Source organism: Mytilus trossulus, chromosome 7 (assembly GCF_036588685.1).
Source record: "Mytilus trossulus isolate FHL-02 chromosome 7, PNRI_Mtr1.1.1.hap1, whole genome shotgun sequence".
In the NCBI taxonomy this organism is placed as follows: domain Eukaryota; kingdom Metazoa; phylum Mollusca; class Bivalvia; order Mytilida; family Mytilidae; genus Mytilus; species Mytilus trossulus.
The window spans coordinates 20,406,725-20,525,472 of record NC_086379.1 but is presented as its reverse complement, the minus strand read 5'-3'; the positions used below and the strand labels follow the sequence as shown (position 1 = coordinate 20,525,472).

Here is a 118,748-nt window from a genome sequence, read left to right as displayed (position 1 = left end):
ATTGGAGAGGTATCATTGTCGTTAAGCAGTTCATACTTAGATCGGAAATTGATTTTACAATGCAAAAATGTGACAATACATGAACGCTTTAATTTTAATCTATTTATTTAGTGTGAAAATCCATTCATGATTAGCTTCTGCAATACCTTTGCTTAACAAGTTTTCCGCTACGAACATATCAACGAAGGAAACTTCGAATCATGGGTAGACGTTTTTCAATGTTTTATATAAGATTAATGTAAGTTTATGATATTTTCGTCAAAACATACCATCTTTTATTAACATTACATATGATCCTTCTTCAAAGGGGGTTTGTCTGTTACACACATCACCGTGTGTCACTATGTTTACATCTTTATCAATGTAAATTCTGTCATTGATCGTTGATTGTATATCTAAAAATACAAAAAAGAGATATTTTTTAATAAATAAAACACAAATGTAATAATTTTCTGACTAGTGTTCTGCCCTATTCACAATTGACGAAAAAAGAACAGAAGTTTGGTTCTCAGTCAAAAAGAGACCACAACGACACAGCTAATAGTGTCGAACACAAAATGTCTAGTTGATGTATTACGCCTTTCTTTTAGCAGTGTATGTAATTTTTAATCACAGGTTCGCATAAAATTGAGAATGGAAATTGGGAATGTGTCAAAGAGACAACCACCCGACCAAATAAAAAAACAACAGCAGAAGGTAACCAACAGGCCTTCAATGTAGCGATAAATTCCCGTACCCAGAGGCGTCCTTCAGCTGGCCCCTAAACAAATATATACTAGTTCAGTGATAATGAACGCCATACTAATTTCCAAATTGTACACAAGAAACTAAAATTAAAATAATGTACGTGTTATTCGTTCCGTTATGTGGTGGTACATAGAAATGCATGAATAAATCTAAGTAAGTTTAAATCAGTTATGCGACAAAATTTACATGTGAACCTGAAGTATATAACTAAAACATGCAGTGACTACAAGGACTGGGTATTTGTTTTATCATGCACCGATTTCTTAAAAGAAGATGCTTGTTCGTACACACAGTCTGACGAAAATTCAGGTTCGCTTAACCCCATCATTCTCACATACACATAACAATACACGCACTGACCTGTTGCTACATGATAGTAATATTTATCAGCGGTCAAGTTGTAAATCTCCAGACATAAGTGCGGTCTATAACTAATACCAAAAATGTTAAACGTAGAAGTGCCTCTGAAAGAAATCAGTAACATTGAGCATTACATTGAATTTTACCTTCACGGTTTTTTTTCTCATAATAATGATATCCCTGATTTATGATTTTTTCAAACAGGTCAAAAAATTTATAAATAACATGTACATGTATAATAAATCATTCGCTATGAGTGTACATTTTTATAGTTGATGCATATGTATTTCATGTGATTGATAAACTTTTTTGTCAACGTAATATTTTACCCGTTTTCATATTTGGACTCAATTTAACAATTGTAAATAAAATATAGATTCCGATTTATCAAAATTAGAATGCAGTTTGTCTATACATGCTATATATATATAATCTCGACCCTTCACCACCTGTCTTCACATTTCTTCTCCTGAAGACTGATATATGTTGTTGTATGCCTTTCTTTGTCATGTAGTTATAAAACAAATTTCACAGATTAAACATTGTTTTTGGTAGAAGACCCAATGTCTTCCTATACTGAATTTATATCGTTTAAAAGTATCGCGTCAAATTGTACAAATGTTTAGATGCTGCTTTCGTTATTACAGAAAACGGTGCCCTATTGCACTGCTTTTGATTTATCATTGCATACGATTTGTCATTTCTTAGTTAACATAAAAATGACATGAACAAATTCGTTACCATTCAGAAGTCACCCAGGGTCTTTGAAGTGTGTTGGCCCTTTTTGTATTTATTTCTTATTATGTGAAATGATTATTGTGTGTAGGGATTTTTAACTTTTTTAGTTTTGGTCATGCTGATGGCTATAATCTTGCTGTCCAGTTATCATTTAAATTGCTCCTTAGGTTTTGCTTGTTCTTTACAACTTTTGTCGTTTCGATGCACTAAACCTTTTTTTGGCTCGTGGTAAGTAATTAACATACCTTAGATAATACTGATTATTGGATAGAGTTTTACATTCAAAATCTGACGAACTAAATGTTATAGTCAGCTGCATGATATAACCAGACAGTGTATTATCTGTAAATGTTAGTACTCCTTTGTCTGCGCTTATCCAAGAACCACGCAAGTCTGCTGGAAACGTACACTGCGCATCTGGAAAATTTGTTCAGATTTGTAGACTGTTATAATGATTTCCTAGATAACTGAGTCATTCTATATCTTTAGTTTGAATAGCAAAATAGATATATGATTGACAAAACAAAATTAGATACGCTGTTTTTTGGCATATATATAAATATATCCGTAGATCACCATTTGACTTAATGTAATATTCATATGAAAGTCAAAGAACATGAAAGCTCCAGAAAATTGTCTGAAATGAAATGTATATTTCTTCTATGTGCAGTTAAATATAAGGAAAAATGTCGACGTCGTACAGATATATTTTCATTCGATGTTGTTTGTCGATGTCTTAATACAAGTCGATTTATGACACATTGTATCTTTTTATCTTGAATTTCAAATGTGATGGGGAAGACATGGTAGATGCCTTCAACATTAATGTCATTCAATAAATTGTTTAGTAAAAAGTAAAGTCACAAAAATACTGAACGTAGAGGAAAATCTATTCGGAAAGTTCATAATCACATGACAAAATCAAATAACAAAACGCATAAAAAATGAATGGACAAGAACTGTCATATTCCTGACTTGGTACAGGCATTTTCAAATGTAGAAAATGGCGGATTAAACCTGGTTCTATAGCGATAACCCTTTCACTTAAATGGCAGTCTCCTCAAATTCCGTTATATTTACATTGATGCGTTAAATAAACAGACACAATAAATAAAATCCAAATATGGGTACATAAGTCATCATCGTATAACAATTATAAAGGAACAATTTAACAGAACACAAACACATCTACAAACACATTCATTGATTTGAGTGTCTGACGTCAGAATTTTTTTTATACGTCACATTAATTTGTCGTTCAATGTGCATACAAACACCTTACATACAGGGTTAAAAATCAAAAGTGTGTAAGAATAAATTTCAGAAATAGACAGAGATTTAAACCAGTCCAAAAGTTAGATATATAATTTATAAGAATCCAAAAATAGTTAATTCCACTACGCGGTTGAATGATTTTGACGTGTGTAGTTCAACGTATATAGTAATTCATAATAGAAATATATCACAATGATATATAATAGAACAATATCATACTGACGGGATCTTTTAAAGTACAGAGTCACGTTATAATAACAAAAGAAATACAAAAAGTCGCATATACATTACAAATCACCAAAAAATGAAAGCCCATACAAACACATTGACGAGATGTATAAGTACCGATGTATCAACTTTATACTTTACGAAAAGCTGAACGAGGAGCGATATCGCTGGAAATTTTGGATTCCATCGAAGATTCTCCAGGTACCGTAGTATATTTTCAAATATACTTAAAGAAACATTTTGTTATTTTAAAAATTATTGGGTTAAAAATAAGCCCTTTCGACACATGAAAGATGTAACACATGTGTTGTCAACCAAAAAAATCAGCTTTCAGATATTATACGGCAAACATTTTTATTTGAGGTATCCAGTTTCAAAAATGTGTCCGACGACCCCTCCTACCAACCAACAAAGCTGCCCTGGATGATTTTAGAACATAGGAGGTAAATACAGTTTTTGCTTTTTATCTCTGAAACAAAATCACACGTAGTGACGGGGTGAAATTGTTCATTAGGGTCAAATCTATCTACCCTGAAATTTCAGACGATTCGGACAAACCGTAGTTGGGTTGCTGCCCTGAAATAGTAATTTTAAGAAAAAATTTAAGTTTATTGTAATAATCTTAAATATTATTATAGATAAAGAGATACACTGTAAGCAATAATAATGTTAAGCAATGTATGATCTACAAATAAGTCGACATGACCAAAATTGTCAATTAAACTCTTATAAAGTAATTGCCCTTAATACTAAATGTTTTACATATTTTTCGTACTTTTTTTTATCCTTTACAAAATCTTCGAAACTAAATGTACTGGGTCAAAAATAATTAAACTATGCCACAACTTTCAGTAGGGTATCTCGTTTGAAAAATGTATCCGATGACCACGTCATCCAACCGATATTGCCACTATGACTAAACATAGAATGTAGGTGTTTGCAATATAGAAGTCTGATCTTTTAAAATTGGAAAAAATCAATTTCAAATGGTCAAAGCTTGAATAATGATAAGGGGTGTCCATTCACTATTATAAGATACAGGCTCTTGAGAGCCTCCAAGTTCTTCTTTTTTATCTGTGAGTATTTTATTAGGCACTTATTATAGATTGGTGTTTGGTGTGTTGATGACCGTACCTTGACCTTTAATTCTGTTTTTTTTTTATAAATTGTGACTCGAATGAAGATTAGTCTAATGGATTTATGTAAAGGTTAAATTGACAAATAATCAGATAACGTGTTTGTTGGAACACAAATACAAACTGCAATAAATGGTTAAACAAATATAAATAGTTTCGTCGGATCTTAAGATATGCAATGTATGCACTCGATATCGAAAAAAAATAAAAGACACTTAGCAGGGCGCTTTAAATAAGGAAAAGTACGCTATGATGAAACATTATTGTTGGACTTTTGTCTTTGATTTTTATACGTTTTTTTAATATGCTTAACGAGAATTTGAAGAATTAAAAAAAACTAAGTCGTGTAGTACATTTATACTTCATGTACGTGTACGTAAAACATACATGTTATGTGGGAGAATATGTTCGACTTACCTAGGCCTGCTTTTATATTCATTTTAAAAAAATACATTATTCCTAAGTAAAAATTGAAAGTCCTGCACATTTCGTAGCTGGGTGTATTTAATGTTAATGAACTAAATTACCAGGAAGACAAATGACCCGAATAACCATTTTCCAAAGGAAGTGATTTACTGCAAACTAACAGCTATTTTCATCTATCAACAATAGACAGGAAGACATGTCAACCGATTTTTCTTTCATAAAAAGAGAAAACAAAAGACATTTTATTTTTAAAGAAAGAATGAAAATTACCAATAGCTATCGAAGTAGTTTTAGTTCCTTTAAAATATGACATATATACGTACTCCACTGTGTAATGAAATATCTGTTCTGAAATAAAAAATAAACGAAATCTATAGGAATCAAACACGTGAATGAGTGTCATGATAAAGTTCTTAATTGCACTCTTATAACTTTAAATGTATTGACTAGAAATGTATACAAAAATGAAATATATCTTCCATTTTATCACAATACATGTGCAGCTAAATGTACAAAACAATGTAGACATCTTTACGTTGCGCTTTGTAAATACAGCTGTTCCACATGCCACGCCTGTTATGGTGACTGTGTCTGTTGTGTCGTTTATTTTTCATTATTGATGATATAATAATAGAACTCAATCAGAATGTTTGGATTGTTATGAAAAATACATCATCAATTTATATGAACGTGAAGTGAAATGACCTGACTTATTCAGTCTTCTTGATTTTGACAAGTGTTTAAGGGAACTCCAGCTGACTGACCACTCGTTTCTCTATGTAGCATAATTAACTGTGATTTCAATATCAATAAGATATGCCATATCGAATCACAAGGTAATGAGTTTATACTATTACTTCTTTTGTTCTCATTGTCGTCCAGTCTCCAACCGTGTTGGGTCAGAGTGAATTTTATTTCTTTGTAAGTTAGGAAATCTAAAGATTATATATTTTTTTTTAATTTCAACATACACAATTTTGATCGAAAGCCCCAAAACCATATGTTATTGTACGTTGCTATTATTTCTATGTTACGAAAGTGTTTTCTTTTTAATCTTTTTAATAGCTGTTTGCGCGTAACGTAATAAGTGGTTGCACATAATGTAATATGTGTTTACACATAACGTAATAGTTACTTAATTACTTTACATGTATATATCATCATAATGCGTTATTGAGATTGGCGAAAAGGAATCTCTAGTCATTCTGAAATCAATCTACATTTCAAAATAAAATTTAACATACACAATGCTATGAGCTTCAAAACTCAATAACACAGGTAAATAAAAGAAAAAAACTTAAAAGTAATCTTGTTTTTATGATACTTGCCAATTTGTTTTTTTAAATATTGAATGCTTCTTTCAATAAGTTTATAGGATTTTAACAACAATAACCGTGAGTATACTATTAGAATAAACGCGGATTATGTACTTCAATCAACGCTTTTCACCCTAACACATTTGCAAAAAGAAAAACTCAATTCTAATTTGAAAGTTCTTGCATAGGTGGAAGCGACATAGTGTTATAGGTATCTACATATAAAGTTGTAGGAGTCTACTTATTATGTAAAACGTTTTTGGACTGAACGTACCAAAAGATTCACATGTGATCTTGAATTTTAACGGAAAGTGCAACTATTTGGCAAAAATAGTGGAAGCTTAACCATGATATATTATCTTTTATCCTTCAATACTAATAGTTACATAGTGCGCTAGTGACCTAATACGACAAGAGAAGCTCGAATCCCCATATGGAATTTAGTATATTCTGGTTATGAAAGGACTCTAAAGTGTACATGTCCAACTAGCAGATGTCATCTGACCATGCCCTCATTGTCATGGTTCAAAGGTTGTAGTAAAGTTTTTGAGCTTTTGGTCTTTTTTTCTAATACTATATGCAATACATCAACTCTATTTGGTGTATACAATTATTTTATGATATACATATCAGTCTTCATGTTTTATTTGACCATGTTGACCTTGTCCTCTTTTTCACATTTCATTGCTCAGAGTTTAGTTTTATGTTTTGTTCTGTTTTTCTTAAGCTATAAGCAATAGGTCCAATATATTTGTTAAAGGGAATAATTGTTAGCTGTATATGTCTGCTTGGTATGGTTCATCTGACCTTGACATCAGTTTCATGGTTCATTGGTCAATGTTAATTTTTCTTGGTTAAGTGTGTTTCTTAGAAACTAAGCTCAAAGTCAACTATATTTGATGTATTGAATATTTTTAAAAGAAGAGGGACGAAAGATACCAAAGGGACAGTCAAACTAATAAATCTAAAACAAACTGACAACGCCATGACACAACATAGAAAACTAAAGAATAAACAACACGAACCCCACCAAAAACAAGGAGTGATCTCAGGTGCTCCGGAAGGGTAAGCAGATCCTGCTCCATATGTGGCACCCGTCGTGTTGCTTATGTGATTACAAATCAGGTAAACAGTCTAATTCGGTAGGTCACATTCATGAAAGGGAAGGGGATTGTAGTTTCTTCATTTCTTATTTGATTTATATGACCTTGATTTCTATTTCTTGGATCATTTTAGAGCTTATGCGATAGTTGTAGTAAATCTAGACCATGGTTGTATAATTTCAGATAGTTTCATCATGAACATATTGATATTCATGTTTTATTTTATATATATCATGTTTATTGAATATATATAATCCTCACACAATCATTTATTTCAAGTACATGAATGTAAATAGTATGACTTTCAGCAGGATATAACCTTAAATTAAGCACAACATTAAAAATAAACGAATACCTTTAATACATGTACAGCAGATTAATATTCTGTAACAGACTTTGTATAAATGGATTGTAGACAAAAACACCACAGCAATCTTATTTGTTGACATCACAACAATACATGTAGCTTACACAATATGTAAAATTTCGAATAAAATACGCCTTCCATAAAATGAAATAGAAAATGAAAAGTTCTTTAAAGAGGGACGAAATATACAAGAGGGACAGTCAAACTCATAAATCGAACATAAAGTTGAAGGAATGGCGGAAGTAAAAGTTCATACACATCGAAGGAATAGAAAAGATATTTCTGTCTCGGAACACACTTTTTCTTATGTAGAATATGGTGGATAACCGACATGGATTTTTTTTTAACGTAGGTTAATTACTGCTTCTAAATTGGAAAAAAAGCAGCAAACATTCCGAACTTAAAAGATTGTTTTAGTCGGACAATCATCTATTATCGAAAGGCAAAATCAATAACCGAAACATATCAAAATTAAGGAAAATGTCTGTCACATTCCTGAATTTCCTCAGGTATAATAGCAAGCTAAATATCTTACTTGTATGACAGTTTCATACATTCCATTATACAGACAACACTATATGTGCAAAAAAAACATACATATGAAGTAAAATTGTTAAAAGTTCTACTACATAATTATGTAAACCTTGTGTTGTAATCTTAATCAATATGCATTAAAATATATATTTAACAACATCATGGCATATGGACATTATTTATTAAAGATCATATTAAGCAAACATAAAAGACAATAACAAAAAAATGACAATTATACAATCACACCATTGCGGGATGTAAAAATACCAAACCACTTATACATATTTTCATATATCACTGTACTGAAGGTAAAGGTAAAAATAAAGGACATATAAAAACACCATAAAACGTAATAGCTATAAATGTTATATACATGTACGCTCATAGAACAAACAAAAAACATCGACAGGCTATTCTAATTCAAATAGCAGAATGAGTGTAAAAAAAAATATCCATACTATTTGGAAGAACTTCGAGCAATGTTAAAGCATTTCATATTTATTTGGTATAATTTATCACACAATACTGTTAGCTAAGAGATTCGTGCAGTTTTACAAATCCTGGTGTTAAGTTCGTTTACTTTTGTCGTAATAATCTTCAGTTTTCTGTCCAAAAACATTATCATAAGTTTCCTCTTTGCTATCTAGTCTTGTATTTTGTTCTGCAGAATCATACAAGGTATCAATTGCACGGCTGTATGCGTCGGTGTCGTTAACTACATGTCTCCGTTCATTTGTTTGATCATATACCCCCTCCTCAAATAGCGCATACGGTGATTGTGAGTCTGTAGATGGATAACTATAAGCTTGGTCGTCTTCGGTCGGTGCCGTGTTTGTGCTGTTCTTTGTTAATTGGCTATTCGGTACCTTTTTCGTTGGTAGATATTGAGGGAGTGCTATGTTCTGTAGGCCTACATAGTCATCATTAGTGTTGTTACTTTCAATGCATTTTTGAATCGAATCTTCACTAACATATCTGTAAAAAGAGCATTTGTTCTGTAAAAAAATGTAAATTTGTACATTGTATTACCTCTTCGGTCTCATATATGAAATAACAATCAACTACAACTACGAGTGTCTAAGAGAAGGTCTAATAAATGATGAGTGATGAAATCTTTCAAAAAATGTCCTATACATAATGTACTAATTGGCGTCAAGATAACAAATATTAATAAGACAATAATCTAAGGCAAACCTGTAAATTAAAAAGTAAAATCACAGAAAAACTGGACTCTGAGGAAAATAAAAAATAAAGTTCCTAATGAAATGGCAAAATGAAATGATGAAACTCATCACACGAATGGAATTCAACTGTCATATTACTGAATAGATGCAGACATTTTCAAATGTAGAAAATTGTGGAATAAACCTGGTTTCAAAGCGTTAAACCTCTCACTTGTATGGCAGTCCAATAAAATTCCATTATATTTACAACGATGCGTGTACAAAACAGACATGATAGGTATTTTTTTTTAAATATGGATACAGAATTGTCATGTACTTAATCAATCATATTCATCGTTCTGGTTGGTTTTTGTAAATAGTAAGAAGACGTTAATTATATTCTATGTATGACATGATTCAACAAACTGACAGACCATCCACACCAAACGAGTACCGAAAAAACAGTGATTTGGGATTATGCAAAATTAAACCTAACAAATTAGTTTCCAACAATTAATAAAAATAAATCTTATTCGAAAATCGATATTTTAATTCGTCCATTCACTGATTATCATTGCAAGTAACTACAATAACTGTAACTGTTTTTCCTTTGCACTTTTAATATTCCAATAATATTTTCGAACTCACGAAAACAAATTATGTTGGTATTGATACACTGTGCAGATAACATGACAGTGAGATGAGATACAGTAAAACAACCGTTTTTCGGTTTACAAGATAATCTAAAATGGTGTTAATCAAGACTTTATCAGGAAATGTGTATTTAACAGGTATGCTTTTTGGTGTTTTTGTATTCTGTATGTCAACTGTGCATTTGATATTAAAACATAAATGTATTCACTGTAAGTCGTACAATGTACGTATTTATCAATTACCAACAATATGATATGGAGTATGATAAAGTACATGTACTTGAACTGATATGTTCAAACTGTTAATTCTTATTACCCAGATTTTGGGGTGGGGGGTATATAACTAAACAAATCTAACTTCTACTCATGAAATTGCCTAGAATCAAATTGTATTCCCTTCTAATATACTGATATATGGTCGTAACTATTTAGAAAAGATATATGCTTGAATGAAAACAAATTTATATCATGGTGAAAATAATTTGCGTTTACCAACACATTCAAGATCGTCAAACATTCAACCTACACACTGTGTTTCTTTTACACATTGCGTGATCTCCTGTGACGCTTTTATCATTATATGATGCATTGTAGCCTACATTATAATATGATTGACATAAAACAAGTCATTGCAAGAAAATTAAAACAAAAATCTCAAATTATGACATGTTTTTACATACCTTCGGCGGATGAACGCAATAACTACGATAACGCAAACCACAACAATAATAGCCACTGGTATACCAACAGCAATTCCTAGTAAAAAAGATAGAAATTTTTATTCGTTATTTACTCAAAGGAGTAGGTCCGGTAAGAGCACTTTTTGGCTCAAAAATAACAGTTTTGCAAAATTGTTTAAATGTAAACTTTTAGTTATTTATTGGATAGTAGAATGGTTCTTCTACATGAATATTGGCTGTTTTTGACAATACACTGCACATATGTTGAGTACTAGCACCATTAAGTCATGCTAAATTAATGAAATCTTCACACAATTCCAGCATTTTAGTTAAATTTTAGACGGTTTCCGTGTAAAACGAAAGTGGCCGCATTCGTGTTCATCCAAAATATTGGAATAGAATGTGTATTTGATGATAATACATTACATATATAAAGATTGAGGATGAACACGGATGCGACCACTTTCATTTTTGACAAAAACCATCTGAAAAGTGACATTTTTTCGCATTTTGGTAAATTTTTCATATTTAAGCTTGAGTTTTTAATGACTAAATGAGATAAAATCTTTCACAAAAAAAATTCGAATCAAATGAAATAGACACTTAAGTGTTTCAGAAATGGTCAAAATCTTTCGTCAGATGAAACTGAAATTTGAGGCCAAAATCGGTCCTTAACGGACCTACTCCTTTGAATCTCAGAAACTTTGTTTTCGGTGTGGCATTTGATTTCAGATAGGGACGAGACCATTATTTATAAGCGCATTGGTTGTGTACTCCTAAAGCGAAAGAAAGCAACTGATGATCAACTTTGACGATTCAGATTAACGAATTGAAATAAATTATTCCGAGCTTCAATGTGATATTAACGAATCTGCATGTCCTATAAATATTGCCTTGATAGATGGCCATGTTTCTGCTCAAACAGACGTTATTGTAACAAGCTATGCAAGTGGTGAGATTGTATTTATCACAAAAAATTTACAGACGCAACCTCGAGTTGGTTTACCATTATAGAATATTTGTTTCACAGATGATGACAAAAATGTTCCAACTGTTGTATCCACAATCGCGTCCTGTTTTCCAAAAATGTGATCTTTCGAATAAGATTTATAACCGTGTTTGTACTAACACGAGCAACACGAACGGTGCTAAAAGTTGAGCTTACACATGCTGTACCTACGGAGTACATACTATCATACCATGTGTTTGTACTGCTCTTTATAGTTTTTAATGTTGTGTTTTCTGAACTATTAATTGTATTCCGTTGTTTCTGTTTTGTTATTGGATTGTCTGTTGATTTTGGACTTGGTGAATATGCAAATCCCGTTGATACATTTCGCCCTGTTTTTGATTCTTGCTTGTTAATATAAGTCTCACAATTACATATTCCAAGACTTTGTTAACTATATTGAATAAACAATGTCATTTTCATTGATTTTTCAAAATTATTTAACTACCTGCAATTTGAATTATACCTTTAATGTAGACCTTACTTTGTACCAATAATACACAACTTGTGTTTCAAATACCAAATCCAGAAGTTAATTGGCAGTTTTTAATATGATATAATCGTCATGAATATTTTGACGACTGCAATGGTTGAGCGTGAACTATAAACCGGACTCGACAAATTGAAAATTTCAACTAAACATTATTAATTTTTAAAGTAAACATTGTAAGACGTAATTAAAATGGTGACTCGATCACAAACTCAGCTACTGAGGTGTATTGAATTAAGATATTATTTTTTGTATAAGCAACACTAGTAATGCTATATATATCATACCTAAGGTTATGGATCCTGGTTTTTCTGAGGTCTTTTGGGAAACGGAATTTCTGACACATTGCCCTCGTCTGTTTACATCTAAGAAAAAAGAAAACACATATTCTATAAATTGTGCATCAAATGATTATATGACCACTGTACAAAGATGTCATGGATGTAGTTAAAAATGTATTTTTATATCAATGATAGCATGATTGATGATTTATAGATGCCTGCTGAACAAGATTATTTGGTTGACCGTTATTATTTTAATTTATCTGTGTAACACATGGTTGATGATATGGTCAATGTGTCGTAGTAAGTTGTGATTCTCGATTGCGATATCGCGAAAGACTTTACATCGTATACTGATCTGCTCTTTGTGTACAATATCCCCTTCTATTTAAGAAATATTTGAATTTTTGGCTTGTACATGTTGTAAGAGAGCTTTACAGTTTTTTGCTTGTGAGATAGCTTTACAATATGGATATTTTTTCTCATTGTTGAAGGTCTCACAATGACTCATTATAACTACTGTACTTCATTTGAACTCTGGTACATTCGCCATGAAACAACAGGAGCCTTATGTTCATGTTACATTGAGAAAAATGATTGATGAAACATGTGTAGCTGATATGACTTTCCTTCCGATACATATAATATTATTCATGGTGTATGGTAGTATAATGTTGTTTAGTCCTGGGTTGAGAATTCTATATTTGAAGGATATTGATTGAACTGTTAGTTATTCCTTTTTCCCATGACTTTTGAGTTGTATTTCTCAAGTTAGTAACGCCAGACTCTCTAAAACATTTGTTAATCAGATTTATATGGTATGTTAATTGTAAAAAAAACCGCATGCAGTTTGTTGATTAACCCTGATTCACCTTGACAACAAACAGCACCTGCAACTTTGGATATATTACAGCTCGTTGGATTTTCTGTTAAATTACACTTAAACAAACTGGTTTCAAGTCCATTACAATGTACCAAATAAGGAGCAATTGTTATATCCAATAGTTTGTCAACAACTATGGAATGTCCGATCCAGGTTTGGTTAAAATATCTACAGAGTACTACAGCATCCTCATCATCCCATCCTTTACTACAAAGGTATTTCGTTGCATTTTGCGAAGTTTGATAGGATACTACTCGATGGTCCTTATCGAGACTTAGTTTCGGCATTTCGGGATCTGCGACAAAATAAACATTTTCTAAAACTTATGTTTTAGACTATTTCTAGTTTTCTAAATACATATAAAAACCACATCTTATCAAATAATTTGACACAGACCAAATCAGGCCATTAATCAATGTAAATTGATGTATTTCAACATTCTATGTCATCTTGTTATAAATAAAACACGGACAAGATTGATTTGTATTCGTTGTGAACTAATAATTCAGTGGATTTTGGCAGTTAAAACTATTACTTGGTTTAAATGTTTGCATTAGTTTACCTGTTTTATTTATGGTTTGAATACCCTCATCAAAAACATTCAGGTTTGTACTTTCGGTTCGTACGTGGACATTTTGTGTTTATACAATAATTATTACATTTTTTTCGGTTTTCCTTTCTCATTTTTGGGGTCATATTGTTATTGTGTATTTCGATTGTGTATGAGTTAGTAGGACTTTAATTACGGAAGTGCAAAGTGGCACACAAGTTAAAGAAAACTAACTAGTTACTTACATTCAAAAGTATCATTTGAATTTGAGGTAGTAACCGTGTCACGTCTATGATCTGATGAAAAAAATACCAGATTATCAATGTATAGTTAAAACTTTCAATCATAAAGTTTGTATGATAGGACGAGAGACTAAGAATATGCTGGCCATATCGAATACGTGCGTGGGATGTACTGATATGCTATCAAGAGATAGATAATGACGACCAATTGATTATATCAAACTTTTTTTGAAACTTTGAATGGCAAAGCACACAGTTATAGTTATCAATGTCAAACCACAGGCATACATTTAGAATACTGTAGTATACGGATCGTGTGATTTATATCATTGTGATAATTCAGTGTCTTTTTTAAATGTCTGCTGGTGTTGTACCGTTAGTTCACTGTCCCATGTTTATGGAGTGCTGGACGCTATTACAAATTTTTTACTCTGAAAATATCTGTATATGTCTGTGCAAAGTCAGCTTTTCTAAAATTAAAACATTTTTGTCTGCATTATCTTAGATGTTACTATAAACCTGATGATGTGCTTGGTATGGTTGATGTGACTGAATGATCAATTGTTCCTTAAAGAAGAAAAAATATCAATTATAATATTGTAGTTATTCAAGAAGAGAACAATATAAAAAATGACACGGATGAATTTAACGCTGCGATAAAAACAAACAACCAGTTATATATTGTACTACATGGTAAAAAAACTCATCAAAGCTAGCAGGACTAAATTTTGTATTTACGCCAGACGCGCGTGTCGTCTACAACAGACTGATCAGTGCCGCTCGAATAAAAAAAAGTCAAAAAGGCCAAATAAAGTACAAAGTTAAACATTTCTAAAAGTTTTGCCAAATACAGCTTAGGTTATATATGCATGAGGTAGAAAAGCCTTAGTATTTCGATAATTCAAAATTTTGTGAACAGTAAATTTATAAATATAACCATACAAGTCATTTCATTTGATTTGTGTCAATTTAAGAAATAAATCTTTCTTTTAATTGAACTGCTCACTTAGTGCTTACGTCGTACGTATACACCACTGATGTGTTGAACGATTTATATGTTTAGTCTGTAATAAAAGTCACACGTATAATCCACGTATTATATCATCAATTTGAATTCTGGTAGCAAACAACTTATTTATAAGATGCTTGTATTACCAGACGTGCGATTGCTTACATCAATCCTGATGTATGTACAATACGTATGCGTGAATTGATGTTAACAATTGTAAGACTAGTAATACTAACAAAAAAACGACCATCATTTGTAAAATAACTAAAATGCTATACTAATAGCATGTATACGGATTCTTCTGAAAAGGATGTTTTTGTTGACGGAATTTGGATTGATTTTGAAATGCATGAATGCGTGGATGTGATATGCCACTTTTATTTAGAGCTTAGCTGGATGTTAGCAATTACAAGTCTGGTTATACTAGCATCATTAGATCACTTTATCGTCATATAATATCAACAAATATCTTATAGTATTTATACGGAGTCTCTCGAATAAGATATTTAGCTATCGGAATTCGGATTGATTTTCGAATGCGTGTTCATATATGTAAGGTGTCACTTTTATACAAAGTCTTTAGTTTCCTTTGTTGTGGTTTGTGTATTATTTTGTGTCTGTTTCTCTTTTTTTCGCCATGGTGTGTTCAGTTAATTGCTACTTTTGAATTTTAATGTCCCTTTGGTATCATTCGTCTCTTTTTTTATCAATACAAAATGTTATAATGCTTACCTTTGCAAGTATACTGAATAGTGGCGAATCGTTTATGAAAAAGACATGATGTTTTACTTATATCTGTTGAGCACCTCTTCTTCTCGTTGCATAATCTTTTGAGTGCATTTATCGCACAAGTATTGTCCATACCATCACAAATACTTGTCGTACCATATGATCCGCAATTTTTTATATGAATGTGGTATTTAGAAGGACATTTCACATCTGTTAATGAATTTGGACAAGTATCTACAGGATCAGGATGTTTATTACGCCACCAAAATCCCCCTAAATACGAAAAGAAAAACTGATAAGACAATGTCTGATTAATTGTTTGTTTGAATAATGTATTGATACTCCATTGCCTAGCGTTCAGTGGCAAATATCTTTTGCTCAGGACTATAAAACCATGACGTATGATATACTAAAATACGCAAACTCGTTAAGGCTTAAATGGTTGCTTTTATATTTTTTTATGGAAGTGTAGGAGAAACCAAAGTTACAAAAAAAAAGGAATCCGTATTCACCAATGATAAACCTCGTTTCTAACCATTTCGATAACAAAGTGTATACTTAATACCAATTTACAGATTTTAACTTTAAAGATTTTGTATGATGACAAAACAAGTACATGTTGTAATTGTAGTTGACATAGTTTTGTTGTGAATTTAGTAAAACTTTAAAATTGATAGTGGTGAGACGTGTTTAGTTATGATCACTAGAATACCTTTAACAATTTTCAATCGACACAAAAAGGCTCTTGGAATATAAAATCTTTATTTCAAATGAAATTAATTAGTATCTTATTAAAGTAAACGACATTGGATTGTAATTCAAACACAAGCCTCATGGTTATTTCGATTAACAGAAATCATAACGGTCAACACATCGTAAACTTTTAAGATTTTTAAGTTTAAAAGTTACAAGAGAAAAGCTTGGTTCTTCTTTTTATGTCTATTTTAGTTATAAAGCATTTAATGTTTCTTCCTTTTTATACCACCATTGTTTGAAAATTGTATGCGTGTTTTTCCTAAAGGTAAATCCAGAATAGTACTTTGGACGCATGCAATTTTTGAAGTTTAATTTTAGTTATAAAAATCGGATTATCTATGAGAAAGCATCTCGTTTTCTTTTACACCTGGGTATGTATACTGGTGATTTCTGTTTTAATTATTGAATTTACATATCACATTAAGTAATGGGTACCGAAGCTGTGCTTTATGAACACCTGGGTTGTCAAAATAACATAAATAGTTATCCGGTAATGTAAATTATGAATGTGAAATGCATTCTGTACACATGATGTTATGTTTACGTACACTTGTTTTTACGAGAACTGCATTGTGTGTGCATACATTATTTCTGATAAAGTATCTGTGCAATCATCTTTTTGTTTTGTAGTTTTATTGACAAAATATGTTTCGTTTTTCAACAAAAAGCCGGCATTTCTAACGGAAACATGCTTGTTCTTTTTGCTCAATTGAACCTCTGTTGATATGATGCAAACTTCATACATGATCTTTCTAGCTCTTTTGCTATAAATATGTTTAATTTTCATAGTTTCGTGAATAATTGTTATAGCATAATATGTTGATCTTTAAATACAAATACATGTACCACATATTTTCAAAGCCATGGTCCACGGATTACAATTCCAATGACCCAACATGTACGTGAAAGTTTCTAAAGGTTTTAGACTAACACTAGGATTCTGTTTGGTGTAATATTAAAAGAGGAGACAACACGGTTGCTTAGATTCATTTCTTAGAAATTAAAGGGATCATTCGTGGAATAATATACCGTAATTCATTATATATTCAGAGAAGAAACAAAAACGAGAACAAATATGAGTAAATGGAAATAATTCAAGTAGCTAAACCAAGTTTGATAATTATAAGGATGAGTTTTTAATGATCAATAAGTGTGTATTATTAATTCCTAAATAACATATTGACATGTTGAGACAAAAGAAATATAAAACACATATATTACCATTATATTTATAAATTGACAGGTTTAAGTCAAAACTTTGTAAAATACTCACTTGAACACTCGAAATAAACTTTTAAACGCCTTGGTGGTCTTTGACAAGTATTATTGAACGACAATTCAATTGGGAGGGTACACTTATTTTGACCAATACAATTGGCATCGAAGTAATTATCTATATTTGAGTGACAAGTATGACTGTTGCTGAAATCCTGACACGGAAATTCACCATATGTTATCTTTTTCGAACTAATTATTCCATCATCTGGGCATGTAACCAATTCTGTTGTGGAATATTCACAAAAAGTTAGTGTATAACTTTCTACAAATACAGAAAATGAAATAAAATTAGTAAATATGCAAAATACAGTTTAAGGTTGCCAATGAAAAAAATCTGCACAGCAGACCAATTAACACATGAATCAACAACTGAAGATCACCGATCGACAATGAACAAAACCCATACCGCATAGTCAGCTTATATAAAGTATAGCAATTGTGTTAATAAGATGTTTTTCTTGCACACGTCAGCATGTTCGGTTGTTTTCTTTAACGTCCTATCTCACTTCAGGTAAAAAGAAATACAGTTACGTAGTATTGGGATGTTGTCTCCGCGTACTCGTATACGCCGTCATTTGTGTTCGTATACAGGATACTATATAAATGTGCCCACCGTCTTGTGCAAGTGCAAGAGGATAACTAGACGAAAAGAATGCACATGCCTGTACCTGAAGTTTGATAATAATAAATGATGCTAAAGAAAATAATGAAAACAATAAATTATTTAATAAGTATTAAGAAAAAGTAAAATCAACAGAAACGGATTAAAAATACAGACAACTTCACTTTATCTGTTTATTTATGTCAGAGATATTCACTGGCAACACATTCACAATCTAGTACTACATGGTTTGCAAAGAAGAATCACTAAATGAAATATTTTGTTCCGATCAAACAATTTAAACTCGTAGTACATGTGGAAATGTGTATAGACGACTTTATTAGCATAACGGAATACATCGGTTCAATGAGATACTCAACAATTAAAAAAAAAAGAAAGTCATTTCATATAACATAACATTTGCAATGATGCAGTGACATCATCGTAGAACGTTAGTCTTCGTTTGATATGGTTAGGACATAACGACATTATAACTATTTTATCTTATAAAACTATATAATTGTAATTGAAACGTATATCGCGAAGTTGATTCTTTCTAAATAATATCTTCCCTTTGTTTGTGCACACTTATACGTATTAAGGTTGTTCAATTGTCATGTATTGGAATTTTTGTAAGATTTTCGGAATTCTCTGGGTTTATCATTTTGCATGCCTTAACATTGTTTGCCCATTGACACCCATTTTTCTTTTATATAAATCTTTAACATTTATAATTATAAGACATTTGTAAAAGTCTTATAAAATCTTATTTATTTTTTAATAGTGTTTGAGAACTTTAACCTGTCAATGACAAATTAAAGCTATGAAAAATAAAGAGAGAAAATGTTTCCGCCAAAATGTCAATGACGTATATCTCAAGCACATTGACCTCTGTATATTTTTTGCTTTGTTGCTTCCTTAATTAAAACCCTATCAATAATTATATCATAGTTTCATGAAAAGTTATTTATTTTGAAACTGAGTATCGAACTTCCTTAACCTAAACTTCTGCTATAATGATGATCGATAATGAAGTAGTGTCATTCTGCTGTAATGATTGAGATGCAAATACTAGATATAATTGATTCGCTTAAGTCTTTTCAATACTTTGCATCTTCTAGCTTGTTAGTATAAGATGTAATAATTCTTCGGTTTCATAGTTTGATATGTCTATTAATTTGTTTATACGAATGTGTATTATATCTATAATATGTACTTGATCTATCATTATTCCTGTTTTATTCACTTGTATCCGTCAAGATCAACAGTTGCAAAGAAAAAAATGTATAGAGCAATGCATTCTACGAAACATGTTTTCACCACAGAAAACAAAACCAAATCAAAATCGTATGAAGGTTTTTTTCAAAGAACAAAAAAAGGACAATTTAAAAACCGATTAAGTTAAACATGATACAAGAAATCTATTTGACAATTTAACAAACCGTCAACACATTTAGATGCAAACACTTAGCTAAATTCACGGATGTCATACTTTGTCTGAAAACCTAAACCAATTTCAACACAATATTTTCTGAAACCTTTGTAATCAAAAGACTTTTTTAAAATTTATTGTCATCTACTAGTGGGAGTTTTGTACCAACAGATCTCGACCATTGATATATATTATGGAACAATGAGTTTTAATGACCGATTTATATATCTCCATTCAGACAAGGAAAGCTTTATTTTTGTCACGTTAGGTTCTTTTGTTACCTACAACTTTTGCTTTGGCTCATTACTGTTTATGGTGAAGGCCATGCACACGGTAATCTGTAATTTCTCAAATTATCCTAATTTGGATTTCTTTGGATCGAAGATATCCCAATGCACTTCAAACAAAAGGGTACACGTACGGTAAACTTTGCTTAATGATTGAATGTAAACGTAAAAATTGCCAAAGAAAGACTTTTAAATCTAAACTTCATAACACACAGATGATTGTAATTGACCATTATTAACATGAGGTTTTTTTAACCAAATACCATCAACACCTTCACATGAAAAACATATAAACAGATTTAAGTATTTATGATATAGAGGGCTTTCTTTTCCTATAATGATTTCTTTAATAGAGGTTGCTGGTATAAAATGTGTACAACACTATCATGTTCACCAGTAGTCTCAACTTTTCACAACGTAAATCAACATGGTGCGCTTAGAGTGTCTAAGTTTGTTTAAAAGAAAAAGAAAACCATCGATTTCGAATCAATATATTTATTTCAGTTGAATTGATAAAATCCATTTGTATTTAAAAAACAGTACATGAAACTAAACTAATCGTAAAAATACCGAACTCCAGCGTAAATTCTGAAAGAGAGGAAGTCCATTTAACACTCTTCTCTATAAACAAATAGAACAAATAGAACACAAATGTCATCTCCTGCAATGAATACATACCTTGTCCGACGACAATGATTGATGAAAACAGTTAAATAGCTACATTATGTAAGTAATGACATTTGTTTACATTTTAAACAACAATTGGTATATTTTACATTAAAGTGTTTTAATGTGGTTATGATCTAGCCCTTACCTGTTTTTCCAGGACAAAACAAAACTGAATATTCTAAAAAGAACCAAAGTACATGATAAATTTGTATTTTCTCCATTTTTTAATTAACGTAATCAATGTCCGTAAATTAACTTGATGAGAGACACAAGGAAGTAAAACACTTATACACACAAGGATTAAATTATCACATGTTCACAGTACTTATATCCGCTTTCCGGTCACATAGGTCAAGGAAAACTTAAATTTTAGGAAATACTTAATTAAGTAAAAAGACATACCAAGGCTACAAAAAATGATGTACGTTTTTTTTTTCTTTGCAATTATCAGTTCAAAAGTGAGTCTTAAAATAGATAAGTAATACTTTTTAAGCACTTAGCAATGAACAATGAATAATGAAATCATTTACATTTCAGTATCATAGCCTGGTGTTGAATAAAGACACTGCTCCTTTTTTCAAATATCAGTACTATAAAATGCTAAATTCCATTGATTTAACTGTTAATTTATTGTGCTTTCCGTTAGGCGCAGTCCAAGTATGGATAATGAATTAGGTACCAACTAACTATACATATAACACATACAGTATTTGAAAATAGGGCATTTTTATAAAATTGAATAAGTATGCATTTTTTTAATATATTTTCCAGAAAGTAGAAAATAGTTATCAAAAGTACCAGGATTATAATTTTATACGCCAGACGCGCGTTTCGCCTACATAAGACTCATCAGTGACGCTCCGATCAAAAAAGTTAAAAAGCCAAACAAACACAAAGTTGAAGAGCATTGAGGACCCAAAATTCCAAAAAGTTGTGCCAACAAAGTATATATCAAATACATAATAAATATTGACTAAATAATATATTCCTTGAACAATTTGATATATACACTTTCTTATTATTTACCACAGGAGGGAGATGATTTATCAGATATAACAGTGCAGCAGATTACATATTTTTAGATCAGTAATGCATTTTTGATTACTTTCTTGAGGAAGAAAAAAAACCTCTAAATTAAATGATATATGCACTCTCTTCTGATTGATTGTGTATTCATATGATCCTTAAATTATGTAATATCTAAAGGGTGACAATTGAGAATGTTTTTATTTAAAGGCAAAAATCACCAGGGGTTACATACTGTGAACGTATTGCGGGGTAAGAATTGGGTATTAATAGGTGGGAGACCAAACGTACATATACATAATAGTCATCAAAAGTACCAGGATTATAATTTTATACGCCAGACGCGCGTTTCGTCTACATAAGACTCACCAGTGACGCTCAGATCGAAATAGTTAAAAAGCCAAATAAATACAAAGTTGAAGAGCATTGAGGATCCAAAATTCCCAAAAGTTGTGCCAAAAACGGCGAAGGTAATCTACTCCTGGGGTAAGAAAATCCTTAGTTTTTCGAAAAATTCAAAGTTTTGTAAACAGAAAATTTATAAAAATGACCATATAATTGATATTCATGTCAACACCATAAACAAGTTTTAAAGATTTTCTTAATATGTTGAATCATTTCAGGTTCGAATGTTACTTGTTAACATTTTCATGAACGGTTGATGCAACCTTCTCGTGCTTCACACTGTTCTATAAAATGTTTACTTGATGTTCAAATATATAACAGAATCTGCCTTGGTAGTTTTAAAAATGTATTCTTAGCTGTCAGACAATTGAGAATACACAGACCTGACTAGACAATTTTGCTGGTATACAAATAATAAATTTTGCAGTCACCGCCTGCTTTTAAATTTGAATAACATAAAGTGGCGTACTTTTACGCTTTCTTTTTTCTAATACTACCAAACTCAATCTTGTTGTCCGTACATCCCTGCAGGACATACATCTCTTTAATAAATGAAAAAAACCAAATCTGATTGGTTCAATCGAAGAGAAAGTCGATGACAAACAATGAGCGTATAAAAAAACAAATGAATATGCTTCGGGCAAAGCATTTACACTCTGAACAAAATCACAAGACGTAACATTTTAATTTATTCTTATAAATAGTGTATGTGTTGTCGTCAATGTGATGTGGTTCTATTAAAAATTAAAATGAACAAAGAAAAGTATCAATTCGTAACTATATTAGTACTGTGATAATGTCGTATGTACATGTTTATCCGGAATTATTCTTTATTGGCGACAATAACAAAACGTTTTCTTATTGTTTATGTAATTTGTAAGAGAAATTATTCAGGAATTTCCAATATTCGACTTTTTTTCAATTAAAAAACAGATTTAAGCGGGTCGTAGGTGTGGTAAGATATTTTTAACCAACATTTGTATTTTCATAGACACCAGTTTCTTGAATTTTATTCTTTTTAGTATTTTCTGTTAGATATTCATAATTTTCATTCTGGGAATTAATGTCCATTGACCTGTCATTCAATTGAACAACTCCAAGCAAGTTGTAAGTGTGGTCAGATAATCTCCTAGCAACATTTGTACATTCATAGGATTCAATCGCTTGATTTCTATTTTCTTCTACGTTAGTTGTGAAAGATTCTTTATTGTCCTTGTCAGCGTTAATCCATGTATACCTACAATTGGATAACTGTATTTATATGTTGTATGATTGCATATGGACATCTTTTAACAAAAAGATCAAATGACACAGAAATTAACAACTATAAGTCACTGCACGTCCGCCAACACCGAATAAAGTCCATTCTCCTCAGTCAGCTGTAACAGGTTATGAAATGACAAATGCAAAACAATTCAAACGAGAAACCTAACGGCATACATTTGATGTATGTGAAGTTAGCAGCCAGTTCGTAATTCGTTATTCGATATTCAACATCAAACCGGATGCTTAAAATCGGTTTGATGTTCAAATTTTCTAATTTGATTATAATCAAAACTTTAGTATTCGATTACGTCCATAGCATGCTACATGTAGTTCTTAAAACTAAGAGATATATGTACATGTAATCTTGTTTGTTATCAAATAATTAAGTTATCACAAATTCGCGTTCTCCCCTTATGCAAATCGAATATTTCTCTCCATGTCATATTTATTAGTATCAATAGAATATAATTAATAAAGAAAACTTTAAAGATGATACTTCCAGAATCAAATGAAATGATCCCTCTATTGAGATTTCAAAATAAAAACAGAAATAATTACGGAAAGGAAAAAAGTATATTTTCAAATGACTAAATATTCAGATTCATATAGTAACGAGTGCCTTAGAACTTGCAAAGTATTCTTGATATCTACATCTCAATAATAGTATGCATATAGTTTTTTTATAGAGATATACATGACCTCAACAGAAATTTGTATCGTACCTTCGTCGTAAGATCCAAATGACAACGATGATGCAAATCACTACCAAAATCGCCACTGGTATACCTACAGCAACTCCTTGAAATGTAAAAAATATATGTGTTATTTGAAATTGGTTTTAAAATTTTTAAGGATAACAACATCTTTATCGTATTCAATAAAAAATACATTTTGAGAATATCCTGTATGCCTAAAACAAACATGTTTGGCTTTTAAATATTGAAGTAAAAATGAACTCGACAATAACCAATCACGAGACCTGAATGTTGTACATGTGTTGCTTGCTATCACTTATTGACTTAAATTTCTGAGCCAGGAGTAGTATTAGTGATTAATTATTTATGCTTAGCATTAAAAGATCATTATGTGCAAACAGCGTCTTTTTAGTAATTACAAGTTCATTGTTTAAGACGTTGATATTCGATCGTGATCACAATGTTTCGGAGTACAAATTTGCCAATATCAAAAGCATCTAGGTTAACATACTATAAAAGAAATTCGAACTTGAACTCGAAACACAAATTTGAACATTATCTCTTTCAAGTTATACACCCAGTAAGGTAATGTTTACCTAAGATTAAGGATCCTGATCCAACAGACGACGAAAAATTAACTAAAGTCAGATTTGCTACACATTTCCTTGATCTTTCTGTGCCTAAAACATGTAAAACAAATTAAGATTTTTTTTGCTTTAAAAGTTTATCACTAAAATACAATAAAAAGTAACCATTACAATAGTATTTGATGGCTGCTATAAATGAATATTATAAAATAAATACATCATACTTTGTGCAAGACCGATATGTTGAATCGGATATGTATGTGTTAGCTCACAATGAACAAAGACAATCAATTTATGAAGAAAATCATGATATTTAAAAAGTACATTGTAAGTTTTCATTTTTTTTCTTCTTATACTTCCAAAAAAAAAAGCGCTTTCTTTCTGATTAACTTTTTAAAGAATACTTTGTTATTTGTTAACCAAGAGAACTGTTAATGTGTGCACTTCCGATAAATCGCACAAACTTATCAACCAATAGTCATTATAGTTGACTTGCATTCATCATGTTCATCAATCAACCATGTTGATTTGCACTTTCCGTTCATGAAGTTGTGGTTATTTTCGTCATATGCGTACGAGTAGTTCTGTTGTAATCTGCTTTATTGAGGACATAATTACATGAAGACATTCAGTAAATCATAGTTTTATCAATAAGATGAGAATTGTTTGCAACTTACATTTTTCAGTAGCATATTCAGCAGAGATGGTTGTCATGTCTTTTTCCTTATCTAAGAACAAAATGTCACAATAGATTATTTCATGATAATAATAGGTATATTGATGAAAAACATAAATAAAATGTAATAAACTTGATGATTGGCATAACGTAATCTTTCCCTCTCATATCGATTGTTGTAATTGGAGTAGAATTAAAATTTCAACTGCATATATGTATATACGAAAGCAAGACGGTAGGCCTTATTAATTTAGTACAAGAAATATTTGTTCAAGAAAAACAACTAAATAAAGCCAACTCAAACAATAAATTGACCAATAGCAAACACCACTTTTGCAGATCCAAATCAACCTCGTCCTCCTCTGCCTCATTCTTTTGCTCCTCCTCCTTCTTATCATCATCATCATCATCATCATCATTATCATCATCATCAACACTTTCACCATATTAAAATATATTGTACATATCACATTGATCATGAAGTGCTTTATGCGAAAAGATTTTGTTGAACAATAAAACCCATGCTTTTGCCATCCATTATAAGACTTGAATTAATATAGAATCAAGTTCTGTGATATGGAGACATATCGGTATTTTATATCGAAAAAGAAATCAGACTGTATTAACTCTCGTAAATACTTGAAACAACTCTGTCGCGTGAAATGTTGTAAAACAAATTTGAATGCCAGCTCAAATTTTATTCTTTTACACGTTTGTTTCATTTAAAAGTAAACATCGACTCATACAAACATCTTCCGTTTTATTGATTTAGTAGGATATCTTACAATATGTACATGATATTTGTCACATATTTACATGTTTACGATAGGTCTAACTAACATGCAAACATATAAGCACCATGTTACAATACACGGTTGATATTGACATCTTATAACATTTGCTAACATGAAGAAAAACTAACCATAAGCATATTGAAAAAAAAACTTATAGATAACTTGATTAAAAAGATGTACACCTTACGCGCAACCCGCACATACGGGACATATTATTGATACTCGAAGCAAATATGTGAAAGACCAGATAAGCTACAAAGTTATTAAACATTGTCGTACAACAAATCCGAAAATAACAGTACAAAAAGTTATAATTTCACAAACGTAAATGTATTATTTAGGAACACTTGGAAAGCAAACGCCGTTTATGAAAACAATAACTTATGATTTTAGCTGTTTGATTGAAAAAACCAAGTTTACATTTTTGTCCTTGTTTTTGTTAATTTAGAAAAGAGTTTAGTATATCCCAAGTTAAAACAGGTTTAAATACAAATAATAAAAAAAATGCATAATACAAGATTTCTTACCGGAATCAGATGCTATGGGGTGTATTCTCTCTGTTGTCTGAGGAGCTGTTGGCTCTGAAAGGAAATTGTTGCAGATTATCAATGCTTATTCGAAAAAAATATCATATGAATTACATCATAGCATATAACTCACTTGAAATTATCTTGACGAAATACACTTATAGATGCTCCTAATAACGTTGAATCAAATGAATTGGTGAACGCACAAGTAATTGTTAGGCCAAATAATATGAGCAAACACAAATCGTATTGTAAGCTATATTCCATTCCAGTATAATAAAATGTTAACAATAAAATGAAAAAATAGAAGAGCGTAAAACGTAAGCATTGTTTAAGACAATTTGGAAAGATAAAACTACTGTGCCAAACTAATGAAGTTTAAGTTCTCGCTCAACAACAAATCCTCGATATCGCATGCTCTAATTAAAAGTTTAGCCACAATGTCTTCAACAATTTTTAGAGACCTAGTTAAGAGAGTTGATTTCAGAAAAAAAGTCGTTTCGTAAACAGATTTTTTTTGTAACAAGACAAATATGCGTTAAATTGTTTATAAAATTTACTTAAATGTATATTGTAATAATTTTTCTGAAATCTTTAATATGCAGAGCGGGTCATTTAAACATGAAATTGAGAATGGAAATAGGTAATGTGTCAAAGAGACAACAACCAAACCAAAGAACAATCAACAGTTGAAGACCATCAATGGTTCTCCAATACAGCGAGAAACTTCAGCTGGCGTGTTAACAAAAATGTAAACTAGTTCAATGATGATGAACCTCATACTTAATTTGAAGGCAATAATAACCAAAACCAAGGGGTAAACAAAACACCAAACGACATTTACTTCAACAATTATAAGTACTAATTAAGAAAAAACACTAAAAACCGTGAGTGAAATCAGGAGACCCGGAAGACGTAGCATTTCCTGAATCGTATACGGCACCAGTCGTGTTATTTCTTTGTTCAGTTCGGTAATAATTGAAAGTTATTATGACTGAGGAAGAATATCAGATATGATTCCTGACACACTTTTGTCATAATGGCCAATCAGCTCATAATGGCGACCGTAAAATTTGTTGAGTGATGACATTAATTTAATTGATTCATAGCTCTGTCAAAATATACACAAAAAAACTAAAATCTAAAATCAGACAAGACTAACAAAGGCCAGAAGCTTCTGAACTGGGACAGTGGCAACTAGGAGGCGGGGTTAAACAAGTTTATTTTGTTAGATCTCAACCCACCCATACCTCTAACCAATGTAGAAAAACCAACACACAACACTGCTTATTCAATACAAATACCTAGTAATTTTTCTTACCTTTACACAAATAGGAAAAAATGGCATATCTTTCATGAAAAAGACTCGACTGCCTGGTTGTATCTGGTACACACCTAGCTTTTTCATTACATAATGATATAAGACGTCTTTTGGCAGAAAAAGTGTCGATATTAGCACATTCACTGTTATCACTGTATGATTTGACATTTTCAATTTTAATTCGGAAGGAAGAATGACATTTCACTTTTGCTAACCTATTTGCACATGTATCGACAGTAGCATGTGTGCCAAGCCACCAAGATGCTAAAGGAACAAAAAGAATACACAAATGTTATCAATTTTGAAAATTATTTGATTGATGTTATTTTCAATAGGAATACAACACCCATTTGGTGGAAATTTATCGAGTACCCATTGACACGTTACCCTTAAAACTATTATAGCTGTGCAATTGTGAGTTTTAAATAAAAACCCATATTCAATATTAATCAACTTGTATCCCGCATTTCCATTTATTAATATATTACAGACCAAAGCAAAACTTCCAAAAAATGTTTTTTACGTCATTTATATTTAAAGATATCTTGTCTCCCTAGAATTCCATAGGGATTCTGATTATAATTTTTTTACAAACAAAACTGTATAAAACAGCATCAGTTTATACTTAAATGTATCATAGGTTATACCTTACAATGATCTTTATGCTTACGATTTGGCCCTAATCGGTGCTGATAGGTTTGTTTTAATCGCATCGGAAACGACAATTTTACATTTATGGTTTGCACTTTCGTTGATCATTGCATAATGTATATAAAAATGTGTACGACGTTTTTTATGAGAAATATTGTCTATTAATAAACATATTTATTTCATTTGTTTTACCTTTCATTTGTAAAACCAATATTGTACTATGGAGGACAACTTGCTTCCCTTTTGAAATAACACAGACTTTTACGTTCAAGATTTATATATATCCTATATATGGAACCACAGGAGTAAGGAAGGAGACACAAACACACGGAAAAGCAATTGAAATAATGACATAACCATGCCATTGATCTATACTCTAATTTATATACCAATAAAGTATTCACCAAAAATGGTTGGTTGGTCGGGAAATGATCGTATATTAGGCGAGAAAAGATCGAAATGGTCGAGTTCTGATCGGCAAACTATTTGTATTCCGACCACACTCGATCTCTACACGATCCTTTCCCGATCAATTCGACCGGTTCTCGAATAATTTTCGATATTCACTTGAATGTCAAAAAACTCTCGGGTAGAATGTCAGATCGATGACGACCAATGTAAACCACCCTGGACATTTTTGTCTAGATCAGTCTCCCGATCGCTTCGTTTGTCTTGATCGAGATTAATCGAGTTGGTCTGCTTGGTAGTGTGAAACTAGCTTAACATCAAACAAAGCAAAAGCAAGTTTTATAATAGAGGGTCGAAAGATACCAAAGGGTCGGCCAAACTCATAAATCTAAAACAAACTGACGACGCCATGGCTAAATATGAAAAAGACAATCAGAAAAAAACAAAAGTACACATGACACAACATAGAAAACTAAAGAATGAACAACATGAACCCCACCAAAAACTGGAGGTGATCTCAGGTGCTGCGGAAGGGTAAGCAGATTCTGCTCCACATGTGGCACCCGTCGTGTTGCTTATGTGATTACAAATCCGGTATAAAGTCTAATTCGGTAGGTCACATTCATCAAAGGGAAGGGGATTGTAGTTACGACGTAAGGAACATATCCGATATTATTTGTGAAACGGTTATTTCATAACGGTCAACCATTTTGTGATGACGTCCGTAAAATTTACGGAGGGATGATTTCAACTTCACCATTTGGAACGCTTGGTTTAATAGCTTCCTTGTGAGCAGCTACCCTCTATCAAGAAAATCGTGATAGGAAATGCAAGCACGGGAATATCGTATCAATTGGGAGATATATACCCCGTAAGCAGGTGCTGCTGGAATGTTGCTACTTAGAAATGGAAAGTTCACAATTGGAAAGCTGAAATCATCTCTTTTGTCGTAAAGTTTTATAAGAGTCGTTTAATTAAACGTAGTCGACAGTTTTCCCACTAATTCCATGTGTTTTCAAGCTGTAGTAAACTAGTCGTAGCCCAGAATGCAATGTAGTTTTTTTATTCGTTTGGTCAGTTTGTCAAGGCCCTATTGGCCTTGTGTTCGGGAAAATACTATGCTGATGTCAGGAAATCTAGTGTGATCGATCTGTCATACACGAATATACTAAATATCACATTTTATATGGTCAAAATATTTTATGTTTTTAATCTTAATACTATAAAAGGTTACTATATTATCTATTTCATTAGCAGAACATGAGAATAATCGGGATGAAAGTTTCAAAAACAGTAAATACCTACAGGTTAATGAAGGTATTTCATTTTAGAACGGAAATCATTGTTTTGAAGAAACATCCTGGACGATGCATTGACTTGGTTCAATAAAAATAATGTTAAGACAAATATTAATTACCTACATTATAATGACAACTTTAAATAGCTTGAAAGTTATCGTGTGTTGGTGCCACTTAGTTGTCATCTGTGCAAATGAATATTTAGTTGAAGTTTATAATTATCAATAAGCTGTTTATAACATGTACAAAGCTCTGCATGTTTTGAAAAACTAAAGATTTCTTCAACAGAATTAAACTATCTTTAGTTAAGTGCAATCGAACAAAAGTCTAAAATGTAATGTCCTTTTGAACTTAGTATTTTAAATGCTCTTATGAACTTATTCTTGCATTGATAATTTAAAGTGTCTTTTTGTCTATAATAATGTTATCATGTAAGCCAATGCGCAAGCAATAGTGAAAAGGGACTTTATAACTAAAGACTCTATAAGGAGTTTTAATCTATATATTATTGTGATTGTTTTTTTTTCCAAAAATAAAGAAAATGATTTAAATTAGTGTCAAGTGCGGATAATAACTACAAATAACTATAAAAATTCGTCTCATCGTTATAAGGCATATGATACGTACAATTCTGGGTAGTGCTACATATTCTGAACTATATGGTTTTGTAAGATTTTCTCTATTAACAACTGTTTTTATTTTAAATAACAAACACAACTTTTATTTAAAACCTTTGTTTCATTTTTAGCCTTGGTGGTTAATTTAGTTGGCAGACAGGAACATAATTGTTTCAACTAGATACCCAAAATATGATTGTGATATTTTGATTAACATGTTAAAATATAGTCGACTAGTTTCAGAGAAGATATGTGTAAAAGTTAACAAAACGACGTATGACGGACTATGGAAGTCAAGTAATAGGAAAAACTCGCTTGACGTAATTGGCCAGGTGAGCCAACCATTAATACCGCAGTCCCACTAAGCCACGATCGCACAACGATCTATGAAAAAAAATGAAAACTTTGCCGATCTTTCTGCGGTCGTGCGTATCGAAAAAAAGTCGAAGTACAGTCGTGTTGTAGTCTTCATGATCATGATGAGCATGACCAACTTTGAACATGCTCGAAACATTCGTGGTGCGGACGTGGCGAAATCAGGAGACAATTGAGAGCAATGTAATGGTGTGGTCAGACTGCTAAGTGCACTGTGTCATCATTATTCAGACTGAGTCGTGTAATAAAGTCTTTTAACCGCATCAACCAAAACTTACCATATTTGCTTTTTTTATGTAAATCTATATAGCTGCACAGTTATTCAGTTATAATTTTAGGTCACAAAGGACTGTAGTATATAAATAACTGCAATATTGGAAATCAATGACCATTTTTCGTATTAATTGAGAGTGCCAGCATTTCCTATTTTTATTCAAAATATCGGATGAAAAACAAATATCAGTAGTTTTCATATTTAGACTAACTCATGTAACAAAGTTATGTGTCTGCATCAATTAAGATTGACCACATTTGACAGAATCACCCAAAACTGACCACTTTTGACCGCAGCAACCAAACCTGATCATATTTGCTTTTTTTTTTATGTAACTCTTATCATGTTTATAGTCGCATAGTAAATCTGTATTTTTTTTTTATGTCAGGATGGATTGTATAATCATGATAATACAAATGATAAAAATATTGGAATACAATGCTAATTTCGTTTACACCAATTTAAAGTGACAGAAAAAGTTTTCTTACCTCAGACTGACTGGTACAACAAAATAATTTATCAGCATCAACCAAAACTGACCATATTTGCACTTTATTATGTACATGATGTAAAGTAAAACACTTTTATATATTTTTATATCAGGATGGATTGTTTAGTATAAATGAAAACAATATTGGAAAAAACAATAATGCTCGCATCAGTTTTTGAATCGTACTCTAAATTCAATAGTTTTGATATCTCAGATTAACTCATAAAACAAAAAATATTTGTCCACATCAACCAAAACTGACCATATGTGACAGCATTAACCAAAACTGACCATATTTACACTTTATTATGTATCTTAATGTATATATGTAAAGCCGTATAGAAAATCACTTACATGTATAGTTACATATCACGATGGATTGAAAAAGACAGTAATATTGGAACACATTGGCTACAAAAAATCTTTACATCAGTTTAGAGTACCAGCAAGTCCTTTTTTTATTCAAAATATTGAATTGTAAATAAATTTCATTAGTTTCCATATATCAGACTGGTACATCTTATCACTAATTCCGGCTGACCCGGCCGCTTGAACTTTTGAAGCATACTGTGCAACAATAACCTTTTCATTGTGGCGTCAGATATTTTGTTTTATGACGTCAACATTTTACAGGAACCTGTGTGGTATACAGCAATGGCGGACAGATAGCGATAAGGTGTATTTATATATATAAGTCGATCAGTAGTTTGTGATTGTGTTTTTTTTTTAAACAAAACGATCTAACGGCATCATCCAACACTCACATGACTGATTTATATACTTTACTTTAAAATAAAAAGTACATGCATGGGAACTTCTCTTCTTGGAATAGTATACTGTTAATATAATTTGAAGAACGCATAGAACAATGCGTAATTTTGTTTGTAGCCTAACGTCCAGGGGAAAATGTTTCATTCATGTTCAAACCGAGTATATTTTTCTGACGTTCCCGACTCCAAGATATCATTTATAATCGTAAGGAACAAGTCGGTTAAATTGACGAGATGGTGCAAATGTATATAGTCTTTTTACGTTAAACAACACTTTTTTCATTAATATCCCATAATTCATCCACTATACAATTTTCGTTTGAACATTTGTCAAACAGAATCTTAAATCATGAATGTTAAACCAAGGCAAACAAGGTAAATTACGATTAAAATTCCATGAATTAAATGCAGAGTCAAATTTAGGAAGTTATTGACTGTTAAAAACAGGAGACGAAGAAACGTAAACAATGATGTTTTATATAAGCAATCTTATAAAAATGTTTAAAGCTTTTCAGCTTTTGTTTGGCTGTATGATATTTGGAACTCTTGTCCAGTATATTCAACGGCACAATCATTTTTGGTACATATATGTCATCCCTACTACCGTTTACAAAAACATCGCCATTTGATCATGATGGACCAGCAATATGTGGTGAAAATAGGTAGAACTGTCAGAATCAGTTCTAGGGTAGAACAGTCTTAAACATGTATAACTGTCCATATCAGTTCTTACCGTAAAACTATCATCAGAACTGACTAAATTAGTCAGGACTGTACAACACTTCTAAATGACGTCACTGAACTTAGTGCAATGTAGAATTTAGAAGAAAAAATCAGTTTCACTTACTTTACTATATAAAAGCAGATTTTTCTATATATTTTACTGATCAAACGTTACATGAATATGTAAAAATATCGAAGTGGACAGAAGGTAATCCAACTCATCGGAGAAACATTTTTATAAGATTGCTTATATAAAACATCATTGTTTACGTTTCTTCGTCTCCTGTTTTTAACAGTCAATAACTTCCTAAATTTGACTCTGCATTTAATTCATGGAATTTTAATCGTAATTAACCTTGTTTGCCTTGGATTAACATTCATGATTTAAGATTCTGTTTGACAAATGTTCAAACGAAAATTGTATAGTGGATGAATTATGGGATATTAATGAAAAAAGTGTTGTTTAACGTAAAAAGACTATATACATTTGCACCATCTCGTCAATTTAACCGACTTGTTCCTTACGATTATAAATGATATCTTGGAGTCGGGAACGTCAGAAAAATATACTCGGTTTGAACATGAATGAAACATTTTCCCCTGGACGTTAGGATACAAACAAAATTACGCATTGTTCTTTGCGTTCTTCAAATTATATTAACAGTATACTATTCCAAGAAGAGAAGTTCCCATACATGTCCTTTTTATTTTAAAGTAAAGTATATAAATCTGTCATGTGAGTGTTGGATGCCGTTAGATAGTTTTGTTTAAAAAAAACACAATCACAAACTACTGATCGACTTATATATATAAATACACCTTATCGCTATCTGTCCGCCATAACTGTATACCACACGGGTTCCTGTAAAATGTTGACGTCATAAAACAAAATATCTGACGCCACAATGAAAAGGTTATTGTTGCACAGTATGCTTCAAAAGTTCAAGCGGCCGGGTCAGCCGGAATTAGTGATAAGGTGTACCAGTCTGATATATGGAAACTAATGAAATTTATTTACAATTCAATATTTTGAATAAAAAAAGGACTTGCTGGTACTCTAAACAGATGTAAAGATTTTTTGTAGCCAATGTGTTCCAATATTACTGTCTTTTTCAATCCATCGTGATATGTAACTATACATGTAAGTGATTTTCTATACGGCTTTACATATATACATTAAGATACATAATAAAGTGTAAATATGGTGAGTTTTGGTTAATGCTGTCACATATAGTCAGTTTTGGTTGATGCTATCAACTATGGTCAGTTTTTGTTGATGTGGACAAATATTTTTGTTTTATGAGTTAATCTGAGATATCAAAACTATTGAATTTAGAGTACGATTCAAAAACTGATGCGAGCATTATTGTTTTTTCCAATATTGTTTTCATTTATACTAAACAATCCATCCTGATATAAAAATATATAAAAGTGTTTTACTTTACATCATGTACATAATAAAGTGCAAATATGGTCAGTTTTGGTTGATACGGATAAATTATTTTGTTGTACCAATCAGTCTCAGGTAAGAAAACTTTTTCTGTCACTTTAAATTGGTGTAAACGAAATTAGCATTGTATTCCAATATTTTTATCATTTGTATTATTATGAATATACAATCCATTCTGACATAAAAAAAAAATTACAGATTTACTATGCGACTATAAACATGATAAGAGTTACATAAAACAAAGCAAATATGATCAGGTTTGGTTGATGCGGTCAAAAGTGGTCAGTTTTGGGTGATTCTGTCAAATGTGGTCAATCTTAATTGATGCAGACACATAACTTTGTTACATGAGTTAGTCTAAATATGAAAACTACTGATATTTGTTTTTCATCCGATATTTTGAAAAAAATAGGAAATGCTGGCACTCTCAACTAATACGAAAAATGTGGTCATTGATTTCCAATATTGCAGTTATTTATATACTACAGTCCTTCTTGACCTAAAATTATAACTGAATAACTGTGCAGCTATATAGATTTACATAAAAAAAAATTCAAATATGGTAAGTTTTGGTTGATGCGGTTAAAAGACTTTATTACACAACTCAGTCTGAATAACGAAAACTACTGATATTTGTTTATATTGCAATTAATATTTTGAATAAAAAGAGGACATGCTCATTGGCGGATCCAGGGGTTGGAACTTTTTTGGACGATCAATGCATTTGAATGGGAGCATATAGTTGGAACCTTCCTTTTTAGAATAGCTGGATCCGCCCCGGCATGCTGGCACTGTAAATTGATACGAACAAAATTGTTTTCCAATATTGCTGTAACTTGTATACTAGTATTACAGTCCCTCTTGACCTAAAAATAACTGAAATACTGAGACTATATAGATTTGCAGATAGAAAGAGCAATTAGTGTCAGTTTGGATTAATGTGGTCAAAAAAGTTTTGTTAAATAGATAATGTCAGTTTAGATTAATGCGGTCAAACTATTTTTGTTAAACAGGTCCGTCCAAGGTATGAAAACTACTCGTAAACAGAAATCACATTAAATTTTGTGGATTGGAAAGAAGTTGTTTAATGAGGTCAGATAATTTTGTTATATGATAACGAGCGATCCTGACTCCCGGAATGACAAATGTAAAACAATTCAATTAATAATGCCCCCCCCCCAAAAAAAATAAATAATAACGGCCAAGTTTATGTACAGAAGATGAAAGTAAAAAAAAAATTTATCTAACACATCTACAAAAGAAAATCACTGAGTTACAGGCTCCTGAGTTGGAACAGGCACATACATGCAGAGTATGGCGGGGTTAAACATGTTCTCTTGCCGTTTATAAATCTGAAATAAAACCGGTAAAATTACAAACCTCTATAATAGTACTTGCCATTTTGCCGACGCCTTTATATTAAAAGAAAGAGTTCTTAAAACTTATATATCAATTTTAGTCGTAGATTTTATAAATCAATTTTAGACTTATATAGAATTCATAAATCAATTCTAACCATAGAACTGTTCTAGAAATAGAACTGACTTGAAATGTGGTCAGTTCTAGCAAGAACTGTCTAAAACTGTTCTAGGGTAGAACTGCGAGGGTCGGTTGTAGGCAGAACTGTCCAAATCAGTTCTAGGTTAGAACTGTTCAAGTCAGAACTGCCTTAAAGGTGTCAGGCTGACAGTTTTACGTACTGTCGTAGAACAGTTCTCCTGTTTATTGAGAGGTTAGAAGTGATCTCCACTGTATGTCACATTCAGTCATGTATGGTAATACTCTTAACAAAGTATTCACCTCAACAGCTAAACACACCTCTTCAGAAAGAATATAGTTATTATATAAAACCAGGTCAGTAGAGATCGCATATTTTGGTAATAATATTGAATCATTCAAAGGGTCTTTGAATCGTAAATTAACACATTTATCATAAAACCATGTTCTCTCCATATATTTTATGATTATATGAAATTGTAACTCTACCGGAAGTATTGTACTTGATTTCATATGATGTTTTATTGAGACCAGGAACTGGCATGTCAGTAACTACTTGCAGTCCTTTATTACTTTATATATCCTTGTCATGTGGCCTAGTTTCTTTTGTTACCTATACTGACATCGAGCTCAGACTTCTTTTAAACTAAATTTGACTTTGTGGTTGCTGTGTGTTTTTTTTAATCTACGTTGACTAGATGCAAAGGGGGAGGGGTCAATATCTCCCATAAACATGTTTAAGCCCACTGCATTTTTGTACCCGTCTAAAGTCAGGTTTTTGTTAATCAATACACATTTGTGTTCTGGAGGGCAGCTGAAGTCTGCCTCCGGGAACAGTATTTTCTCGCTGTGTTGAAGACCCATTGGTGGCGTTTGGCTGTTTCTTACTCTTTGGTCAGATTGTTGTATCTCTCTTTGACACATTCCTCATTCCATTCTCTATTTCATTAAATTTGAACGTTTTGTTTCTTTTGTAAGGAGTACGGGATGCCCTTTTTTTTTAAATAACAGAAACCTTAAGCTTGTTGTTACGAATGCAGAACAGAGGGAAAAATATATGCTATTTATAACCCGTGGATAAGGTGTATTGATTTAAAGCAGTATATATACATCATACTCTGTCTTAAGTCAACATGATTCCTTTGTGTCAATGTTTCTGTGTATCCATCTCATACCACGGATATGATAGTATAATGTTTTGTTTATTAACAGTGTATCTTAATGTTCGAGCTGTGGAGCGCGATATGGTTAATATATATTATAAATCGGCCTATTGGTGCCTTTCAGTCGCGTAATTGTTGATATATCGTTATTTGTCCAACGTTCATGTAATATCTAATTGATATTCAAGCAAAAAAATGTGTATTTATATGTTGGTAAAAGTAGGTTAAAGTAGTTTTTTTAAATCATTTCCTCACTAACAAAATTTAAGAATACGTTCAAGCATGTAAAGGGTAATCTGCAACTACATTCATAAAGTGTTGAATGACATGTATCGCTGTTGGGAGTATCTTGACACAGAAAATCACCATATGTTACCGCTTTCAAACTGATGGTTTCAAATTTTGGACAGGTAATGTTTGCATATCCTAGCTCAGAATGTTCACATATAGTTATAGATAAACTTTCTATAAATAAACAAAATACATTAAAGTTAGCAAGTATTTATGAAAGATCAGTAGGAACATTATTTTCTTTTTATTTCTGACTTGATATTTTTCGGTTCCAAATGTCGATCAAGGAAATGCAAGGAACATACATTGTTCAACTGAAGCCTAATCCTGAATTCACCATGCACTTAGGCATGCGTTGGGATTTACCTTGCTATCCATTTCCAGGCAACCGATTTTTCTCAATCTTAATTCCTATTTTGTTCTTGTTTAAATTTTTCAAATAGCTATTCGATGAGTGATGTAATAACAAATTATGTAAGAACATTCAATTAAAATATTACTAGAAATTATCTTGTTTCTGTTGTTGCGATCATATAGTTTTTTACATGTATATAATAAAAATAAAAAAAATAAAAATATTAACAAAATAACAACAAACACTATCAGGTAATGCTTGTAGTTGCTTATGGAATAATGTGGTCTAGAATTCAGTAATTCAAACGGATATAAAATTACAGTAACCATATTCACTCAAGCTCAATTTTTAACTAGCCCCGCGTTTAAGTTCTTGAATGCTGAATTAGTAGAAGTGTTTTGTCAACCATGCCTGAATCCTTTTTTTAATAATGTTAAAGATGCTAGACCGATTCGCTCTGTATTTTTTTATATACTGTCTTTATACAACAGCTATTTAGCTAAATGGTTAAAACAAAATATATCACTAGACTTTTTGACGATTTTAAAGAAATACTTGACATTACTTTTCCATTTGTGTACCGAAATCAACAGACTTCCCATATACATGTACATGATAAATATACCACACCGATGTGTGTTTACCTGATAAAACTTTCCACAATTCTATACAGTTAGTATTATGTAAAATACAATGCGATATTGATATATCTTATGAGATGTTAAATCATTTTGTACATGTAGCGCTAACTCAGGTGAGAAATTTTAAAACAACACATTTTCACCTGAACAATGACACATCTTTTCAACTTTGAATGTCTGTTCTTCCAATGTGATGGTGTCCGGATTTAAATAATCGAGAAATGAAAAAGCAAAAAGGAAAATGACCTTTCCTAGTGAATATTTCATTGATATAGAACATACACTGTTGTATCGTTTATTATAACGATTCTATCATCTACCAATAATGTATTACCTACCTACAGCTTGTATAAAAAAACAGAATTGCACATACACGTTGTATCCATAATTTGACCATCTTACGGCAAAAAAAATAATTAATCATTTTTGGGTTTATTTATAATTCCGGAAGTATATCGCGTGAAATGGTTAGTAATAAAACATGAATAAAAGGAAGTTGACCCAATATGGTTTTACTTCAGTGTTAATTTTGATACCATAAGGTGTTTTTCAACAAATTTTGACCTTTTTCTAAGTACTTTAACAACTTTGATGTTAGTATTCAAACACAGTTATAACAATTTAGAAAGAGTAGACATCTACCCAAAGTATTAAAGCGTCATCCACAAATGTATTCAATTTGAAAGTATATTGCATTATCCCTTGTTAAGAACAACATCCACTTTCTACCTTTTTCCACTAGCATCGAAGAGAAATGTGTCAACGACATATTACTTTTAACCATTGTATAAGCTTTCGAAGAAAAATGTGTTATGTCGATATATATTCAGATCAAATTCATTTTAAGCAAGACAACTTATTAATATGTGTTTTTATTGTTGATGACAAGCTTTACATGTACCTTTAAAAAAAGCAAAACGTCACTAGACTGACCGAATAACGCGTCAAATTCATATATAGTAAAAGAAAACAAAAATACTACATGTAGGTCCAAATAACTTGAAAGATCCAAGTGTGAATAATCAAAAATAAAGATTTAGTAAAAATATATCGTATGGGAAATTATTTCGGTGATATTTTATCAAATAACAGATCGCTAAAGCATCTATCGGTCTCTAATTGAAGTCACAGACACACATAGTTATCGTTACTTTTAACAGTAAATACCTAAAATCTGTCTACAAGTTATTTATTTGTATAACTAGTATAAAGTTCGAGGTGTGATGCGACATTTTTAAAGAGTTATTAACTACGAACTTTTGTTTAAATATTAATTAAAGTGAAATGGTGATATAATTATTTGCTTTTAGCAGCCAGTTTGGTTAAGTTTTATCAAAAAAAGCATGACAAATTATCTATAAAACCAGGTTCAAATCCATCATTTTCTACATTAGAAAATACCTGTACCAAGTCAGGAATACGACAGTTGTTATTCATTCGTTTGATGCGTTTGGACTTTTGATTTTGCTTTTTGCTTTTTGTTTTCCTTTTTGAATTTTCCTCGGAGTTCAGTATATTTGTGTTTTTACTTTTTAGTAAGTATTCACTTGCAAATGAAAAATGCGATCTCATCAAATCTGTATGCATGTGAATGTAAATTGAACCACTTTGCAAAAAGGGGTTTACGAATGAACTACCCGTATCCAGTTATTTAAAGGATTAGAATGTGCACCTTTTAATTGAAACAAGTGTAAAGTATATATGTGAGTGATTCGATCTACAATAGCCATTTCTTATACAAGTGAACACGATTGCTTACACGATTGCTTACCTTTAGTTTAAACATATTTATTTATAGTGGATTGGGAAACAAGTTGCTTACCTGTCATACAGTGTGTAAAATTATCGATCATGTTGATAATAATAAAATGAATAATAAATAAATGACCATTTATTATCCATTATCGAACTAACTATATCTTAATACATGTGTATACCTCCAATTCTAATCATATATACACCGATAAGGTGCTTCATTTCGTTCAGAAAAGCTTGACTTTCTGGATGACAATTAAAGTGGATTTGTCACAATCAACTGAAATTTGAAAAAGATTTTTTCGAACCAAAACATACAGACCAAGTAAGGCCTAGAGTTATTTTTTAAATTTTATTTTAAAATTTCCGGTTGATATTCTAAGTACGGGTAGATTTGAAAACAATGTCATGATCTATAAACTGCATTTAAAGTTATATTTTATAGCTCGACATTAACATATCAGGAGTGGAATAATTTATCTACACAGAAAGTTTTTGTTTGTTTCCAGGTGATACTAAACAAACACTTCCCTAATTCATGTATTACCACAAAGATTGTAATTTATTGTGTTTGATCAATCTTGAAGTACTTCTTGACAAATTGACAAAATGTCAAAATGCGGAAGCATACATAATGTACACGCAAACTTGAAGGTACATTTTTTCCAGTTTTATCACTTATCATTGTAGTGTGAACACGTACAATAGTGACAGAGTAGTGCATAATTAAGGGTATCTGTCAATACAATGTAGCATTTGATCACTATTTCTTGTTTTGAATTAGAGAAATTATTGAAGATTCTTTTGTTTACTTATTACTTTACAATATATTACAAATAGATAGACTATAACATGTATAAGCGGTTCGCTTGTGCTATCTTGAGATAAACAAGGCATAACATAGACAGAAAGATCACGTGAATTTTTTTTTTTACAAAATGCGTTGCACAAAACTATTTACAATGTATAAGTTAAACACATTTTTCAATCATTATTCAAACAAAGCATACGGAACAGTAAATACAGATAGTTTTCCTCGTTTTGATAGCACAAGACTCTTCAATGACGCTCGAATAAAAAAATGATAACCCAGGTCAAATAAAATACTAGCATTTAAAACCAAAACATGTTTTGTCTATTAAGTTAAACTTGGTTTTCATCTGATATCTAACATTCCTTATAATATTTACTGTTGATCTTATGGCTGTATACCGAATGATTTTCTCAGATAAATATATATAACATGGAATCTAAAATCAAACACATATTATAACTGTTTTTAAAAACCTTTATAAGTTACACACACTGTTCTCCTTAAATGCAAATATGTAATTACTATTGATACTTCAGATTATTCCTCGTTTAACAATATCAGAATATCGCAACGCATATGTATGTAGACTTATATGTTTGATATACATGTTGACTTTTGTTTGTATAAGTAGTTATCGAAGTTACCAGGCTAATAATTTTTAGTAGTTGATGTTAGACGTTATCAATTGTACAAGGAAAAACCTCAAGCGTATCATGTAAACGCTAGACACGACACAACAATTTCAGTATACAAACAGTTGGGCTCACAAATCAAGGACAGTGTCGAAAAAACGTGTTGAGCTATCTCCTGATGTCGAAAAAACAAAGTTTATCAAAAAATGAAAAAAACACACTGATACAAGTACAGCTTCTACTCAGGACAAAACGCGGACAACGATAAACTAGAACTTCTAACTGAATTCTACGTATGGTAAGAGTGTAAATGGTACAATTTTTCATTTTAGTAACACTTTTTAAAAGTTAAAGAGTACATGTATATGTAAAAGTTTTGTCATCAACACGGAGTCTTGGTTCTTACGGAACAGCAAGCTATAAAAGGCAAAAAGAAAAACAATAGTGTTGAACCTTTCAAACATGACAGTTGCAAACAAATGCAGTTGGTTTTGACGTTTAAATACGTACCAAAGACTCAATATAATATATACATAAAATTTTGATACAATGTTATTAACATCACGATGTACGCAATGTAAACATGAAAGATACATATAAAAAGGAGATAAGGTTTTCCCTTTTGCATGCTTTTACAGTAGTAATGTTTTGGTCCCTTTATAGCTTGCTTTTCGGTGTAAGCTAATACTTCGTGTTAAAGGCCGTACTGCACTTATATTGGTTTACTTTTCCAATTTTTTTTTTGGATGGAAAGTCATTGACATTATAAACTCATCATTGATACCAGGCCAAAATTGTGTTTACACGCCAGACGCGTATTTAATGAGCGAATAGGTTAAACTCCACCCGGTCAACAGAAATAAATCAAGTCCTAGTAATGCTTAATATATACACACATTTCGTTCCCAGCTGTTTAATCGTTTTTTTTCAATATTCTCAGCCAGGTGTTTTTCATTTCAACTTATTTTCTTTTGTTATTACATTGTCAATCTATGGAAGAAGCGAATCGATAATAACGTTTCTTATATCAAATAAAGATATTGTCTTATATCAACGAGTTGCATTGTGGGAAATTTCAGACAAATTTGAACATTTGTATGAAGAAAGAATTTTTTTTTGGTATACACTAACGAGTTTCAGATTATTTTGTTTTATAACAGGGTATCAATTATCACGGCAAACGTCTGTTGTATAATTTTCATGAATTGTGTAATATGATAACAAGCAAGCGGTATTAATGCGAGCAAATGTATTTTTTATTAAATGAAACATAAATGAACGATTTATCATTTGTAGATGCACACATTCAAAAATATCATGTCGCAAAATTTGATTTCCACTGTTTTTTTAATCCAAAATCACCTTAAATTCAATTATATTGCTACATTTTGTTCTATCAATGCGATATTTTTCTAATATAACTGCTATAGTTTTCCCATATAAAATGAATACGATTACAGGTCCATATAAAAAAGAATGTGGTATTAATGCCAATGAGACAGCTCTCCACCAGGGACTAAATGACACAGACATTTACAACTATATGTCATGGTACGGCCTTTAGCTATGAAAGCTTCCGAAATGACAATTGTAAAACAATTCAATCGAGAAAAATGACGGCCTTATTTATAAAAAAAAAATGAACAAAAAACAAACATGTAATACATAAACAACAACCACTAACTTACAGGCTCCTGACTTGTAACAGGCACATACATACGTAATGTGTCGGGGTTAACCATGTTAGCGGAATTCCAACCCTCCCCTAACTTGGGAGAGTGGTATAACAGTACAACATACGAACGAACTATATAATGAATGTTTTAAAAATTGAATTTTCTAAATAATCATCTTTTTTATGACCCATAATTTAAAAATACCTGTTCAAAGAAGTATAATCTTATATGTGAATATTGAAAAAAAAAGAATGACAATTCCTATCAACTGATTCGATCTAATTAAAAGATTCAAGTGGTCAACTGTCCCCTTACTGTTATAACATTTAGGTATTTTTATTATTTTCACTGAATCGATCGAAAACTCATTGTATTCTATTTTACTTTGACTTAAACAAAGTACTCAGTTTAGCACTAATAATGTTTATAAAAATGATATCATACTTGAGAAATAGACTCTATTTCTTTGACAAAATGCCATTAACATTTTACAATCATTGACTTTTGGTAATTTGTCAACCCTAGATATATCATATTCACCGAGGCTAACAGCCAAGGGTGAATATCATTGCTCTGGGGATAATAAATCATTGTACCAACAGATGTCAAAAGTCAACAATTGTTCTATTAGCTGCCTCTTTATCCTTCTTTGAATTATAGTTATTGTTCAAGATACTTTTAAAACTGCTTCCTGTGTTTTTTACTAAATATATCATCAGCGTTTGTAGTTGCTAAATGTTATCAGTTTGAATATTTAATACAGATTACTCAAAGAGAAAAACACAGAAGAAAAAAAGAAGAAGAGAAAAATACACAGAAAAAACCCCCAAAAAAACGGGAATTTATATAACGTCATAAAAATACGTCATTATCAGACAACCTATAGGACAATACTTACTTCTAGTTTATTTCACTTAACGACTGTTGATGAACGTATAGAACAAGGATACAGACCATCGTCACAACGTGATGAAGGGCATTATAAAAGCGTGCATAATTGATGAGGTTTCTTTCCATTGAAAGTGGTCTATTACATGGATTTCGCAGTGAAAAAAAAAGTCGAATCAAAACAAATTGTTAATGCGTAGAAACAGATTTAATTCCTTACATTTACCACTTTAATTTTATAAGAAAAGTGTTTGCCAAATGAATGTAATAAAGAAAATAACTAGTGAAAGATTTCAAATATCGCAACTATTCAACTCGTGACCGAACGACACTGATAATAAACACATGCGTTACGGGCATACGTGAATAAATGTGTTGGTCGGTCACTCGTTGAATATGTGTCTCTAATTTATTTTTATTTGTGCCTTTTCTACTTGAAAATGAATAAATACACTTCAATCTACTCTTTCCTGAAACATTATAAAAAAACTAGAATATGGATGTCAACTTGTAAAGTAGACACCCATAGCTTATAATATATTCGAATTTATATATAATCCACGCATTATTAATGCACTCCTTATTCTGAAAGGAGTTCATAAATGTTAGCATCAAGCATTTTTCCAATAAGTAAATATAAAATACCAAAACAGTATAACAAGTCAGACTTATAGTTTGCAAACATACTTATGAGGAGTAGACGCTAAAAAAAAATAAACCACAGTACTGTAATAAAGTTACTGAAGTCAAAGAAAGAGATTGATAAATCGTCAGTTAATTAAAAGGAATACTAGTATACTTTAAAACTAATGTATGTTATGTACACGTTCGTAATTTCACAGAATCATTGTACATACACACTCGTTCTTCTTGTAACCTTATATGTCTATAAAGAATCATAAATAAAATACACGTTCAATACAGTAAAAAGAAAAATAACAAAAATCTCTATATTATACGCTGTACCAGTGCGTGAACTGGTGACAAAATATTATCGCCCCTGTAAACAGTGTGCTCTTCTGACTAGAGGTAATCGGTAAAGAATAGCGGAAAATGGTGTACATTGTTTACGAGCTTGAAATGAGCTAACACAGACGAACTGAGACGTGTCAACGTAATTATGTGAATATGATAATGCAACAGGTAAATTATTAATTGTTAAGTTTATCACATATCATCGTATCTTCATATGATAGGTAAATAAGTGAATTTTCGATTTTAAGTGTCGTCAGGGTTCAAACCTGGAATCATGCCAACCTTTCATTATTTTTTTTTCGGAACATAGTCGGAACATCTTGATTTTCTCCCAATTTGTAAAGTTAATTATGCTGCTTGACATATATTTTTTTTGGGAAAAAAAATTGATATGCAGTCAAATGTGGCAGTTTTTAATATTTGTTGCTATGTGAAAAAAAGGGAAGTAAATTAAAGTAAAAGAAGGCGCGCTTTTTCAAATAGTAAACAATTTAATTCAGATGCATAGTATTTTGTCAAATGATAAAGAATATCGTAGAAACTTGCTAGAAATTCATCTAATTTATAAAAGATATACAACATGACATACTGAAATCTGAAAAGGGGTAAAACCACCATACCTTGAACAAATTCAGTTAAAAAAAGGGGGGGGGGGTTAAAATGCTACGAAATTTAGATTTTATTTATTTTTTGTTGACAGCCAAAAGATGATTTGACATGTAACTAACTACTTTTTCAATTTCATTGTAAAGTAAAATTGGCTTTTTTTGGGGTCTCTGTTTATTGTGGTCTGATGTTTTCAGGTTCTCTTTGGATTGCCAAATAATATTATAATCATCTAATTGAATGTTCAAATTATTTTGCAGCGATGGTGTGTATGGAAGGAAGACTGTCATACAACCCAACAGTTCCGGATGGCCCTTTAAATAATTGCTTAACATCAAAAACGATGTAAGATTCTAGTGTTTGATTTAGCACAAGTTTAGCCAGGTTTACCTTGTAATTGTGGCAGAAAAACCACTAGACAGTGTCATGCATTGAAAGGATATCAAACGGATATTTTATGGAATGATTCTCATAAAATCATATGCGGAGCTAGTGTCTTTCATGCAGCAATTTTTAATTTCCAATATAAACTCTGAAACGACAAGAGCATAGAAATGTATACCAAGGAGAAACACTCTTTGTGAATAAAATCATTCCAAAACTTAAATGTGTCATTAGTGTTGCATTATTTATCAGTAGAGATAATCAGATTCCAGTAAGATTGTCCAACTGATGGTTTTTGTTTGTAATCATTTTTGTAAATCTTAGTTGTTTTGACAATCCGGGCTGTGCATGTTGCCCGACTGCCCCTTTCAGTGTGAGACAATATTTTGTTTATGATTTTTTTTTACAGAGTCAAACATTTTTCCTAATAATAATACATTGAGATTTAATATATACTTTGTTATATGTAGTGTGTATATTAAAGTATTGCCAACAAAATTCATCAAATTTGGGATCATAATATTGTTTAAGAAAAACCCTTACCCCCTGTACATCATAAAAGTTCATAATCTTCTGTAACACACGTGCATGGTTAATTCGGATCACATATTTTCTATTCCGATGTTATTAGAATTCGAAGGTTCATATCATTTACAATATCATTCAAAAAATTTCTGGGATTTTTTTTTTACTATCAACGTTGAACCTCGAGGTTACATTGTAGTAAAAAAAAATCCAATAAAAACGTTGAATGTAAATGATATGCACCTTTAAATCTTATATTGTAGGACTCATGTTGTTCAAACATAATGTGTTGATCAATTATGTTATGATGATTTTGATAAACTTCAGATTAGGTAATCTTTCACGTATATTGATTACATTATATCGAGTTGTCCCAACGATATACTTGTCGGTGTGCTCGATCATACGAATTTACCGACATTCATATAAACAAAATGACACAACTTTGAAAAATTCTTGTGACGAAACTACATTTCGGAACACGTTAAAAATTGGATACCCAGAAAGGTACATTATTAAGGTTTGATATATATTTAAAAAAAAAAAAAAAAAAATATGCAGTCAAATGTGGCAGTTTTTTACACACCCCTATGTTGAACAATAGGTTGTTCAATTAACAGCATGTTTGGCAATTAAAAAATCATATATTAACACATTTAGCTTTAACATATACTTTATTTATAGTGGTTGTATAAAAATTATATAATGGTTTTGTGTTTTAAGAGATATTCATCCCTATGCATATCGGGTTTTATGCGTAAATTGTCTCTCCTGTTTTTAGACCTTTTCTATCTCTTTCATAAGAAGAGTGACTTTTCTATTGTTCTAGTGTCACTGGAAATCCCACTGGTACATATTGCATACATCATGTACATAACTCATCATGGATACAGACATTTCAAGTTTGAAAATGTTAGTAGCTAAAATTTCAAAGAAGGACGAAAGATACCAGTGGGACAGTCGAACTCATAAATCGAAAATATACTGACAACGCCATGGCTAAAAATGAAAAGGACAAACGGACAAACAATAGTACACATTACACAACATAGAAACTAAGGAATAAACAACACGAACCCAACCAAAAACAAGGGGTTATCTCAGGTGCTGCGGAAGGGTAAGCAGATCCTGCTCCACATGTCGCAACCGTCTTGTTGTTTATGAGATAACAAGTCCGTTAAAAAGTCTAATTCAGCAGGTCAGACTCATGAAAACAAAAGGGGAGTGTAGCTACGACGTAAGGAACATATCCAATATCATTTGTGGAACGGTTATGCCATAACGGTCAACCAACTCGTGATGGCGTCCGTAAAATTTACGAAAAGATTATTTCAACTTCACCATTTGGAACTCTTGATTTGATATCTTCTTTGTAAGCAATAATCCTCTATTAAGAAAATCATGACAGGAAATGCAAGCACGCGAATATCGTATCAATTGGGAGATATATACACCGTATGCAGGTGCTGCTAGAATATTGCTACTAAGAAATAGAAAGTTAATAATTGGAAAGCTGAAATCATCCCTGTTGTCGTAAAGAAAGCTGAAATCATCTCTGTTGTCGTAAAGTTTTGTTTTCAATCAATCCTTATTGTCAATTTGTAGATGTAAGTCAAGATATGAGAGCGACTTAACCATATCTGTTGTATCCTTTATCTCTAGTTCAATGGGATAGATGCGTTTGACAAAGTCACCAAATTATGAATTATTTAGTGAAAGAACAGCATATACATAGCGGAAAGTAGAGTAAAAGGATATTGCTAACTTCTTATCTTTCTTCCTATGAAGTTTCTGTATATGGTCAGCCTCATAAAAATAAAGAAACAAGCCAGCAAGAAGAGGGGCACAATTCGTTCCCAATGGAATTCCAAAAGTATGTTGAAAAAACACGTCCTTCGAACGTAACAAATATGTTGTCAATCAAGAAATCAAGCATCTTGATAATGTCAGTTTCAGAGAAATTTTTGTTTTAATCAGAGTGATCCTTTTCAAAGTAGGATTTATCCCTTCCTAAAACAAGATACTTCTATCTTAGCTGGCCATTCTTTTTTTATGAAACAATCAATACCAACTCTCAATTTGTCTTTAAGTTTGGAATGTGGAATACTTTTATAAAGTGTAAAACAGTGAACTGTTTTAATACTATTACAAAAAAGAGATTTAGATTGTAGCTCTAAAAGATATTTGGAATTTTTAAGTATCCACATCTGATTCACGCCACCTCTAGAAAAGGCAGATTCACAATAACTTTGAAGCCCGTCTTTGATTGCTGATAAAATATATGTTAATAGATTAGAAATGGGTTTCGTGGAGCACTTGGAAGACCCAGCAATATACCGTTGTTTGTAAGGACACTTATGCAAATTAAGCAAAAATTAGAAATAAACTAATGCTATTATAGAACATAATAATTTTCAGCAAGATATGTGAAATTGTCACGGAGCCAAATATGATATAAATGAATATAATATATACATAGGAAAACGTTCAAAACATGAATCTTATACATGTACAGCATGAACAAGTTAGTCCATTACAGAATAGTACAGTTACCACACATGTCCCTAGTGTCCCTAAAGTCATTAAAATGGTGTATAGAGAAATTCTTAAATTCGCGATCGATAATGTAATCGGCATGTATGGTGTTTAAACACAACTTTAATTACCCACACTGCTACGCACATAGGACTTAAATAATAACAGTTTAATACAAATTGGAAGGATTCATTTCTGTAAAATAAGTTTAAAAAAAAGAAATTCTAGCAACCTTTTAAAAAGCTAAAGTACATCCAATTAAGGTCGTGAAGATTTGTCGTAATTGTCCTCAGTTTTCTGTCCAAAAACATGATCATAAGTTTCTTCTTTTCTATCTTTTCTTGTATTTTGTTCAGCAGAATCATACACGGTATCCAATGTACGGCTATATTCGTCTGTGTCGTTTACAACATGTCTCCTTTCATTGGTTTTATCGTATACTCCGTCCTCAGACAGTGCATACGGGGATTGTGTGTCGTTCGATGGATGACTATAATATTGGCCGTCGTTGTTCCTTGTTGTGTGTATGCTGCTGTTCGTTCCCTGGCTATACGGTTCTTTTTTGGGTGACGGATATTGAGGAAGTGCTATATTTTGATGACCTATGTATTCATCATCAGTATTTGTACCTCTAATGTTGGAAAATGTTTGCTTCGAATCATTTTTAACGTATCTGAAAAATAACATTTTGTCAGTTATATAATATGTGTATGCATAACATTGCCATTTTGGTCAACAAATAATCTTATCAATGAAATTACAGTCATTGATTATGTAAGATAAAGTCTTGAATCATTGTTGAAGGTACAATCCGAGCTTAAACAAATGTTCTATAATCTGACATTATGTATTAATTGGAGTCTAGCTTACACAAGAAAAAGGCATGATACTTAAATGTAAGGTTAATGCAAATAAAAGTCATGTAAGTTATTTGTTTTAAACACTAAATACATATTCATCGTGACGGGTGCTAACGAGTTTCAATATTTCAGTGGTTATTGCTTTTTTTGATAAACTATGTCCCACCTCATCTGCATGATACTGACTGTTTTTAAATGTACTATCGTTATGAACACATTAAAACTACCCACTATGTAAAACGTGTAACACCAAGCATATTAAACTTTATATAGGCTACATCACTCACACACAGAAAATGATGTACCTTTGTATTATGCTATAACTTGTATAATGTGAGCGTAAATACTGAACAAAATACCTGTAAACGTCTGTTAATTTCGGAAAGTAGGACGTACGCAGCAGGTACAAGCAAAACTAAGTAAATTTTGCCTTTGCTTGGTTCACAATTCAAGTAATGTAAGGTTAAAGTTTTCGTCTTTTCGTCAGACTCTGGTTACGAATGTGATAGATTTTCTCTCTTATAATTTTTTCATACTCCCATGCTAATTTAAATTTCGTGATCAGAAAGATCATATACTATGTGATTTTTGTACACTGTGAACTTCGCATGACACTCTAGAACTTTACAATGGTTACCAATCCTCTAAAATATACTTTCATTTTAAAGACAAATTTGGATTTGAAGGAAAACACAATATCGAGCTTCTCTTAAGATATCCTTTTTGCATCTCAATTGATATTCCTAAATATTTTTCATCTAGTTCCTTATCTTCTTTTATCAATTTGCATAAAAATTATGCTCTTGTGACTATTTATTGTGACCTGCTTCCTATATTAATGCCATGATTCACATCAAACATGTCATTGAAATTTTTTTTTTAAATATCATTTCTTAAATTATGACATGTGTTTTCATACCTTTGGCGGATTAACGCAATAACTACGACGACGCAGATCACTACAAGAACAGCCACCGATAAACCAACGGCAATTCCTAAAAATAAGAAACAAAAACGTTATTAACTCAACTTTAAATCTCAGAATTTTCTTTTTCAGTATGGCATTATATTAACGATCGTAAACGATTTCAAAAATTATAACCGACTTGATTTTGAATAACCGCGGCCTATTAAACAACTGAAAATCAGCTTTGATCATTCAGATGTATCTTTTATATCATGTATATGGAGGATACATAATTCCAAATAGATTGAAGAGCATGCATTTCCTTTTATAAAAGAAGGACGAAAGATACCAAAAGGACAGTCAAACTCATAAATCTAAAACAAACTGACAACGCCATGGCTAAAAACGAAAAAGACAAACAGAAAAACTGTAGTGCAAATGACACAACATAGAAAACTAAAGAATAAACAACACGAACCCCATCAAAAACTAGGTGTGATCTCAGGTGCTCCGGAAGGGTAAGCAGATCCTGCTCCACATGTGGCACCCGTCGTGTTGCTTATGTGAGTACAAATCCGGCAAATAGTCTAAATCGTGAGGTCACATTCATGACAGGGAAGGGGATTGTAGTTACGACGTAAGGAACATATCCGATATCATTTGTGACACGTTTATTCCATAACGGTCAACCAACTCGTGATGGCGTCCGTAAAATTAACGAAGGGATGATTTCAACTTCACCGTTTGAAACTCTTGGTTTAATAACTTCCTCGTGAGCAGCAACACTCTATCAAGAAAATCATGATAGGAAATGCACGCACGGGAATATCGTATCAATTGGGAGATATATACCCCGTATGAACTGATGAAGGTGTTGCTGGAATGTTGCTACTTAGAAATGGAAAGTTCACAATTGGAAAGCTGAAATCATCTCTTTTGTCGAAAAGTTTTATTTTCAACCGACCCTCATTGTCAATTTCTAGATGTAAGTCAAGATATGAAGCCGACTTAACTGTATCTGTAGTATCCTTTATCTCTAGTTCAATGGGATAGATGCGTTCCACATAGTTACCAAATTTGAATTATTTAGTGAAAGAACATCATCTATATAGCGGAAAGTAGAGTTAAAGGATATTGCTAACTTCTTATCTTTCTTCCTAAGAATTCCATGCATGAAGTCAGCCTCATAATAATAAAGAAACAAGTTGGCAAGTAGAGGGGCACAGTTTGTTCCCATTGGAATGCCGAAAGTCTGTTGAAAAACACGTCCTCTGAACGTAACAAATATGTTGTCAATCAAGAAATCAAGCATCTTGATAATATCAGTTTAATAGAATTTTTTGTATGAATCAGAGTGATTCTTTACAAAGTAGGATTTATCCTTTCCTAAGACAAGATACTTGTATCTACGTTGGCCATTCTTTTTTATGAAGCAAAGTAATACCAACTCTTTCAATTTGTCTTTTAGTTTGGAAAGAGAAATACTTGCGTAAAGATTAGAAAATTCAAATGTTTTAATACTGTTACAAGATCAAAGAGAGTTAGATTGTATGTACTCTAAAAGATATTTGGAATTTTTAAGTACCCACATCTGATTCACGCCACCACTGGAATAGGCAGTTTCACAATAACTATGAAACCCGTCTTTGATAGCTGATAAAATAGATGTTACTAATTTAGAAAGAGGTTTCGTGAAGCACTTGGAAGACCCAGCAATATACCGTTGTTTGTAAGGACCCTTATGCAGTTTAGGTATCCAATACAGTGATGGAAGATCCAGTTGTTCATCTTTGGTTGAAATTTCAAAAGAACATAGAACAGACCTATGATTATCCAGAATTTCCTCTTTGGTAAGTGTCGTGAGGGTATATGTTGAGTTTCCAAGTGAATTGTCAATATCTAATTCGTTTATCAAGCAGTTAATGTAATGACTTTTACACTCGATGTTATTTGGGGCTTTATCTGCGGGGACAACAACATATTTGTCATGGAGGTCGGATAGGTTTTAGCAACATTTGGGTCTTTAAAGATTAAAGTAGCAAGGGCATTGATGGACCAATTCAGTTTCTTAAGTTGATTTGTATCAACGACCTTACTGCCTTAATCCATTCGAAAAGAGTGTCTTCGTTTTCCGTGTCTTCGTGTCTTCGCGCTTAGCCCATTGCCTGGCATAATCCGCGACTGAATCCATCAAAATTTTAAAGTTGTATTTCCAATTGATGGATTAAGGCTCACGATATTTCGGACCTTTTGATAACACATTTCTTAGAGAAGTGTTATTAACAAGGTTAAGGTCACCGGTAATAACGTGGCCAGCAGGGTTATATGTGAATTGGGAACTAGCACAAGTAATCAGGAGGTTAAGACTTGAAGTCGTCAATATCGAGATCCTGCAAAACGCGTTTGTAATTGAAAATTTTAGTTGCAATAAGTTTGGTATAGGTATAAGAAATTATTGGTACCGACTGGTCTTTGAAATAAGGAGGTATTTTCGATTGAACTAATTTATGATTGAGGATATTGCCTAGGTTGACGCCATCGAGACCTTTGTTGGGAAAGGAAAGATCTTTTCTCTTTTTTCATTTTTTCCAATGCGAACTGGCTTGAAAAGTCTGTGACTTTCAATATCCGAATGTAGAAACAATTTTCTGTATCACAGATATTGACAAAAAAAAAAAAAAAATTGTGTTAAGTATTGCATTGTCATCTATTCCGTAAATGTGACCTTTTAAATGTAACTTATTACCTGGTTTGTACTTAAATTACCAACATGACAGTTGGCATATTTGAAGTTTACACATCATAAACACCTGAAATCATACCAAGGTTTGGATGGGGTACGTGCTGCTCAATCTTTAGTTTTCTATGTTGTGTTTTGTAAACTTTTGTATATCTTTTCGCCTCTTTTTTGTATGATACGGCATTGTCAGTTGGTTTTCGAAAAGTTTGAATAACTTGCTGGTACTTTATGGCCTCTTTTTTATTTCCTGTTTGTCAATATGGTATTCACTCTGACATCTTTTAAAACAAGCTTAAGAGACAAAATGAACTGTTTTGAAGAATGAATATTATATATTTTTATTTTCAAAATGATTTAACTGTATGCTTTTTAAATATCGCCTGAAACAATATCTGTAACCTGCATTCTGACATAAAACTTTTCTATTTACCTTGAATACACAATTTGTCAAGCGTTGACTCGAATATTTACTCGTTCTTTAAAGTATATGGAAGGGAATTATTAGACAGTACTTTATGAATATTAAGCAAAACTAAGTTATGTTATATATAATAGCATACCTAAGGTTGATGATCCTGATTTTTCTGAGGATACCTTTTGAGAAGAGGGATTCGTTACACATTTTCCTCGTCGGTCTGTACCTGCGAAATAAAGAAAACATTAAGTAATGTTTGCCTTAAATGATTCATTGACCTGATACAGTTGAAGTGTATTTTTGTATTAATGAGAATATGATTAATGATTGATAGATGGCTGCTTGACACATTTGTTGTTTAAATTTATGGTATACGTATTTGTATATCACAGATGAGTACGGATATGTGTTATCTGTCGTAGTTATTCTACCGTTCCATGTTTCTTCATTTTAACATCATTATCAAAGATTTAACATCGACTATGTTTTCGTGCTAGTGGTGTATATTACTTCCCATTTCTATGGTTTCAATGCATCCGCATGGAGACCATGTATATATCGTATGAGGTTATTTTCAGGGCTGATTTCAATGAAAGGTTATAAGTTGTGTTACGTCCCTTTATACAAACAGCACGGTGTTGTGGAACATTGGAAAGCTTTCAACAGACGACGGAATTGATGCTAAAGGATTGATATAAATTCATAAAACAATTTTAAAGCTAACCAGTTGTTATTGCTGACATTTGGTTTTGTATAGACCAATGAAAGGAGGTTATTGATACTAAATATTGAAGACATAATTAAACTTCAAAAGGCAATTATTCTAAGTATCGTTTTTATGTTAGTTGGTAAGATAAATTCGTCACACATTCATTAACCAATGTATTAGTAACGTAATACAATATGTATGGGGTCATATGGAATAAACTGACGTAACTACTAGTATTTGACAGTTATGGCGTTTTTCGCCTGTAAGGGACCCACATTTTATGTCTTTTTGATTGTCGTATCATTGGCAATCATACCACCTTTAATATAACAACCAGACCAAGGAAGGGTGACACATGTGTCGGCGAATGTATTCTTCTTCAAATTCCTTATATCATCCACAATTTTTGTGTGTGTTATGTTGTCCCGACTTTCTGTTTCTCAATATCTATGATGCTATTTTTGTTCTTTTATCTGTTTCTTGTTATGTCTTTAGTGGTGTATCAACTGCTAATTGGTTTGTTTCTTCTTTTGTTTTGGGCTTCCTCTTTGCAAGAATATAAGTTTTGTTTATTAATTTGGTGTCGTTAGCCTCCTTTTACACATTGATTAGTATAATACATATTGTATACTTATAACTTAAACAAACAAACAAAAAACAACAGTATACAATCAGTTGATTAACATCGATTCACCTTGACAACACACAGCACCAGCTACTTTGTTTGTATTACAGCTGGTTACATTCACTGTATAATTGCATTGGAACAAACTGACTTCAAGTCCATCACAATGCAGTGAATAAGGAGCTATTGGTATATCTAATAATGTGTCCACATCTCTAGAAGTTCCTTTCCAGGTTTGGTTGAGATATTTACAGAACACTGCAGAATCATTATCATCCCATCCAAAATTACACAAGTGATACGTTTGGTTCACTGAATGTCGATATATTACTACTCGGTGGTCATTATCAAGGCTAAAATCATACCGTTCTTCATCTGCGACAAGAAAACATATTTATAATTCGGTAGATACCATTCTTTATAAATGATCAAATACATAATTTAACCACATGTTTTCAAATATTTTTAAATGGCCTTATACATATGATAAACATGTGGCAATTGTTCTGCTGTCCACATTTGTATGTTTTGTTTTGTGTCATGTTGTGTGAAAAGATTATAATATAACAAATCCCATGTTTATACGTTGATTGGTGCCCTTGTGAACAATTAAAGTAGTTTATGTTATGCATCTACAACCACTAACTCATTTGATTATTAGTAAAGACAAAGTTCGGACTCATTAAACGATGTTCGCTCCTCTTGTTTTTATTTTTTGCCTGAATTTTCGGAATCCTCTGGTTTTATCCATGTACTGCCATTACAAAAAATCCTATTACCCCTACTTTTCTTTATAATATTTTATAGGTTAATAATATCTGAAAATCCTATACACTCCTTGTTATTGTTTCATAATTTTTAAAGAAAAAGAATGCAAAATGATGTATGAAAACACCAAAGAGAATTACTTCCCGCCAAATTTTCAAATACTTATATCGTTAAAATAAGCAAACGGATCAATCTGATTTTTTTGTAGCGCTTTAAGTTCCTTTATTCATATACTACAATTTATAAAAGATGTTTAAAAAGCTATTTTTATTTTGAAACAGAGTATCGTACATCCTGAATTGGTTTGCATTTATTAACTAATTATTTGCATGAACTGTTTTATTTCTATCATAATTAATTCATATAACTTTTTGTACAAATTTTTTAAAAAATACTTACTTTCAGAAGTAACATTTCTAGATGCGATTATAGTAGTTGTTCTAGGTGTACTTTCTGGAAAAAAGATTACAATTTTCTTAAAATGATAAAGAAATAGTATAACAAGAAAGAAATTTGAAAGAAATATATAAGAAATGAGAAAGCCAAAGAAAACTGACAAAATCAAACGTCATCAGTAACGCAAAGTATGGAAAGCAAGATTAAAAAATAGATATAATCCCAAAGGTTAACAACAAAAATAAAGCAAGTTAATTCTTACATTGTCAGATACATGTATTATCTCTAAACAGCTGACACTTCTCTCGTTTTTATTGGGACAAAAAAAATTAGAAAAATTGATCCGCTTCTCTATTGCATGGAAGACATTTTACTTACCAAGGTCGAAAAGTGACACATACTTGCATTCTACATATTTAAAGATGGTATATCATTGTGTTTAAAATTATTCAAACTAAATCAACCTTACTTAACAAATAATAACAGACTTGTAGAAAAACAAAGGCGTTAATAAGAGACATTTGTTATGTAGTTCAAACTAAAACTCCTAAAATGTGTTTGATTCGAGCGTCACTGATGAGTCTTTTGTAGACGAAACGCGCGTCTGGCGTAAATATAAAATTTAAATTTTCGTATCATTGATGAGTTAATCCATAATGTAAATGATGTAGTTATTCACAAGAATAACTAGGGAATAGCAAAATAATAAAAATAAGGAAAAGAAAAAGATGTTATAAGATTGCCGTCGAGATAACTCTCCAAAAGAGACCAAATTACTAAGTTCTTACAGACTTTTAACAATTTACAATAACCGTATAGTAAGCAATAAAAGCTATCCCCAAATCAAATGTAAAACAATCAAAACGAAGAAAAGTAAAAAACAATCGTTCATTTTTTATTCATAAATAAGGCCGTTAGCTTTATCGTTTGAATTGTTTCACAATGTTGTTTTTAGGCATTTTATACGTGACTATGCGGTATAGGCTTTGCTTATTGTTGGAGGCCGCACTGTGGCCTATGTGTTCTTTCTGTCATTAAGTCACTTGTGGAGAGTTGTCTCATTGACAATCAACCAAATCTTCTTTTTTATATGTACAAAAGAATTATTACACAGAAAACAAATTTGATATTCAGCATCGAACGATCGACAAAATTCTACATCTAAAGTAAGGAGCGTCACGTTCTCTGCACGCAACAACAGTTTGATAGGCTTATAGATTGGTCTTTGCGAATCAGTATTATGCAATCTACCCTCAGTGTCCGTTCAAGTAACCCCAATCTTAATTCTGGACAGTACATTTCGCGTGAACTATCTGTTTTATTGCTGTTTTTTATGTTCATATCTTATCTCGTCGTGAGTATGCAATTCATATTTTCCTATGACCCGAAGAAACAAGCAGCCCATTATTTAAACCCATTTAAAGCAGGTTGAAATGATATTTAAAAAATGAAATGACTACCCCATAGCTAAGAAATAAAACGACCAACGGAGAAATAGAAAAATAACAGTACGCAAGGAAGAACGTAGACAACCAGACACTTTGCAACTCGACACCACCAAACATGGGAGTTAAAATGTACTCGGGGAGAAAATCAGAACCTGCTCAATATGTGACACTCGTCGAGCATAAATAAAACATATTTTTTGATAAAATTAATAACCTGTTGATGTGCTGAGTATGCTATCTGTGACAGGATCATCTGTTGGTCCTGAAATGGAGAGTCATCTTTCAAAAACGAGGTTTAATCAAGAAATAACATAATAAAAATGACACCAATGAGTTCCGCAGAAAGTTAATTATCATGCAGTTAATAAGGGTATCATTGTGAGATAGAATTAAACATAATTACATAAATATTTATCGGTTAACTGATAATACAGGTTTAATGAAAGTTAAAATTCTGCATTTATTCTCGAGTTCCCCCTTTTTTCTTTGCACTCTGAACTTTGACCGTGTCTGTCACGTGACATCAGCGCAATGTGACGTCACTTCTAAATTTTCTAACGTTTGAACGGGAAGCTTGTATAATCCTACCCACCTACCCCGACATTCTCCTATTTAGGGATTATTTTTGCTGCTGTTGTTTCTTGATGATTTCAGGTATATGCTGTGTGAGATTAGGACGATTTGAAGACCGGAAACGGATCCAGCCGGAGACAATTGATTTTTAGGACTGAATGGAGTATGGCAAATATCGTAGAGGATGAACTTTTCGACTCTTCATAACATCACATTATTGCAGAGGTTGTGTCCATTTATATCGTGAAATGTTATTGCGATTACACATTGTTTCGAATGCTTTTAAATTGAGGATGAAACATTCTTATATAAATACTCGATACTGATTTGTTGAAACAGACAGTGCTAGTTTTTTACTCATCTTATAATATGCTGATATCTTGATGGTGGATGATTACTAACTATGAAAGGAGAAAACTTTAATTTCTAGAATTTAACTGTAAAACATATAGATATACGCGTTTCACAAGACGGATTTCTTATTAATGCATTTTGATATTTGTTCATTGTTTGTTAGTATCCCTTATAAAACAGTTGTTGCAGAGGCGGGATCTGGCAAGATGACAGGGGGTCAGGACCCTATAATTATACGTTAGACCATATGTTAAAATATTCTACTGTGATACCACAGGAAAGTTGTGTCATTTATTAACGGCTTTTTCTTATAAAAAAGAAGATGTGGTGTGAAATGCCAATGAGACAACTATCCACAAAAGACCAAAATGACATTAACAACTATAGGTCACCGTAGGTCATCAACAATGAGCGAAACACATACCAGAGCGGCCGGTTCATCACTGTTACCAGTTTTGAATTTTCGTGTTATTTCTTTGTGAGTTTGAAGATTTATAAGTAATGTTATAGAGCGAAATCGTTTTCAAAAGAATGTGCACTATTTTATGTCTGTAAAGTTCTAATGACTTGATTTTAAATTACATTTTTCAAAAAGGAAAATCAACAACTTTAAGTTTCCACATTGAAACTTGGCAATGGATACAAAGAAATATTTTAACGGTGAGAACAATTCTAAAAAAAAAGGGTGTATGCGATTCTAATTTTTGAAGCGATTTTTGTGCGACGTAAATACTCAGCTATGTGCGATTGTTTGAGGATTTTTCTATTCAAAACGAGTACGGGAAGCATGATAAGCAATGACATAAATATAAGTTATGATTTGATGAAAGAAAATAAACCAAATATGTGTTACGGTTTGAAGTCCGTCAGTATAGAAAACTAGCACTTTGAACACAATAAACCAATAGAAATATTTAAATTGCTTACCTGTACATGCATACTGAATTATAGCAGATCTTTTATGATAAAGGCATGAGGTGTTTGTTTTATCAGATATGCACCTGCGTTTTTCATTGCAATTATTTTTAAGTCGACCTTTGGCGCAGTTTTCCGATTTTTTATCATCACAGGCATTTCTGCAATAAATTGCAGCATTTTTGAAATGAATATGGTAATTTGAAGAACAATGAACATTATCTAACGAATTTGCACAAGTCTCTACAGGTTTAGGATGTCTATTCTTATGCCACCAGCTTCCTAAAACAAATATAACAATCAAATAGTTAATATTTCTACGTACATGTATAACACAACTTAAAAGATAAGGATTATGAATACATAAATGCAACTCAAAATGAAATAAAAATACATCGGTTTTCAAATCAAAGACTTAAACATTAAAAATATAATTATTTTAAAATTCAAAACATCCACAAAGACAACACTGTAAAAGTTATCTTGTTTGGGAAAATGCAAATGTTTCAAATCTGAGTCCAGGACATTTGATGTACCTGCAATAATTCAGAAGATTTATAGCTTGATTGACAACATCTATTTGTTAAATTTGTCGGTCGTATTTTTTAACTGACAAATTTTAATGCCGTTGCTAACGGACACAAATTGTTACCATATTTTCTATTCGATTCTTTATCTGTTAAATGCTTAGTTCATACATGAGTTTCTCTTCTGTTATCTTCTACCTTTAATTTGTTTTTGCTATTAAGATGATGAGATGTTAATTGCATCTTATTTATTGAACTTTATTTACAGTTAGGTCTTCTTTACATCTTGTACTATATTTTTAGATAGTGATGATGTTTTGTTGAAAACCAAATAAATCAATAATTATCTTTCTGAACTTCTTGTGTGAATATCTTTGCGATGCACGTTTGTTGTTGTAACCAGTTTCCTGTTTTTGTATTTTGTGTTTTTTAATCTAAATTTATAAATTTTCTGTAACACTACAAACTGCTGAGTCTGAATTGACCAGTTGTTGTGCTCAACCAGTAAAATCGAGCACACATTTTACTTGACTAGTCTCGACATTGTCTCGACTGTACTTAACTGTACTTAAGTGTACTCGACTAGGTCTCGACTTTACTTAATTAGTCTGATTCAGTACTTGATGGTCTTTTTGAAGTCTGAAATGGTCTTGACCATGGCTCGACCTGTTTCGACCTGTCTTGACAAGTCTCGACCTGTCTCGACCTGTCTCGACCTGTCTTGACAAGTCTCGACCTGTCTCGACCTGTCTCGACTAATCTCGACTCAGTCTCAAGCAGTCTCTACCTGTCTCTCGACCTGACTAGTATTTTACATTTTACTGGTGCAAATCAGCCCATCTAACTAAATTAAATATTGATCTTACAAAATTCAAGCTTATTAAGTAGTTTAATTTATTTCTGTGAAATGAAAGAATTGAATTTTACAATAGGTAAAGATAAAAATTATTATATAAATTCAGATAGGTATCTTTCATTTTTTTTTTTATAACTTTTTCAAATCAACTTGGATTTTCATCAAACTAAGCAGCTATATCAGATATATATTAATCTTACTGAATCACATGTCATTTAGGTTTTTGTTGTATTGCTGTCAAATTCTAAAAAAATAAATTAATCAAGGTAAAAATAGCTAGAATTTGCAGTTTGGACGAAACAGGGAAAGTACACTTTGATTTTTTTTAATAACTTTTACAAATCAACTTGGATGTTCATCAAACTATGCAGCTGTCTTACATATATATTAAGCTTATTAAATAACATGTCAATTAGTTAATCAAATCTTAAAATATTATTTTTGACATAGCACTATACATGGTTTAATTATACCAGTACATGTGAGTTTTACAGGTAAAAAGAAAGCCCTTCTTTTCTAAAACTCGTGTCTTACTTATCTAGTAAATCAAAAAAGCCTTGCGATTTAAATTTAACAGGATGTTGCAACTTTTAATAAATGTTATTTAGAATTTTAAACTCTCTTGTAGATGTGATCTTTTTAATAAGTTTGCCCCAAGCAGAAAGTATTGCTTTATAAATCACCACAAATCAGAAAAAAACTATATAATTATAATAATGTTTTTAATGTTTAATTCCTTTTTGATAAATTTATATAATAAACATCAAAAGGAATAAAACTAATTATTAAATTAATTATATATACTTTTTCCCAAATTATGAGGAAAGATATATTTCTAATATCAATTTTTGAACTAAATTAATTAAATTTGACAGAAATGCACAAAACTTAATGACAACCTATGATTCAATAAGATCAGTATATTGCAAAGATAGTGGTAGAGTTTGATGAAAATCTGAGTTGATTTGAAAAAAATATTAAAAAAAATAAAGTGTACTATCTCTATTTGTCAAAACTGCAAATCCTAGCTTTTTTGACCTAGATTAATTCTAATTCTTAAATTTGACAGCAATACATCAAACTTCATAACAACCTTGAATTTAGTAAGATTAATACATCCCCAAGGTAGCTATATAGTTTGTGGAAAATCCAAGTTGATTTGAAAAAGTTATTAGAAAAATTAAAGTGTACTATCTATACTTTGTTCTTACTGTAAATTCTAGTTTTTTTTACCTAGATAAATTTAATTCTTAAATTTGACAGCAATACAACAAAACCAAAATGACCTGGGATTCAGTAAGCTTTATATATATCTAAGATAGCTACATAGTTTGATGAAAATCCAAGTTGATTTGAAAAAGTTATTAAAAAAGTTAAAGTGTACTATCTCTATTTTGTCCCAACTGCAAATTCTAGCTTTGTTTACCTACATTAATTTAATTCTTGAATTTGACAGCAGCACAATAGAAAATAAAATGACCTGGGATTCAGTAAGCTTAATATATATCTAAGATAGCTACATAGTTTGATGAAAATCCAAGTTGATTTGAAAAAGTTATTAAAAAAATTAAAGTGTACTATCTCTATTTTGTCCGAATTGCAAATCATAGCTTTTTTGTTTACCAAGGTAACTTTAATTCTTAAATTTTATAGAAATACAACAAATAACTAATTGACATGGGATCCAGTAAGCTTAATATATATGTAAGATAGCTGCATAGTTTGATGAACATCAAAGTTGATTTAAAAAATTTAATAAAAAAAATAAAGTGTACTATTTCTATTTCGTCAGAACTGCAAATTTTAGCTTTTTTGACCTAGATTAATTCTAATTCTTAAATTTGACAGCAATACATCAAACTTCATAACAACCTTGGATTTAGTAAGATTAATACATCCCCAAGGTACCTGTATAGTTTGTGGAAAATCCAAGTTGATTTGAAAAAGTTATTAGAAAAATTAAAGTGTACTATCTATACTTTGTTCTTACTGTAAATTCTAGGTTTTTTTTACCTAGATAAATTTAATTCTTAAATTTAACAGCAATACAACAAAACCGAAATGACCTGTGATTAAGTAAGCTTTATATATCAAAGATAGCTACATAGTTTGATGAAAATCCAAGTTGATTTGAAAAAGTTATTTAAAAAGTTAAAGTGTACTATCTCTATTTTGTCCCAACTGCAAATTCTAGCTTTGTTTACCTACATTAATTTAATTCTTGAATTTGACAGCAACACAAAAGAAAATAAAATGACCTGGGATTCAGTAAGCTTAATATATATCTAAGATAGCTACATAGTTTGATGAAAATCCAAGTTGATTTGAAAAAGTTATTAAAAAAATTAAAGTGTACTATCTCTATTTTGTCCGAATTGCAAATCCTAGCTTTTTTTTTTACCAAGATAACTTTAATTCTTAAATTTTATAGAAATACAACAAATAACTAATTGACATGGGATTCAGTAAGCTTAATCATGTTAATATATATGTAAGATAGCTGCATAGTTTGATGAACATCAAAGTTGATTTAAAAAATTTAATAAAAAATATAAAGTGTACTATTTCTATTTCGTCAGAACTGCAAATTTTAGCTTTTTTGACCTAGATTAATTTAATTCTTGAATTTGACAGCAATACAACAAAAACCTAAATGACATGTGATTAAGTACGCTTAATATATATCTAAGATAGCTACATAGTTTGATGAAAATCCAAGTTGATTTGAAAAAGTTATTAAAAAGTTAAAGTGTACTATCTCTATTTTGTCCCAACTGCAAATTCTAGCTTTGTTTACCTACATTAATTTAATTCTTGAATTTGACAGCAACACAATAGAAAATAAAATGACCTGGGATTCAGTAAGCTTAATATATATCTAAGATAGCTACATAGTTTGATGAAAATCCAAGTTGATTTGAAAAAGTTATTAAAAAAATTAAAGTGTACTATCTCTATTTTGTCAGAATTGCAAATCCTAGCTTTTTTTTTTACCAAGATAACTTTAATTCTTAAATTTTATAGAAATACAACAAATAACTAATTAACATGGGATTCAGTAAGCTTAATCATGTTAATATATATGTAAGATAGCTGCATAGTTTGATGAACATCAAAGTTGATTTAAAAAATTTAATAAAAAATATAAAGTGTACTATTTCTATTTCGTCAGAACTGCAAATTTTAGCTTTTTTGACCTAGATTAATTTAATTCTTGAATTTGACAGCAATACAACAAAAACCTAAATGACATGTGATTAAGTAAGCTTAATATATATCTAAGATAGCTACATATTTTGATGATAATCCAAGTTGATTTGAAAAAGTAAAGTTATTAAAAAAATTAAAGATGCCTATCTGAATTTATATAATAATTTTTATTTTTACCTATTGAAAAATTAAATTCTCTCATTTCACAGCAATAAATCGAACTACCTTATAAGCTTGAATTTTGTAAGATCAAAATTTAATTTAGTTAGATGGGCTGATTAATACCAGTCAAAACTAAATTTGAAGGTCAAGACTAGTCGAGACAGATCGAGACTAGTCAAGACAGGTCGAGACATGTCGAGCCTTGGTCAAGACCATTTCAGACTACACAAAGATCATCAAGTACTGAATCAGACCAATTAAGTAAAGTCGAGACCTAGTCGAGTACACTTAAGTACAGTTAAGTACAGTCGAGACCTAGTCGAGTACACTTAAGTACAGTTAAGTACAGTCGAGACCTAGTCGAGTACACTTAAGTACAGTTAAGTACAGTCGAGACAATGTCGAGACTAGTCGAGTAAAATGTGTGCTCGATTTTACTGGTCGAGAACAAAAACTCGTCAATTCAGACTCTGAACAGTTTGTAGTGTAATCTTAGGGGTACAAGTATGGAAGACATTAACCTAAACGGTATCGTGTGTTTATAATCACTCAATGTGACTCATCAACGTATTTAAACAAAATCAAAATCATGTACCAGTGGTCTAAGAAGTCGAACTGGTATAGTTAATATAATATCACAAGCTTGGTTGACATGTTGTTATCCAGTGTCGATTATCCAGTGTCGATTATCCAGTATCGATGGTTCTCGTTTGGCTCTCCGGTTTTCTCATCCCCCCAAAAAATTACTGTTATGATTGTGCAGAACAGAGTGCAGTGAGATGAAACTGTCTTGTGATATTTCAAGCTTTTATATGTTTACTAAAGATGGAATAAACAAACACACAATAAAACAGACAGTCAAACTTAGTTATTCACCTTTACGTAAATACTGAAAAAAAAAGTTATTTCGTGGATCTGTTAACATAAATCATGAAATATGTAAATGTATTTCGATTTATTAACATCTCTTTATTCGACAAGATAACTATTAAAGATTTTTAGTACTCACTTGAACACTCAAAGTTTACTTGTACACGTCTTGGTGACCTTTGGCAGCTATTATTAGACAAAATTTCCATAGGAAGAGTACAGTTGTTTTGACCTGGACAATGTTCATTGAAGAATGTATTTATATTTGAGTAACATATTGCTCTGTTTTCGGCATTCTGACATGGAAAATCGCCATATACAATTGATTTCCAACCTATCGTTTTGTTTTCTGGACAGGATACCTCTGCACTTCCTGAATCTTCACATAAAGTAACGAGTAAACGGTCTACAAGTAAACGGAAAAGACATCAGTATTTACATTTACGCATGAAACATAAATTTATTGACTAGTGATATGTGTTTCGCAGTCTCATAAGCAAATTTACTTTAAAAAAGGCAAGTCATTATACATGTTTGTACTTTTACCAATTGTGGCCCTTTTTATTTATTGTTTTGTTTATTCTGGACAGGAAACTTTTGCATATTTTGGTATAAAATCCTCAAATGAAATTACTCCTAAACCTTCTACAAATAAAATTATAAGCATCATATTAGTATGTGCACTAACGGTAATGTATAGTTTTTAAATGCTTTGGAACTCACCTCTTCTTAATTCGGTTTCTTTTAAATTTGCTCTTGAGGAACTGACAATGTATATTAAGTTGACAGGATATAAATACACTTCCGGAGCATAGAAAATAAATTTCAGTTAAATATATACGTACACTAAATAGTAAAAAGAGGGTGTCTACTGATGCATGTAAGTCTTATATTAATAAAAATTTATCTTAAAAACGTATCGATTGTCTTTTATAATTTGTTTAGATATGATAATCACATCGATATTTACCTTATAAAAAAATCCTAAAATGCTTAAGATATCAGAATATTTTAGGATTTTCTTTTCGTATATTACTACATAGATACCAGAGAAATTAAACTTGGGGCAGCCCCGATATTCCGACACCCCGTTAGTCCAACGTCCCATTAGTCCGACACCCCACTAGTCCGGCACTCCATTGGTTCGACATACCTCTAGTCCGACACCCCATTGGTCTGACACCCAATTAGTCCGACGCTCCATTGGTCGGACTATACAATATTAAGCTGATACACAGAAACTTACTACTTTGTGTTTGACTATTTTTTAGAGAGCAGTCGAGACACATCGGTAGTACTATTATGTAAATATTTATCTTTACCAGGAAACACATAAGATAACTTGCATATCGAAACTGTGAAAAAACACTTTCCGCATCAATTAACTTGTCAATTAACCCGCGAACAGAATGCCTTACCCCTTACCCCTCCATGGCGGGAGATGCAAACAACAAGCTTCATCTTCAACTCATTTATTGGTAAATGAATTGATTCAATATTGTTGATTCATTGGTTAGTTTAACCGAAACCGAAAACTGTGAGTTCTCTCTGTATTTATTTGATTGTTTATTATTTGTCCTATTATATAGACCTATTGTATTTGAAATAATTGTGACCACAAATTCAGGAATTTTGCGACTTAGATCAAGGGGTATCCCTAGAGTATCTATATCAAAGGCCAACACAAAAAATCGACCTGTTAGTAAACACGAAAAAAGGTCAATACAAATGTTCAAGTAAATCAATCACTATAAATTTTTGTTTTTTGGCCGGCTAATTTACGCCTCCGGATGCTGGAGTTTCTCGCTGCGTTGAACATCCACAAGTTGCCTTCGGCTGTTGTCTGTTCTTTGGTCGGATTGTTGTCTCTTTGACACAATCCCAATGTTCATGCTTAATTTGACTATTAAGAAAAATAAAAGTTGTTTAAAACAAAAATTCGCACGCACAACCTGAAACGTAACTAGGTGATCTGGAAGGATATAAACAACTCTACAATTTAAAGAAAGTCTCATCAGACTGAAGATCGATATATTCTTATTGGTTCCTGTATTAATTCGAAATCGCAATAGCAGTTTCACGGAACCAAGAAAAAAACCCACGTACTTGTATAGTATTACAAAAAGCATCTAGTTACGCAAGATATCATTTTTGTCTTTAAGTTGTCTCATTGGCAATCATACCACATCTTCTTTTTTATATCAACATATCAACAAAATAAACGCAGGTTAAAATATTGGTAGTTATGTAATGACAGTTCTGTGTTTGTTTTCATACGCCCGTCAAAATTTTGACTGGACGTATTATGTTATAAAATGTCTGTCTGTCCGTCTGTCCATCTGTCTGTCCGGCGTAAATATGTGGCATCGTAACTTGAGAACGACTCATCCAAATTTCATGAAGCTTAACATAGTGGTGTCTTCCGAAAGTCAAACGATCTGTCCTTTTTAATAAAAATAAGATTAAAACTTTTTGAGGTACGGCTTTGACAAACTAAAACAGAGATGTAATTTTTTCGCATGTCGCGCCTAATCTCAAAAGCCATTTGTGATTATTGCTTAAAACATAACACACTTCTAAGTTTTATTAATCTTAATATTTGCATACTTTTTGGTGATGATTCAAATTTTGTTTTTGAGTTATCAAATATTTTGTAAAAAAAGGGGAATGGTTCTAACATGTTGCGCCGTATCTTAAAAACGGTGTATGATTATTGCTTGAATCTTAACAAACTTCTTAGTTATATTAATCTTAAGATCTGTAAAATTCTTAGTTTTAATTCAAAATTTCACTTAGAGCTATTGAGTCTTTGTTTTTATTTATAAAAAAAGGGTCGGGGGTGTTACATGTCGAGCCGTATCTCAAATATTTTTTGATTGTTGCTTATTACGTAATACACTTCTTAGCTATATTAATGTACAGACCTGTATACTTTTTGGTAATGATTCAAACTTTTATTTTAAAGCTATTGATTTTTTTTGTCAAAAAGGGGGGATTCTCATATGTCGCGCAATATGTCAGAAACTATTTATAATTTATGATTATTGCATACAAATTCACACACAAGACGACGGGCGTATCATGCGCTCATGACGCAGCTGTTCATTAAACATGTATTGCTGCGCATATTTCTTCATACGCTGACGTCATCAAATGGAAAAATTAGTTCTTTGTCGCTTCATATACCGCAAACCGGGTTATTTTTGCGGAGTGTAAATTTTTGCGGATAGAATACAATCTCCAAATTAAATTTCACAAGTTAACATGCAAAGTATTGATAAAAATATTGAATCCGTCAAAATAATAAGCACCAAAATATTTCACATCTATACCATATTCCATGAAAACATTGATATAACCAATGACATTTCAGGAGCATATTTGTTTGAATAAAATTGAAAATGGAAATAGGGAACATGTCAAAAAGACAACCAACCAACCAAAGAGCAAGCAACATTTCTTTGTTGTCAAAATGTTCAAATGTCTTGAGAAATATATATCAGTGAAAACATGCATATCAAAGTCTTGATAAATTAATATACCGCATAATAGCGTTCGCATGTACCTATATACATGGGTCGTCTTATTGGTCATAAAGCACGCGAATGCATTACAAGAATTGTTTGCATGTTCTTTAATAACAACATATCACGGACGTACTTAAACAGGCATCTCTTTTTAAAAATTATTGCCAGTTGTGTTTTTACATCATCGATCAATCAGGTTTCTCTTCTTATCAATATAACTTGTAAATTGAGGTTGGTAATTTGCTTTGTCGACGATTAGCATTTGATTTACACGTCAAAAAATCTCAACAAACCATATTACATTCGCACAAAAAAAATAAACATTTCATTTTCACCAATATTACAGGTACATGAAAGTGCATATAAATAATAGATGTAGTTACACAAAACTTTTAATAATGACCACAAAACACATATTAATCAAATCAGTCAATATAAAAACATAATGCAAGCACTATACACTATAAGGCTGTTCTATTTTATATACCCTGCAGTAAAACACTAAATTTGTTCTGGTATAAAATGTGGGCCCTTCATTAAAAAGTCATCCAAGTTTCATAATTTGGACATCGGACCACAGACACTATTTACTAGTATTGCAATTAATAAACTAATGTGTATATGCATATCAGTTATATACTTATTTCGTATTTGTCACAAACTGATTGCCTTAAGTTCATATCTCAATAAATATTTGAATTTGAAGCCTATTTGTTTATAATCTAAATTAAGTTTCCAAGAGTTTTAATATATCACGACGAGTAGTTTTAGTGCGGATATCTATTTATCACTGCGATTACTTGTATAGTTTATAACATACATGTACATAGACAATATAAACTCTCATCGTATGACTGTACATAATTCAACTAGAGGTTCTCAAGAGCCTAGCTGTGTCGTTCACCTGTATTTACTGATGCTTTGAGAATCATGTAAAATAAGGTTAAAATCATAATAAATATATATTGTATTGAATATCATATATAATAAGGATAAGAAGAATCACCAATTCAGGGGCAGCAATGCAACAACGGGTTGTTAGATTCGTCTTCAAATTTAAGAGCAGATAACTCATAATCTGATGTCCCTTTAAACCTCGCGTCAGATTTGTTCTAAATGCTTTAGTTTCATAGATATGAGTCAAAATCGTTCAACAAGAAAGGAGTAGGTCCAGTAAGAGCACTTTTTTGCCCCAAAATATAGCAGTTTTACAAAATTGTTAAAATGTAAACTTTTAGTTATTTATTGGATAGTAGAATGGTTCTGCTACATAAATATTGGCTGTTTTTTGGCAATACAATGCACATATATTGAGTACTAGCACCATTTCGTTATTGACTAAAATATTTTTTTAAAGAAGAAACACAAACGAATTTTTTTTTCTTTTATTAATATATAGAACATGGTCTTTTAACATGCGTCAATGGCATGTCATGGTATTGTTGGTCTTGGAACATACACAGATTAAAAATTTAAGAGTTTTTGAAATTTTTCATTTACGAATTTTAACACATTGTTAAATGGTTACTATGGAAACAAACTTTTTAGTAAATTCTAAACTTTAACGTGTTTGTATAGTTTAGGGTTTTGTTCGTCAATACTGTAAATATACATAATGGTGTATTGATGAACTTTATTTCTATGGTTCTTTAAAACCCCTTATATTTCAATTTTCAAAGGCTATTTATGGACGTATCAGGCAAAATGTTGTAAGGATGGTTTCCATGACAACCAAGGTTCAAAAGAAAAAAAAATCATACACGAAACGTATTTTCATACCATATTAAGAATATAAAAACATTTGAAGAGGGGCCATGAATCGTCCATTAACAGGAACCTGCATGATTCTTACAAAGACCGGTACCCTAACCTTTTTGAAAATTATAATTATTGTTGACATTTTATAATAAACTATGTCACACAAAATGATACCAAACCTGTACAGATCTATTTAAAGGGGAAATGATTATAACGATTTTCAGAGAATAATGTTCCAAAAAGGAAATAACTGGAATGGATTCAAGAAAAAAAGTAAATTTTCACGAATGTCACCTACCGCGTTAGACTATTGACCGGCTTTGTGATGAAATAAGCAACACAACGAGGCCACAAGAAGAAAAGAATCTGCTTAGTCTTCCGGAACACCCGAGATCACCCCCAAAATTTGGTGGGGTTCGTGTTGTTGTTGTTCGACTATTTGTGACATCTATCATATGAAACCAAATTCAGTCGAAATATTGATATAGGGACATTACTCAACATAATGTCAAGGTAATCGTTAGAGAATCAACTTGTGCAATATGGATTCATTTCAAACTAATTTCACATTTTGTCATTCTAATTGACATGTGTTTATGTGTAAATCATTTGTAAACCCTTTTTCTATAATGCATAGTACCAACAAGTATATCCACCACTTAATAAAAACAAATTTGACCTTTCTTGTATGGTTTTATTGTTGTAAACGGACCGTCTTTTTTTTAGATGATGTTAAATAACATAGTACGTATACGCTTTACAATGAATTATTAGTAATTTTTAAATGTAGTTATCACAAGGTAAGATAAAGTTGTATATAAATTCCAACATAGTAAGAACACAAGTAGATGTGTTCTTTATATATTCATGATAAAGAGACGTCATCTTCTGTTCAATTTGTACATGTATGTCCTTACCGGTTTCTCCTTTTACAAACACAATTGTATAATCCAAAACAAACATTAAAACATTGCACATTCGTATTTTCCACATCTTTATAACAAGTGTACACAATATATGTATGAATTTTAGCATACGAACAAGGAAGTAGAAACATCATATACATGTATTAATACATAAAATTGTCAAGTACGGAATTCAGCTTTCCGGTCACATAGAAATATGAAATACTTCATATTTGCGATGTTTATAAATGTTAAAAGGACAAATCAATTAAAAGATAAACAAAGATTACAAAACGGAAGTACATGCATTATTCTTTCTTTTCTAAAATCAAGATTGAAAACTGTGCAAATTGTAGTTCAAATATAGTCTTTAATTTTTATATTTTTCTTTTTGGAATTATCGAACGTTGGGATTTGGGGTGGTGAAAAGATAAAGAAATAACCCCGTATTTGATTCGGGTATAAACATGCAAGTAATATAGTTTCAAAATGTAATGATATAAGATTCAATTTTGTTCAAATGTTAAAAGAAAATACCAACAATATCTTGCTTAATATCAAATATCTAATGATATCTGGAATGTGTTTTAAAAAAGTCCAATTTGATTTATATAGTACTTATAAGATGGCTGAGTTCTACTAATAGAAAAGGGGTATATAAACTGTTTCAAACAAGAAAGTCCTCGATTTGAATGCTATCCTCAGAATTGTATTACTAATCTTGAATCATTTTCTTTTATTACATCATATCGCCGACATCTTTACTGCATGAAGTCGTCTTTTGTTAACAGCAGCTTGGCCATCACATATGCATCATGCACTGTCCGCAAGTTTTAGGGGGGAAATCTGCGATGAAACAAATAAGAGAACAAATGTGGAAAGAGGACATCGTTAACCGATTCTGAAACATTTTCTAATACATTGAATCATTTAACAAACGGTTTGTACAAAGTGAAGTCAATACAAGAGAACGCATAAAAAACATTAATTTTATAAACAAATATATATCGCTCTATTATCAGAGATTTTTCACGTGTTCCATGATTTGGTGTTGATTTTATAGTTATAGTTCACGATCGGTAAATTCGACATCAAAACCAAAATACTAAATAGCAGCCAATATTTTCTATAAACAACATTAGAACGCAATATTTATTACAAGTTAATAATAAATTTGTAATTTATTAATTTCACACATCGTTGTTAATATAATAATTTGATACAACTGTCATACAAGTTAGAGGTTAAGCTAGCTATAAATTATGTTTAAGGCAGAATTTTCTACATACGAAAAACCCTGTACTCAAGTCAGAAATATGACAGTTGTTATCAATTCGTTTTATGTGCTTGCGCTTTTAGTTTTGCCATTTGAAGATTCAAATTTTCCCTTGATTTTGTGTTTTTAATATTTAGCTTTTTAAGACAAAAATACACGCCAGCAATCTGTATATATTCTCGATTTCAAGCAGTGTTAATTATTTATTTAAGACTTTTTTATATCGTTTTAATATGACACACATTAAATATAAATATTTGATTAAAATCCCTGTACAAGAATTTGCAAGCTAATCTCTCTTGAAGGCGCAATGAATACGTGGATGTCTAGTTTATTTAATAAATTAAAAAAAACCATACAGAGACCATTTCAACTTAAAATCCAGATACAAAATGGTTATATCAGATAAAGAACAACACATAAAGGAGCCTTTGAAATATAATTTGTGTTCAGAAGATCATTCAAAATAATGTTTAATGACTTCCCTGTGTTTTAGCTATGTACTTTCGTACAACGAAAAATGTAATTTAACGCGGTATTACTGTATTGTAATCACGCTTATGAACAATAAGCTCATTGAATGTTTGACGTGTCTTGTTCGTGTCATTATCATTTATTATTCTTTAAAATTGATTAAAAAGATAGCGATTTGTAAATTCACATTATAGTACGGTGACCAGACCCAAATTTTTTTAGATTTAATCGTCAAACATACTATATGACTGTATTATATATCATTGGATTCGGAAACATGAGTACTATTGAAATATCGATGTCGTCATGTGTTGTGACAAGAAATGTGGTAACAGTTTTGCATAAAATGAGGTCAAAGATCAAATTCTGTTTTAATTTTTTTTCCCATACTTTCAAAATTTGAAGAAATATATAACAATTTAGGTTAAATTCTAGATAGAGACTTGTTCTTATATCAATTATCAATGCATTATCCCGAAAATGTTTAAAAAAATGAATAAGAAATCGATTTGTTTTCTGGAAATTGGCGTTTTTCAAATACTTGTTCTATGACACAAGATCAACACATATCTTGTTGAAATTACAATAGTTACCTTGCCGGCTGACTTTCAACCTTATCAATAAATTATAAATATTATTTTTACCTGCATCCTACTGTCATGAAGACAATTTTTGTATAAGATCATTCATGAAACTCATTAAAAACTAAAAGAGCTCAATACCACGAAAATAGTTACAATTCAACATTCCAATCAAAGAGATCCACACAACAGAATTATATCTTCTGGTTGATTATCAAGAAATATGATTTGAAATTTTCTACAAAATTCTGACCCTTTACGGCGCATATACTATATTTAGTCCTGGTATCTATGATGAGTTTATTTGCAGGATCAAAGCACTAGACATGTAAGGTTTTGTAGTGTACAAACACATGACTCTTTCACATGCATATTTTCCTTTCAATGAAGACACAAGATCCTGCAAGAATTCTGCTGAGAAGTGCCCTTTTAAATACACGGGGTGTAATGCATAATTTTATTCTCGCCAACCGTATTCTAAAGGTGACCGTATAGGGGTTTAGCATTGTGAAATGCGGTCCAATATTTTTAGTTTGAAACACATACGTAAAACATACTGTTTCAATGCCGTTTCGCAGGAAGGTAACCTGACTAAACTTACATCTTTACTAGGGGCAAACTGGAGTGGTTTTAAAGAGAAAGTTCTGATCATAAACCTTTGAAATTATTATTTATCATTGTCAATATTACAGAATCTCTAAAAACAACTGAAATAGTCGTGTGGGTCCTTAATTCGAAGTCTTGTAGACAGTTTGTATACCTGCTCCAAACGGAGACGAAGTTGCGTCGTATCCGGTACCCGGTAAGTTCATGTGCAGCAGGCAATAGTTTACAAATTTACAAGTTTACAAAAAGACAGACACATAGTTATTGAATGAGTGAAAATCATTGCCCATCATTTACACTGCTTACTTGCTGAATTGTAAATCACCTATTTGTTATAGTAGCGAACACACAGAACACTTAATTACAATTGTATAAGAGGTCCGTATGAGTGATCTACCACTCTTTCACATTTCCCTAAACTCCGTGTCAAAGTTTAAGGCATTTGGTGTATGCCTTCTCTTTAGTGCTGAACAAGCTACGACAGACATGAACAGTGTTGGTATAAATAACTTTGACAATTTCGGAATTAACAAACGTTCTGACTATGAAAAGGTCACATCAGGTGGAATCTTATGGGATTTGTAAAAGTTTTCCAGTCGGGGATACTTCTCCGCTCTATAATCTGATACACTTTGATGGAAGCTGCATGTAGTCTCTGTGTGACATCCCCGTTTGGCAGACTTTATAGAGTTGTTCGTGTCGTAACGGTCAAAAACATCTGCTACTTTGTGCGCCAAAGAAACTCTTTAATACATATTTTTTTAATAGTAAGCTGCAAGGTCGCCGTAATTTTTACATTTTTTAGCATTATTGAATTGAACCAATGCCATACCATCTCTTATGTTCGTTGTGAGTGATGGTATAAAGGAAGGTAGGGAAAGTGCGCAAGAGACTCAAGATTCGAATTGCCTCACAAAATCCGACTTGCATGATTTTCTCTTGGTGCCGTCATTTTGAAAAGGGGATAATGGAATGGGTGCGACAACACATGTTCTATGATAACATAATCTCTAAGTTTTGCCAAAATCTGTGGACGTCTAATCACAAGTTATGGATTTATTCGACCTGAAAGTATTTCCCCCGATTTATATCTAAGGTCTGTGTTTGACTTTGTTGTTGGACTATAAAAACTCCTTGTACTAGTGATAAAATGTTTTGACATGTTCACGCCTTACTCGACAACTGTGAGCAAAGAACCTTGAATATGTCTTGAAGCATGCATTTCAGAAGCTATATTGATAAGACATTGCATTGAGGTGGGATTCCACACCAAAAGGATCAGTCATGGATCTTTTAGATGGTTCACAATTTCAATACTAAGTAACATGTTCTTTATCTCTTTTCATTGCTGTTGGCTTTGATTCTTTTGGTAAATTTTCAAAATTTGCAGTAATCCTATTCATTTTCAGCATTACACGACTAATGGATTCTATGAAATATCTGGTAAGGGTCCATCTAACAAGCGCAGACTTTTGATTTGTTATGCCTACAGTGCCACATAATCCCCTTGAGGCTTTTATAACGGCCTTTTTTGTTGCCATGTCCTAGTACTGTTAAAATATACAGGAATCTGTCTAAAAGGCAAAGTATCCATCTATAAAAGGTGATCGAATGTTCTCAGAAAATTGAGGCATATTGAGTATCCACCTTCGTGCGGTTCGATTGGTTACAAAATATAATGTTACATTTGAGATGACGATCTCAAGGAAAAGACCAATTTTCCTCTCGTTCTGCTCTAACATTTGACAGCTAAATGTCTACTGCTTCAGGGAACAGATCCCAATATGTTAATGTAAGTAATACATCACATCCCAATTGCGTATGTGTATCTATAAGAGGCTGTATATGTTCTTCGAATAGCTCCGGCATATGAGCGTTATGAATTTTGTATGGCTTGGATTGCTGAAATAGTGCTTCTGGGACAAATGAATTTAATATTATTAATTAATAAAGGTACAAATGTATGAAATATCATATAAATGTTAACTACTTTACATTTTGCAATAAAAAAAAATATAAAACTAAATTGGAACGTACTCTATTAAATGCAAAGTATTCGTAGTGGTGAACTTTACAAAAAGTCTTTAATAACGAATTAATTTTTATAAACTTTATTTGAAAACTTTAAAATAAAATGATTAAGGTGTAGCAACAATGTATATATTAACAGAAATCATATCACGGATATTTTTTTACAATGTTGACCTCAAAACTTTTCTTAGTCGATTTTCGCTCAAGTAAACTAACGTACTTCAAATCCTATCTTACGAAAATTGCACCGTACGATTTTTTGACGACAAGTCAGAATGTCAAGTTTAACCTTTGCACTACCAATACTGTGATTTATAGCCATAGTCCGAATGACAATTAAACTCCTTAAATAAGCGACTTTTTCTTACTCGGTCACCGTACTATTAGATAAGAGCACCTTATATTTATCTATATATGTATTGAGTGTGTTTGTGAACATGAGACACAAATGAATGGCTGATTAAAAATTGTAATACATTAAAGTTTGTAAAGGCGAGTATAAATGAAGGTAATGATTTCTATTAAGTAGATTTAAATGTGGATCCAGGGCAATACAATGTAGTCGGTTCAAAAGATTCACAACGGAATAAAAATGTTCTATGAATGTAGATATTAGCCAGTTCAGTGCATCAAGTCATGAATGCGAGTGAAACATAGGGCAAATCTCTATAACTCTTTAATTTATTGACAGGGCATAAATTCATTGTTTGTTTTTTCAAGAGTCTAACATTTTTTCCATTCATGTCTGATAATATAGAAACTAGTCACTTCGATATCATTGAGAATCAAGGTCAATAACCTCGGTTAAATAAGGCTTACACCATGATTTTTATCTTATTTGTCTCAGGTTTAGCCCAACAAAGTCAAGCGCCCTAAAGACCAACTGGGATATACGTATCGCGTAGCATGCTTAACAATGTATAAGGTCCCGAACTGACTAACGTGAAACAATGCAAACACTTTTTTGAATACATAAGATACGGTTCTGGAAATATTTTTATGGACTGAGGAAATCTTGCATTTTCGTGGATATTTTATTTTGTGGTTAAATGTGCATAGGAGCCTATATAAAATGTGTTACATATATTTGTTTATCATTCATGGTTCACCTGTATCCATGAAACCCACGAAAATTGGTATCCAACGAATAATAACGAATTTAAATTTATTTAGGGAATATGTATTTTACAGTATTGGAAATTGTTTCTAAGATTTGTTTTTCATGCAAAGGATATTTATTTTTAACAAAGAAGCCACTTTACTTATAATTATTTCATCACTATAGTTTATTTATAAATACATTTGGTTTCCAAAGTTGCTTTGAATATACATGTGCATTGTATTAACCAAATAGAAATTCCAAATATTTTGTGTAACAATAGTTTTATCTTATTCAACAATTAATATAAAAAGTGAATTATCACTTTTAAATCCTGCATTCAACTTTTTGTGAGCTTCGTATGGCTCAGTCTTTTGCTTACTATCTTGTGTTTTGTATACTGAAGGGTTATGTGCTTTAGTTATTTTTTTTGTGGTTTATTGCATGTTTTAACCATGTCATTGTTACATTATTTCGACTAATGAATTTAAGTGTCCATTTGTTATTTTTTCTGACTCTTTTTAAAAGTCTCTTTATGTATTTGAGTCTGAGTCTGCCGAAGACAATCTAATAATATACTCTTATCTTATAAAACAGCAACAATCCTTGTTTCGAAATGGTGCTGGTAGAAATGATAAGCAAGACTGGACATAGATTTTTATATCTTTATTAGTGCAAAGCTTCAGTAAATGTCAAATGAAACTCACATTAAGAATATAGGGTTATTGCATGAATATTGAGGAATATTGTTCCGAGAAGAACTTTATATTGCACGAGCTTGCAATATATTGAAAGACTGCATATTGTAAGGCATATATATACAAATAAATATGCATTCAATAACCAATTCCATTGTTTGTTTGAAAACATTATTGTCAATACTCTGTTGTCGAATACAAATGATTATCTGATTCTTGAGGGTTAGTAAGAGATTGAAAGTGGGATACCGGTAATGTTTGTTCTGTAGATTCATAAGTATGTTCAACAGAGTTTCGATTGGTTGACAATGATTCGTATTTGTTGCAAATAATATCTTCAGGTTCACTTGCAATTTTGATGTCGTGTGTTTGCGCAATTTCTGCCAATTCATAGGTATGTTTATCCGATTCCCGCGGCTTTTTTAATGATTCATATTGATTGGTGTTAATTAAATCTGATTCATATACATGTTCAACAGAGTTTCGATTGGTTGACAATGATTCGTATTTGTTGCCAATATTATCTTCCTGTTCAATTGAAGTTGTAATGTCTTGTGGTAATGCTTGTTCTGAAGATTCATAGGTATGTTTATCAGATTCCCGTGGATTTGTTAAAGATTCATATTGATTGATGTTGATTGAGCCTGAGTCATAAAAATGTTCAACTGAGTTTCGGTCGCTTGATACAAATTCGTATTTGTTGCACGTGTTTTGATCCTGTTCAATTGAAGTTTTTATGTTAAGTGGTTGATTTTGTTTTGTAGGAGTTTCATTGATGTGCTTTTTTATCTTAAGAATATTAATATCTGTCATCTCATCATAATCAGACGAATCCCTTCCCTCTTTTGCCATGTTTGCAGTCCGACAGGGTTCCGATATTTTTGCTTTCTTCTTTCTGTAGCAGACAATTACGATGATCAAAAAAGCAGCAACAATGATTGAAACCAGTGTAGATGCAATACCAGCTGCAAAAAAAGTGATTATGCCTGAATCAAATATTAGTGAACAATTCTACATAAAAGTACAATAATTGCATTGCACTTATATTTTGAAATTCTATAGTTTATATTATTCATTCATTGCAACTTTGCTTGCTAAAACTTAACCTTTAAAATCGCATAATGCATCAACCGGTATGATAAGAGAAGTTGGGATATCTCTGAATCTGCCAAAATATTTGTAGAATAACTAATCCAAGAATTTAAATATAGAAAACTACGAAATGAGCTGTTTTGATCATTAAACAATGTGTTAATTATCAGACTTATTTCGATCACAAGAAAAACATATATTTGTCATTTGAAATTTCGAATAAGTTTCTTTTATAAAATTTACCAACAAATTTGTTAATGGAATTAAAATCCGCTGCTGCAGAACTATCAATCTCATAAGGTAAATCGATTATGTCATTGTTGGTTATTATGCTATCTAACTATTCCTTAAACAAAGAACATTTTTCACACAATGTGAAGTGATTTTAAGGTGTGAGTGGTACTTATAAAATGTTTCATGCTAACCGATTCATACTCCAATTTTTGCTTTTAAGATAAAAATCAAAAATAAAACCGGACAAGGGTTTTTCTATTGTTTAAGTGCATACCATATGAGTTAATGTATTGCATACCTATTGTTGATGATTCTGATTGTATTGCAACACTGATAGTAGAAGAATTCATGACACATTCCCCTGGTCTTCCTGTACCTTCAAGAAGATGAAAAATGTTTAAAAAAAAAGTATTATCTCAATATAACTGTGATACAGCACTGAAATTATAAATAGCAATATGACCATTGATTGTAGCTGTTGTTTAACCACAAAAGGACAATAATTTATATTTTCAATATAAGGACAATTTGATATAAATACTCACGTGATATAAATACTCATAATCACGGTTGTATTCTAGGTACATAGTAAGGGTCAGTTTTTGAATTCAGTAGCTGACAGATAAACATGCAAACTATATAGAAGGTTTTTCTAAATTCATATAGCCAACAGTATAGTTATTGTTATAGTTCCTATACACATAATTTCTTTTTTTTTACTTTGCCTTTTAAATGAAATGAGAGCTTATATGTGTTTTGCATATAAATAAATTTAATTTCACAGTTTTCATCATACCTCTTACCCTACGTACCGAATATTTATTTAAGATATAGTTCATGGACGCTTCTGCATCAGATATAACATTTAGATATAAATAACCAACTCATGGTTAAATGAAATTAAATATACGGCTGACATTGGCTTTTTCGATCCAATTCGGACAACCCCCTGATCCTGACGACGTCACAACTTTTCTCATAACTTTTATTCATTAAATATACTTAGATATACTTAGCAACTCCAGAAATTATTTACCAACCATTCGTCTGTAATAAACGATCAACGATGCTTTGTCCAGCAATTTCCGTACATCAATGGATAGTTTATTTACCAAATTTGCATTGTCAGTTTCAATAACGCCTTTACAGTATAAGCGTGTGTATTCGGCAAGAGCTCGTGTATTCAGCTTGAGCTCTTGGATTTTGCTTCATTCAGAACATACTTACTTGCCTACCGTCAGAATGTTCAGTATATCATATTATCAACATTCTATTAATTAGATACGAATTGCTGGTAACTTATTTTCGTCAGTAACATACATTACTTGCGAACTTAGGCGTGACTGTTTAACGGTAACTTTACTGAGCTGTGAATGATCGATGACGAATGCTTGACTGATTCATGAATGATCGGTGATCGATGACCCACACAAGCCCTCAGATACGTAAAATATGAAGAAAATATGAAGAAAACAAAATTCCTGTGTAGAACTTAATAGAATTTATATGCATATCTCATTTTTTCGTTTTATCCATTATATGCTTTTAACTTGCATTTGAATGTAACACAGAACCATATGCAACAATCACCATCATTATACATGTTGAGTTATAACTAAGATAATGTGAAAATAGTTTTTTGACGCCTGTGCGCTTAATTTCCTGTCCAAAAAAACAACAACAGACCTTTACCCATTTTACTGATTTTTTTGTTGAAAAATCAAAATGAATGTTGCATTTGTACTTGACTGTGATGACATCAAAAAAAGGCATGTATGTAATTTTTCAACCACTTGAACAAAAGCATGTTTCCTATATCATCATTTATAGCCCATAATACATTGTGATTTTCAACGAATGACTGTACTATTTTCAGTTGTGATAGTCGTCGTATGAAGTCTCAATCTAAAGAAAAGTTCAGTGATATACTATTGCAGCAATATTTTCAAAATTTAGTTCATATGTTGTGTTCCAATAATGAAAACACACTTAATCATACAAAGCTATAAACCTCTTGGTGTGCTGTATATGCTCTCCGTGACTGTCCGATATGTTGGTCCTAAAAGTAGAAGTTCACCATTTGTCAATGCTGTTTTATCAATGAAGAGTAGAATTGCAATGATACACATGTATGTATAAGTTCATAAAATTAAAAAGATAGCAATATTTGAATATTATGGCTAAATAAATTGGTTCGCATCGATTAGGGGTGCCAGCATGTTCTTTTTTTATACAAATTATTGAATAGTAAACCAATTTAAGTAGTGTTCATATTTCAAACTGACTCGCATTTTAAATTTATTTGTCCACAACAACCTCAACTGACCATATTAGCACTTTATTATGTAAATCTATATAGCCATATAGTAAATGAGTTGTATTTTCATGTAAGGATTGATTGTATAATTAAAAAGTTAGCAATATTTGAATATTATGACTAAAAACATTTGTTCGCATCAATTAGGGGTGCCAGCATGTCCTTTTTTTATCAAAAAAATATTGAATCATAAACAAAATTCAGTAGTTTTCATACCTTAGACTGACTCATATAATACAATTATTTGTCCGCAACAACTAAAACTGACCATATTAGAACTTTATTATATAATTCTATATAGCCATATAGTAAATAAGTTATATTTTTGTGTAAGGATTGATTGTATAATTAAAAAAATAGCAATATTTGAATATTATGACTAAAACAAATTGGTTTGCATCAATCTAGAGTGCCAGCATGTCCTTTTTTATACAAATTATTGAATCGTAAACCAATTTAAGTAGTTTTCATACCTCAGACTGACTCGTATTATAAATTTATTTGTCCGCAACAACCACAACTGATCATATTAGCACTGTATTATGTAAATCTATATAGCCATATAGTAAATGAGTTGTATTTTCATGTAAGGATTGATTGTATAATACAATAATACAAAAGGTATCACTATTTGAATATAATGACTAAAAACAAATTTGCGCATTAATTTAGAGTGCTAGCATGTCCTTTTTTTTAATTCAAAACATTAAATCGTAACCAAAAAACAGTAAGTTTTCATACCTTAGACTGAGTCGTATTATAAAATTAATAGTCCACAACAACCAAAACTGACCATATTAGCACTTTATTATGTAAATCTATATCGTCATATATTAAATGAGTTTTATTTTCATGTAAGGATTGATTGTATAATCAAAAAGGTAGCAATATTTGAATACTATGACTAAAAAAGTTTGTTCGCTTCAATTTAGAGTGCCAGCTTGTTCTTTTTGTATTCAAAATATTGAATCGTAAACAAAATTCAGTTGTATTCATACCTCAGATTGACTCGTATAATTAAATTGTCCATTCGCAACAACTAAAATTGACCATATTAGCACTTTTTTATGTATATCTATATATCTGCATAGTAAATAAGTTATATTTTCATGTCAGGATGGATTGTATAAAAAAAAAAAGGATAGTTATACTGGAACAGTATGAATAAAAAAAATTGTTCGCATCAATTGAGAGTGCCAGCATGTCCTTTTTCTATTCAAAATATTGAATTGATAAGATTTAAAATAGTTTTCATACCTCAGACTGACTTCTATTATACAATTATTTGTCCGCAACCATCATAGGCCATATTAGCACTCTATATAGCTTAATTGTAAGGATAGCAATATTTGAACATGTAAAATGACGAGATGGTACATATGTACATACTTATGTTACATTCTATAAATATCCCTTTCCATACACTGTACAATTTACATTTTATCATTTTACAAAACAAAAGGTTAAATCATGTTAATCCAAGGCAAAAGCGGTGAATTTCGATTTAAAATAATGTCATAAATGCACCGAGTTAGAGTTAGGTATTCGAAGAGACAATTAAAAATGGTGAACGAAACAACGTAAACAATGATGTTTATATCCCATGTATAAAAATATTTTCCCGTGGTCTCGGATAACCTTTCTTATCGATATTTGTACATGTATCTTTTAAAGAGAAAATAAAGAACATATGCCAATCAGTAAAGTTAATGGACTTAATGGAACTGATTTTGTGTAATTTTATAAAATTAATATTTCAAATAAAAAGAGTTTTTGAATTGTTCTTGTTTGAAAAACATATACGTACAATATAAAGACTAAAGGTCGTTTTTATAAAATATATCTACAAATGAACTTGAAGTTTATTTCTAAATTTAGCCAATCAGTTAACGTGAAAAGTAAACGCGCGTTTACTTTCAAGTGCAAGTAAAAATACACTTGTAAAATGTGCAGTAAACGCCCGTTTACTTTTAAGTGCACGTAAGATAAATTTAAAGAATTCTGAAGTAAATGTCCGTTTACTACTAACTAAACGGACACAGAGTAAACGCCCGTTTTCTCGGGTAGACATTAGAAATATCCATGTCGACCGCGTCAACGTTATTATCGTGAACGCGCGTTTACTGGTAATCGGGAAATTTGAAGTTAACTAACGAAATATGTGCACGCAGTGTTAACTTGCATTTACTTTATGTAATGATTGGTCTGCATCCAAATGTACATTACATTAAACCAAATGTATACATGCGTACTGTACACGAAGTTTGGTGTGAACACGGCCTAAATCAACCCTACTTAACAAAAATAACAGACTTGCAGAAAAACAAAGGCGTTAATAAAAGACATTTGTTATATAATTTAAACTAAATCTCCTAAAATTTGTTTGATTCGAGCGTCACTGATGAGTCTCTTGTAGACGAAACGCGTCTGGCGTAAATATAAAATTTGAATCCTGGTATCATTTATGAGTTTATCCATAATGTACATGATGTATTTATTCACAAGAATAACTAGAGAATAGCCAAATAATAAAAATAAAGAAACGAAAAAGTTGTTATAAGATTGCCGACGAAACAACTCTCCACCAGAGACCAAATTACTAAGTTCTTACAGACTTCAACAATTAACAATAACCCTATAGTAAGCAATAAAAGCTATCCCCAAATCAAATGTAAAACAATTAAAACGAGGAAACTTTAGAAACAATCGTTCATTTTTTATTCATAAATAAGGCCGTTAGCTTTATCGTTTGAATTGGTTCACATTATCATTTTGGGGCATTTTATAGGTGACTTTGCGGTATAGGCTTTGCTTATTGTTGAAGGCCGAACTGTGGCCTATGTTTTTTATTTGTGTCATTAAGTCACTTGTGAAGAGTTGTCTCATTGACAAATCTTCTTTTTTATATGTACAAAAGAATAATTGCATTTGAAAACAAATGTGATATTAAGCATCGAACAATCGACAAATTCGACATCTAAAGTAAGGAGCGTCACGTTCTCTGCACGCAACAACAGTTTGATGGGCTCCTAGATGGGTCTTTGCGAATCAGTATTATGCAATCTACCCTCAGTGTCCGTTCAAGTAACCCCAATCTTAATTCTGGACAGTACATTTCGCATGTACTATCTGTTTTATTGCTGTTTTTTATTTTTATTTCTTATCTCGTCGTGAGTATGCAATTCACATTTCCCTATGGACCGAAGAAACAAGCAACCCATCATGTTCATATTATTTATGCCAAACACATTGAACGCAGGTTGAAATAATATTTAAAAAATGAAATGCCTATGCCATAGCTAAGAAATAAAACGACCAACGGAGAAATAGAAAAATAAAAGTACGCAAAGAAGAACGTAGGCAACCAGACACTTTGCAACTCGACACCACCACACATGGGAGTTAAAATGTACTCGGGTGGATAATCAGAACCTGCTCAATATGTGACACCCGTCGAGCATAAATAAAACACATTTTTTGATAAAATTAATAACCTGTTGATGTGCTGAGTATGCTATCTGTGACAGGATCATCTGTTGGTCCTGAAATGTAGAGTCATCTATCAAAAACGAGGTTTAATCAAGAAATAACATAATAAAAATGACATTTATAAGTTGTGCAGGAAGTTAATTATCATGTATATAATCAGGGTATCATTGTTAGATAGAATTAAACATAATTATAGTTTTACAATATCACAATTCTGATTGGATCCTTAATAAATAATTTGGGTTGATACCTATGATATAAACCATTAAGTAATAGCACGATGTTTAAAAAACAGATTGTTTCTTAATACATATGTCAAATGCACGTCAATTTCCTTTTTTTAATTTTAAAATACACATAACGCATGAAATGCTCAATTGAATATAAAATTGAATCATTTCTTCATCGTCTATGTAAAAAATCGCAATTTGAACTGATAATGTTTTATGTATAACGTTTAATCGTGGGGTACATGTCACTAAAACCGTGGTTTTTCCTTCATTATTGGTAGTGTCAGACAGCTTTTGAATATCCGTAAATGGTTGACAGAAAGGTAAACTAATACTGTTAAGAATGTTTTAAGTCAATGCTCTTCAACTTTGTATTTATTTGGCTTTTTAACTATTTTGATCTGAGCGTCACTGATGAGTCTTATGTAGACGAAACGCGCGTCTGGCGTATAAAATTATAATCCTGGTACTTTTGATAACTATTAAGTCAAATTTTCTCCTTTCTGAGTTTGCCCATTTCTACCTATTTTAGTCTGTTTTGCAGTTATGTGGTTTACACTGAAACCTTTATAAACAATTAATGCGTAAGTGGATTTAGTGACAGTCAAACTTACATTTTACGAGAAACATTGCTTATGTATAATTGCCTGCTAAGACATTTAAAGACTTGGTATCATTTCCTTTGGAGCTGTTGTACTGTGTTGCAAATTACATGCCTAATTCGATTAAACTGAGGAAACGTTAAACTAAAGGTCGACACTGGTCACTTACGAGTTATGACTACCTGGTCTGAAGTTTCAAGGAAATAACAATCAAAACCAAGGATTAAACAAAGACTCATAAAACCAAAAGACATTTACATCAACAGTTACAAATAATAAATAAGAAACCACACAACCTCCACTAAAAAACGGGAGTGAACTCATGTGCTCCGGAAGGGTAAACATTTTATACGGTACCCGACGTGATATTTCTTTGATGAGTTCGAAGATTAACAAGTAATTTCATAGAGGGAAATTGTTTTCAAAAGAACGTGCACTATTTTATGTCTGTAAATTTCTAATGACTTGATTTTAATTTTCATTTTTCAAAAAGTAAAATCAACAACTTTAAGTTTACTGATTGAAACTTGGCAATGGATACAAAGCAATATTTTGACGGTGAGAACAATTCCTGAAAAAAAATGATGTATGCGCTTCTAATTTTTTGACGCGATTTTTGTGCTACGTAGATATTTGTTTCTATTCAAAAAGTGTACGGGAAGCATGATAAGCAATGACATGAAAATGATGAATATAAGTTTGATTTGATGAAAAAAATAAACCAAATATGTGTTACGATTTTGAAGTCCGTCAGTATAGAATACTAGCACTTTGAACATAATAAATCAATAGAAGTATTAAAATTGCTTACCTGTACATGCATACTGAACTATAGCAGATCTTTTATGATAAAGGCATGAGGTGTTGGTTTTATCAGATATGCACCTGCGTTTTTCATTGCAATTATTTTTAAGTCGACCTTTAGCGCAGTATTCCGATTTTATATTATCACAGGCATGTGTGCTATAAAATGCAGCATTTGTGATATTAATATAATGGTAAATGAAAGAACAATAAACATTATCCAACGAATTTGCACAAGTTTCTACAGGTTCATGATGTCTATATCTATACCACAAGCTTCCTGAAAACAAATATAACAATCAAAGAGTTAATATTCCTATCTACATGTATAACACAACTTACAAGATAAGGATTAAAAATACATCAATTCAATTCAAAATGGAATTAAAAACCATCGGTTTTCAAATCAAAGTCTTAAACATTAAAAATTTCTACGTACATGTATAACACAACTTAAAAGATAAGGATTATAAATACATAAATTCAATTCAAAATGAAATAAAAATACATTGGTTTTCAAATCTTAAACATTAAACCTGTAAATATTTTAAAATTCAAAACATCCACAAAGACAACACTGTAAAAGTTTTCCTGTTTGGAAAAATGAAAATGTTTCAAATCTGAGTCCAGAACATTTGATGTACCTGCAATAATCCAGAAGATTTATAGCTTGATTGACAACATATATTTGTTAAATTTGTCGCTCGTATTCTATAACTGACAAATGCCGTTACTAACGGAAACCAATTATTTTCATCTTTTCTCTTCGATTCTTTATCTGTTAGATGCTGAGATCATACGTGAGTTTCTCTTCCGTTATCTTCTACCTTTAAGTTTTGTTTGCTATTAAGATGATGAGATGTTAATTGCATCTTATTTATTGAGATTGATTTACAGTTGGGTCTTCTTTACATCTTGTACCATGTTTTAGATAGTGATGATGTTTTGTTGAAAACCAAATAATTCAATAATTATCGTTCTGAACTTCTTGTGTGTATATGTAGCAACAGAAACGCTTATCTTTGCGATGCATGTTTGTTGTTGTATCCAGTTTCCTGTTTTTGTATTTTATGTTTTTCAATCTAAATTGATAAATTTTCTGTAATCTTAGGGTTACAAGTATGGAAGACATTAACCTAAACGGTATCGTGTGTTTATAATCACTCAATGTGACTCATTAATGTATTTAAACAAAAGCAAAATCATGTACGAGTGGTCTAAGAGGTCGATCTGGTATCATAAATATAATATCAAAAGCTTGTTTGAAATGTTGTTATCCAGTGTCGATGCATGGTTCTCGTTTGGCTCTCCGGTTTTCTCATCCCCCAAAAAAATACTGCTATGATTGTGCAGAACAGAGTGCAGTGAGATGAAACTGTCTTGTGATATTTCAAGCTTTTATATGTTAACTAAAGGTGGAATAATAAAACAATAAAACCGACAGTAAAACTTAGTTATTCGCCTTTACATGAATACTGAAAAAAAGTTATTTCGTGGATCTGTTAAGATAAATCATGAAACATGAAATGTATTTCTATTTATTTACATCTCTTTGTTCGACAAGATAACGTTTAGGGATTTTTAGTACTCACTTGAACACTCAAAGTATACTTTTACACGTCTTGGTGACCTTTGGCAGCTATTATTAGACAAAATGCCCATAGGAAGAGTACAGTTGTTTTGACCTAGACAATGTTCATTGAAGAATGTATTTATATTTGAGTAACATATTGCTCTGTTTTCCGAATTCTGACATGGAAAATCGCCATATACAATTGATTTCCAACCTATCGTTTTATTTTCTGGACAGGATACCTCTGCATTTCCTGAATCGTCACATAAAGTAACGTGTAAACGTTCTACAAGTAAACGGAAAAGACATCAGTATTTACATTTACGCATGAAACATAAACTTATTGACTAGTGATATGTGTTTCGCAGTCTCATTAGCGAATATAATTTAAAAAAAAAAGGCAAGTCACACATGTTTGTACGATTGATTTATTGTTTTGTTAATTCTGGATATGAAACTTTTGCATATGTTGGTATACAATCGTCACATGAAATTACTTCTAAACCTTCTACAAATAAAATGATAAACATCATATTATTATGTATATTAACGATTATGTATAGTTTTTAAATGTTTTGTAACTCACCTCTTCTTAATTCGGTTTCTTTTAATTTTGCTCTTGAGGAGCTGACAATGTATATTAAGTTGTCATGATATAAATACACTTCCGGAGCACAGAAAATAAACTTCAGTTAAATGTATACGTACACAAAAAAGTAAGTAGTGGGTGTGTACTGCTACATGTAAGTCTTATATTAATGATAATATATCTTAAAAACGTATCGTTTGTCTTTTAATTTTTTTTTAGATATAATTAACATCGATATTTACCTTATAAACAAAAAATCCTAAAATGCTTAAGATGTCAGAATATTTGAGGGTTTTCTTTTCGTATATTACTATATAGATACCAGAGAAATTAAACTGGGGGCAGCCCCGATGACCTGACAAGTACTAGTATGTATATATGCATTAAATGAGAGTTTAACATACACTTGGTCGGTATGCTAGCATACAGACCTGACAAATACTAGTATTTGCATAGAGTGAGAGTTTAGCATTAATTAGGAAGGTATGCTATCAAAGAGACTTGACAAATACTAGTATATGCATAGAGTAAGAGTTTAGCAGTTACCAGGTCGGTATGCTAGCATACAGAACTGACAAATACTAGTATTTGCATAGAGTGAGAGTTTAGCATTAATTAGGAAGGTATGCTATCATAGAGACCTGACAAATACTAGTATTTGCATAGAGTAAGAGTTTAGCAGTAACCAGGTCGGTTTGCTAGCATACAGACCTGACAAATACTAGTATATGCATACAGAGATAGTTTAGCATTAACCAGGTCGGTATGCTGGCATACGACCTGATAAATTCTAGTATACAAATAGAGTGATGTTTTAGCATACACCAGGTTGGTATGCAGACATACAGACCTGACAAATACAAGTAAGAGAAAAAAGACTAAATTGAGCATATTTTTCATTGAAACATCTGAAATAAAGATGGGTAAATGCTATGTTATGTATATATTTCAAAAATGGCATAAAAGTATAACAAAAATGCAGCATATCTTTAAAAGGTTTATTTACTTGAACTATTTCCTTGGTGTTAAAATAGTTCATTCTAGCATCCTATGAAAAATGTTTATGATAAAATAATGAAATTTGGATTCGCATTTATAAAGAAAGATCACGAATCTTGCCAAAAGATGAGAGACAAACATTTTTAATGATATACAGTGACTTTTAAACGCGAAATATGTCAATCATCCCAAATGGTGTAGCCTTTTCACACAAAAATGAGTTAAGTCGCATATGAGAATTTCTAATTTTAGATGAGAGCGTGTTAAATGCACGTATAAATGGAATGATTTAGCTTTTTAAGTTCAACATGTTTCAGTAATCATCTGTTTGGTTATTTGCATTTTGGTGAAAATTGACAGTTTTTGACTAAAATAATTTTTTAAAGAAGAAAAAAAACACGACTTTTTTTTTCTTTTATTAATATATAGAACGTGGTGTTTTAAAATTTGTCAATGGCAAGTCATGATATTGTTGGTCTTGGAAGATAAACAGATTAAAAATTTAAGAGTTTGTGAAATTTTTCATTTTCGAATTTTAACACATTGTTAAATGGTTGCTATGGAAACAAACTTTTTAGTAAATTCTAAACTTTAACGTTTTTGTATAGTTTAGGGTTTTGTTTGTCAATACTGTAAATACTGTAAATATGCATATTGTTTGTTTTGACGAATTTTATGTCTATGGTTCTTTAAAAATGCTTATATTTCAATTTCCAAAGGCTACTTAAGGACGTATTTAGGCAAAATTTTGTAAGAATGGTTTCCATGGCAACCAAGGTTAAAAAAAAATAATACATGGAACTATTTTCATACCATACCTTCCTCATAAACAAAATATAAAGACATTTGAAGAGGGGTCATGAATCGCCCATCAACAGGAACCTGCATGATTCTTACAAAGACCGGTACTTAAGAATATACAACTTTTTTTATATTCTTCTAGAACGTCCAACCTTTATGAAAATGCTAATTTTTGTTGACATTTTATAATAAACTATGTCACAAAAAATGATACCAAATCTGTACAGATCTATTTTGAGGGGACATGATTATAACGATTTTCAAAGAGTAATGTTCCAAAAAGGAAATAACTGGTCTAAGACAAAAGTAAAACGTATAGATTATCGATAAAAAGTAAAAACACAAAAATACTGAACTCCGAGGAAAATTCAAAAAGGAAATTCCGAAATCAAAAGGCAAAATCAAAAGTCCAAACGCATCAAACGAATGGATAACAACTGTAAAATTCCTGACTTGGTACAGGCATTTTCTTATGTAGAAAATAGTGGAATGAACCTGGTTTTATAGCTAGCTAAACCTCTCACTTGTATGACAGTCGTATCAAATTCCATTACATTGTCAACGATGCATGAACAAAACAAACATACTCAAAGAGTAAAAATGTCAAAAATAGGGGTACAGCAGTCAATATTGTGTTATCATCTTAATCACTTTAAAAACAACAAATGTAACGAAGAAGCACAAAAGGGCATACATAAAATTTAACATACTCATTTTGCTTATCTTATACGACTTTATTTATCTCTGAAAAGTCTACCCGTAAAGGATGGAAGGTTTTCAGTACTGGTGTAAAATTGCGCGTTTGAAAATCGCACAGGTAGACTTAAAATATTTTTTTCGTTCAAAATATGACGGCATACATAAATGCAGAGTCACGTAAAGTAGATATATAACAAAAAAAAGTAATGATTATAAAAAAAATAAGTACAGTTTCACATATCATAAAAAACGACTATTGAATAAAATAGTTTTGTCATTTAAAGTATGTCAAGATCAATAAGTAAATTGATAATAATAAATAAAATAATTTTGTCGTTCAAAGTATGATGTTTTACATACGCACTGAGTCTCGTCAAATGAATATCTCAAAAAACTGATTTAACAGTAAAAGCAATATTAATAAAGACTTATAAAAGAATACTATAATACGTTATTAAGATGATAACCAACGTCAGTACGCTCAATCTATACTTCAAAAAGTAAAATCACAAAAATACTGAACTCAGATGAAAATCAATTTGGAAAGTCCATAATCACATGGCAAAATCAAAAAACAAAACGCATCAAAAACGAATGGACAAGACCATCTTGTTTTATTTGTGAAGTTGATACGGAATATTTATCAACAAGTTCTTGGTATCTTCCTATGACCTTTTTTAGAAAAAGGACGAGACGTTCTTTGGCATACCCCTGGTTTATCAACTTTCTGCTTAGACAATGGTGACGTTTTACAAAGTCTGAGTAGGAGCTGCAAGCTCTTGAATACCAAATAAGTTGGGAAATGTATATTCAATATGCAGGTGAAGTTGAAATATTACTACTAAGATAGGGGAAATTGATAATTTCAAAATTAAAATCGTCTCGTTTGTCAAAGATTCTGGTACTGAAATGACTGTGTATGTCAAATTCGAGGTATAAGTATAAAAATGAGGCGGAGGAAGCCGTGTCTGTAGTCTCTTTAATTTCTAGTTCAGGTGGGTATATAAATGGAACCCAATCAGAAAAGTTCGGAGTGTTAATGGAAAGAACATCATCAATATATCTGAAAGTGAAATTATATAACATAGCTCCTTTGATCTTCTTGATTTGGCTAGTGTCTGAAGGAACTCCGATTCATATGAAAATAAGAGGAGGTCAACAAGGAGAGGCGCATAGTACGTTCTCATAGGAATGCCGACAATTTGTTGAAAAAGTCTACCTCCAAATACAACAAATATGTTGTCAATAAGAAACTCCAGCATATTGATCACTTGTTCATCTGTGTAGTATGTTTTACCCTTGTTTTCCTTATTAACAAAATATGCCTTATGGTATCCCAATGTGATAAATTTAAATCGTATGCTACCATTCTTATGATGAAAGCATTATGGATTATTTCTTTTAGTCGTTTTTTTTAATTTCACAAAAGTCATGTGGAATGGTTGTTTACAAGGTTGAAAAATCAAAAGTTTTAATAGAACTTATTTCAGAAAAAGACCGAGATTTAAAATTATCTAGAAGTTCTTTAGAGTTTTTAAGAATCCACATATGGCTAATACCACTACGCGAGTAAACAGTTTCACAGTATAGCTGAAGACCCTCTTAAACTGCGGACAGAAGTTTAGTAGAACATGCAGATGAGCCGGCAATGTACCGTTGTTTGTAGGGAATTTTGTGAAGTTTAAGTATCCAACACAAACAAGGTTAAGTCCTCAGATTGTTGTTCAATGCAATGTACATAGAAGCCACGAAGGACTTATGATTCGCCAAAATCTGATCCTTGTCAAATGATATGTTTTTGAACGTGGGATAACCTGAGTTCTCATTTTATTTCTAATTCTTTTATAAGACACTCGTATTAATACGATTAACAGATAAAGACAATATTATTTGAAGCTTTGTCCGAAGGAACAACAACATACTCATTTTGAAGAGATGATAGACATTTTACAGCCTCTTTGTCACTGAAAATGGACTTAGGTCGATATAACGATCGATGTTTTGATAAAACCTGAGGGAATGAAATCCATCTAAATAGGAGTGAAACCCTTTGACGTTGCTCGGTACATATGCAACCCGTCAAAGAGTTGTTTGTATTGCCTTTCAAGTTTGCGGTTGTGCTTTGTTTGTGTGATTTTTTTTGGAAACATATGACGTGACTCTGTACTTTTAAACACCCCGCCATTATGTTATTGTTCTATTTAAATGCCATTATATTATTATTTTTTTATCATAATTTTGAAAATACTTTGAACGTTTATAATCTGACGGCAAACATGCGATTCCACATCAGAGTTGATGTGAAGCAAGTCATCAGTCACAGGACTTCAAAATTATGTCAAACCTTTATGGGTTGATTTAAAATACAAAAATAAGTAATCAATGAACGTTGCTGTTAAATTTGATAGATGATTTTTTGTGCTTCTTTGTTACATATATGTTTGTTTTTGTACTGATTGAGATTGTTACATGGTGATGACTGCTGTTACCCTATTAAGACAGTTTTACATATTGTGTCTGTTTTGTTCACTCATCGTAAATTTCACGAACGTCATCACAAGTTGGTTTTGACCGTTATTGAATAAACGTCATACAGATGATATCGAATATGTTCCTTATGTCGTTACAACAACCCGGTTTTATTTTCACGAATGTCCCCTACCGCGTTAGACTATTGACCGGCTTTGTGATAAAATAAGCAGAACAACGGGGCCACATTAAGAAAAGAATCTGCCTAGCCTTCCGGAACAACCGTGGTTCGTGTTGTTGTACGACTATTTGTGACTTCCATCATATGAAACCAAATTCAGTCGAAATATTGCTATAGAGAAAATACTCAACCAAATTCAGTCGAAATATTGCTATAGAGAAAATACTCAACACAATGTCAAGGTAATCGATAGAGAATCAACTTGTGCAATATGGATTGTTTTCAAACTAATTTCACATTTTGTCATTCTAATTGACATGCATTTATGTCTAAATCATTTTTAAACCCTTTTTCTATAATGCATAGTACCAACAAGTATATCCACCACTTAATAAAAACAAATTTTACCTTTCTTGTATGGCTCTATTGTTGTAAACGGACCGTCTTTTTTAGATGATGTTAATCACATAGTACGTATACGCTTTACAATGAACATGATCATTAATTTTAAAAGTAGTTATCACAAGGAAAGATAAAGTTGTACATGTGTTCTTTATATATTCATGATAAAGAGACATTATCTTTTGGTAAATATGTACATGTATGTCCTTACCGGTTTCTCCTGTTACAAACACAATTGTATAATCCAAAACAAACATAAAAACATTGCACATTCGTATTTTCCACATCTTTATAACAAGTGTACACAATATATGCATGAACTTTATTGTACGAACAAGGAAGTAGAAACATCATATACATGTAGTTAATACATAAAATTGTCAATTACGGTATTTAGCTTTCCGGTCACATAGAAATATGAAATACTTAAAGTTTGCGATGTTTATAAATGTTAAAAGGACAAATCGATTAAAACATAAACAAATGTTACAAGACGGAAGTATATGCATTAGTCTTTCTTTTCTAAAATCAAGATTCAGTTATCGAAAATGATATAATAGTTTATTATCCATTATTCAACTTTTATCAATGAATAATAAAATCCCTATATACTTTAGATTCTAGATTATTATTGCTTAATGTAATAGTTATTTTCCATATGTCGGTGAATTCCAATTGTTTTCGATTGATTTAACTTCGTATATTTCTTCTGGTGCACGTTCTTTTTTGTTTTTTTTTATTTTTGAATAACAGAATGTGCTTAGGTTATCATGTTTATTATACATTTATATTTACTCCAGGACGAATAACCAATAAAACATCAATATTATTACAATATCTCTGCTTATAACATGTTTAAAGGCTAACTAAAACTAAGTATCCTGATTTTTGTTGGTGGGAGAGGAGCCGTGGTTTAAATTAGAACAGTTATACAAATGAATCTTAATATCTTATAAAATGCTAAAAACAAATAATATCATAGAGTTCAGAATATAATGATTATGAAAGTGTTGACGTATATTCTTTCTTTTCATACTGCATAAAAAGGAATTTACTTATAGAATGCAAAAAGAGCAACTGAATTAGAATTCTATAAAACTTACAAAATGTTCTATATGACAGACAAAGGCAAAAGTTGAAACTATAATTATATTCACATATCCTTGACCTTGTTGATACTTTGAACGGTGAATACATGCAATTTTAATGGATCTAATGCAGAAAGTTTATCGTCCAGTGGTACATGTATATAACACCAGCGCTTAAAAAAGATATGTATCTAGAATCAAAGGCGCTAGAGCAGAACGACTATATACACTCCGCTATATAATTGCTTATTCAGAACTAATTAAAAGGAATGTTTCTAACAGGAAATTCATAAACGACTAATGAAATATAGATTCCACAACTGCATCAAGTGTTTTGCGAAATGTCCCAACTCGAGACATTAAAATTAAATATTCAAAGAGCGAGGCTTGCCAATCATTTTGAATAATTCAAATGTAACTGTTGAGAGTAGAGAAATGTCATAATTCACGAGTTACAGTTGTTGGATCTGTTTCTCATATGAATTTTGTCCTTCTTTTTTTTTTTAAAGATTTGATGAAAGTTGACGTGTACTTTGAGTGTGAATTCATCAAGTATGGTCGCCTTTGTGCATGACGTCACAATTATCTTTTTGAAGAAAACAAGAAATTAGTTTAAACGTCACAATAAGATTTTAATCAATCATTTGCAGAGAACAGATTTTTCTCACACCTTTAAGGAAATTTGAAAATTGCACAAAAATTAGAGAAACTTTGTTATACTGTACGAACGCATTATCTTCTATACAAACAGATATAATTGGAAATTATTGAAAAGTTTAGTCCAAGAAATATATAAAATAAAATATGCACATAGCCCGTGCCGCTTCATTTAATTGGAATCTTTTCTGACATATGGATACTTAGTTTGACTTTACTGCCTGCTTTTCATATAATATCTAGCATTTATAACGATCCTCCTTTCAAACACTTTCTTCGTTAACCATAATCATAACATTACCATTGTACCCAATGAACATGATGAAAAAATACATTGAAACAGTTGATATGATTGGTCAAAAGTTAGGGTCGATGACACAATATGAGCGGAAAACTATTAAAACATATCAAAACAATGTATTACAATCGAAGTGTCCAGATTTGATTTTCACTTGCAAATGAAATTATAATTATAAGTATTAAATGATTGATCAGTATTGTATGTGTTTATATATTTTTCTACTGATTTGTTTTTTAATGGACCGTTTAAAGTAGATCATTCAGTTGCCAGGTAAAGATTCAAGAATTAGGACGTAGAATCATGACATATGCTGCTTATCAATACGAAATTATTGTACGAACCAGACTAAATCAAAGCTGTTGCATTTCCCGTCCTGAGTATATACCTTGTAAATGAAAAATAAAGATAAGTTGCATGATCTGCTCTGTACAGAATTATCGCACTCTCAGATCATACAATGTGAACCATGACGGAATCTTTCTATAATACCAAATTAAGAAATAAAGGCAACAGTGGTAAACCGCTGTTCAAAACTCAGAAATCCATGGACAAAAAACAAAATCGGGGTAACAAACTAAAACCGAGGGAAACGCATTAAATATAAGAGGAAAACAACGACACAACACCGAAACGCAACACACACAGAAACGGACCAAGCATCAGACAAAACACCACGAGAATAACAAATATAACATCAAAACCAAATACATGAATTTGGGATAGACAAGTACCGTGCCACGTCTTATCTCAATACCTCAAAAATAAGAGAAAACCCAAACGACTCAACGTTAAAATGCAACACACACAGAAACGAACAATATTATAACAATAGCCATCTTCCTGACTTGGTACAGGACACTTTTTAAGGGGAATAAAAGTGGTGGGTTGAACCTGGTTTTATGGCATGCCAAACCTCGCACTTTAATGGCAAAGTTAAATATAACATTGAAATGACAACATAATATTACAGGACTACAATACAAATAAAAAGGAGAACATATTAGACAAAGAAAAGCATGATTAATAGATAACAAAAAGCATCAGGTTTAAAATTCAATATGCCAAAAACGCGTCTTGTCCACACAAGACTCACCAGTGACGCCCAGATATAAAAGATAGCCATTTTAAAACTATTCAAAGTACATGGTTTTGTAAATAAGCGTTACTCAATGTCCTTAATCTATCTTTTTATCATTAGTATATATTTTATCTTTAAATGTTTTTTTAATTGATTGTTTGATTGATTTTTGGTTGTTAAAAGTGCATCGGGATATATTCAATACATGTTCAAGACGGCAACAAACTAATGGTGATTATTATATGTAGATCTTTTACATGCTTTAGTTAAAACCGGTGAAATAAAAATTGGGTAAATTAATACCGGCGCGGGAAAAAAGTGTAACATTGGAACTGGACAGACACAATGCAGATCCTTCCTAAAATTGTTGCAAGTGTTCTAATCGCGCACATAGAGTAAAACCTAAAGGATATTTGATTGAAAACTGCGCAAATTGTAGTTTAAATATATATAGTCTTTAATTTTCATATTTTTCTTTTTGGAATTATCGAGCGTTAGGATTTGTGATGGAGAAAAGATAAATAAATAATCCCGTATTCAATATAGGAACTTCTGATGATGAATGAAAAGTCTTAGAGGAGAGCAATATCATAACTTTGCTTGATATATAGGTGATGTTCTTTTACGAAATAAATCAAAATATGATGACTATGTTAACGCAGCTATCTTATTACGTGTATGTTATAAAATACATCATATACAGTGCAGTCTGTATCATATAAAGACTTACATCTAGAAATAGACAATGGGGATCGGTTGACAACAAAATTTACGACAGCTCTTCCTAGTTGTGAACCATCGAATTATATGTAAAAACATTCCAGCAGCGAATGCATACATATCAAATATCTCCAAGGTGATGTGATATTTCAAGGCTTGTATTTTTACAATTGTTGTGTTATTGCGCGATGGTAAATGTTTTGATTCTAGTCTTTCATTTTTGCTGATGTGTTTTGCACAATGTTCCGTCTAGGCGACATTTTTGTTCGTATTCAGAGGGATAAAGATTATAAAAGAATAATAATAAAAATAATAATTTATTTTATTAAAGTGTCACATACTTGTCTACAGATTGTTTATACAGTTTATATAATATACATTGCACAATAATAAAATAAGACAAATACCCAGCCTAGAAAGGCTTATGAGACACTATATATACAAATATATATCTATTTAACAAATACAAAATAAAAACATAATAAAATGATAAACATGTTTAAAATTATCCGGATATTACACATCATAAAAAAAATATTAACATAAGTAGTTAAAAAAAAACACCAACCAAAAAACATATCTTTTAAAAATAGATATGACAAAATTAAGTATGACGTAAAAAAAAAAAAATGATATGTGATAAAAGAATATATTTTAAGAAGGTTATACAAACAGATTGCGAAGAAAACGAAGTAATCTTGTTTTATTAAAACCCTCTCAGTAAAATAGTCAATACAAAGAATATGATTGAAATGAATTAAAAAAAAAAAATTAAAAATTAAAAAATAACTGTAACTTTGACTTTTACAGAAATATACAATCATGAATTAAAAAATAAATAAATTAAATATAACTTTGACTTTTACGAAAATATACAATTAAGACTGTAGATTACTTTTCAGAGCGCGACGTCTTCTTATCATATTATGCACCAAGATAGATAACTCGTATTTTAATTCAGCATTTTGAATTAAAAATACAAAATGATTAAAATCTGACTTTGTACAAACAGAATTATCCATGACCATAGCTCTGTGAAACAAATTAAACATTAAGTCACTGTAAATGTCACAATTAATCAAAAAGTGTATTTCATCTTCTACAGCATTATTACAAAATGGACAAATTCTTTCTTCTAACGGTATTGGTGGTTTCGTATAACGACCCGTCTCGACAGACAGAGGTAAAGTTCCACATCTAAGTTTACATAAATTACTTCGTAAGTGGCGTGGCATTGCGTTAGTAACATAGTGTTCAGGTTGAAGGTCCTTCTTATAACGTCTATATAGCCTCAATTTGTTTCCATTCACATTCGAATTGTCATTCCAAAGTTTGGTAAACCACAACTGTTCGTCTAGTATTCGTAATTTACTTTTAATCACTTTAAAAAATAGAAAATAGTTCTTTGCTAATTCCGGGCTGCATTAAGTGTTCTACAGACATATTGCGAAATAACTTAATCACATTACAGTTCCAGGATCTACGTTTTCGTTTCGACCATAAATGTATCTTATAGAAAGTACGAGAATTATCTGAATTTTCAAGTTTATAAAAGAATCTCAAAACTTCCAGTCTTTGTTTAGCATGACATGACAGCCATCCTAAATCACCCTGTACTGCCGTATTGCTAGCCAATTTAGTCACTCCAAGGAATATTTTACTAGCCCTATTTTGTACGTTATTAATGAGTCTATGTTCAGTAATACCCCATATCGATGCATCATATAACAATATTGGTTGTACCAAACTTTCATACAGTTTTGTGAACACTTGATATGTCATACCACCATTAGCGTAAAATGTCACAGTCAAACAGCTCAAAGCTCGGCTGGCAGATTTAGAGGGTTCTTTGACGGTTTTATTCCATGTTACATGTTCACTGAACCAAATGCCTAAATATTTGTATGAATCTACATATACTAAACTATGACTTTCACAGAAAAAATTGAAAGTAGAACGTTCAACAGAGCTACGCCTAAAATGTATGACATTTGATTTACTACAATTAATACTTAATCTCCATTTATGACACCATGCATTAACACAATCAAGCATACATTGTAAACTTGCCTCACTTGGACCTAGTAATATGATATCGTCTGCATATAGTAAGATGCTTACATTTATACTGTCAATATCAATACCTTTATTCAAAGACTTAATTTCTGTAGCTAAATCATTGATATACAAAGCAAAAAGTGTCGGAGAAATCAGACACCCTTGTTTCACACCACATGAAACCGGAAACATTGACGTAAAGACGTTGTTAACACGTACAGAACATGTTGTGTTGTCATACAAAGATTTAACAGCATTCAAGATTTTTCCTTTAACACCAAACGTTTGTAATTTAAACCATAAACAGTCCCGATTCACATTGTCGAACGCCTTCTTCAGGTCAATAAAGCAGGCAAAAGTTGACAGACGTGAAAATTTACGGTCATTGATAATAGAGTACAGACTATATATTTGATCTAGGCAGCTTCGCTTTCTACGAAATCCACATTGTTCATCAACCAATACACCCGAATCTTCAATCCAATCTCCAAATCTAGAATTAAGAATGTCACAGTAAACTTTACATGGCACCGACAAAAGTGTTATCCCACGATATGACAAAGGAAGCCGAACGTCTGTACTATTTGGTTTCACTATTGGATTTATAATTCCTTGTTTCCACTCAAGTGGCGAAACACCGTTTTCAAAACAAAAATTTATAATATTTTGTAACATATCGATACAGGTTTTGTTTTTTAGAACTTCTGCTGGGATATTGTCTATGCCAGCTGCCTTTCTTAATTTTAATCTGCTCACTGCTTTCTCAACTTCACAACGAGTGATAGGTTCGTTTAAACAAGATGTTCCGGCTCTGATGAAATTTCCCCCTTCTTTATTCTGTCTAGGTGACATTCATCATATAACATGCTGTCAGTTTGATCGTTGAACAATGTTTGATAGTCCGTTTTCCACTTTTGTAATACACGTTCTTTGTCCGTAGTAACTTCGCCATTATCATCAATAACCTCCCACGGTATCTGATCCCGCCTGTCATTTGAAATTCCAATTTTGCCAATTTGTTTCCAAAAATCTCGAGAGTTCGATTTTTCAAGTTCAGTCATCAAATCCATTTGAAGTTTATTTTGATAAGTTCGTTTTGCTTTCCGTAAATAATTGTCAAAATCGTTTCGGGCAGCACAATATTCTTTTTAATTTACGTTTAATGTTTGTGTGGTCACTACATTTAAGCCATAACTTTTCCTTTTTGCTTGCTGCGTCCCACTATTATAACATTATAACACATTTTTATTTTTACCAATTATGTCTGTTTATGTAAGTTCAAACATCGTTGTCAATAGAATAACCTGATTCGACGGTCATACAAATCAGAGGTTTAGCTAGTTATATAATAAGGTTTACATCATCATTTTCTACATACAAAAATACCTGTACTAAGTCAACTAAGACAGTTGTTATCAATTTGTTTTGAGTGCTTGGGCTTTTGATTTTGCCATTTGCTTGAGGATTTTCCGTTAAAAAAATTCCTCAAAATTCTTGTTATTCTTGTTGTTTTACTTTTCAAGACAAAAATATAAATGTTCTATCAAAATCCCGGAACAAAAATTTGGAAGCTCCTTTAAATGCCCATTTAATATGTAGAGACTAGTTTATTTTAATAAATTCAAAAGAAAAGACTTATCACCAACACAGAGACCTTGACAACTGATAATTCAGATATAATCTTTTTTAGATCATTCAAAAGAAAAAAAATGTTGAATGTCTTCCCTGTGTGAACGCTATGTATGTTTGTACAATAGAACATGTAATTTGAAGCGGTAATTGTGAATCAACATCATGTTAAACGGAACAATAAGCCCATTGAATGTTTGACGCGTCTTGTTCGTGTCATTATCATTTCCTCTTCTTTAATTTTGATTTAAAAGATAGCGATTTGTTAATTCACATTATATTAGAGCATTGTATATTTATCACTCTATTTATAGTAGTGCGTTTCTTAACAAAGTAAAAGGGTCCATAAGATATAAATTGTATCACTGCATCGTGTTGGATTTAATTTCTCGACTCGTAAATATCCAAAAAAAAAATGTATCGGAGTTTATCTACTTAGTGAACTTAATACCCAAACAGGGATAACAAATACCCGAATAACACATTCTCCCCAAAAACGATATACTGTGAAACAAATGATATTTTCACAAATCAACAGAAAGAGATAAACAAGATAAAGATATTTTATTTAGAACGAAAACAATAAAAAACAAGACCCTTCAAAAAAGATTCATATGCAAAACCGGTAACTTAATTGGAAATTATTATGTGGAAAACTGTAAAATCATGTAGTTTGTTTTAGAAAGTAAACCAGTTATACTTCCAATTTGACAAAGAGTATGTAAATTTAAAGAAATGAATGAATCGTTCTACGTCATATCAATGAAAGTCTATTTAGATAGAGATGTCTTTAAATTTATTTAATTGAGCAAGCCTATTTGGTGTATTTTATTCTTTCTTAATTCAAAATCTAAGATCTAAGTATGTCTCAAGAAGCAATTACACTTCAAAACAGAATAAAATTCCTCTTTTAATGTGACCATCAGCAAGCAGAATGGGAAATTTTTAGAAATTTAAATGTGACCTCACTTAAAGTTGTACCTTTGTCGATTGGGCTAACGTGACTTTGAATTTATCTATATACTGGTTTAGGTTATTTATCTATCCGTTTTTAGATTGTAGTTAGTCACCGGTTTTATCATTTATATCTTTTATTAGTATTTTATTAAAAAAAAAAATACTGTTTGCAAAAGTTTGAATTACTCTAAACAATAATGATGTTCTTATCCCAGACAGAAAACCCCAGCCGTATTTGGCACAATTTTTGGAACTGTTAGTCCTCAATGCTCTTCAACTTTGTACTTGTTTTGTCTTTCGAACCTTTTCCCTCAGAGCGTCACTGGTTAGTCTTGTGTGGGCGAAAGGCGCGTCTGGAGTATTATACAATATATAACGTGGTGTTAGTGGTTGAGGTCGCTGAACACTGTTTGCAGTCTCAAATTGAGGGTTAATTATATTGCCCCTATGTTCTTTTTTAAGCTATGGCGGCCATCCTTGTTGGTTGGCCGGGTCACCGGATACATTTTTAAAACTATATACCCCAATGATGATTGTGGCTAAGTTTGGTTCAGAGGAGAATTTTTTTGTAAAAGTTAACGACGAAGGACGACGGACGACGGATGACGGACGCAAAGGGATAAGAAAAGCTCAGATGGCCATGTGGGCCAGCTGAGCTGAAAAACAAATTAATGTGTGTACGATGTTTTTAGCGTCATTCTTCTGAAAAGATAAGTAGGAAAATGAGATTCGGTATGATTGCAAATTACACAACTTTCCACAAGAGACTAATTGACACAGGTCACTGTACGGCCTTTAACAATGAACAAATCGCATACCGCATATACAGCTATAAACGGTCTATAATTAACAAGTGTAGAACATTCTAAAAGAGAAAATAACGGCTTAATTTATGAATCAAAAAGAAAAAAGAGAATGAAAAAAAATATGTCAGACTTTATCAAACGACAACCACTTAATTACAAGCTCCTGACTATTGAGAGCGTTTCAGCGTTCGACAGATATCGTAACTTATTCGTTCCTTATTTGCTAATTACACGTTGCAATACATTGCACCTTTTAAGAAAATGTGTTTTTTTATTGTTTTCTTGCCTCTGGTAATAAGCTAAATGGGCTCTTCAAGATGAAACATCCCTATCCGTAGGTTTGTACCCGTTTCAGCGCTAGACCGATGCTCTGTAACATTTCCGCTTGTAATACGTTTGTTATAGGATGTACCTTTTAAAACAAATAACCCTATCAAATCGTAAATATTCGTTTCAGTACTTGACTGACACCCTGTTACTTATTCGTTCCTTATTCGCTTAATAAAAGTGTATTGATCGGTGCACATTTTAAAAAAAATATCTGTTCAACTGTATTTATTCACTATTTATTTTTTTTCTTTCTGAAAATTCCCAATCTTCAAGCAAAATGACTGTTATAAGTCAAATTATTCTGATATTTTTTTGTTACAAGAACTTATGACATGTTAATTAAAAAGATAATTGATCAATGCAGAAATATTTATCATAAACCAAATATTTCCTTATTTTATTTTGAACGATTTTTTTAACGAAATGGTTAGACTGATTTTTTTAAGATTGCAACGTATATTAAATGTAAACGAACAAGTTCTAAAAAGATCGTAAACGCAAGATACTCTTCAAAGATCGATTCAATTCCGCGCAAGTGTTAGCGGGGTCTATTTAACAGACTTTCTGTTTTTATCATTTATCCATATGCATCTATTAATATCGATATATTCCGTAATGTTGCTAGAAACTCAGTCTTAGTATACTCATACAGTTGTCATACTGTGATAATGAATGGAACGTCGTCCGACCTCTTTTCTCAAATCAACTCCGATGAATTGACTTTTTTTAATTGCTTTTTACTTGAAGTCACCATTTCTGCAATTTCAAACACAGACACGATTATGCTTTTATATCTATAGAATTGCGTAGATAATGTAGTACATACATTGTAAATATCAAACTTTGCAAATCAGAACTTTTTTAAATACGTATGCGTCGTTGGGTTCCTGTTTTGTTGGTGTTTATCAGAAATCAGATTATTATATTCGCGTAAAAATGTGATCGCCGTACACATTCAAAATACGCATGTGCAATTTGCCATATCCATATATAGGTAAATATGTACGAAATGTACCTATTGCTTGGCATTGATGATAATTCTGCTATATTTAATTCGTAATGTCATTTATTATTGCCAATTATTACCTTTGTATGAAATTTAATTCACGATCAACAAAACTTGATGTTTAGACTAATATTTTCGAACAAGAAATCAAAGAAATAACAGACACTCCCGGTGCCTGATTTTTAGACTTCAGAAACTTTGTAGCAGTATTTTTATTGATTTATTTTTGTTCAAACATCGTTGTCAACATACAACATGAAACTGGCATACATGTATGTATGAGAGATTTAGCTAGCTATTCAACCGAGTTTTACATGTACCACCATTTTTGAAATACTCAAATGCATGTACCAAGTTAGGAATATGACAGTTGTTATCAATTCGTTTGATATGTTTGAACATTTGATTTTGCAATTTGATAAGAGACAATTTTCCTGAGAGTTCGGTAAAAAAAATATTTCAGAATTGGTTTTCAAAAGCAATAACATATTTTCTCCTTGATATTTTCAACAACAACGAATACAGTTTTATTTGAAAATGAGCAACAGAAAGTACAGTATAAACATGCAATTTCTTAAACTGATGACTATTTGAGAAAATCATTATACTGTAATTACAATAAACTTTGAGTTGGTGATACATTCTTACGACGAAACGTTCACTAACAATCACTGGCTTGTGTTTTATATATGTTACAGTAAATAGGTGAAATAAATAATTACGTGTATTTACTAAAATTTAGGAATTACAGGTAATCCCCGATGCACTTAGTACATACAAGTAATTCCTTAAACGACCCAGTTATCATCAGTTATTACTAATTTTAAAATGAATTTTTACACCTATTTACTGACTGCTAAATCAATGTTGTATTATGGTAAGGTGATCAAAAGTTATGGTAATACTAACAAGAAGACCAGTTAGTACTCTTAAAATTTGAATGGTTGATTTGTATAAAAAAATATCTTGAATAAATATGGACTTTCAAATATTTTCTGAAATCAGAGTAATTCAAAATGGTTAAAGTTGAGCATTATACAGATAACTTTTGACCAATTTCAGCAGACATGGAAATCACAAATGGAAAATCTCCCAAAGCATTATGAAGGTTAAGAACCGGAATGAACTGTTATAGCTTCGAGATACATTTATCAAAAAATATAATTCACTGTTAGCAGACAATCTGGTTCTATTTTGTTAAATTGCTGAGAAACAAGGTTGATGAGTTGTGCACTTGCGAGTGAATATTTGGACCTCATTGAATATGTATTCATGTGACCTTCAATTCAACCCCTAGCTACAGATGGGCTATTGATGTATCAAGCTATTAAAGTCGTAAGGGTTTTGCAGAACAAATAGGCTACTTTTACTTCTAATCGCAGGCTCAACAAAAATGAGGAAAACATATTAATTCTCAAGATACTATCTTTTGACTAATACTGTAAGAGGCTTTGGTCAAAAATGGGCAAAAATTTAGGATGGTTTATACAATCTAATGTTTTAAAATCTTTAACTGCAGAGTGTATGTAATGTTAACTGGGGAAAAATTAGTCCATTTATAAGTAATATACGAAAAAAATGATTCTTTTTACAAACTTTACTTTTGGATATCATCTTATGATCATAAACATTTAGCTTCTGCCCAAGTTTGGTAGGATATTTGGAGAAAGTTATTTTATAGTGTTTAACCACAGTGCATGATGGTGATTTTATTTTAACAAAATTATGAAAATCAATTTTGGATAGATATCATTGTCTTGCATGCATATATTTTTTAAAACCTATAAAACAACCATTTTCCCGTTTCAATTCACAAACACTAAAGAGTATGCATTTTTGATGTGCCTCATATTCCTACATCCTTAACTAAGTTCCCTTAAAATGTATATCCCTTTACATTCTTATTTGATATCTTGTATTATGTTTTTATTTTTAAATAATTTTTAAAAAAGTTATTAAATAGCTGTAAAAATGACAAAAAAATCAGTGATTACCAGTAATCACTGAAACAACCAGTAAATACATGTAATTACTAAATTGTTTAGAAATTACAGGTTTTACTGAAATGTTTAGTAACTACGTGTAATTCTCAATTTCACCTATTTACTGTAACATATATATAAAAAAGATGTGGTGTGAATACCAACGAGACTACGCTCCATCCCGGACACAATTTGTAAAATAACACCATTGTAGGTCAAATTACGACCTTCAATACGGAGCCTTCACTCACTCAGCACTACAAATTATAAAATCCCCAACAAACGACTATTTTCAAATTATACAATGTCTGTATTGTTTTATTAACGATTTTTACACGAGTTTTTGTCACGAAGTTATGTAAACATTAGAACGTTTATTAATTAGTAAAATTACACTTCAATTTTTTTTTAAATTAGAATTATCTCAATGAAAGTGTGGACGTTATTTAAACAATGTATTAAATGTTGTTTGAAATAGGGTTTTTCCCGTTTGCTATTTGTAATTATTATTTATAGATGGGCACTAGTATAACTAGTTCGGATACTGGTTTTGTAACAGTATGTAATATTTATAAGATCCGATGTTAGGTGCGGGAGGCACGAGGAAAGTTTTGGCGGTTTTTATGGGTGGGGTTTAAAGGTACTATATAAAGTTTGGGATTTAAATGTATAAGTATCGAAGGTGCTCGCAGTTACGTCGAATTGAAATTGGTCAGATATGTATATGTGCAGTTGCTGCTATGTTTATTGTACGTACAGGCGTTGGAGGTATTAGCCGGGGGAAAAAGAAACGATGCGAAAGAGGATCAATGTTATATGTCATGTGTTTGTATATTGTGTCAATCGAAGAAATATGTAAAATATGTACAATAAAGTAAAATAAAATATTGTAACGCAAGAGAAAATAAGATGTTACTGCGAGCAACTAATCCTATATCTGTGTTTGTCTTGTTTATAGCCTACTGAGTTTAGAGATTAAATGCTTTGAATTCGGATGAGCAGGGCGAGGGAGAATTTGAATGCGTGTATCAAATTTATTTGTATCATTTGTATTTTACCAATCTAATGAGGTAACCTGTAATTCAGTGGTTGTCGTTTGTTTATGAGTTTTATACAGTATTTGTTTTTCGTTCATTTTTTTTAATGCAAATAAGGCCGTTAGTTTTCTCGTCTAAATTGTTTTACATTTTCATATCGGAGCCTTGTATAGCTGATCATTACTATGCGGTATTGACTTTCTCATTGTTGAAGGCCGTATGGTGACATATAGTTGTTAATGTCTACAACTAATTTTGGTCCCTTGTGGACAATTTTCTCATTGGCAATCATACCACATCTTCTTTTTATAAGCCTTTTTCAACTGATTTTTGTTGTCCGTCCTTATGTTGTTCTGTTACACCACTGTCCCAGGTTCGGAGAGGATTGGGACCCCGCTAACATGTTCAACCCCGCTACATTTTGCATGTATGTGACTGCCCAAAGGCAGGAGCATTTAATTATATAGTTCAGTGGTTGTAGTTTATGTATGTGTTACATAATTATGTGTTTGTTGTTCATTGTTTGTACATAGACTAGGTCGTCTTTTTTTTTTTTGAAGTATTTTACATTGTCATTTCTGGTCCTTTATTGCTGACTAGGCGGTATGGGATTTGCTTATTGTTGAAGGCCTTACGGTGACCTACAGTCGTAATTTTTATGTCATTTTTGGTCTCGTGTGGATAGTTGTCTCATTGACAATAATTGCACATCTTCTTTTTTACAATAACTCGTGAATTATAAAGCCAGAGATTGCGTTACCACTCAAAACCTTTACTTAATTCTTCCACAGGGACAAAGATTAAATGGTTTTGAAGTTTGATTGAACATTTAGAACACTGATTTCAAACGGGATAGAACATCCTAATATTGGTGACTGCATTTATAAATAAACTTATGCGATTTGACCTTTGCTCATTGTTGACGACTGTCCGGTGACCTATGGTTGTTAATTTCTGTATTATTTGGTCTCAGTGGAAATCATACCACATCTTCTTTTTATAATTGTTTTAAAAGATTACCAATTCAACCTGAAATTAGATCATTACCAATTGTTGTATTAATATTGATATTAATTTTCTAATCAGTAAATTACCTATACATTATTGTTATATACAGAAACACATTCATGGATATATATTAACAATGAATATGTCGATACGTGTATGTTGGCATTGAACAAAGGTCATGTTTTCTCTGACTGATTGATAACTAGGCTTAGATGTATGATTATTGTAGAAGTTGTTAATGATTATCAACAACACATGTAGCTGTCAGTAACTTCAGATCAGCACTTGGTGTCTTTTTTTTTTCTTAGGATGTAGTTCCCGGTCATGTCTACTCTGTATTTTTGATAGATGTAATTCCATTTGTATCAATCGGATGCGTTAAATCTTTTTCAACTGACATGATAGCTCGTTCATATGTTGTACTGGTACACCACTGTCTCAGGTCAGGGGGTTCCACTAACATGTTGACCACCGCAACATTTTAATTTGTATTTTCTATTGTTAGATTTTACATGAAATTTAAAGGTCAACTATTCCTTTTGATGTTGATCAGGTATTCAGATAGGTATACAATAGATTTCCAGTTTTGTCACTTTAGCAGAAAACGGGTTATCCCAATTTTTAGTAAGGTGCAAATGTTGATGCACCTACTGCTAGAGATTATAGCCAATATAATTAGAGAATGCCATTCTGCCCTAATTTGCTTTAAATACAGTGCAAACACAAATACCCCTGTAATGTTTTCTGTTTTATTTTCAGTTACAGGTTGATCATTTACAGACTCTTTCTGGAGCTTAAGAGCTTAAGAGCCCGGCCCTCTTCCTTTTCTAAGGTCATCAATATTTCTTTCGGAAATTTGGTTTCTGATGTTAATCCAATTGTTGCACATTTACCAAATAAGGCTTCAAAGGGGGACCGTCTTATGCCTTTGTTGAGAGCTGATTTTTTTGGAATCTGGACGAACTTGATACCAATTGACCACTTTGTTGATTCGTTGCCCCTCAGCCATGCAGTTAGCATGTCATAGATATCTCCATTTGATCGCGCAATGCTATCCTGTGATTGGGGATGTCTCGGTTTCCCATGAACGATAACAAGTTCTGGTCACATTAATTTTAACTCGGATATAACCAAAGCTCTGAATTCCCGACCATTGTCACTTTGCAGTATATGGGGCTCACCAACAATTATAAAAATATCAATTAGATTAAAAGCCACTACTGATGCACATTTTGAGGTAAGGGCTTTAATGTTACAAAATTGTGTAAGGTGGTCTTGAAATACCATAATAAATTTATAGTTTTCATCTGGGTTTGATTGAAAATCCATCAAATGAACTTGTCCTCTACTGTTAAAGTCTTTAGATAAAATGGGTTTCACTACTACTCCTTTCCCTATATGTTTTTTTTTTCATATTGCCATTTTCACAAAGTGACAGGATAATTCAATTCGTCACGTGAAATGTTAGCATCTATTCATTATTTAGTTGTTTTATCATGCGATCTCTGTCGCTATGACCTATTTCTGTATGTGCCTTTCCAAAATACCATAGAGTTCCTCTAGGAAGACATAAATTTTGAAATTTCCCTCGTCATTCTCGCTGACTTTAGTTATCAACCTCTCAAAACCACCAATGTTAAAAATGTCATACCTTCTTAAATTGTAGTAAATCTTATGTCAATTTCTTTTCTGATGATTCCAAAAGTTTAAACTTTGCCAAAAGATCATGGTACTCTAATGTATATGCTCCTTGTTTTCCCTGATTAGAATTTAGACCTCAAAGATTCAAGAAATTTTTCCTCAATAGACATGGTGTCACTTAAGGTCAAGTTACAGTAAATGGGCTATGTCACAGATTTCAGTAAAATTTTGCATACAACTCTGGCTCGATGAACTTCAACTTAAAATCGAAATAATAATGCATTTATCTTATTTATCATTTGAAATATTACTGATTGAAATCTTACAAAATGGGTGTACATTTGTATAGAAAGCACATAAAATCGACGAAAACCCTTCTAAAATTTGTCTTAAAATCGCCAAATCTCTAATTCTACTCCATAGATTTTTCTTAAAAAACTATATGTTGTTGATACATAAATTTCCGTTATAATGATGCAAAATAAAGATAGGGTCACCGACTTCGTTTTTACGGTATTCATCATTCAAAGTTGCGTTCTTTGTGAAAAAATCCAACAAAACGTCGAAATAGTCGTAACGTTATCGCGTTGCATGCCGTAAAACGTTGATTTTTTTTCACTACCAACTAGGTAACAAATTAAATATTAGACAAAAAATGAAGTCGGTGACCCTATGATTATTCTATATCACTAAAACAGAAATTTATGTGTCAACAATATATAGTTTTTCAAGAAAAATCTATGGAGTAGAATTAGAGATTTGGCGATTTTAAGACAAATTTTAGAAGGTTTTTCACCGATTCTATGTGCTTTCTATACAAATAATCACCGATATTTAAAGAAATCAATCTGCAATTTTTCAGATAATGAAAGAGATATATGTATTATTTTTTCGATTTTTAGTTGTAGTTCAACGAGCCAAGGTTGTATGCAAATTTTTTAGCAAAATCTGCGATATGGCCCATTTACTGTTCCTTGACCTAAACAAATATTTTAACAAAGAAAATTTACTTATCCAATAAAATGGTATGAGGAAAAAAATCATATCTTAATTTTGTCTACTTTTGACCAGTTCAAACCAGCTTGACCAGTGAAGTGTAAACATTTTCAAATAATCATTATAAGGATTAAATAGAATCTCCCCTTTTTTATGGGATACAATCACTTTTTTTAATCTTTTTTATTTATTTTTTGTACTTCCACCAAAAAGTACGAGTTAATTCTGTTTTAAATAAGAAATTTAAGTACTAAAATTTGAAGATTTGTCAGATAAACGTATATAAATATAAGGAATATAATTAAGAAAATACTTTATTTCAAGAAAAATCACTAAAAACACCTAAATTCTAAAATTTCACTTATTGCCTAAAATCATGTTCGGCAATAGGATGAATAATCATCACCAAATTTCAGGTAATAAGCTTAATGCCTGGAAATTCCAGGCATTAACTTAATGCCTAGGCGTTAGCTAATTATTGCCTAGGATTTAAGCGTAATGCCTAATTTCACTTATTGCTGCTAACATATACATGTATGTGCCTGTTCAAAGTAAGGAGCCTAATATTCAGTTGATTTCGTTTGTTGATGTGTTACACATTTTATTTTTCGTTCATTTTATGTATAAACATTAGGCCGTTAGTTATCTCGAGTGAAATAATTTACAATTGTCATTTCGGGGCCTTTCATGGCTGACTATGTGGTGTTGACTTTGATTATTGTTAAAGGCTGTACGTTGACCTTTAGTTATAAACTTCTGTGTCATTTTGGTCTCTTGTTTAGAGTTGTCTCATTGGCAATCATATCACATCATCTGTTTTTATGTTAATATATTGGTACCTTAGGTTTTTGTTTGCTTTATGATATGGTATTGAAAGAAAATGCTTTTAATAATTAGGGAGAATCATACTTTACATGTTTGATATGTAAGGAATATTCCTTTATGAGTTTTTTTTCTTCTTCTGTATTTGTTAAATTGTATTGTTTTAATGATTTTTAGATCGAAATAAAATACAAGAAAAGGGAAGCATGATGCTCCAATGACTACGGTGCTGGAAGAAAAAAAACAGGAAACTTGGAACGAATAGAATGATATAAATTCATGTACCTTAACCAACACTGATGGTAGTTGGCAAATATGGTTAATGATTGATATCTAAATCTTGTCGAAATTCAAAAACAGTCAGTTAGTTGAATCGGCAAGAATATTGCAAAATTAGTTTATGGCACAATGACAAAATATAAGATGAAGCAATTTCATGAATGATTTGGTTCGATTTGAATAGCAAATAACGACTTCAAAATGACGAAATAACCATACAAATCATATTAGTTGTTTTTGAATATTGTATAGTGTTTGCTTCTTCATTAGTTCAATCTTTACATTTTTAAATCTTCTTTCACATATATTCAAGTGTCTGCATCTTACAAAGTGTTAATGCTTGAACAATATGTTTTTCAATATTCAAATAAACATTTTGAATAAAACCATATACTTCTCGTAATTCCTTTTTTCATTGGAATAAAAATAATAGAATTTGTTTGTCAAGCGTTTATTTTCATTTTGGCAGGGGAAAAGCTACTGTTGCCAGGTTGTAGTATTCTTGTGATGCAATCGAATCGTAAGTGTGGTCAGATAATCTCGACAAAACATGAGTACGTTCATAGAAACCAGTCCCTTGAAATCTTTCCGTTTCTCCATTGTTTTCCCTCTGAACATTAATGTATACAGACCTGCCACTCAATTCTGCAGATTCAAGCGTATCGTTAATGTGGTCAGACAATCTCCCAGCAACATTTGTACATTCATTTGAACTCGTTTCTTGAATTAGAACCTCTTCTGCTTTTTTTGTGATATATGATGTATTTCCTTTGTTACAAATATTGCTAATAGACCTGGAACGGGACAATTTATACAGTAGGCTACTTGAATAGCATATTAAATGTATATAAGTGCTAATAACATTTAAGCAATACACGTTTGTAATATTGCTAAAGAAGTGGTATATTTATAGATTATTTATGTTTTTTTAAACGAGATGCATTTTCTCATTCTCATCTCATCTCAGGGCTCCGCCCTTCGATGAGATGAGAATGAGAAAATGCATCGAGTTTAAAAAAAAAAAGTATCTTATACGATGATAATGCAATTTCTTTTGTGGTACTATTTTTTTTGGCGTAGGCTTATTTGATATATATATATGTAGTCGCTCAGGTAGTTCATTCATTTGACAAAAGATGTCTCATCTGACCATCCGGCGTGTTCAAATATGGCGAAACCCATTTTCACTGTTGATAAGCTGTAATTTGGTGTTTCTACGTATCAAAATGAAGTGAACGGTTGAATATATTATGTATTTTCAAAGCAGACGAAGAAATATACATGCATGAAGAAATGTACATGCAGACAGACCTACGATGATTTGAAGTAGACTTGTAAAGAAGGATTTATTATTTGTTAATAACATGATTTGATTACTTTTATTAACTTCCAATAAATTATTTAACGGTGAAATTCACGGTAAAATATTAAAACGAGAAATCATCTGTTATTGTTGACATTTCAGCGAAGTCATCCGATAACAATTTTTTGTATAGTTCTGGCTAATCTTTTCTGATTGGCCGACACTCTAGCGCATGAATTATATTAATACGCTTTTGCTAAGGACCTTAGAAACTAGCGACAATTTTCATTCTCACTCTACACGAGTGATATGAAAATTATCACAAAAAAACATCAAAGGAAAAATACAGATAATAGCGATGATATCAGATATATGAAACACTTGATTATAAACATATTATACACTTATGAGTTACATCGTCCCTAGAGAAGGTAGAATCACTATGGAACGCCACAACTGTTTTATTGGGAGCTCTGATTATACTTCATGTTGTTTTATTTTTTTTTAATAATAGTTTGCCTTTACTTGATATGCTTTTGACATTACGTTATGATGTTTTAATATAACTTAATATGAAATAGTCATTACTTAATGATATTTAATGACTTTTCCATATTGAGTTATTTTAAAACATCCTTACGTAATGTCAAAACCATATCTTAAAAAAGACTATTATTAAGTAATGATAAAACAACATAAAGTAATATCAGAGCTCCACATAAGACAGTTGTGGCGTTCCATAAATCACACTTCCTTAAAGGTTTGTTTGTGATGGCTAACAATTCGAACTTCGATTGCTATTCTTAACATTCGATCATAAAATCTTGGGAGTAGGTCCAGTTAGACCCCTTTTTCGGCCCACTTTTACGAAATTGTTTAAATGAGAACTTTTAGCCATTTATATTTATATGGGCTGTTTTTGACAATACAATTTGAATGCACACATATCATACGCGTGTACTTGCATCATTAAGTGATGCTAAATTACTGAGATGTTCATAATTGTAGCATTTAGCTAAATTTGAAACGGCCTTTGTCTTCATTGGAAGTTACCAGATTTGCGTTCATTCTTTATGATTAAATGTAAGTTGTATTTGGTGATAATGCATAACATATATAAAGGTTGAGAGGATGCGGCCACTTTCATTTTTGACAAAAGCCATCTGAAAAGAAACATATTATGGAATATTTAATATATATTTTTTTTCATTTAAGCTTGATTTTGGGCAATTTTAAAAACTAAATCAATTCAATATTCACAAAAACTAATTGTATCAACTGAATTTGACACTTATTAATAAGTGTTTACAAAGGGTTCAAAATCTTTCATCAGATGATTCTGAAATGGACGCCAAATTCGATAAATCTGTCTGGTTGGGATTATTTTACTAATAGATAATACAGTGTCGTAAAGTATTTATTCGTTCCTGTCGAAGTACAATATATTCAAAACAAATTTCAGAAAAAAAATCTTTTGAAAACAGATACTTAAGGTGTTTTTCTTTGACTTATATCTCATTTGTGCAACCTTTTTTCAATGCTGTCAAGGGGGAAACATCTGTTACAATTACCAACATTCATCAATTAAATAAAGATGGATAAAAATAAGTATGTAGTTCACACCTCTATTTTAGAGTCGTAATCCGTGAACTTTTCTTATTTTTATTTTTTTATCGCATACCGATCGAAATTTTACATTTTATATAAACTATTAAATGAGAAAAACCTACGTTTGTGTGTCGCTTCTCTTCCTTTCACGATAAATTAATAAGTATGCTTGCATTTCCCAATGCATTTGTCATCCTCGCTTATGATTATTCCGGTTTGTTAAGGAGAAACACAAAAACCTGAAGGCGTCCGGATATTGTTTCCGTCATTGGATGATTTTGTAAGTCATAGACAAGACTAACGTCTTAAAATGTTTAAAATTTATACACATAATTTGCAGAGCTTAGTTGGTACAGTACTCTGTATATAATGTATCAGTAGCCGCTGTGCATAGTAAACTTGGAATTTGTAGAAATTGCACACCTTATTTATAATATATGCATATGTTGATAGTTTACAGAAACACACGAAAATAATTGAAATCAATCCACAAAAAGTACGCAATTTAGCTAAAAAGGGGGAGGATAAAAAAAAACATTGTCCTGGCCTGTGGAAATATAACTTTAAATACCTTTCCAGAAATTCTACAGTCAAAAATATTTACAAAAATTACTCCGACAACAGTTTACAAACTCTCAATCACACTCTAAATGCCTGCATTTCGCGGCTGTGTTCTAGTATCAAATTTAAGATTTAAAGAACAAATGATATTATCAAACTACGACACGTTTTCTTCCCATACCTTCGGCGGATCAATACAATCATGACAACGATGACACAAATCACTACCACACTAGCTGCAGGAATATATACAATCACTCCTTGAGAAGAACAAAAAAGACAATATGTATGTCGGTTGCAGTTTTTAATAAAATAATTGCAAGCAATGCATTAAAATCAATGAACAAACAAATGCGTATTGTTGTTTTGTTAACACATAGATGTCAATGTAATGGAATTATATGCGACTGCCATACAATCAAGAGGTTTAGCTACCTTTTAAACCAGGTTTGATGCAACATTTTCTGCATTAGAAAATGTCTGTAACAAGTCAGGAATGTGATATTTGTCAGTTATTTGATGTGTTTGAGTTTTGAATTTTGGGACTTTATGTTTGGAATATACCTCGGAGTTCAGAAATTTGTGATTGTACTTTTTTCACATTATTCTTTGACACCTTTTTACAGTTTCCACTTGATGTATATTCCAAAACAACAAACTACACAATGTTAAACCATAGTCATTTCGTACCATAACAATTTCGTACCAAAATTTTTATACTGTAACAAAAATCCTTTTGTACTATAATAATTTCGTACCGTACCATTTCGTCAAAAGGCATATTTTATAACTAGTGATCAAAATGTTAAAACATGCTATATAGAGGAACAGATGATCAGCATGCTGGAGTTTCTTATCAGTTACATTTTTGTTGAATTTTTGAGGAAGACTTTTACAACGAATTATCGGCATTTCTATCGGAACGAACTATGCGCATCTCCTTGGATCACCTCTCCTTTTTTTTCATATGAATCGGAGTTTTTTTTAGACACATGTCAAAACAAGACGACAAAAGAAGCCAGATTGTTTAATTTTTTCTTACTGTGCATGCATGCTTTTAATTTGGACAGGCACGTTC

The 118,748-nt window shown here is 31.4% G+C and overlaps 2 protein-coding genes across 3 annotated transcripts; both read right to left on the bottom strand.

Annotated features, from left to right (window-relative positions):
* Nucleotides 1-7,590: 7,590 nt before the first annotated feature.
* On the bottom strand, nucleotides 7,591-21,211 carry LOC134724770 (uncharacterized). Its single transcript, XM_063588003.1, has 9 exons — nucleotides 21,088-21,211; nucleotides 17,949-18,215; nucleotides 15,923-16,192; nucleotides 14,701-14,748; nucleotides 14,185-14,235; nucleotides 13,379-13,684; nucleotides 12,513-12,590; nucleotides 10,727-10,802; nucleotides 7,591-9,205 (listed from the first exon to the last, which is right to left on the bottom strand). The coding sequence occupies exons 1-9, from the start codon at nucleotides 21,161-21,163 to the stop codon at nucleotides 8,797-8,799; spliced, it is 1,581 nt and encodes a 526-aa protein (XP_063444073.1). The 5' UTR covers nucleotides 21,164-21,211; the 3' UTR covers nucleotides 7,591-8,796.
* A 26,978-nt stretch (nucleotides 21,212-48,189) lies between these two features.
* On the bottom strand, nucleotides 48,190-96,095 carry LOC134724769 (uncharacterized). Of its 2 annotated transcripts, none has more exons than XM_063588002.1 (9): nucleotides 96,015-96,095; nucleotides 66,507-66,773; nucleotides 60,755-61,024; nucleotides 59,115-59,162; nucleotides 57,456-57,509; nucleotides 56,358-56,663; nucleotides 55,100-55,180; nucleotides 51,812-51,887; nucleotides 48,190-50,705 (listed from the first exon to the last, which is right to left on the bottom strand). In XM_063588002.1, exons 1-9 carry the CDS (start codon nucleotides 96,088-96,090, stop codon nucleotides 50,291-50,293), a joined length of 1,593 nt encoding a protein of 530 aa, XP_063444072.1. In that variant the 5' UTR covers nucleotides 96,091-96,095; the 3' UTR covers nucleotides 48,190-50,290. The 2 variants fall into 2 exon arrangements, with proteins under 2 accessions (XP_063444072.1, XP_063444071.1); XM_063588001.1 differs by lacking the exon at nucleotides 96,015-96,095 and adding an exon at nucleotides 72,570-72,678.
* Between the last annotated feature and the right edge of the window lie 22,653 nt (nucleotides 96,096-118,748).

Bases quoted from the DNA above. Each gene is read 5' to 3' on its own strand.
- LOC134724770 (XM_063588003.1), bottom strand. From the start codon at position 21,163: ATGGAGAAAATACAAATTTATCATGTACTTTGGTTCTTTTTAGAATAT. The intron at 16,193-17,948 runs GTGAGTATTTTA...TTTCGTATTTAG, and splicing joins AGTTTATTTCGAGTGTTCAA to GGGGATTTTGGTGGCGTAAT. The intron at 9,206-10,726 runs GTATGTAAAAAC...CTCTTTTTACAG, and splicing joins ATTGCGTTCATCCGCCGAAG to ATATGTTAGTGAAGATTCGA.
- LOC134724769 (XM_063588002.1), bottom strand. From the start codon at position 96,090: ATGTGGAAAATACGAATGTGCAATGTTTTTATGTTTGTTTTGGATTAT. The intron at 59,163-60,754 runs GTAAGCAATTTA...TCTCCATTTCAG, and splicing joins AATTCAGTATGCATGTACAG to GACCAACAGATGATCCTGTC. The intron at 50,706-51,811 runs GTATGAAAACAC...GTTATTTTTCAG, and splicing joins ATTGCGTTAATCCGCCAAAG to ATACGTTAAAAATGATTCGA.